The sequence below is a fragment of the Diuraphis noxia genome, unplaced genomic scaffold (assembly GCF_037042655.1).
Source record: "Diuraphis noxia isolate RWA-SAM2 unplaced genomic scaffold, SU_Dnox_SAM2 contig0002, whole genome shotgun sequence".
In the NCBI taxonomy this organism is placed as follows: domain Eukaryota; kingdom Metazoa; phylum Arthropoda; class Insecta; order Hemiptera; family Aphididae; genus Diuraphis; species Diuraphis noxia.
Window position 1 is genome coordinate 19,793,092 of NW_028301712.1, and position 144,179 is coordinate 19,937,270.

The following is a 144,179-nucleotide window of genomic DNA, read 5'->3' on the forward strand; positions in this document are numbered from 1 at the left end:
AGAGTTGGATAATTTCAAATGCCAAGATGAACATTGTCAATGCGTATTCAGTTCGAAATCAATCGTTGTTTTGTTTTTATAATAAATTATACGTATATTCTTTTATTTTTAACAATATGATGATTATATAATTTATTATTATTACACAAAAAAAATAACTTGAATATACCATCTAAAAATTATAACTCAAGATATTATTACCATACATATTTTAAATTTTCTCTGCTATAAGTAATATTAATCGAAATTATATACTATAATCATTGCACTTCATGTTAGCCAACACTGCTTAATCTAATATTTATTTCATTGATATTCGAATAGCTGCACACATCGGTTGACGGTTGAGTATTCATTCTTTGTATAGCTCTTGGTTTTAAATTGCCACAAATTAAACGAGATTATAACTTTTATGCATGCATATAGGTACTTACAGTACAAATATATGCACATACCTATAAATAGTACATAATATTATGTATAGTACCTAAGTATACTTATACGCGTAATTTCCCTTGTTCACAATCGCCCTCGGTCTCAAGTATTATTATTTTTCTACAATTGACTTCGGGATAAGCTCAACCGACTTTCTTAACTGTTTGGTAACAAAAGAACATACAGGTAATAATATGTGTTTCTCTATACATTCAAAGGCTGTTTCAATAGAATAATAATTATAATACTAGCATTGAATCTCACCGCCTCTGAATTTTGACATTCGTATTGATATTATGACGTTTATTGAAAGACAAATCAAAAAGATTTCTACACGTTTTCATTGAGTGGCGGCTGTAATATCCGTGTTATAATTAAAAGTTAATAATTACAACGAACTATATATACGCGAATTTACATATTATACAGGGTGATCCAATAAAATAATTATTGTTACATTAGTTTTATAAGTAGATTTTTGTGTTGTAGAAAATATAAACTGAATTCTATGAGCACTTTTAAATGGACCATAACTTTTGATAGGTATCAGCCACTTGTCATTTATTCAGTTTATTAGAAATTAAAAATTCTATTAATATTTGAAATTTTTAAGCATCATAATTTTTATAAGTATATTCTAATTTTATAGATGGACAGTGATAAACAATTAAATACACTACGATAGAAAATTGTAACAATTAGGTTTATTTGTAAAAATATAGAGCTATAAGCTTCTAAAGACTTCAAGCTATTATAATATTAATAATTTTTTTTTCAAAAACACAAATATTGACTTTAAAAAATATTGTGGCCTTTTAAATAGATCACTGGGTATTTGTTATAAATATATTTATTTTTTTATTCTATGAAACCGGTTGAAGGTTGGCATGTAGAAAGCGAGAGCTAATGAATTGATTTGGATTAATTTTAATTTTTAATAACATATTCGTATTTTTAAGTTTATAAGAACGCTGTGAAAAAATTTTAGAAATAATTTTTATGAATTTAACTTTTATCATACCAATTATTATCTATTGTACTTTCTACCGATATTAATGAAAAGTAATGCATTTTAAAATTTAAAAACTAAAATTACGGTGGTTCAAATAATGATATTCAATTTTTTTTCGATATAAAATTAAATATAGGTACCTAAAATAAATTTTACGTTATAATGAGTATTCTTTTGTTCAATATACATTCAATTCCGTATTTGAAAACAACATTTTGTTGTTGCTATTAAAAAGTATTGAGTTTTAAAAATTACCTAAATTATTCAGACTAATTATATTTTATCAACATATTTTTCCTTCGTGAATTACATACGCATAACCTATTTCTAATATTTTTACCACTATTTTTCCGACACCACTGGGTTCTACTTTCATTTCTACTCGGTGAAACTTGAAAATTAAATAATATAAAAATAATATAGAATAATTATATTAATAATTAAATATTTATGAAATGGGGTAGAGATATTTTAATTTAAGCTAAAGTGGTCACTGGTGTTCCATAAATGAATATTACTGTATGCAGTAATATTATATACGTGAAAAATGAAAAAAATATAGAAACACGTGAAGTATGAAAAATGTATTTTTTGTTATAAAACATAGTATTATGTTAATTATGTACTAAATATTTTGCATACATTATTTCTTTTATAGTAATAAAAAAAATTTTTTTGTTTATTTTCGGTATTTGTCATAAAGTTATTATTTTTTTTGCATTATTTGTAATCCAATGTCACTTGAAATTATTGTTAACAATATATATATGTATATAATATTATTATTAATGCTAGAAATTTGGATCGCAGCTAGATGACCTATATAATTCAAAATTGTGATTAGCGAGTTTTTTTGTTTGTCTTACAGTTTATTATTACTGGTTGAGAAAAAATTGCATTATACTAGCCATATGTTTTTCATCACAAACAAATTCTTTACTTTGTATCTTATAATGCATAAAAGTTTGTTTATGATTACACACTTGATTAACTAATATTGGGATGATTAGTCTTAATTATGATCGACCAATATTTTTTTAAATATCGACCAGTCAATTGTGATCGACTTGATCACTAACCCCTACACTAGAATACATAATATATGGTGTTGGAATATATCTTTGGATGTATATATATATATATATATGTCAACAACACTCTTATTTATTATAATATACAGATCTTAATTTTTTGACTAGGTAAGTGGTGTCTAATAATAACTGGATATACGTATTGTTCAGTGTGACACGAATATATTATAGAATTACTGGTTATATCGTTTGACTTTAGAGAAGACACTTATAGTGATAGTAAAAACTTGAATTTATTATAATTGAATAAAGTAGTGTTTTTTTTTTGGAATTTCTTAGAAATAGAAATTTAATTTCGATAAAATCTAGTTGTTTATAGTGCGTATATACCTAACCAGAAGAAATCAAAATATTTCCATTAAAAAGAAAGTTTGTTTACTTGGAATATTTAACAAATCATAATATTATAATATTGTGTCCATGTTAAATAGTTTTGTTATTTCAGTGAGTTGACAAAACGGAGAACGAACGAACGTGAAAGACTTTCGTTTAACGTTTAATACCTTGTAACTAGTCGATCTCTTGGATTTTCCATTAAGCAACAACTAGCACATATATTCAAACTCACAACCTGGTAACTACTTATTTAAAAGACCTAGGTATATTATGGTTTAAGTATATCTACGTTATTGTAATATTGTAGAAGTTGAATTCGTCAAGACGGATATATATATATATATATATTATGTTCATTTGTAACGGTGAACATATTTTAAGATGTTATTTAAAAACATAAAAAAACATTTTACGACTATTGGATTATAGTTTAAAAATAATTTGAATATTGAATATATGAATAAGTCGTCAATACATTTAACATGGCATGCATTTATTTAGTTCCCCAAATTGTATATTTGTAAGTAAGCATATTTGCAGTGAAAATTGTATTTACCTTCTGTCGTTCAATGTTTCAGGGGTAGTGAACATTTTTCCGCATTACAGAAATTCACAATATTTCGAAAGTAGGGTTATTTTGCGGTTGAAATTACTATCGTAGTATTATTTAAATTGGGAAGTTTCCGTAAATAATTATTTTAGTGCATTGCAAAAAACATACCAATTCAAATTAGTTATGTTCAATTTTTAAGTTAAATTTATTTTACATCATAACATAATTAGAAGGACATTTTTTGTACACCTACATACCAACAATTGATTCTAATGGTATTTTACATATTATGTAGGTATTGGAACTATTATAGTAGTAATCATAATTTTACTGCAGTTATTAAACTGAAATTTGTATTATATAAAAAAATTAGTTTTAATAAATTAAACATTCAAAATTCAATTATTTTATTATTTAGTACTTATTGGAAATTGATAAACTTAAGCTTGCATAGTCTTATAATAATTTATGACTTTTTAGACCTTTTGAAATATACGTTATTAGAATTGTATTCATTTTTTCCTACTTACCTTACTCACTAGTTATTATGATACATGAATTATGACATACAAAATGTTTGTCTAAAAAATCGGTCGAAAATCCTTCGTATAATACCTAAAACATATTAAATTATCTTAAGGCAAACGATAATAATTTTATAATATTATAATATCGTGTTCAAATCGGGTCTCGTTTCTTCTCATTATCACATCCATAATAATTTCACATATTCACCTAATTGCTTTCTATTACATGTTATGTACACATACGCTTATAAATATATGCTAATTAACTTAATATATTCTATGCATAATTTAGAGACTAGTTAGGAACAAAACAAAATATTTCATGCATCTAGGTATAGTGTATTTAGATTTAAGTTACACTTTTAAGAATACCCCCAAAAAATTAAACCGTTGGTGTACCTACGATCTTATACCATAAAATTATAGTCTATAAATCATAGAAAATAAAATAGTAAACTATTACAATAAATAAAATCATATCTAGTTATTCAAAACCATAATATATTTTCAAGTTTATTGGTGAAAACATGTAGGTCAACCGAGTGTAGTGTACTATATTATTATTATTATTATTATTATTATACATGCATGGTGTCGCCTGTAGTAAATTATATACAATCTGGACACTAAACGGAAGGATTGTTGTTACGACTCTCGATTCGGTTATACGAGTGTAATAAAGATAAAAAAAAAATTAAAAACACACCTATACATAAAATTAACTGATTAATATGACATTACAATCTATGATATGTAAAAACATTTTATATTTTTTAAATGTAAATAGTATTGAATTACTTCCATAAAGCTCGAGTTTCGTTTACACATTCAAATACCTATTTATAGAATATAATTATATGGGTCTCTTATCCATTACTCGACAAATTTGATCGTATAATATTATATTGGATATAAACCATAAACGATGAGCTAATAAATATATTCATTTCATTAATATTGTAGTCGATAAAGATATATAAGTATACAACAACTAACTTATTTCGTACATAAATATATCAATTTATTTAATAAGGTTAGATATAAATAATAAACTATTTCAGAACTACTTACAACTATGTACAATATTTAGAGAAAAAATATCATAAATGTCATTAAAATATATAACGAAGAGTTATAAATAAACACTAGATATTTCAATATTTTATATTATAATTCTTATTTTAAACCAATTACTATTTGAAGTATTAAAATTTGATTATCTAGCTGTAGCTGCAATATTGTTATTGCATATAATATAAAACAAACTGTGTAAAATATTGTTATTATTTTAAAATATAATTTAATTACGCTGTATTGAATCTTTTGTATTTTAATATTTTAATTAATAAGGTTAATAGGTTATACCATTTGGAATTTACCTAAAATATTTCACAAAACCAATACATGCGTAATAAAATTATCCATCAACATCTAGTCATCAATCAACTTCAAAATTTTGCTCTAGATTAATCAAACGAAATATTTAAATAATTAATTAAATAACTGAATACAAGAATACAGTATAACTACTATGTCATTACGTTATTTCATTGAGATTGTTTGTAAATCAATCCCAATTACATTACCAATTCATCTACCTAAATTATAATAAAATAAATTATTAGTATTGATATAAAATGTAAAATATTTCCGGGATTAACATTCATTTTTTATTTTATATTTTTTTTATTGAGAAATTGCTAAATTTACAATCTATACAAATAAGCATAATAAGTAAATTAAATTATTGAATATAAATAAATATTTAAAGTAATAGTTACACATTTTACATAACTGATAAATGTACGTGGGCATCTCATAAGGATTAACATTAATATTAATTTCATAAGCATTGTACTCACAATTTTTGTCACATAAAATAATAATTTGGAACAACGTGTATAAAGAAAATTGAAAATAAAAGTACAGTTTTAATAATATTATATTAGGTTAAGAGATTTTTTTTTTTTTAATTTCCTTGAAACCCTTATTTAATTTGATTTATTTGAAAATTCTTAAACAATCGCTCAAAACAATGTTAAGTTATTTATTATATAATATACTGCTGATGCATCTTATAATATTAAGCTCTAAACTTAGAACTAATAAACATTCTTAGACTATTTAAATTCTTGTCAAGAAAATAATCTCATTAATCATTTATATTTTGCCAATGTTTATATTCCTACTGTGCTATTTAACTGTAGATTTACTAATAAGTATTAATATTTATGCATTTATAAATAATAAATGCAATTATTATTTAATTTAGAGATACTGGGTTCTTATACAAGTTTACTCAGTGGGGCTAAGAATTAAAAAAAAAAAATAATAATATTATACCATAATATTCTAGGTAGGTACCTAATGTATACTTATTGTATACTTAATAATATCGTTTATGTTTTTGTAAAAACTATTGATAATGTAACCTAATCTGAATCTCAAATCAATGAAATGTCCAATGACTTTAGATACGTACAACAAGGATAGCTTCTAATAAAAAAAAAAAATTATATATATATAATATATATATATATGTATATAAATGCGAAATAAACCGTAATAACAACTACTTAGTTTTGTGTACTCTTTTAGATCGATATGATCCGATGGATTAAAAATAAAAATATATCATAAAGTATATACGTACTTGCGCGATATATCGCGACTAATTATTATGAAGAAAATAATTCACTGTTAAATACAATTGTACCACTGTTATAATTTTAATTGTTGAACTATAATATTTATCACTGAAAGTTCTAAATAAAAATAAAAAATATAGTATTTCTAATTAATTTCGGAACAAACCGACCAAGGCTGATAATACCATTGAAGTCGAGATGGAAACGGGGGAAAATAATGTGTGATGGCTATAATAAATATAGAGTTAGCGCAGTTTGCGAATATATTTTTTTTGTCGGCGTATTGCTTACCTATCGGTATTCGCGGTACATTTGACGGTGGACGTTATCGTCTCCATTTAACGTTTCCAATTGATCGCGTATCTATATTAAACGCGCCTAACTCATCTCGATCACGCCGATTAATGCGTATAGTCATTATTGTGCTCATTATTCAATAGCCGTTTTATATTAGATCAAAGTTTCCCGATTATGGTTAAATATTATTAAACTTGCATTAGTGCCTATAAAATATTATACTAGATAAGCTCTGAAGACGCGAGTAAAATATTGTTTTAGGCTTTTTGTGTGAATGACAATTTCGGCGAATACCACGCGATCTGTGTCGCCGAATAATCGTCGCGTATGCTGTATTTATTATATATTATTACAGAACTTTTGCACGTAAAGGGTTCTATTAGTTTTCATAAAACATTTTTAATTCCTCCAAACTAAAAAGGTCCAATTTTGTTTTCGCAAAAATATAACGTACGATTTTTATTGTGATATTTATTATACGCAAGTCTAATTTTTTAAATAATTATTTTAAAATTCTGATTTATGCCATAAAGTAAATCAGTTCTATGATTTTTCATGTAGCATCGGCGCATTACGATTTTGATATTAAATTAGTTTTAACGGATTTATATAAGGAAAGTTAAACTCAAAAACCATACAACAATATCACTCATAGTTATTGTTACTCGCGATGTTTTCTATGTGACCTACACAGCTATTATAATAATTTATTAATTACAGCGTTGAATAACTAAATATCGATCGACTTATAAAAACAATTAAAATACATATTAAATATTAATTTTCATGTAAACGGAAATGTATTATATACGCATCAAACAAACCGGTAGAATCGCCCATTGGCAGAATTCGGTTTTATAACAGTCAAACTAGCTGGTAAGTATACAAGGTAAGTATAATATACGATTGGACGGCAACAAAGGAAACGTAAAAAATAAATAAAAATAAATGATTCGTGTGGACCACTGGTGATGGAAACCCTGTTTGTAGAACGCCACAATAAGTGGCAGATCGTAAATCCACGCGGTCCCGTTACCCGGAATCCGTTATGGGGTCACGCGGAGACATAATATATATCAGCCATATAGGTGAGGGGTTTCACAGGCACACGCACTCACACTCACACATCATGTTATATACATATTATATGATTATTATAATACTATTTATATGTATAAAAACGTCGTGAATAATATAAACTGTATATAGTCGGTATAATAGGCGTTTATGCGCTGGAAACCGGTCTCCAGGCCGATGGAGTTCGTCGACCGCCCCCACGTTTGTCGTCGTCGTCGTGCGCGATGGACGCAACAGCCGAGATCCTGCAGCGGGTGTTAAACCTATTCTCATCGCTTTCCGCACCTCTCCCGCCTTCCTTCCCGAAAACCCCCTTGGTTAAAGACCGACCACCGCCCACTCCCCCACCGCCGTTGCAATATAGCACGAGTTGGACTCGAAATTAATTTTCCACGTCCGAATATAGATTACCGTTTCGGATTTTCGTTCTCGCATGACAGAAAAAAGATATTTGATATATGGTTTTAATAGTAATAATAATAATAATAATAATAATAATAATAACGTCTGAGACGCAGTGGAGTTTTATAATTTACATACTCACACACACACACATACCTACCGGACTTTCCAGACGAGTGCGTACGAACGTCAGATGCGTATAAAAAGACGGTCGGTCCACAGTCCAACATCACACTTGTCTTGTACGCCAAACCGGACGTACCTTCGTAACAGATCGACATCAACGACGGTTTGCAGAGGATTTTGGTTTCAGCAAACAGACGCCGCACGACGACAATAATGTTCAACAAAAATTTGATTTTGCTGATGGTGTGCATGTCGGCCGCCATGGTGTCTTGCCAAGTGCCCGCGATCGGCGGATGTCCGGAATTCGATTCGCACCCAGACTTCGACATGAACAGAGTAAGCACTCATCCGAGTTCCGGTATTTACGGTATTGAAAGCAGTCGGACAGATATCATCGATGTCTGCAAAACGTCCGTCATTGATTGGTTTTTATAGGCTTCATAACATTTTTAGTAATTTACCAGCAATACGTGTATCACTTATTCATAATAGTATAGCTGAGTTCCATTTCATTTTTACGTGATTATGATGATTCAATAGCATTATTCGTGACTTTTAGCGACTGGTTTAAGGTTTTTGATTGAATTGTCGTAATAATTTATAGTATATGTTGTTCTGACTACTTTGTATTATTTTTTTGATAGAAAGTTATCTTTGTTTCTTGGTATCGCGGTGGTATTGGCACTCTTTGAGATTTACACAATAATATTATTATTCTAATTCACGTCTAAGAGAAAAGGCATTGGTGTAGTATACGAATTAAGTTTGGCTAAAAAAAATTTTAATCCGATAAACAGAGATTTTTCATTTAGGACTTGCATCTGATAATTTCAGCTTGATTTTAGTTTTAATGTGGAAAAGTGTTTTATTTTATTAGCTTTCAGTATACAACTATTATAGCTCGACAAATATATGGAAAAAGTATTTTAAATGTTAATTTGTTCGATATTAATTTATGAATATTATTATTCCATAATGAGTTTTCATAATTATGTTATGAAAAACGATTTAAAAATAATTATTCATTTACTTTATATAAAAACGAATTCCAAAATTATGATTGAAATATTATACTTATATAATTAATATTTATAAACTTTTATTTTTATGCTAATAAATTTTGATAATAATTTGATTTAATTACTCATAACGTCATAACATATAAAAAAAACCTTAACACTAAGATAATAGCTATATATGAATTAATTACACATTATGCTTTCCACAGTACTTGGGAACTTGGTACGAAGCCGAACACTATGTGAATATCTTCGAAATCGGAACTCGTTGCGTGAAAACTAACTACACAAAAGCCGTTGATGGTAGATACCTTGTTTCCAACGAAATCATGAACAGATTGTATGTAAAACAATTGCCAACATCTGTTGTTGACATGTTTATATTAAAATAATGTGACATTTTGTTTTTTACGTTTTCACAGCACCGGAGTGAAACGCGTATTGGACGGTGAAATCAGATTGATCGTTAAAGGAGCTGATTCCAAAATGAACGTCAAATACACAACATTGCCAAGTAAATATATATATTATTATTATTATTATCAAGTGTTCAAAGTGTTCAAATCGCGGGTTACCCCGAAAAAAACAATAGACTTTTTGCTTTTGACGATATAAATTTCGTTCGTAATTTGAACCTTTCGATGGTATCGTTTTTACGTTATCGTATAAAATTCGATTGTTATTAACTGGTGCGATTTTTATTTACAGTCCCTTACTCCACTGAACAAATGATTTTGGAAACCGACTACGATTCCTTTGCAGTCGTATGGTCTTGTTCGTCCTATGGAGTAGCAAACACACGTGAGTTTACTTGATTATATATTATAATACATAGAGCTATGTACTTTAACGTCCGTAAATCGAAAGTAAATGATATTTGATGCACGATCGTCTGTTGATCTTCACAGAAAACGCCTGGATCATGACCCGTGAAAAGTTAGCTCCGGGTACCGTCTTGCAGAAGGCCTACGGAGTGTTGGATAAATACAAGTTGAGCAAGAGTTACTTCCGCAAGACAGACCAGCAAAGCTGTGCCATCGCCGAAGCTGCACCCAACGAGGATACCACCAACGAAAACAAGTGGCGAAGGAGGAGGAGCTTGAACTGAACATGCGTTACTATACAACTGCAGTACAAAGATCATAATTATATTTAATAGTATTAAGAATACGATCATTATTTATTTATTTATATTTATTCAAAAATATCATGATATGATAGAAAAAAAAAATACATACATAGATTTTAATCGAAATCGGTTGTTAAATTTTATCATCACGTTTTCTCCTCATGAGTATGTCAATAATATCATAATCCTTCACCGTGTGTATACTAATTCCTAATAATATGATATCGTGTAAAAGTACTTTATGGTGTAAAAAAGAAATGGCCACTGAAACGTTGTCTTTATCGTCTTAATATATGACTATAAGTACTAGTTGTTCTACTGAACTAGTTGCAGCTCAAGCAGCTGATGAATTGTTTTAGCTATCGACTATCGAGTAATATATTTTTATGTCTACGGCACAATCACAATGTCAAAAATATGCATGCAAAGGGTTTGTACATTTCATTACTATATAATATATATATAATGCGATGGATAATATATTACTATATTGTACGTAAATATATATACAGGGTGATTCTTTTATCAAAGAACACCCATTATTTCAAAAACTATTGCATTTTTTCAAATTTTTTTTTTTTTCAACATTTTAAATCCATCTAGTTCTAGAACTATATATTTTTTAAATATTTTCACCCTTATATTTATCAGGTAAACCATTATCAATTTTTGATTTTCAAATGACAACCTATACTTAAAATTTCATAAACTAAAAAGTTATTTTTTCAACGAATTTTCATTTTTAAATTTTCTTTTTTCGTTAATCCATTTACAAGATATAGCCTCCCAATGTTGGGTGGTTTTGTGTGGTGTTTGTGTGTTATAGGTGTATGTTAGGTGGTATTTACACATAAACACTATATAAATGTTGTTTGATAAAAGAATCATTCTGTATATCAAAATACCAAATACCAATTTGTATACCAAATAAAAAAATATGAATGAGAATAATCATTTTTAGATTCTGAACGAAGTGATGAATGTATTGATTTTACAATGATATGTGTTTCTTTTTTTTTTATGTTTCTTTTTGTGTCTGTGTACAGCATAACTTTGGGGGTGGTTTCCGATGTAAAAGTGAATATCCTTGGTGCATTATAGAGGTCAAAAGTAAACATTTTCCAACAGTTTTCAAAAAAATACAGAAAAACAAAAAAATAATGACACAAAAACTGGAATTTTTACGTAAAACCAGTTTTCGGCCAAATTGATTTTTTTATATGGTTGTAATTCAAAAACTAATCACTTTACATACTTGAAATTTTCACCAAATGTTTATGTTATTGTTATATATATACAGTTTAATTTTCAAAAAGTTTTGACTTTTTTGAGTTATTTATAGACCACTGAAATTTTCGATTTTTACGATAATTTTTTTTAGGAAAATTTAATACAAGGTTCCTTATGAGTTGTTCTTATTGTAACTAAAGAAAATTAAAAATAGTTAGTCACGATTTTTTTATAAGCGTAAAATTGGAGTGTCATTATAGGAAAAATGTTTTGAGCGTTTGAGTTTTAAATTTTTATGAAATCGCGTAATGATACGATTTATCCTCAAACGAGTCTAACGAATTTAAATATTATTTGTTATACTTCAAAAATTATAAGTCGTAGATACTTGAAAATTTCACCAGATATTTAGATCGGAAATTGAAAAATTGAAAATTTGTTCAATAATTGTACCACAGATTATAACACATATATATTAGACGAGATTATTATATTGTGATTACGAAATGTTTTCATGGATATTAGAGAAGAATTTGTTTGAAAATTTAATACAAAGTTCCTCATAAGTTATTCTTATAGTGATTAAAAAATTATAAGAATACATAGGCACAATTTTTTTTTATTAGCGTTTATAGTTCAAATTTTTACGAAATCTGTCGAAAATGCGAAAATTTGCAAGTAATTTTGAAGCTGAAAAATCATAAATTTTTTGTGTTTATAACTAAGGATTAAGAATACAACACTAAGTTTTCCATAAGTTTTCCTTCAAGTATCTATAGAGAAATCTCGAAGCGTCATTATAGGAAAAATTTGAGGTGCGTTTGAATTTTAAATTTCTACGAAATAGCGTTACGATAACGATTTATCCTGAAAAGATTTTAAATATTTGTTATTATTCAAAAAGTATAAGTCGTAGATACGTGAAAATTTTATCAGTTATTTAGATTGGCATTTTCTTTACATGATTTACATGATTTTTTTGAGATATTAATAGACAACTGAAATTTTCAATTTTTTTGAAGGGTTGATAAAATTTTTTCGGCCCTATCAAAATACTTGAAAATTGAATACAAAGTTTCTCATAAGTTATTCATATAGTAATTAAAAAATTATAAAAATACGTAGGCACAATTTTTTTTTATTAGCATTTGAAGTTCAAATATTGACTAAATACGTAAAAATTACGAAAATTCGCAAATTATTTTAAGCTAGAAATTTATACAAAATGTTCTTTTTAAATCAAAGATTTGAAAATTTTTAATTATCTATAATATATCCTAGACTGACAAATCATCTCCGTTCAGAATCGTTTTTCGTATACAATGATACCTATCATTGCATTCAAATCTAACCTACCTTAGTCAGAGGTCCATCCCACCACCTAATGTACAGCAGAGTGACATCCACTTACCCGCTTTTTTTTTTATCATCTAGGGAACATTAGATATAAGTCAAACATAATATAATATTATACATATTCATATAATAATCAGCTCATGTACTTAGTTCTTATATCGTTGATTTAAATAAATATTTTCGTGATATATAGGAATATATCATAACATTCTACACACAAGCAATTGTACGATGTGCTCATGAATAAAGTTGATACCGGAATAATATATTGTTTAAATTTTCAATTTTAATCTGGTCCTGGTATTTGTTTTTAACGATAGTTATGTTAGGTGTAGAGGGACAAAAAAAGATATTGGAAATTATTAACTTGCTATTATTGATAACAATAATTAATAAAAATGTTCCCATCCTGATATTCAACAAACCAAAAATGTGTATTAAAACGGTATTGGAACGACGACATTTTTTTTATGAATAAATCGTTTTATATAGGACCTTAAACTTATAATAGCAATATATACTTATATATACTGAAAGTTCAGTAGTAAAATGATAATATAGTACTCATGTGATGGACGTAATAATCAAAGCGTGGGTCATTGTTCTTATACTGACTTCTCGACTTGTAGACTTCCAGATCTAAGACATGATTGAAATAGTTTTCTCGACAGTATACGAATACTCAATATAATAACTATAACTATTATTTTTTATGTATACAGGGTAGTCTATCGCATTTGACCATTTTCTTGTTTAACTAACACATGAAACAACGGATAACCATGGTTTGCATACATTGTATATATTATATAATTATTGTTATACTGGATGATTTACCAAAAATGTGCTCATTCACCATTTATTATTTTATAAAGCTTTTATTTAAATTCCAACTTTTTGGATTTTTAGACATATAATTATAAATACTTTGATTTTTAAACCACGGAAAGAGAATATTGTGATGATACGATTTTTTTCAAATCAAAACTACTTTTTTTTCATTGTAAATTATCAATCATGTGATATTTTTGAAAATGTTAACGCATCCAAATCAAAATTCTAACTATAATTTTCCAAGCTATTTATTCTTATTTTTATTTCATATGGCAACTGAGTCATTGCATTTTAACTTTACACAGTACATATAATAACTTGGGATAATAATCCTAATAATATTTAACAGGTTAATGTAAAATATATTATTAGGCATATAATATGATGGTAATATATATTTGTGTAGTAATTACTTATTATACTCTGGCAGTTTTTAAAAATGATAAAATTTAAAAAAATTAGTGTAATAATAATTAAATTATAATAGCTCTCATATATTTTAAGCCAATAATATTTGATAGACTATTATCTATATTAAGTGTATGCAGTTTTATAAATCGAAAATTTCTAGTTTTAATTTTAATTTATAAATATCAAAATTTCATAAAAATCTTCTCAAAAATTCAAAACGTAGGTTCTTATTAGAGAAAAAAAATGATTGTCTATAGACACTTTTCAAGTTGCTTAAACTTCTAGGCATGTGTATGAAAATAAAGTCTTTAGGACATTGTAAGAGTTTTTACGTATACGTCGTTAGTATTTAAACATTTAAAATTCAGAATTTGAACAAATTGATTATTAAAGAAAAATATTCTATTGGTCATGCTTGTTGAATCATTTGCAGCAGATATAATATAATATATAATAAACTTAAATAAGTAGTATGCGTTTTTATACTCCCATTATGTTTTTTCACTTAAAAGACACCGATTTACTGTTCCACACATTACGGAGATTATACACGTCTTATTGTCCACTTACTCGTATTTGCGCCTCACACAAAATTATTCACCACATCACTTAATTTTTTGTTCATAAATGAGTTTCTAACAAAATAATAAAATATATTTACTATATTTCCATTTTTTTTTTTTTTTTTTTGTAACACCAAAATATATACAATGAATACGCAATACGCTAATTAAATAAAATTTCAAATAAAGAACACAAATTATTAAATAAACTTTTTTTCTAAATAATTACTTCTCTAGTACAAGGACCATATTTTACAATACGATCAAGAATTAATAAAAAATAATCAGTAACATCTCCAAGGGATTCCGAAGCTTCAATTTCCAATTGAATTTCCATTGCTGAGGATTTAGACGAATCACTCTGTTTTTATGTATTGATAAGTATAATTGGAGGGTTCAATGGAAAAGTAGAAGGACTCAATATCGGGTTCGTTTACTTTTTTCATAATACGATTCTTGAAACGATATATACACTAAACATATTGTAATATTATAACGAGGTGAAATTATTTTTTGTAAAATCTAAATTTAAATTATCATACGAATAAGTAGAATAAGCTATTGAGTTTAAAAATACTTTAACGTTTGTTAGATTACAATGATCAAATACACTACAATCTTTTGTCAACGATTTTTTACGTCATTTTTGTAATTCTATTTTGATAATTCATGGTTACTTTTAATTTTGAAGCAGTTTTCAAGTTCCATACAAATTTTTTAGAAGTCCCGAGTTCAAGATAAGTGAATAATTTTGTGTGAGTGACAAATAGGTGGAAAATGAGTTTCTACTCTCCGTGGGCGTCACACGATTCCGCACAATATACCTTTTTACCCACCCGATTTCACTCATTTTCGAAATACAAAAGGTTTTTTTTATTTAACCCAACACGATCCCGCATAAAAATTGTTGTGACAGCGCTAGCTACGAGGACAAATAATTATAGCAATAGTATCAAATAAAACAAATAATTAAAAATAAATTTTGCTGAAAAATGTATTCCATTTCTGTCGTGAACTCGTGAATAATATTTTAGTTTGATTTGTCTGCATAAATATTATATATACATTATATTATTCTATATTGTTGAGGTAAAAATCGCAAAATACATACAAACGGGTGTCAAATAGGTTTATTGATGAGTCCAGATAAAACATATGTATATCATATACATATACATATACATTATATGTATTACACTGTAGACTATTCAATCAGGTCTTCCACAAGAGGGGGAGGAGTCAGAAGTAACCATGGTACTAGGGACCGGATTTTTGAGGAGCCCGGTGTTCATGCGAATAATTACTTCAATATTTTAGAAAAATATTTCAAAATTAATTTTTATTCAAGAGGGGCTCGGATTTAGTTCTGTACCAGAGTCAAAAATATGATGTGGGCCGTGGGGGTGGGCTGTATTCAGTATTCAGATAAACAAGTGTTTGGGGAAAACCCAAAATAATGTTATAATATGACTTATATGTAATATTGATATAAACCATTTTTGTGTTTAAATTAATTTTTATAATACAATCGTCAACGTCGCAAATTAGTTTTATGTGCGGGATCATGTGAATGAAAAGGTATAGGTATGCGTGAATCGCCGATCTCCGTGTTGTGTGATACGATAAATCGGTGTCTTCAGAGCGGACTATATTACCCTTTGGACTTGATTTAGTCACCGTGGAAAAACTTACTCTAAGCATAAAAATGCATACTATTTACGTTATTATTCATCTCTGCCGGGATTATCAAGCCACGGTCTTTGCTCGATGTCCACTTGGAAACATATCGGAACTTTGTATAAAAATTAATCCGATTCCAAGAAAGTATCCACGGATACGCTATATAATATATGCATAATAGCATTATAACGATGACAAACTATGCAGACTGCGATATTAAATAACAAATATTATATTTATGAGAACAAATGCCATCCAATTACTAATCTCATAGAAAAAATAAATCCATTGTATTAATTAACATCATGGTTTAAGATATACGTATATCTTAAACCGTGATTAACATTGTAATTTGAGTACTTATCGCTCTATATACTATACGTAACGTGAAATAACAAAAAAAAAAATTCGATAATGGGACTGACGAGAAAATAACTACAGAAACTTGCATGCATAGTCGGCCGATTTGACCAAAATTTCAGCGTAATTTCTACGTGAAACAAACTTTCCCAAAATATAGCGCAATTTTTTTAATAATGTTTAAAATCGGGAAAAATATAAAAGTCAATATTTATAATAAGTGATGACTGTTTAAAATAGCACCTACAACACCTAATATATATAGAGTTTAACAAAAAGACCTGACAAAATAGTAGTTTATGACTTAAACAAGTCGTGTACATATATAAAAATAAGCATTAATGTCAACGAATAATAACCACAATTCTAATATATCTTCTTGACACCAACGGGGGAAACTATAGATATGTTTCATTAAAAACTTGTTTAAATATTGTATCTAAAAATCAAATTTTTGCTGTCCATCATATTATGTTGTCCTTAAATTGCCTATACACAACGCCTTTTAATAATTATCTCTGTGATTTTGTTTTGATAGTTATGCATATTATATATATATAATATATAATACATTATGTGTTAAGTATTATATTGGAATAATTGTACGTATAAACTCATCGATTACAAGGTTGATGAAATCGTGAATTTTTATTGAATAAAGTTATGTCATAAACAAGCTCTTAATATTTTCAGACACCATTTTTATACTTACTGTGGACTACTCCGTAATAAATTTGATGGTATAACGTTCAAAATTTCAAAGTATGATTAAAATTTTGAAATTCATACAAAACTTTAACACTAAATAATCTTCTAATAATGAGGTCAAGGAATGACACAACACTGCAGACTCATTTTTAAAGTTAAGCTATTGGATACCGCCGTGTTTCGATTTGGAGAGAAATGGTTAATTTTAAAGTTTATCGTACAGAGTAATAAATTATTTCAATACAATTATAAATTGACTATTCACAATATATGATGGTTAACCGATGTCAAAAACTCAGAACCTCAATACCAAAAGTAATAATGTGCGTTGATTTTACGAACTTTGCAATCAGTTATAGTTTATAATAAGTAAATGCTTAATTTATACACCTGATATTATTATAATTATTATTAAGATTACAATATTGTCATAAACATATTACATAAGTCACTATATTCCTTTTGCTTAAATTTAGGACAATCCTGTAACTCCATGAAATTATGCATCTAAAATATCAAACTTAAGTTAAAAGTTATAAATTCATGTACATACTCGTAATAGTCAATAAAATATAATGTCACATTCAAATCATACTTCTAAATTGAACCTATTGTAAAATAGGTAAAATTCTTGTATTCATAGTCAAAAGTAAAAATATCGGAATTCTTTACTAACATTTATTTCTAATCAAAAGTAATATGTTTAATATATTTTCTCCGAAAATACAATTTATTAGAAGATTAAGTAGGTACATCCAATTCGTTCATGGTAAATCGAATAATAACTGCACAAGCAATGTAAATAAATAAAATCGATACATAAAATATTGTAGTTTACTTGTCACGAAAACATAATTGATTAAATCTTAATTTATGAATCGAAATAAACTTGTACAATTAAGCGGTTTGTAAGTTTTTTGTATTTCGATTAAACTATATAAGAATGTATGGTATGTCTGAATGATACCATAAAAAAATATAACACTTTTTTTATTGGAAATCGATTATCTGAAATTTGTAACGTGTATTGTATACTCAAAGAATATTATTATACTTAAATTGGTTAAATTTAATCGAAACAAATTAAAAAGTTTATTGCATATAATATAATAAACGCGATTGTATTGAATTTTGAACACCGATATTCACATTTTCAAAGAAAATAATATAAGACATAAGTACATACATATAAGTTTTACAGAAAATATAGCATAAAACATTAAAACGTGTAGGTACCTATACCAAAAATAATCAATCATGACCAAATAGCAAAATTTCACTGAAATTCGACGTAAAAATACCATAAAAAAAGACGAAACTCAGAAGTTAGAACTAAGAACATTTACCGAAACTAAACTAATAAAAAATTACAATTATAAATACTCGAAAAAAAAATAAAGTCTAAACTAACAAATATATGCATATGACTGAAATCAATTAATGCAGAAGTTATTTTTTTTTTTTAGTTTTAATAAAAGTTCATAGTACTAATACAATTTCAACATAAATTAGTATTTTTTTATATCGCTAGCCTAATCGATAAAAGTTTCAATCACTAAATAAGAAAATATTGTAATCGTTTTAAATATCAAACAAGTGATCCTTGAAAATTAATTAGTTATAAGTATTTACCATTTCACTCCTATTTCAACTATATTTAACTATAACCTCAGTTATACTTAACCTATCAATGGTGGTTTATTTTTTATGACATGCCATATCACTTAATGATGCAAGACCATATAGGTATATGAATGAACAAATTAAGAAAAAAATTGAACCCAAAAGGTTATAATTTGACACTTATTATCATCATATTGTTTCGTCACTTACAGGTATAATATTCAGAACAATGGTTCTAAAGTGAATTCTTGTTTGTTATAACAGGCACAGTGACTATGTTGGTGTATGATAAAAATAAACTGTTTTTGAGAATATGATTTTTAAAAAACTATTTTAATGTAATAATTTACGTAATAATTATGAGTGACTATAATATGTAAATTATTTAATAATTCATTTTTATTATGTATATTATTATAAAATAATGATTTCACAAGTATTGACATAATTATTACGTAAAACTTAAATATTTATTAAATATTGTAGGTAAAAATTCGTACAATAAGGTGAACTTTACAATTTCAACACGTTGTATTGAGAGAATCGCAGGTTATCATACATTAGGTCGTTAATTAATACCAAAGTGGTGATTCAAAATCATTACTTAATAAGTCGTAGCATCAATGCCACAGTCACTGTATAGGTATATAATAATTTTCATTTTTATGATTTTATTGAATATTGTTAAAATTTGAACTTTAAACGCGTTAAAAGAAGTTCATATACACATGTCATCTTTTTTATTTTTTAACTTCTATTAAGATAAATTAAAAAAATCCTTGTACTTATTAGATATTCATGGTGTTTGACACAACAAACATTGTGTTATCGATTATTATAGAAAATAATTGAACAATTTGAAAATTGAAATAATAATAATAAATAGATTAAAAAGAGTAAAAAAAAAAATTATAATAACACTATGTGTATATAAAAAAAAACTAATAACATTTTTTGGTGAACATTTCTATAAAGAATATAAAGAATGTTATTTGAATAATAACACAATTAATATATCAATTTTGACAAGATCTGGTTTACGTGAAATTCCTTTTTTTCATAATATTTTTTTACCATTGGTTTTCCTAATTCTTAAGAAAAGTACTGAGAAATTTTTTATTTTGATCATAGCACCATCTAGTTTCACTTTCCTAATATAAAAGATATTGCAAAAGTTGAACATATAATTATTTTTAATCACTTATACAATTTTAAATAAATCAAAAAAAAAATATAATATTACAAATTAATATATTTGAAGGAAATACGGAAATACGGAAATACATTTCATTATTTAATTTATCCTTCATCTTATGTATTACCTTTGCGTTCACTTATTATGGTAATGTTGTAAATCATATTCTTAATTTTTCAAGGCTTTAAAATACAAGTAGATTATAATGCATTGTTAAAGTTAATTGTAAACATGTTAATTATAACTAAATGTTGGCTGCGAAGTTAATAATAATTAATTATGTTACTCTTGTAAAAAAAAACTCTTGTAAGTAGGTATACAATGTATATTGTACTATTATTCATTTATTTTTTTAATAGAACATTAACAACACTGAGTAATTATTTGCATCTTCACTAAGTCCATTATAATTTAATAAAATAAAATAAATTTCAATTTTTAAATACCATATTTTACTATAATATTATACAGGATTATTTAATATGCATGTACTCGTATGTCCTGTTTCGAAATAAACGTTAATTCTACTGAAGCCGTTATATTATATTTGAATCATTGTGAAATTATATTTTAATGAAACAAATAATTTTTTTTATCCATTGAAACAAAACGAATGATCATTCTAAAACATTCAAGCGTACTTAACTTTCAAATATTTTAACATGACTTACCAGGCACCATTTATGCCCGTAAAAAGGGTAAACTCGACAGTAATTTAATTTTAAAACAAAAAGGGGTTTATATTAATTTTTTTTAATACAAAATGAGGAAATTAAATACAAGCGAAAGGTAAAACTTGTACAAAGACCGAAAACAAAATAAGCATCCTATTAAGAGTATTTGTCAAAGTTTGTATATAAACATAATATTTTGTAAAAAAATAAGTACACTAATTTTATTTTTTCATTCACCGTAATAAAACGTATTTTACCTATAATTTAATAATTTATATTATTATACAGATGACAGATCTTTACTCAAAAACACACTATTAATTCTTATGTAAATATCACATTTTAAAATTAAAATGTGAAAAGAGCTGAAGCTAATGTAATTATTCAATATATTATGTATGAATTGATGATATTGATTTCCTTTGCTCTTTTCTGTAATTGTTTTAATTTTGTAGTTTTATCCTTTTATTCAAGTCTTATCTCCTCTTTTATATTTTCTGTGTACTCCACTAATTATACATAAACCAATCTATTGTTAAAATGAATAGGGTTTCCAACAAGAATTCATCCATTAAAAAAAATCCTTTAATTCTTTTTGTAAAATCAAATATGTCTATAATTATTTATTATCAAATTCACTAATGTATTTTTATCAATCTCATATTATATATATTATATTATATTATATTATTATCCCATATATTATGTACTGAGTTATATAAATTGAAAATTATTGTATGAAAATCTAAATTAGTCCCTAATTACTTTTGGTCACAGTCTGCATTTTTGAAAATAGATAAAATCAAAATTATGACGTGAATTACTGTTCACATAATATACTTTAAGTATTTGATTTCATAATATCAGTTATGTCATAGAATATTTTAATCAATTATATGGACGGGATCGATTTTTTTTAAATTTATATTTTTATCTGAACACATCTATGACACGCGATGCGTGTTCCGGGATATACCTTCTATTAAAGGTCTATAATTTGATAATGCATGTTTTTATTTTTTGTAAAGTGTCTGAACGAAATTTCAGTAATAGGATAAAACGAAGTTATAAGACTATAATAAATTGAAGTTATATTAACTTTTATATTATCTAAATTCATAGATTTGTATACATCTTATAACTATACACTATACAGATAAGGGGATGCTGCACATTAGTATTTATAGTCTTCCACGATAATATAATTATGATATTTCATTATATACCTAGTTAACTACTTACGACCTTGTAAAAATGTTGGTAAATAAAAATGTAATTACTAAACATTTTTAAGAACATTAATTTCTATATACCTGGTTTATCCATGATATAAAAATTAATGAAATAGTAGCCAAATAAAAGAATATTACGTAAATTCTGAAGGTACCTACTATGGTATTACTATCGGTGTTATCTTAACCAATGATCATAATATATCTAACCTTAGTGATGTTCGTATATTGTTTATAACTAATAACTATGACTGAATAAAAGTGATACTTATGCAATTAGCAGTGCGTGGACCAACTGCAGATTGGAGACAAGTTAAAAAATTGAACAAGTTGATTAATTAATGTTAACATATTTAATTATTTTATATGTCATTGTCTACATGGTTCGTCTTCGTATCCAATATTAAACTTAAACTATTCAGACCAGTAAGAATTGAAAAAAAATTAACCAACTGCTAAAAAAAGAGGTCATTTCAGTTTGATGTGAGATGCCAATTTAATAATTTTTGTACTAAGCCAACGCGTAAAAATAATCACGAATGATTCTCAATTTTTTTTGTGTGCCTTCTTAACAATTAGAAAAGTTGCTAAGGTGCTAAAGAAATAGCTCGTCAATACAAAAGGTAATATGGCAACACTGTGTAGTATAGTTTTTAGAAAATGATTAGATTTTATTAAGTATGTATGTACATAAAATATAAAACAAACATTACAACAATATAACATTTTTCAATGGTTGCAGTAAAAACGATAAACCCAATTTTAACCGTTAAAAATAATATATGATATCCACGGCCCTTCCATGCAATTTATCTAATTTAACCATGTATAATAAAACATTTACAACGCTGTGTATATTAATTAGTGGGTCATGGTTAAACTACATATTATCGCATTTTTCGTCGTAAAGCGAACAATATATTGTATTGGCACTCGCGACGGGTTATAAGTAAAACGATACCCATAGTTGGTCTATGTATAACAATTAACAATTAGAGATTTCATATCAAAATAAATGCATCATAACCAAATTAAAAAAAAAAAAAAACTTGTAAGTGGTACAAGTATTGAAATATATTTATGAGCATAAATGGATGTACCAGAAAAACAGCCAAACCCCAATGTATCAGCTATGTTAAAATTATATGCACATGAGTCATTATCAGTGGCGTAATTACGGGGGGGATTTGGGTGTCGTATCCCCTCCATGACCTTTTTTTGTTTAAGACTGATTAACTACATTCACCTATGTACTTCTTTATCTAATAATATTTTTTTAAATATATATATACATATATATGTATATATTGAAATTAAATACCTCGGCGAATTAATATTATTATAAATAGCCTATATTTTATACTTTATAGAAATAATACAAAAAAAAAAACAAATCCTATATGCTAGTTGTACATAAATACTTCGTACCTAGTTCGTTTTAAATGCAGCCACTTAGTTTATAAGTATCACTATTGCAATATGTTTTGTGAGTTTGTTTATGCATTGTGTAGTATGGTACAAAAATAAACCACCGAGCAGTAAAGTATTATTTTATCGTGAATCGACGACGATCGAAAGACTATTATCATATCTGTCCTATCTTATCCCATCCTAATATTTTTCCGTAGTCCTATTGAACTAAAAATAACTTATCGATTTGTACACTTAATCGGAATTTATTCCACATGTCTCATGTGTACATAAATATATTGCTCTGAATTCTGAAAGATGCTTATAATAAATACTTTTTATTTTTTTTTATGGGGGGGGGGGTATAGGTAAAAAGTAAAATGTTAAAATATTTTATCCCCCCCCCCCCCCCCACAAACATGGCCAAATTACGCCACTGGTCATTATGGAAGCATAATATGACATGTTGATACAACTCTCGAGGCGTTAATGTACAAACGATTCGCCTGTATAGAATAAGTACATACATGTTTAGTGTCGTAAATTACAAACCATAATGTTATTAAGTTTGTTAATAATATTATAGCAATACGGTAGGCACTCGTTATATCAATCAAGAAAATGCCAATACCAATCATTCGTGTAATATCCATCACAATGTGTCAAAGTCGTACTGTTATTGATGATGGTGGACGAACTACAATAGCTTACTATTGTTTGTAGAATTTCGTTACGTTGATATAATACTAGATTTATAACACGAGTTATCATCCTACAACAACTACAGTTCTAATTGCACATATTTCGTGTATGAAAATTCATAATTAGTTACTTCACATTAAATTAAAATTTTAATTTTTTTTAATTCTTCCGAAAGATTCTGATAGTCATTAATATTTTGAAAATATATAGTTTTTTCGATAACGAACAAAAATGAAAATATTGTTTAATAGTAGGTTATGTTGTTAGGAACTTAAGTCCAGCTGATATTTTGCTAATATAGGGCTAAATATATTTTTTTAAAACCACCTAACTTAACATTATATATTGTATTTCTTATACAAAATAAAAAAAACCTAATATAAATATGGATAATAAATTCACATGGCAAAACTTTATTTTAATTTTTGTATAATAAGTTCGTGTTTCAATAACTATTGAACCTCAAGGAGAATAAAAATATATTAGACTTATGAATTTGCAAATTTGAAAAATCGATTTTGATAATGTTTGTGATAAAGAAAATATTATAATATGATGATAATGGTTTTCTAGATAATTAAATTTTTTATCGAAAAAAACAATTTTGATAAAATAAAAAAAAGTCGTGTGAATCACTGTAATGGATGTGTTAAATTTCAATTCAATGATACAATTATTGTTTTAAGAAAAACACTTCGATTTTGTTGGAAGGTGATGTATATAACTAAGTATATTTTATAATATTATAAATTATTTTTATTTAAGTGCTTTATTTTTATATCAGATAACTGTTATATAGTAGGTTTATACTTTATTTAATTACTGACAAGAAATTGCATTTGAAAATGTAATTTCCAAAAAATCTCGACTTGTAATTGAAATCTATAAAACAAATTAAAATAACTTAATGTTTTAATTCACATAATATTATAATATCAATTTATTTCACAATAATTTTTAATCATCTCACATTTCACTCTTAATGTAAAAATATTTCCTTTAACCCACTTTATATATTTGAAACATTATCTCTTCAAAACGTATTTCTGACTCATATTTTTCCCCTAAGTGCAAAGAATATTACAACAAATGAATCGAAATATAATTCAAAAGAAATGTTAGATAAATGTTGTTTATTGATATAAAGCATATAATGCGTCGGGTGAAATCATTTATCGGCATGGCGATGAGCACATGCGCGGAAAGCACACAAAATGCGCATAATCACACGTGCAAAATATTTAAAAGACAGAATAATTTTCGATGTTTAAATTGTGCCAGCCGTTTTGAGATGGCTCATTTTTTTAAAACAATAATATACAAAAAAAAAGATAAATATTTTTTATTTTAATTAGTATACCCTTTTAATATTATTCTTGGATTTAAATAGTACCTAAGTACATCGTCGTTGATTCTTTTTCATAATTTTCTTTTAATGGATGTACTTTTAGGTAAATATGCATTAAATATATATATCATGAAAAAAGTGAAGAAAATATATAATAAATGATGGTATATCGTTTTAAAAAAGAATACTTTGATAATAGTACCTACGCATTTTAGATTCATAAAATAGACAGCGCATTGATCGTGTGATGTTTATGTCTACCATAAGCAAAAAAAAAAATCATTCACTATAATTTTTTAGCACTTACTGGATCAGTTTTAATAATTATCAGACGATAGATGACTCAAAACGTTTTTTTTAAGGAAAAATCAATGTTATTTAAGTCATCAACATCAAATAATTATTTATAATTAAGACATGAGATTCTCGTAATTTTTTAACTATAAATAATATTTTTTTCAGTTCATTTGTACGCTCTTTCTTAAATTATATTGTAACATAAATATATGATTCAGTTTTTTTTGTTAATTTAGAAAATATATTTTTGAGAAATTTAATTATTTTGAAATAATTATCTAAGTATGTATATTTTTGAAAAAAAATATTAATATTTAAATATCTACACGTTTTAATATAATATTATTAGCAGATCCTATAAGAAAAATATTCTAAAATTGTTTATACTAATTTTTATTCTATATAATATAAGGTATTGTAAACTTATTACTTGATAATTTAATAATACATTTTGTGAAAATTAAAAGTTTAACTCACTTAAACTGTTTAAGTGAATAAAATGAGTTTTGTACAAATTGTTGAGTTCACTGAGTTAAAAAAAAAATCATCTTGTGTTATTTTTACAGGTCGATGAACCATACGTATAATATTTTCTCAATGTTACGAAGAATAATAATTCCAAAGACTATAGAAACAAATGCACTTGCTTCATATATTATTATTAAGGATCGGTCATGGGTTATATAGGGTAAATCTTATATAGTCCATATTGTCATGGTGAGTGAGATGGAGGGGAGGAAGAAAATAAAAGCGTTTCTAGTTTGGCTTTTCTTATTTCCCTTCTTTTGAAGGACTTTTTTTATTCCTTATCTTTCGCTCGTCCGAGGTGGTAATAAAAAAAGTGCAGATTATTGTCGTGGTTGGGATAGCCACTACTCACGATTAAAACGACTTTTATCGGTATCACGTTTATACATTGTGAACTCGTTTTATCATCTATTCGAGCATTTTTTTCTCATAATATGTGTGGGTTATATTTGAAGAGCGAATAGCAATAATATGCATACATTTCCTAACATATAACTACTAATAATTATAACAGCCACTCAAGTATTTGGGATCTGGTGTATATTATATCATAGTTATTTGGTTAATTAGTGTGAAATATTTTACAATATTGTAATATTATACTCGAAAGTATGATTTTTACTCTTATAGAATTACGGGATTAATATGGATTAAAAGTTATGACTTATCTTCTATTATATGTTTAATATTAATATAAATTTTAGGTGCGCATGTACGAATAACCATGATGATATTTTAAACCTAAATTAAAATATCTTAATTTACTTGGGAGTTTTTTAGAAATTGAATTCAAGATGACCTTATCACGTATATCAATATGTTTTATTATTGTTTACTTTTTTGTTATTATTTCATCCATTTTATATTATGGTTTTAATTAATTAATGATTAAAACAAATAATTTATGCAATTTAAAAATAAACTTATAACTTACCCTTAAACTGGTGTTAGTCTAATCATAAATTAATCGAAAAAGTATATGATCATTATGTGATACTGCAGTTTTAAATATTATAAATTTTATGATTTTATGGTTATTTGATTATTATCATACTTTGAACAATTAATACTGTGTTACACGGCGCAATGTGTAGGCAATATAGGTACATACCTGTGCTGAGGACTGAGGAGTACCTTTTTGGGGTATTCGATATCGTTGTACCTAATCACAGAAGCAAAACATGCGTATGAACTACATTGGTTCCCAAATATTGTGATGAAAATCCCCGATGTTTACATGAGACACTTCGATAAACTTTGATGTATGGATAATTTAGTTATTCGTTTAAAAAAAAAAAATCAAACATTGTAAAACATATTATTTTAAATCGGTGGTTTCATTTTAAATAATGACTTTACTCTCATTAGACATACACTGATAGATTTAAAAATAGTTTGACAAACACAGACTTTTAATTATTAACTGCATATAGTAAAGTATATATCATGTACGGATGTACCTAAAAAGAAATACTTAAATACTACAGTAACGACAATTTTAATTTTAAAAAGAATCGGTTATATGTTAAATATATTATAATATGTAATAATTGTAATAATTATGAGAAAAGTTACGTCACATACCATTATATAACAAATACACATTTTAATCGATTGGGAATAATAGTTATGTCAATATATATTTTAACGTTATTTTTTGTACACACTCGAAATATTACACGTGTTTGGAGTGGTTGTTTCATATTATAATAAGTGCAAAACATCGATTTTCGGTTGTTTGTCATTTGTGTCCCTGCGTGTTTCCACAATGTGTTGGACTGAAAGACAAAATGCCACGACTGCGCCGTTAAACGTTATGCTATGCCATAATGTGTGCAATATTATTTACCTATTTCTACGAGTGGCCATCATTATGATCATTGCTAGAATTCAAAAATAAGCTCATACAAAATGTTACTATTACTACAATCAAGTCGTACTCTGATTAATATCCGTCCATATAGTTATAATTTACGATTATTTGATATTATTATACCTTTATTATAATTATACGAATCTGGAATCTATCTCAGTACCTCTACATCCTAATATTATTTAGTTGAGTCAAATACTCTGTTTGCACATGAAGCGTGTTTTATATTTAAATTTTAATGGACATTTATATTTAATACGGACTTGTTCTAATACGATTTATGGAGAAAGACAAATTATGATATAAACTATATTAAATATCAGTAAATAGAAGTACTATAGTACTGGTAAAGAATGTGACGTTATACTACACATATAAATTAATGCAATGCACGCGAATTATATATTGGAATTTTAATGTATTTGTTTAAACTCACCTTCGCTTTTTACTTTGTATTCATTATAATAATAGTGAGCATATTGTTTGGAATGTGCTGGAAAAGGCATGGTTCACTATGCGAATTTGTACGCATTTGCATATTTTTTTTATGGCTGATCATATTAAATGCTAAATAAGCACAACATACGTTTCATGGTGCTGTAAATATTTATACAGACTTTTTTATTTAATGCATATTGTATTTGTAACTTTCCACATTATTTAAATTTGAAACTACGAATTTAAGGATATATTTTGTCTATTAAATGCACATTTTAGAATTTTTACTAAATATTGTGTTTTTAGTGATAACAATTAATATTTTTTTGTCATATATTTTAACCAACATATTCTATTTTTGTATTCTTTATTTTTAATAAATTAATTTTTACTAATATTTGTTCTATCCATAGATAGACATTAAAACTATTATATGTTAAAACTGTATTTGACTTATTTTTATCACAATGAATTGCGACCATCAACGGCCATTAAGTGTGGGTAACAGTTATGCAAATTATCATGTAAAAAAAAAGTTTTTCCTCCAAAAGTATGTGATCATTTTTATAGTAATTAAAATTTTTTTAGATTTTCAGTGTATGGTTAGGTGTATGGGCGTATGGCACATGTTTTTCAGAGCACCTTTATTTGTCCATCAAGACAAACATTTTATTAGTTTATTCCATGATAATATATTATACATTATTAATTAGCTTAATAAAACTTATCTGCTATAAAACGTCGTTATTATTTTCATAATAAGCTTAGTAAATAAAATAATTTTGTATTGAGATATTTTATCATCCACGAATAAAATTTAGCTGTTAAAATTACCCGTACACAAGTTAAAGCATATTTTCACTAAATCTGCACATGGTTTTATTATTTGAACACGGCGAATATTGCATGCAGTTTTATTTTTTATATATAATTTATAGCTTTTATAGTTTTTGGAAACGTGTACAGTACAAATATCATATTATGTGGCATATTGTACCATTGTATAATATTTAAATATTATAATTCGATTCATTCAATGCGCAATTATATTATAAATGTGAGGTATCGGAAAGGACGAATGTTTAACAATTATTCGGAATAATATATTGACAGCTCATGACTAGTTTATGAATTATGAATGCTGTGAAAGAAAAATTTAAATTAACTGGGAGGAAGAGTAATATAACATAAAATATCATATTCATATTATTTATTTAACAACTGAAAAAACAAAAGTTCTTTGGTTTGGTTAATATTTGAATACTTTTTTCATCTGTCATCTATGTTTTAACAGTAGGTATTGAGAATAATTTGTTTTTTTAGTGACAATTGTACACGCGTATTGCCAATGTTTTTGTGCGGACCATTGATCATTATTATTATCAAATTCATTTGACTCGATTACAGTAATTGTAATAACTAATAAAAAAACATCAGCGCCGGTATCGAGATATCGCAAATAAAAATTAAAAGTATAATAATTAATGGCAAGTTTATTTTAAAACCTATAAACTTCGGTAAAAAGTATGGTATGAGTACAATATTACTATAGTTTGCTAGTACGATAATTTAGTGACTGAAGACAAAGTCGTACACTCTCAGCACTCTTTATACTATGACGCATTCGAATCCGTTATTGTCATAATAATAAACTTATGGTTATCAAATTAACGACTTAACGCTTATACTTTGCACACACAAAATTTTGAATTTTACATAACCTCGTGCGATGAAAAATAAGTATTGTATTTACATCTGTTGTCTACGAGTCATCGATATATTGTCGATACAAAGGCGTAGACGAGGTCAGGAGATGAAGAAAAACGAAAGCGGTAGAGTTTGAATAAATTACGATATTAGAATCATAATAACTCGAAAATATATTGCTCGCATTGTAATACGATATTACACTAAATTGTATGGTGGAGCAACAGCCATACTATTCTATTATTAAGCATAGTAATTTCTGTTGTTTGATGATGATGTTCAAAGAGACGTCGTCGTTGCCGGAAACTCAAATCCCGGGATAGGTCCATAATATAATGGTATAGCCGTTATATGTACGAATCCACTTACTACTCAGGGGTTGCTCAAGTCCCTCCAAAATCAACTTATCAGTGACACGTGAGAGGCAATTCTACAACATCTTTAAAACAAGTATAACAATAAAAGAGAACATTATTATTGAATAAAATATGTACAAAATGTAATAGAAACTAAATTATAATGTAATAATTAAAGTGCAAGTTTAAACAATTTGAAAAAATATTCCTGAAAATAAAATATAAATCAATTTAATTATATATTTATAGTTACATGAGAATTTTTTTTTAAATTTTTCTTGTTAAAAACATTATTGTAAGTATTGAAAACGATATAAATAATATATAATATAACATCATATAAAATATTATTATACTTAATATGGGGGTACTAATTTTGATTTTGGGAGTGCTAAGCACCCTCAGCACTCCTGGAATTTACACATATAATGTATAGGTATTGTACGCTATAAATTGGATGGGGTCCAGACTAATATACTGACGTCGAATCGATTTTTGAGCACTTGCGAACGATGTCTTCGAAACCGTTTCAATGTTGTTCATCACGATGTTAAAAATTGCATTCATCGATGAACATCTTCAGAGGCAAAGAACAAATTGTCATTATACCATCGCGTATTTGGATCTGCCAAGTTGTCAAGATTATGGCTATTTTCGTTATAATGTTATATCTACGGTCGTAGTGAATTCAAAACAACATCAATAAAAGTTTTAGTAAACCGTTTATTCATTATTTATCATATTTACAGACACGGTTGGTGTTTTATATATTGGTAGTACATATTATTATTTTACACACAATATTTTTCGTTTTTACATTTCGTACACATCTTAGCGAATAAATTATGACTAGTTTCGATCACGCGTCACTATATAATAATATTAATACGCGATTTAATTTTATATTGTGTATAATGCGCATTACAATACATGGTATTATTATTACTATTCACAATTGTTACCGTAACACTACTATAAATTATGTACATGTATTTTTCGCTCGTAAAAACATTATGTTATATACAAAATATATTTTATGCGTATATTTACACTACATTACATCACGATGTCACTAATATGTACAAGTTTCGTTGGTATTTATCGTGCCAAACGCCTAAAATTAAATAAGTATCTATCTCGATTTGGCACAGACGACACTTGCGCCGAGATCGTGTCCGACCTATAAAACGTGAACTCGCTGACGGCAAAGTTCGTAAGCCCGTTTGGAAGTACGTTGTGTACGTATTTTTTGTCGATATCACGTGAATGAATGGTTACAGTGGTCGCGGACCGAGCAAAGTCGAATGGACGGCCCGAGAACACGTTATACAGAGTGTATCGCTGAGATCCGACAACAGTTTGATAACGCGTCAAATCGTCAAATCTTTGCGAGCACACGTGTGTTGCGCGCAAATAATATAGGTCGTATAATATTCTATATCATTACATAATTTTTGTTATAAAATTTTACACTATTGTTAATTAATATTATTATTAAATAATTATTGTTTTATAAACATAAAGGTAACGATCGATTTAGGACGTAGTTTATCATATATAGTTATTCTATTTTAACTTAATCGTAGGTATATATAATTTTATATACCACTCATATTTTTCATTTATAGAGATCTTAATTTTCCCTATGAATTAAGTATCTATACATTTAGTGGTTTAGTCATGCAAATTTCATACATCGACATGAAAAAAACGTTATCGTCGTCATCGTTGTTGTTGTCACTGTCGATGATTTTTTTTTCGAACTCCATTGAGACCGGAATGCGTAAGTACCCACCAACGACGAATATACGTGATTCAGAGCTCGAAATTTAACTCTATATAAATATTAACAACACGTAGGAAGTATAATAATGTAGTACAATAATAATTATACAATCAGAAAACGTTAGCGATAAATTATAATATATGATGAACACTTTTGCAGGACGATGTCACGAATTTTTTTGAAGATTTTTGTTATTCCAATTCCGCCAACGAAAGAAGTATGACATATTACACTGAATTAAGATATTATGCTTTATAATAGGTTTGCGAGACACGTCGGAGTGTATAAAATGCGCCTCTAAACGAATGGTGCCAATAATGTTCGGCAATGGTGTTGTGTTATACGACAAAAGTACACAACAGATCAAGACTGAATGAAAATCGCTTTCCGGGCGAATATTCTCGTACGGGCTGAAGTTTGACAATAGCAACGACGATAACAGTAACAATGACAATAATGCTAATAATAAAAATAATAATAATAATAATACGATAACAGTTGGTAAAAATTACGAAAAACGGTTTTTTTGTACATGATAATAATAATAATAATGATTTTAATAGAAAATGCTGTATAACAGAGGTAAACGTCTTGTCCGCAGAAAAAACTATACATTTTACATAGTAACGTATCGATAATTATAAGAAAAATCGTCGAGACAGGACATAAGAAGCCGTCATAAGAGAAAAAAAAGTTAGGGCGATTGTTGCTGGTATAGTCAGGGCGCGTCAGGCATTCAGGTTCTTGGTGAGCAACAGGTTGTTGTGCGGCCCGGAAAAATGGCGGACCAGCTGCTGGAGCGTGTCGAACGTCATCTGACAGAAGCAGCAGTTGAACGCGGCCGCCGTCTCCTGGTCGGCGGCGCTGGTGCCGGGCGATATGACGTTCCTGTGCACCGAGCACAGGTGTTTGAGCAGGTGCGCCTTCTGCTTGAACATGGCCACGCACAGGCGACACGCGAATGGCTTCTCGCCCGTGTGCACGCGGAGGTGAGTTTTCAGGTTCCAGCTCATGCCGAACTGCTTGCCGCAGTACGTGCACTTGTACTCGCGGCCCGCGCCACCCGCACAACCCGACGACTTGTCTTCCGTGTCGGACGACGACGCCGCGGACGTCGGCCCGGCCAGAGATGCGGGCGAGCTGTGCTGGTGTGCCTGGTGTTGTGCTTCCACTGCCGGTTCGGATGACGCCGCGCACGGCTGCAGGGCCATCGGTTTCACGTCTGCGGAGAGAGAAAAACGAAAACCGCACAAGTCAGTATATAATATTATGTTAAATTATTATCATTATTATTATTTAAAATCAGCAGAGACGATTTTAGCACGACAAACGACTCAACGTCTCCCGAAAAATCCTACAAACACAAACAATCCAATATATTTTTGGACTAGCTGGACATTTTCGAAAGTCTTTAAGAATTTGCTGGCACACATCTATTATTGATATTAACAGCGTTTAAAAGTTAAGACTAGTGTGATGCACTCCTAAACTTTTGCGGGGTACCTGCCGTTTTTATACCGTTTTTCCATTTGCTGATCCTTATACAAACTCTTTAAATGCTCATTATTATTGTTGCTTATTATTTCCATTAAATATTCGATTTTATTCATATTGGAATTTTTCGAAGAAGGAATTCTGAATCTAATAACAACATTTTAATTTTAAATTATTGTAATCTATATGCATTAAAAGTGGTGATTGTATTAAAAAATAATATTTGTAATAATTGCAAAGTTATGTAGTGCTCTAAATATTTAAAATGTCATTACTTGAAAAATCAATGAACCTAGTAATTTAAACGGATATTGCGTACTCAAAACCTCGTGATATAACACCGTAATACTAACCAAATGTTTTTTTTTAATCGATAAATCCTGATTTAACCGTGTCATATTAATAAAACATAAAACATTATAAAATGATGTTTCAGTTCTTTTGTGAAATATTAGCGTTTAGCAATACCTATACAATATTATAATTAAATATATTATATAATATATTTGTAATAATTATTATCAATGCGTTAAAATGGATATTGGGCGACTGGGCGTTTATGAACAATAATGATAAGGTATAACAATATTGTTATTATTAATTTTTATTGGGCAATATTATACATAGTTAAATTATCATATGTGTTTTGCTATGATTATTGCACCGAGTCCACACTTAATGCGTGCACAATAATAATATTATTGTTATCGGACGAGGTGGACCATAATATGTGTGACTCAAAATAATATGATTGTAAATAACTGTTATCAGCTCAGTAGTGATATAAATTATATAATTATATCATAGTGGTATAGATAGGCCGTGACATAAACTGGAACAACAACGGGAAGCGTACTAGAAATTGGTCACTAAGTTAGTATTACTCTCGACTCAGTTATCCGTAATGTGAAATAATGATAAAATGTTTTTCTGATACGTAGTTATACAATATCCACATCGTCACGCAAAACGAATTCGAATAGATATCTATAAGATTACCTACTTTTTAAAATGTTATGCACATTTATGCATATTTCAGACCAATGTGCGTCCCTTGCAGTAAAAAATCGGCGTTACCGAATGAAAGGTCGAAATATTTTCGGTATAAAATCCAAGACGTTGGGTATTATTACGGTCGAAAAGTCGATTTGTTTTTAAACTTGTTGTTAGCGAGTAGTAGCTATCGTTCTTGTGCACGATTTCGATACACCATAATATTATTGTTACAGTTGGGTCTTAGGATGATATGGACGACCTACTTAGAATATAGGGACTCCAATTGCCTGGTCAATATGAATATGTTTGAATGCATCCTGATCATTGTTGAACGTACTGACTTATTCAACTAGTTCCACAAAAAAAAAATTCTCCGTTATCCGATAAACACCGTAGGAGCACGCTATTTTCTCTATCCGTATTGAATTATCAATATATTTACTACACACCCCATCGAACTTGCATAAAATACTTGTTCAGGTCATATTATATAATATCAGACCGTGCAATCTACGTGCGCATTAACGAGGTCGAGTCATTATTATTATATTATATTACACTATCCCAAAGTTGTGTAATAATAGACAGGGATTAGGAGGGTTGTTTCATACATGGAATAACACAAACGTTTGAAAACTTTCTTCGTGCCGACTCCTGTTATAATTACACCGTGGTGAAACCTCTCGGAGGGTGCCAAAGTTTTTGAATTTCGAAACACCACTTGGTGAAAGACTACAATATAAATTATACACACACACACACACACACATATATATATATATATATATATATATATATATATGTACGCATGATATTGTTTGTTAAACGTGCCATTAACACGCACAATATATAATATAACATAATATAATGTTTCACTGTCATTAGTACTTAACGAGAACGTTTATCAGTCGGTTAATATTTTTTCGATGAAATAAACATATACCCGATAATCCGATAGTACCTATTATCTATTAGAATACTCTTATCAGGTCTATCGATAACCAAACGAATACTACGATTGCCATAGATACGGATTCATGCGGATTTAATGTAGTTAAAAAAAGTTTTTTATCTATAATACTATTTATGTCACATCCCTATATTTTAAATACCGTCAACTCGAACGTAACAGAACGTAATATATTATATCAAAGAAAAAACATCGAATGACACAGGAAAATCAAATATACCACTCAACCACTAACGTTATTATAAATTCTAACGTGCAGTAATTGTGAAGAAATGTATTTTATAACTGTAGTAGATGATAGTTTGTATCTATCCCATGGTGATCTTAACTTGAAAGAGGATGGATTTTTTTTATTCACGTTTTTATGTCACTATAATACTAAATATAAGCGAGGATCTGCCAACGCTTAATGGCGATGACAACTGGATCAAATTATCAATAATATTTTAACCATTATATTATATAGTCTGTACCAGTAGTCTTCAAACGTTTTGACTCGAGTCACAATTTTCTTACCATACATTTTTTACGACTCATGTCAAGTTTGTTAGACAAAAATAAAGTCCCAACTGCTTAATTCCTTGGTAGGTAAAAAAAAAAAAAAAACTTAGATGGCTGTAATCCTATCCATTCCTCTATTATCTACATTGTTTCTTAATAGGCTAGGTATTACCCGCTGCATTGCCATAACGGAATACGTACCGGACGATGGTTTCCAGGTTGACCCATTCTCTGGGTAACCGCCGAACGATGACGACTGCGTTGGTTGTCCGGACGGTGGCGGCGGACTGCAGTCGTTGTCTGACAGCGGTGGTGGCTGCAGTTGGAGCGGCGTCGGCGGTGGCGGTCTGTACACGCCGGAGTCCTGAGATCTGGACCGGCCCATGTAGATAGGTGTCCTGGGCGGTGGGGTGTCCCGGCCGCCGTCGTCTACGGTCCGTGTCAGGGTCAGCGGTTGTTGTGGAGCTGACCCGAACGGATGGTGCACGAACGAGCTGAGCGACTGCGTGATCTTCTGGTGTCTGAACGCCATTTCGTGGAAGTACATGGGCACGAACGGTGGATTCTGGGCTGGAGAGTTTTGGAACCCGGGCTGTTTCTTTCGTTTCCTCGGAGTCACCTGTACAGAACGGTCGTGGTCAAAAATATATCTTTGACTAGAAAAAATTAAATATTTTGCTGTCTTGAGCTATGGATTGGCTATATGGTAATTGATAAAAAGTTTTGCAGTATCTATTATAGTCTCAAACTGCAAATTCCTACTATTTTGTGTCTAGCTCACAAGGATCTAACACGGAGTAGGGAGTGGGTGTTTCCTAGATTCATCACTGGTCACAATAGTAAGATATGTACTCATAAAGTTGTAATATCCTTAGCATTATATAAAGGAATAGACTAAACGCAAGTGAGAATTTTTATACTCCGGAATGACGACAAACCGAATCGATCTCACTGCGCTGCGACTTAGGTGACATAACAAGGCTCAAACGTTTGTGTTATAACTATATTACTCGGGTCGGAAGTTGTTAAAGTTGTATATTATTTATCTGCGTTTTTTTTTTACATCATTGATTTATTCTAGACCGCCAAGTTAGGAATTATTAAGACGAGTTTAGATACAAACGTATACTTTTTGCTGCATATTTGATGAGTTTTTAGTAAACAACCCAAATTTCTTAATTATTTTACAATATTATCTTTATGCATATTATAAATTATATTTTATTATTTATAAAAACAATTTATGCTTTTTGTTTTTTGTTTTATTACCTATGTATTTTTTTCTTAATTGCTTTCAATGTCCAACCAGTTTTCCTTCACATTTCACGAATAAATACCATATTTCTTTTTAATAAAACAAATAATGTTGCAATAGGTACTAATGTATTATTATGTAACTATAATAATCAATAAGTTATAATTTAATTATTTAAGTTTAGAATAATTTCTTTCTTTTAACAACTTATTGATATTAATTTTACCCTTCAAAACATTAAGTTATTAATCCAAATGTCATAGAAATAACACTATTAGTGGCTATATCTGCAACAAACGTGAGTGGGCAGTGAAGTATGTGAGGCCGGAACAAAAAACTCGCACTGTATCGTATTATATATATTATTCTAATCGTTTTTCGTATTGCGTTATTGTATGTTTTTTGCTGGACTCTGTTATGTATAGAACATTGCAAATATTAGCACTGATAAAATATACAATACACATAATTTCATCTTGTGAACGTAAAGCATAAAATTAAATTAAAAAATGTTTAGAGGGTTTTTAGATTGTTTTATTGATATTTTATGATATTCTTATCGAATTATACTTTAGATAAGTTTGTGGTTTTAAGATCGATTTGTTCATATTTATTTTACTATGTAAGACGTAAGTGTTAAAATACACATAACTTGCGTACATACAATTATCAAATTGTGAAAGAGCTACAATATTATAATTATTTTAGTCAAGATTCATAAAAATTATTCATTAAAACGGAGTCATTATTATAATATTGTATGTTATTATCGTGTTTATTATTTTTTTTTTCACACAATAAATTAATTGTTTATGACCCATACTACACTTGAATAATATTGCCTACTATAATTACTACACTGCAGAAAATGGACAAGAAGCTAATAACACATTACGAGATAATATATTCACACAAGTTCGAAACGTTTTCATTTGATTCGATCTACCATGCTTTTTTTTAACCAGCAAATACCGTGAGATCGTATTAAAATATTTCAATATTAATACAAATTATATATACATATGACGTGCATATTTCGTGAGTTTTTAGAGCCACTGTTAATTGTTATACGTCATACGAATATAAAATATATATTTTTACGGCATTTGTCCATATAATACATCAACCTTTATACTACATTTACAGCAGAAATATGGGTTAGTCGGGAACTACGTTGGAACAATCAGACCTCTGTACTTATTTAGTTGATTGAAAATCGTTAATGACTGGTGGATTACAATAATTATTCATACAAAAGTATAGACCAAATAAAATATAACCCTTTTTGTGAATTTGTTTACTTGTTCAACTTTTCGATAAAGGATAAAACCATCATGGAAGGTCAACTGCTTTAACTTCGCTAAATTCCAATCAAATATGTTATGATAATACATTTTTTATCTCAGATGTTTTGAGTAGCTTATACAAAACATTTTGCGCAACAGCATAGAGAATTATTGAAATTCAGAATTCGAATCTAGTTATAATATTTTTGATTTTTTAGGGTAAAAATATATTTGTGAATGGCGTCAACGTGGCAAATTCATAAAATTTTAAGTAATTGGTTATTGATGTTTTTGAAATCAGAATTTTTCTTGTGAATAAACGTGAATTTTCATGAACATTTATAATAATATTATTATGTACAGTTACCAAAATAGTAAGTCGTATAGATCAATTACGGAACACGTGCTGAAACCAGTGTCAGCATCACATTGTATTATAAAAAAGCGTGCCGAATTAGATGTAATAGGACAATATTGGCGGAAAATTTCAAAAGTGTTTCGTGTCACCACACAAATAAGTCGAACGAGGTCGCACTTCATTATTTTGCATCCCTGGTTGATTTTTGAATGTACAGAGATTAAGTAAGAAAAATGCATTCAATACAACTTTATTATAAAGACCAACCTAATGCGCAAAGACGTACTATATGTATTGTGACATCTCATATTATCGGCACCCGCGAGTTTTCGAGGAACAAAAACGTCAAAACCACCGATACAAAGCACGAAGTAACGGATATTCGTGTTTGGTTGCATACGTATATATACATTTATTATACTACACTATATTATAGCATTATAGTCGTTGTCCTTATTTGCTGGATTTCTTTGAGAATCGTATTGTATTAAGTGGATACAGATTAGTATTGCGTCACAAATAATGTATTTGGGTCACATCATTTTTTCATTATTTCATCATAGGAGTTTTGGAATCTTGTTACCACCAAATGATTTTATGATGTTATGCCATTGTTATCGAATAAGTAATGAAAAAATATATACATATATTTTATAGTTTCAATATGAATAAATAACTTTGTGAATTTATCATGAATTTGTGACATTGGACTAATCATTTTTAATAATAATAATAATAAGAAGAAGAATAAGAAACAAGAGCACGAGTGTATAGTATAAAATGGTCACTTCACAGGCGTATGCTTGAGCTTATTGCAAATCGCCTAAACTTCATTTGGGACATAACTTAACCACAAAACATTTATCATTTGATGGTGAGAAATAGCAGAATCCTCCTTGTAAAATATAATAGTCTAATAAAGTATAAAATTATCATGCGTACCACGTAGTCAGCGGGATTCAGCCTCGCGTCTTTACTGTCCGAGTCGTTCGTCTCTTCGATCTCGGGGTCTAAGTTTGGTTCCGCCGGGTCCATGTATGGTAAGTTCACCTCGCAGCTGTATTGAAGCTGTGAACTGCGGTATTCGGTTTCAACCCAGTGCGGTTCACGTTTTGGGAACGGTTGGAAACCGTTGTGGTGGTAGTCACGTTCATGGTGGTGCGCGTAATCGTCGAACGGTGAACTGCTCCGCCGTCTCAACTTCCGATGGCTCTCCTCAAACTATTACGCACAAGACAAACAATAATAATACAATACATGCGAGTGATCGAGTAAACGTCATATAATAATATAACCAATCGATTCTCATATAGCATCGTTCGGGAACATATTAATGTAAGCACACATTGGACGTGTCCAAGACTCACCTTTGATACCCGCCAGTTGGACTGAGTGATAGACGTATCCTCGTTGTTTTTCGTGTCGATCGACAGGTTTACGGGCACGGACGACCGTCGCCGCCGTTTTTTGGGGTGCACCTCGCAACGGGACGCTGGCGATAGATTCTCAGGATCAGTCCTTGCAGACAGGTCCGACGACGCAGCTGACGGCGGTTGTCCGGGTGGCGGAGGTGAAGATGACGATGCTGATTCGTACATGGCTCGTTGCCATGTGTCCGACCGAATCTCTAACAAGTTTAACAGGCTGACCACCTCGTCGAATTCGTTTTCCTGCAAAGGCGACACACACATATACACATACACACATGAACATATATTTATTAACAATAATCACTATCACAATACAAAATACACGTTAAGTCAGGTCAAGTTCATTTCAGATCAGTTCAAATCAGATTTGGATGACAATATAATTTATATGGGTTTACGCGTACCGTTATATATGTATTTGTTAAAGAATACAATTTTTTATTATACGTGAAGTAAAAAATTTGTAAAACGTTTTTTACCTAAACGCTAATAAAATGTCCAATTTTCATTCTAAAAAATATAAATAATTTATAAACAACTTTTAGGATGAAATTGTAAATTTAAACTAAGAATAATGATTTTAGTTATGTAGTTTTTTTGCTTAAAAATATTATTTCTTGACACTTGAAACTTTTAAATTGTATTGTTATATTAGTACACATTGTTCATTTTCAAAAGCTATTCAGCAAAATTTTTTTAATCAACCTTATCCCACTCACCTTTTTAAAATTAAAATTATATTATAGTCGATGTAGAATGACAGAAAATGGTCGAATAATATATTTTTTTCATTTAAGTCGATAATACTATTATAATACAATGATGATTATAGACTACTTTAATATCTACGATTATATAAAAAATTTGACAAAATACAATTCTTATAAATTATGAGTTATAAGCAAGTAATAAAATTGTTGTCAATCATTCGTTATGGTATAACGTATAATCTAAATTCAGAATATTAATATAGAAGTAAACACGTAAGATTTGAAGTTCCTTAATCACTCAAACATGTAAAATAGAATTTCAGAAACTTACTTTGCAATATAGTACTCAGTGGCGTAAGACAGTTACTCGAACTAAAATTAGAGCTTAAAATAAAACACGAATCTGCATCAAATTCGCTACCTCGATGGAACAATTCACGCCTAAGCCTCCCTAACCTATAATATATACTACTTCCAACTACCCGACTTAACCGCATCGTAAATGTTATTAAGAGGACGCTTCACAACCATTTGTTGTCTCCGTCTAACAAATCCATAAAAGCATTTGCAAATTTAAGCTCAACAGATCACGTTTAATTCCGTTAGTCTAAAAATTAGAGTGAATCGACCTAATATGAAACAAATTATGCGTTTATAAAAAAGAGTAAATTAAAAACGCTCATAACTCACTTAAAAACTAAGTTATCGTAAAAAACCACATACAAACACAGATAATGTTCTTACCATCAAGTTTCATAATAGGTAAATTTACTCTAATTTCTAAACTAACGGAATTGAACGTGATCTGCTGGGTGTACATTTGCCATGTTACGCACTTGTAAGACGGAGACAACGAATATGTGTGTAGCGTCCTCTTAATAATAATAATTAATAATTATTATTTATAACAGCCAATATTTTATTTTATTTCGACACTCACCAACACGCTGGCCTGTCCGGTGTAAATAAAGTCCAGCACTGTCTTCATGTGCGACTCCTTGATCTCGGGAAACTGGAGCACCAGGTTGTGGTACATGCACACGTTGTCTTCCTTGAGCAGCCGCCGGACAAGCGGACTGACGGAAGCCAGCACCAGCGAGTGGGCCCGGATGGTGGCACCCTGCTCACACATCAGCTCCATGTCCGAGTGTTCGTCTCCGGCCTGCTGAATTTCCGCCATCAGGTACACGTGGTGGTTCCCATAGTGCAGCGTCAGCGGTGCGGCGTTGCCGCACTCCGAGTCAGTATCATACATCATTTGGCCGTGGCTGTACAACAGGTAAACGAGAACGAATTCGTAGTGAGTATAGGTTTGATCCATATGGTATACATGTCATCATAGGTACTAAATTATAATCTCAGATATTTTATCGAATGGTTTAATATAATGTCGTAGTCGGGAGTTTGTGCGACGGGCAGTGATAACAAAAACACATGTATTAATAATTAACAATGTACATACGATCGTTCTATATTATGATATTTCAGATTCTATTTTTGCTAATAAATAATAAGATTAAAATAATCTTGTTCGTTTGAAAATAAACGAAAAGGGTCATGATCTATGACCCAGTTGAGCTTTTGCGAGAACCAATGTCTTGTTCATACGTATAAATATAATAATATAGTATACCAATAATGTTATAATACATAGTAAAATATATTATATGCATTTATGTGATCGATCAGCATCTGTAAGGCGTATCATATATAATACTGTTTAATAATTATTATGCAGGATTATGCAGAATAATATTAAGTAGTTTTTATTAGGATATAAAATTACATATTAACGAAAAAAACAAAATATTGTACACAAGTCTTTAAAGTTTATACAACATACATTATACACTTTTTGTGTTTTATACCAACAAAAACTGATCTAGATTTGTACATAAATATTGAATTCTTTAATAAATATTGTTATCACCCGACTGACTTATACTGTTTGTATTATTCGAAAGGGTTTCCGAACTGTTTAAACCGTTTTTAACCACAACAGTAGAAAATAAAATATAACTAAAAACTATATATGGTCTCTATCGTTGATAAGGTCATATAATTTTATAATAAGATATTGTTTTAATATTTTCGTATTATTATTGTTATAACGATCTATATAATTATTGTTTTAAGCCGTTTCACACGTACCTACAATAGTATGTATATACCTACGTGGATATCTGCAAGCATTACCGCTTTTCAATATATGATAACAACGGAGATAGATAAAATTTTAATTTAATTAAATTGTGGAGTATGTTTACAAAAGTTTAGTTTTATCGAAAGGCGATAGGTATACATTTCTAAATTAGTAAGAAAATTAGTGACGTGTGTAAAAATAAACACCTTTTTCCACGATGCTCTTGAGACTTTCAATATAATATATTAAATTGTCTTTCTAAAAATTAATGCCTTATTGGCAATACGAATGATTTGGTCAAATTTTCCTTTAAACGTATAAGTAATAAACACTTATTACTTAATGTGTATATTATACTGTATGAACATTGCCCATAAAGAATAAGTTAGGTCTTATATGCGCATTGTTGCATGGTACATTTTAGTTTTTGCACCTATCACCATCGAATACATTCAGTATGGTATTATAAATTAAGTATTTAAACGACACCATATTAATATTTTAGTAGTGTCTAACGTAAACGTTAATTAAAAACGATTTGGATAATCTTTAATATAGGCGGCATAAACATCACACACTGAAGATACTTAACGAAATAAGTTATATCGGTCAAGTTTTGACATCAATGAATTTTTTCAACTCAAAGAACGTCATAATAACAATAATAATTGATCATCGTCTACCCGAAAAGAATATAATAATATATATATATATATATTATCGATCGACTATTGATACCAATGTATTCGACATCTTGAGTTCTTGACTATACTAAAACAGACATGAATTTATGGCATGTGGCTCGAAACTCAAGCACCATCATATGGGCTGACGATTTTTTTTTTTTTTTTTAATTAAGTCTATAGTAGATGTTTTGTTGTATTAGAAAATATGTTAAAAATAATAAAGTGTTAAATTTATTGTTAATTATGGAACGTACGTACGTGCTGATGTTTCCTATTTTTAATGAATAACTCTAAGCCACCTCTCCACGAATTACGGTTTGTAATATTTGTATGTTATATATTATCTATATTTCAACAGATATCGATTGTTATTGCAAAGTTTAATTAACGCAGATTTGATTTTTAAGCTGAACTCACACGGATCGTCCAATAAAAAAAAAAAAAAACAAGCCAAAAACTACCACTGAATCGTGAGAATTCGGCAAAAAATTTTGTCATTTTTCCACGGTTATTAAAAGAAATGTCATTATTATGGCGTGGCTGGTGACACTTCACTGTGAGTAAAACGTGTCACTCAAAAACGTCCCAATAACTTCACGTGAATCGCCTTGTCACTCGTTTAAATTATTTTATAATACTAGTTGATCTCCGTGCACTTCGTTGCCCATTAAGAATACCAACTCAATATGATTCAAAATGTGCGTTGAATACATCATTTTATAGATACTAAAATAATAGTAATAAATTAATTAATAATTTACAACGTGCATATATGAATATAATATAGTTCATAGATTTAAAATCGCAATGACCCGAAAAATAACACTCAAAATTGTATTTGACCTCAAAACAATGATTTACCTACTCTTATTAATGTTTTCAGATGTCTTAAACCTACTATACCTCTTATAAAAAGTATCACGCTTCTCGATATTCTACCCCTACAAGGAAAATCTATGAACCATAAATATGTTTTTGTAACCATGATAACGAAATTCTCACTCAAAATCGGTCAGAAAAACAAAATATTTGTATATAGCCGAAGACAATAATAGTCTAATTTTTTTTTTATGTTCAGTATAGGCAAACCAAAATATACTCGAATTTATGTTGAATGTGATCCTGTAATAATATAATAACAAAAAATATCAATGTTGGAGAATGCATTATTTATAGGGTTAAACACTTAACCATATTTTTAATCGTTATAAAATTACATACTATAAATTTATAGTCACTTAGGATGCTTACAAAGTGAGAAACGAGTGATGAGATTATTAGTAATTATTTTCATAATAATGAGATGACAGATGAATTAGAGTGTGTAAAATTCTTATAAATATACATATATGATATAATACATTGATAGGTAGGTACTCACATGAACTATCTACTATATATTTGTATATTATATATATATATATATATAGTATGTAAAATAATGTACGTCAAGATGAAGCTTAGAAATTCTTGTACCAATTAGTACAACATTTTGCACACATATTCTTTGACACTCAGGGAGTATTTATAACTTCGTTTTTAAATCCGTGTTATAGATTGCTATAGAATATAATATTCAATTACACATTAATTTTGTTTTTACCAACAAAAATCAATAAAAGAAATAATAAAAATATTTTTTCATTTATACTATACCTATGTATATAGAATGTACAGTGTTGCTATTAATTACTATCTTTATGTTGGTAGCTTATAGACTACTTGAGAATGATTTTGACCAAAATTTCAAAAAATTGTGTTCTGAGAGCAAGAGTTTTAAACTTAAATAACATTAAAAAAATAAATACCTAGTGTTATATCCAACCTGACACTGTAAGTGAATGGCTCAGCCCTGATGACTATTTTACTGTGAACTAAGAATCACTAAAACCGAAACACATCGATAAAACGCCGTATTTAATTTTTTTTTTTTTTTTTACCAAGCAAAATCAGTTATAAATATATCTAGTTTATTATAAAATGACATAATAATTTAAAGTGAAAAACAGTGTGCTTATATCCGTTTTAGAAATTATTGGTAACCGCATATTTCATAACAGACAACTCGTAAGTAATAATGATATGTATTTTTCATATTTTATCTAGATTGTATCTAAATGAATAATAATTGATTGAAGAACTTTTATGAAATCATAAAAATTGTGAGTCAAGTGAAATATACCTACATTTTAATCGCAAAACATGTACTATACCACCACACTGCAGGCAGCCACTACTATGAAGGGAATTATAATGAAAATGTTCCCAATTATAATGTTATAATTTATAAAATATCGTATCTATACGTACGAATGGAGAGAGTTCATTACTCATCGCGATAAATTCGTTAAGAAACTCGTAAATTGTTATTTATTATTTATTAAATTTTACTATCGTACGATAACAAAAGAAAAGAGAGAGAAAAAATTAACGCGTGGAATATAGTTATAGATACCATGTATAATAGTTGCGCACAAATATGGTAAACTTGTTGCACTCGAGCTCACTCCGACACGCACACACACTCGCCTACACACCTGTTGAAGGCACAAGTATATAGAGCGGCATATATAACAAATATAATGGTTGTATTAAAGCATTATATTATAATTGTGAAAAACAAACTGGCGCGGTATCTAATTGAAAATAATATGTATATTATTGTAAGTTTATTTATTATATTTAGCATAATATAATATTATACATGACACAGCGATTTCTCTATTTTCAAGAGTATCTTATCCAATAATTGCTACACAGGGTATTCGTAAGGTTTAATTACAATGTTTAAATGTTTCATGTACTCCTTGATTTTCTATTGATAAAATTAAAGAAAAAATTAAAAATTAATTGAAAAAAATGAAATCAATAATCTATCAACTTATAATAAAATAAAAATAAGCTAAATATAATAATAGTGTTGCATCGGGTTTCAAGTGTTATATGTACATCCCTGACGATACTGCGCGTCCATGTAATGTAAACATATTTCTTTGATTAGTATTATTTAGATTTACACATACGTACATATTGCATTGTTTAGCACTGACATCTCACATATTTTTTATTTCCTTAAAATATTTCTAAGTGCCGACTACATAGGAATAATATATGATATATCCTGGACCACCATCTACATCACAATCCGATGCGATGCTGATATTGTGGTGTGGCAAACTAATATAAAAATATTCGCGAGTGTGCTACGAGCGTAATTTATTATCAGATAACATCATACTATGAAAATATAATATAGTTGTGATTAAAAGCAACGCTAGCGTTCAGCTAAAAGTAATGAGAAAATCACGTTTTATTACGCATGCGAGCAAATACGTATCAATAATAATATCGGATTAGATTATTATTTAGATCAGTATATTTTGTTGACTGGCATGTGAACCGTAAACGGTGTGCGTCTCGTTTCTTACACACCGCCATATATCCCTAAGCCCCAACTATAAAATAAAAAATAAGAAGGTATGCAACGACTAGTGCCAATAAAAATATACATTTAGGGTTGTTATACTCAATCCGAAGTGAGGAGAAATTTGCTGTTAATAATAAGCAAATAGTCGCTATTCTTTTCATAAAAGGTGATTCGCCAATAATGACCACTCCCGTTTTTTTTATTTAACAATGACTTAATTGAAACTCTGATATTTTAAATTTTTTAGATACACTTTAAGGCCATATTTTTGAATTCTTAAGATCTTTTATACTAATCAAGGAATATTCTGTATAAACTTCTGTTTTTTAAATAAGAAATTCTCTTTTTTTACAGTGATTTATTTTGTAAACAATATTGTTGACGTACCAAGTTCAAAATTCGAATAAGTAGTTTTTCAATTAATATAATGTGTATATTAAGGATAAAAGTCTGGAAAAAGTCTTCACGAAAATATAAATAGATATTTAAATTAATGTTCATTATACTTGGACCATTTAAAAAAATTAAAATGTTGATAGATTGATCACTAAAATAAATTATCAAATCACCATTACAACCGTCATACCTTACAATATTGTATTTCTTTGAGCGGAGTAGTTATAGATAGTTTTTTTGGAGTAGGTATTCACTGTGTCACATTAAGTGACTCACTTATACCATATTATTTTTGATTTTGTAACTTATAAATTATAAATTATCTACTCGTTGGAAATTTAATTTTATATAGTGAATTTCTTAGAATTCTGATTGGGATAATATGAAGTAACAAATAAGATTTATACTGGTTATGCTAACTGCAGTTGCATATCATGGAATGTTGATGTGCATTATCAAAACTAGACAGTTATATTCAAAATCTTCACTATCGCGATAATTGTTATGGGGTGTGCAATCCCCGTGTAAAACTAATGGGTTCGTGTTTGCGACATACTGAAATCTACTTGCCTATACTGTATTATAGTATCACGATATTACACAGCGAGTATATGCGTTTGGCGTACATGCGTACGTTAAAATCAAATTTAGGTCACGCACGCACACAATCACACGGACGTACGCACATTCGGTCGATGTGTGAGTGTGCTCTGTTTTCGGCAAATTGCGTAACCTCGGCGAATGATCTCCGACTCTAAACTATTAGGTACTACCACCACCACTACTACTACTATTACTACTACTACTATTACTACTACTACTATTACTATTACTACTACTACTAGTACTAAAAATTACTGTTGAAATACTAACACTACTAAATATACGCGACTATAATACTATATACGATGTCGACACGGCGGCGTGACGTCCTTCCTCACACGTGTGCGCGCACTCGTCCCGGCCCATCCGCCGGTATATAGCTGCGCTTAACCTTGGGCGGGCCCGAACGCGGCGGCAGCTGAGAGAGGGGAAAGTGGAAAAAACAAAAAAGGTTGAAATAAAAGTGAAAATTTGATTTTTAGAACGTCACCGTTGTCGCACTACATTTTAATATCTAATATATGTATACTGTATACGTGCACCGGGCTTGCGTTTGCTATTACGACGGCGCGCGCGGATGGAACGGAAATCGTCATTATAAATATATTGCGTTATAATATGTCACCGTATTGCCAAATGTAGAATACGACCCCACAAAAAAACGATAGTTCATCGGTCAAAACTATAAATTCGCAAAATCCCTACGTCTAGAGATGTGTTAACATTCAAAAAGCGTTAAGTTTAAAAAAAAAAAATACAAATGAAATATAAAATAATTCGTGACCGATCGATATAATTGTATCCCCTGAGGATTTATGACGAAATTTAGAAATCTATAATCATATACCTTTGTCATTTAATATCTTATAATGTAATTGTATAAATTTCGATTTTATAAATGTATTATATTATTATTATTATTATTTTATTATACACTTTATATTATTTATAATTCATCTATTATGACATCATATAGAGCTCGCTGATGTTAAGTATGTTGGCTTTACTTGATTTACTCTAACAGTAACAGTTATATTATTAACAAGTACACGCATTTGATCCGCCAAGTTTTTAACTTTCAATTCTGAAAACACATTTTTCACAAATTTGTATATTCGACAATTTCGAATATACCTTTACATAAGATCATTACTAATTTGAATGTCAAAGTTGCACATTATACCTGGCAAATCTATTTCAAACAAACCATTTAATTGAATAACATTCTGTAGATTCGACAACCGTGTTTCATATACAAATTTTCGAGGATAATGTAGAAATATTATATTGTAGGTACTATGATATAATAATATAATAATATAATCAATGAATTATCTGCCATATATTAATTCACTTCCATCGTGTTCTATAATATATTAGTAAGCCACATCACGGTATCTGTGGTGTATAATTTATTAATTGAATAACATTTTTTTTTTTTTTTTTTACTCTCTCGACTTGCTGGCCACGTAGTCGCGATTTTCGATGGTCGCGGTACCGCCCCCGAAAACGATCGCAATTATTGGTGTAAATTGTATATGCTAAAATACGCGTACGTGTACAGCACTAATTATTTATATGTTCACGACGTACATCGCACGCATTGTTGTTATCGTTTAGGCGTATATTATAATATTTTATAGTACGTCCACAACAGCTGCAGCAGTGCAACGCCTATATAGAGTTTCTCGCGGTCCTGATATGAATATAATACGCGCGTATTATGATGTACCACATGTACAATACACATAGGTATATATAGCGTTATATTCGTGCGCGTGTTAAAATATTATTATGGCGATGAAGAAAGAAGAAAGGTTGAAAGGCGACCAGCGACGGCCGACTTAACCCTCGGGCCGCCGTAACGCAATTATATAACTATACCACCGGCGCCGCCGCCGCCGTTCCGTGAACTTTCACATCGTGTGCGTACGGTACAGCGTATACTATATTATAATACATTATGTGTATATATACAGCACACAATATTATATTATACCTAAATTATGTTATTCGTATACCTATACGCGCGCATTGTGTAGGTATACACCGTGCACGCGTTATCGTACGACCAGACTAATTGACGCGGCTGCAGTATATTAAATTATAATATGCTATCATGACAGGACGGGGTGCACAGCAACGTTGCTGCACCACCTCGGTACGCCTATAATACAACGGTATTGAGGATTTCGGTGTAGTGGCACACGCAGTGGTATTTTAAGAGCCACAATCCATCCACCCAATTTTTAATTCATAAAAAATATTTTCACTTTTTAATCACTGCAGTTTAAGGATTTATGTTATAAATCAATAAACTTCCCTGTGCTACCTGCAGTAACACATTAAGCCGAATTACTTGCTAACCTGCCTGGGCGCCACTGTGTCGTACGATAAACCATTTACCGAGCACTTTACACTTTATACAACTATTTATTATATTCACCTGTCAGCTATAAGGGTGTTTATCGTACATGTATAAATACATACGTGAATTCATTCAAAGCGTCCAATGTCCCATGTGTTCTTGTCGCGATAATATTGAATATAATAAATATTCACCACATATAGGACATAATATATAACATCGTGATTTATTTATGATATTTTCATTCGGGGGTACATTATAACAGTAATAATAATAAACTCGGCCGATCGACGCGATCTCGTATACAGAACCCTACTAAATGATCCATGCAACGTACGACGTACACATATACAGACAGCAGTGCATCAACCCGAATGTTCGTACCTATAATATTATTGTTATTGTTATCATAATTTGGCAGCAGTGACACAAATGTTTATTTTACAGTATAATTTACATATTTACTTAATCCTCGGGGTTAAATTTTAAAATTATGTTATAATTATTAATTATGTTTGGTTTAAACATATTTACAATAATTTCGTCCGTCACCATTCTATTACGTTATATTTAGAGTAAAATAAAAAAATGCATGGTAACAATAACCGGCAATTTCTATTTTAAGAGTTTATTTCTATAAATCGTCCTTCACTAATTTGGTCTATTTAATATACCTTCGTAATTGTAATAATATATCTTTGTATTTAAAATAATATATAATAAATACACGCCAATATTAGGTATACATACATCACGTATAATGTGCATATAATATGACAGCGTAAATCGGTGAAAACAAACACAGGACTATGGTATATACAGATACGAGGTATATTGTATAAATTATATGAGCGATACATATATTATGTCAGTGTGTAATAGTGATCAAACCAAATGTGTTAAGTGATATGTAAAAGTACATAATAATTATGTTAATGTTCCGAAAACGTAATAAAAATCCGTTACCTACTCCATGCATTTTTCGGAATGAATATTGGCCACCTCGAACGGTAAAAATAAAAACCTGCACCACTGGTCGTCACTACCCATCTATAAAACATACTACCTATATACGTATATAGGTACCAACCATATTCAGTAGGTACACATATTATACCCATACGTATAATATTATGAATGCGTTTAGTTTTTTTTTTAATTTAAACACTCGCACTTTTATTCATCTTTCTGGAGCGTCGGAAATCATAATATTCTCAAACTGGTCGCATCACAACGTAGTCTGATGTCGACTGACCACCAACGATTCCGTGAAGGTGGTCGTATATTATTATAATTTGAAATGTATGTACGACGTGTAATGTACGTTGCGCGTATGGCTGTACCAATTACTTATTAGTGTTGGCATAATAAATTGAAAATTATGTCACGAGTTAAACAACACATCATTTGAACATAATACTGAGCGTGTATTTCCTACCCGATAAAGCCATATAATTAATTGACAATGGGAATACAATATGATTTGTTTTACTGACACTAACTTTTATTCGAATACAAAATAATATGACGCATCAATTATAATTTATATTGAAAATGAATTAAACATGTAAAATTACATTTAATGTGTTGAGAGAAAAAATTAATCAAGTTTGTAAATTTCACCTTTCATAATAATATGGATAAAATAGTCATTATTTAGAGTTTAGATTATACACTTAAAGTTACATTGAACAATAGGTGTACATGTTTTGTTCGTTTGACAAATGGAATTTAAAATAATTATTTTCTACCGAATGAAAAAAGTTCCTATTACGTATATAATAGTATTAAAATATTATAATTAGACACTAGACAGGTAGTATGATTCAATACTTCAAATTTCAAAAACATATTTTTTTTTATATATCTTTAACACTATTGTTTTGACGAATTATATAGCATTTTCAAATTATTATTGATGTAAATCCAATTGAACTAAATTATTTACAATTTGAAAAAATACGATACTGTGCAAGCTAGTGTTGTATTTATAAATTTATAATACATCTGAAAGAAATGATTAATTTAGATTTAAAAATGATTATTGATAGTGACCGAATACCATAATACTAAATATGAATATAATGTAATGAATATAAAGTATAATGTACAGGACATTATAAAAATTGTAAGTGCCTATAAAAATAATTAGAGAATACAACTTTAACTACGATGATATACTGATATTACATTTATATACGTAATACGAATTTTGTATATATTATTACACGTGATTGAAATACAAAATACTATTCTCTATTTAAAATACATTATAATTCAAAATGTATTATATTTTGAATTTCATTTAATGCATTTTACAAAAAACTGTTAAAATACGATCGTTAATGAATAGGAAAACGATTTAAAATTTACTTAAACAAATAATACCAAGTCAAATGAATAGATACATAGTTAAGTATTATTCAAAGATATTTATTTTAATTTATGATTTGTCTTTTGTGTATAAAATTTTATAATTTTTATATCCAATCATAATATTCTTAAGGTTATAAATTTCTTTATTATTTTAGCATAATAGTATAGTACCTATATAGGTTATAAAATATATGCATTTCATATATCTCTGAGAAATATTATTCAAATAAATCATCAGTAGATGAAGAGACAGAGTGCTACCACTCTTTGTGGAGTTGAGATAGATTCAAATATTATGTTAGTTACCTAGTTGTTTCGCATATTTTAATGTTATATCCACTTATTAGTTTTGACGTATCCCCAGAGCGTTTCTATCGTTAGAGCTTCAACGCCCGTTGGAAGTTAACGGACCAATGTATTTGTACATAATATGATTTGTACTTGTATATGCAGATTCGCGCAAATAACAATAAACACAGATTAATTATTTTATTTATTTCGTACAACTAACTCAATGTTTAATCTTATAGCGTCTTATCTGTTAGTTACAAAATTATTTTTTCGTAGATATGGCACACGAAACCATCAGATAGGATTTTTATAATGTTTGATATTTTATTCCCGTCATATCGTCATTAATACAATTTTCAAATACCATACAACTTAAAACAAATTAATAGATTTTAGAATTAGAAGAATTAAATTTAATGAGAAATCAGTATAATCTTTAAAATGTCTGTTGCATATTAATATTATAGCTTATAATATACAGTCGTGCAGCGCAAATAACGAAAATAAAATACATTGAAGTGAACCGATGTGCGCTTGAGAAATTTTCCGAAGGGAGTGTCTATCAAAGTATATAATATATACGAGTACGATGGATGTCGAGAAATATTATAACAAACTTTTCAAAAAGTTTTTAACGAGTGGCACAATACACACATTGTTTATTAAACTTCTCCTTGCTCTACTCTCTCGATTCAATGCGTGTGTATATCACCCTTTAGTAAAAAAACAAATAATAATGATAGGTATTTAAAGAGGTTAACAGGTTTTGAGTTCAGTGTGTTTAATGAAGTTTTAAAAACAAAGTAAATTAACGACGATAAAAACATATATCCATATCCAGGTACCTTAAATGTTATAATATTATATAAACACTAATAATATTATATTATAATATTAAAAAAAATACTTATTAAAACCTAATAGCTTTCTTCGCACTGTACTGTTTTCAAAAGTATATACAGTTAGTTTGTATGTTAAACATACACAATGCACATACCTGAATTCGATTGTTGGAGGATTAGTCAATACATTTTGGACAATAATGTTTAAAACAAAACCACAAACATATAAATAAATTACTAATCGTGAGACACCACCAGACGGACAATGAAAAATAAACTGCGGTAAATATCTTATATTATGTTTAATCTATCACGAGTGTATACTTTCAAGTTTTAGAAGTGTCATGTGGTCAGAAGCAATACTATTGGACTAATTGAGACATGTGTACACACACAGAAGTGCGTGACGCATATGATGCATGTTTCGAAACGAATAAAAGCCACATAATGGCATATTTTATACCAGATCACTATGTGATATTTAATACTTGCATCGAATTTTCGGATGCGTTTAGTAAGTGTAAGCGACTATCTTAAAATGTACTGTGGTCTTTGCACCGCATACTATGGTCCAAAAACCTAAAACTATATTATAACGTACCTACGCAATTGCATCGACATAAAACGGAACGTTAATTAACAGTCTTATAGTCACTATTAAAATAATTACAACGCCGTTCAAAGAGCTTTTGCAAACATTAAAGTCGATATATGGTGTGCACATTTTAATAGTAGTATAATGTTTGCATAAATAGTATATAAACCTATAAAATTTAAAAATAAAAATACTTTTGATACCTGTCAAAAATTGATACAAAAATAATGAGCGAAAGCAAACAAGGAGTTGGATGCGAGGCCGTAGTGGCTTTATTGCAAAGTAATTATAGTTACACATATAATATTGAAAACAAAAGCAAAAAACGGCATAGGTATGTAGGTGTTATCTACAGCACTGCATAATAATGCATTAAACAAAAACAAATTATCGTATTTTATATTTTTATGCGTATGAATTAATATTATATACCTAGCGCATTCAACACGTATTGATATTATTTTATATTTGAAATGGTTAAAAAACTACACTAAATTCATTCACTGCTGGTTTTCGTAAAAATAAAATAAAAGAGAATCGTATATATTAAATATGGCGATTTGTACAAAAACACTATCGGTACCCACTAAAACAATACTTAGCCTAACCTATAAGCTATATTATATGCTGTTATATACTATTACTATTAGGTATTATATAATTTTGATGAATTCATCTTCTGGTTATAATATTATATATTGAGAAGAAAAAAGTAATAAGCCTTCAAAGATGAAAACACAGTTGTAATCAGTACATTTTTCCATAATATAAACACTAAATACCCATTGTAAATAATAACTATAATAATGTAGTAAAATGTATTCCAAAATTTAATGTATACATATATATATATTTTCCTTTCTTTTTCTTGTATAAATTTTAACTAAAGTAGGCTAAAAACCTGTGTTGTTGAAGCCTTAATAAACTTTGAAAAAAAAAAAAAAAGTAATAATTATCCGATAGGTAGTCCCTCCGCGCTGCTACCTTTCATTAATAATATTAATATAAATAATATAATTTTTTTTTATGTTCGATCGAAAAACCCGAACGGGTAAATCAGAGTAATTACTTTCTTTTCCTTCGCGAAACAACATTGAAAATCGCGAAACATTCCGTAATAGCTGCGGTGCCAAATAAGTTGCGAAATCAATCACAGCGGCCGTGAGGTCAAATCGAATCGTGTCGTTTAAAGAAAGAAAAAAGTATACTCCAGTTGTTTTGTCGTATTATAGCACAGTGTAATTATTATTACATTCTGTGGTTGAGAACGTAAAAGCAAAAAAGTAGATTAAATTAAACGTAAAGCAATACATTGTTCTCAGCGATCTATTCCCATTAATGAATACTATAATAAATATACATCTATAATACAGGTATTGATCGCACATGTACGGCATTTATTTTTAAGGATGACAATTATATTATCATCGTATTATCATTATTATCTTTAACATACCATATTGTATTAACATTTACAGCGTACACATACGCTTTATTACAATATAGTTATCGTAACGAAAAAATCTAAAATTTTAAACCGCTTCGCGTAAATGTATTAACATTTATTATTAAAATAAACCATAAACAATCTTCATCTACATATCTAAAAAATGTTGATCTTGATACCTTAATCTTAATACGTAATTTACAAAAAAAAAAAAAAAAATGTTTATTAACTCACCCATATATCCCATGATATTTAAAGAAAAGGGATTATAAAATGAGATAAAGTTTAAGCTGTTATAATAATAATTTTAATTTGTAATACCTACTATATATTATATAAATAATAGAATAAACCTTAAAAATATCGGAATCAGCAAAAAAAAAAAATATATTTTGATTCCGAAACTCGACATATTACATAGTTATAGTACATAAACCCTAGAATTAAATCGAGCTGGATAAAGTCCAAAAACTAAATAAAATTAACGCCCATCACCATTACATTAATATATAATGACGTGTATATAAGCTAGACAAAAAAACAAAAATTATTTAACCATCTCTTCCCTTTACATCGGTATAAGACACGAATTTTGTAAACATGTCGTAAACGTTCAATATCGAAATATTCAAATATGTCTTAAATGTTAAATGTAATTCATGATTAGTATAAAATATGCATGTAATTTGGGTATTTGAATAGAGCACGTTAGTAGCGTACACCAATATGGAATATAATTAGGCCAAACATCGGAAAGCAACTTACTACTATCATTACATACAATAATAGATAGTATATTATTATATTATATGACATATGATATAATATTATTAGGCATAATATATTATACAGGCGGTGAAATAATATAATAGTGGAAAAATTTAAAATTAAAATAATATTATCGCAATTAGTTTATCATAATATACCTAATATAAATAATTAATAATAATGTGTATATTGTACATGTGATGCACTCGCATTTGGGGTAGGTACCTTATAGTAATCAGCTGTTGACTTACTCGCTCATTGCACTGAAATAACTGTTTACGATGGATTGATTATTTTCATTAAGATGTGTAAGTAGGTAGAATGTTGATATAATATATAATATTATTACGACGTATGATCGCGCTTATCAACTGCCTTCAACGAAAGCGTAATACTACAGCGGCCGATAAGACGCAATCAGTTGCGAAACCGTCGTATGATAATATACCTATAACATATTATTTTAACCGTTTCCAGGAACGAATATGGTTTAACCTACATAATATTATTAAGTCTTTTTAAAAATTATTACAAGACGACGCGATTCGAAATTTCGTTCGGCGGCGGCACTCGCTGTATAATATATTATTGCAGGAACAAATCGCACTGATTTATGTAATATTAAAACGAAACGTTACAACGTGTATAAAATACATTTTATTTACAGTGGCACTCGGATCGCACACGGACTTGGTAACGTTTAACGTCACGGACACGACTAACGACAATATTATATTGTAATAAGCCTAAACATAATAATAATAATAATAATAATACGCATCGTCTATTCGGGAAAAAGGTCACATAGGATTTTTTTTTCGGTTACCGTAGAAAAGGTAGACAACGGAAACGATAAATATTTTTTCGTCACTCTTATTAAGTATTGTATAATGGAAAATATATATACTCGCAGGCTACTCGGAAGTGAAAAGAATTTTGAAAAGGAAGATTTCGTTTGAACATAATAGACTGTTTTTAAGCTATTGAAAGTGAAAATCGATATTCTTCACGAGCCATAAGATGCACGCCTATATGGTGCCTTTATGTAGGTAAATGCGTAAAAAAAACAACCGTCCAGGTCAAATCTACGGACGACCTCCCTCGTAGGCAATGCGGATCTCTTGGACAGCTGGTGTACACAAAGGTCGAGTTCTGTCTTTCGATTTCATTATTATGTCGTTACATGTAGGTACCTACCTAAACATCACAATTCAACAATGTTTATACACCTACCTATATGTATATACAAATAAATAGAAGGTACATCCTCTGTGTCGTACACACACACACTCACACACACCTACCACACGAACAAAAACATAGGTATAAGTCGAATAAACATTTGTACCTATATTTAGAATATTGGTAGTTAACGACTAATCTTTCGTTCACTTATAGTATAGTACCTATATAGGTGTATAGCAATAAACTGAATTTCGTGGTCGTTATATTCTGTAGTTCATGTTGGAGGAAGTAAAGTTTGATTTAAAAATGTACTTTATATTTAAAAATAATAGGTTCGAAGGTAATGAATCCAGAATAGGTATTGGTCTAGATGTGGCTGTATTTTATTTTATACTTTTTATAATATCGTGTACCTACGTCAGTTATAAACTATACGTACAATGGTACCAATTACATTTTATTAAATTCATGCTATAATAATATGCAACATCTAAAATTTATGGAAAAAAATTTGAATTTTCTCAATAGGTAGCAATAGCAAACAATTGACTAAAACACGCATAATTTTTACTTGATTCAATATAATACAGGTCAGTCCGGTTCTCGGTAAAATCAATTTACTGTACATTTCAATGGCATATAATTGGCATCAAGAATCATTTTTAAATTGCTGTGATAAAAATGTCCGACGCGTATATATAATTATTCATTATTTATAAAATGTATAATCTGTTTTTTTTCGTATACATATATAACCACACAAAAAAAAAAAAAAAACGGGCAATGAATACTGCACAAGAAACAATAGCTGTCACTTTGTGAACGACCGTAATTCTTTGATTTTATTTAAAAAAATGTTTTTTTTCCAAAGCAAATATCATTTAGGTAACTACTGTCAAAATTGTCCAATGTTTAAAACATTTATAATAGACTTTATATTTGTTCCAGAGTTTTTCACATTAAAATCACGAGTTTCTTAAAAACGTTTTAGCTCTATCCGGGGTAACAATAATTCTATTTGATAGCTGTCGATGCTCATAATCAGGACTGAAGACTTCTAGTTTTTTCATATTGTTTTAGAAATATGATAGAAAAATTCTAGTGATTAACAAATGTGTTTCATAACACCAGAAGATTAAATTTAAAATTTTATTTTGCATATTTTTGCATATTTTGTTATTAAGGCATATTATAAATGCATATCTCAGTATATGTATTAGAAAAATTGAGAACATATATTTGGCAATTTTCGAACTAAGTTCTTAAATTAGCTTAGAGAAAAAAGAATAAAATGGTAAATTTTCTATTTAAAAATAATATCTCCATCATCGGTAAGGCAATTTAATATTTGACTGATAAACCGATTACGATAGACGATGTTTTAGCAAAAAATAATGCCTATAAACATTAAATACAATTTCAAAAAGCGGGTAAGTGGATGTAGCTTTACTGTACATTAGGGGGTGGGGTGGACCTCTGACTAGGGTAGGTTAAATTTGAATGCAATGGTAGGTATCATTGTATACGAAAAACGATTCTGAACGGAGATGATTTGCCAGTCTAGGATAATATTTTATATTTAAATATTGTCATACATTCTATTTTGAAACAAATATTTTATTTTTCAATTAGGACGCATTTTGCATAAGGCACGGTTAATCAATTTTTCCAAAAACATTGCATGTAGTTATCATCCGTTTTTCAATAAATAAATAATACCTTATATTATCATAGATATACATATACCTGGTTTGAGGATAAATCGTTATCATTACGCGATTTCAAAAAAATTTAAAACTCAAACGCTCAAAACATTTTTCCTATAATGACACTTCAAATTTTCTCTATAGTTATTTGAAGCAAAACTTATGGAAAACTTAGTGTTGAATTTTGTAACCTTAAATATAAATACAAACAATATTATGAATTTTGAACTACAAAATAATTCGCAAATATTCATGGTTTTGACGAATTTTTGTCAATATTTGAAATTCAATAGTAAAAATTTAATTTGAATTTTCAGTGGAAATTTTTTTTGTGATAAAGATTGACAAATTTGTAAGGAATCTTGTATTAAATTTTCAAATCTTAGATTTAAAAAGAAAATTTTTCACGAATTTCTAGCTTAAAACAATTTACGAATTTTTGTGATGCTTACGTATTTTGTCAAAATTCAAAATTTGAATGCTTATAAAAAAAAATTATGTTTATGAATTTATTTTATTTTTCAACTGCTATTGTAACAATATGTTAAGAGCCTTGTATTAAATTTTCAAGATTTTCTACTCAAAAAATAAATTTTTATCGATTTTAATTTAAAAAAAAACTACTAATGATCGAAATTGCATATGCCTATGAATAGTTCAACTTAAATCAAACATTTTTGAAAATTTCATGGTAGATAGAATATACTTATATGAACATTCGGTGAAAATTTCATATATCAATTGTCATTTGTTTTAAAGTTCCATCAAAAATCAAAATCGATTTTGTCGAAAACTGATTGTACGTAAAATTTCCTGTTTTTCCGTTAATTTTTAGTTTGTTTATCCCGATTATTTAGAAAAATATTAAGAATTTATTATTTTCGACCCCCAAAGTACCAACTAGATTCACTTTCTGATCGAATAAGGCACTGAAGTCAAAAATCGAAGCATTTCCTTTACGACCCCAAAGCGTAATGACGCAGTCACAAAAAAAAAAATATTCATGGTTTTGACGAATTTTTGTCAATATTTGAACTTCAAATAATAATTTTAAAAAATTGTATCTATGTATTCTTATAATTTTTAATCATTATAAGAATTACTTATGAGGAACTGTGTATTAAATTTTCAAGTTTTTTGGTTGGGCCAAAAAAATTTTATCGACACTTCAAAAGAAAATTTTCAGAAAAATTGAAAATTTCAGTCGTCATTAAATATCTAAAAAAAGTCAAAATATTTTGAAAATTAAATCTTGTATAGAAAATGACAATCTAAATAACAGGTGAAATTTTCAAGTATCTACGACTTATACTTTTTGAATAATAACAAATATTTAAAATCGTTTGAGGATAAATCATTATCATTACGCTATTTCGTAAAAATTAAAATTCAAACGCACTTAAAATTTTTCCTATAATGATGTTTCAAGTTTTTTCCATAGCTACTTGAAGGAAAACTAATGGAAAACTTAGTGTTATATTTTTAATCCTTAGTTATAAACACAAAAAATTTTATGATTTTTCAACTTCAAAATTACTTGCAAATTTTCGCGTTTTCGACAGATTTCGTAAAAAATTGAACTATAAATGCCTACGATTTTTAATTTTTTTTAGCTACAATAAGAACCGCGGCTCACTTCCGTAGATGTAGAACGATCTTTCTCAACATCTTATAAAACATTGTTAGCAGATAACAGACATTCGTCTCAATTTGAAAATCTAAGAAAGTATCTTATCGTTCAATGAAATAGTAAAGGTAAGTAATTCAATATGTAGTTAACTTAGTACATATTCTTAGATAAAAAAAAATTATAAAATGAATAATTTTTTTTCAAGATGAAGAAGAAAAAAAACGAAGAAAGAAAACAAAATGATCAAGAAGACAACGAAAAAATTTAATTTTCCAAGTATTTATTAATAAATTAATCATAATGTAATTTTTTTAAATCTTTTTTTATATATATATTTATAGTTAGGCAGACAATAGAATAAAATAATTTTTTATTAGAGCATATTTTAAGCGCATATTTCTTGATTTTTATGTGCATAAGTGAATGCATATTTTTAGATTTTTAATTACTAGAAGTCCTTAGCCTTAGCCCTTCTCATAATATGTATTTTATTTATATTGTCATGTTTAATGAATATTCTGTAACATCATCTAATATTAAATTTATCGATGGTTTTAAATTAAACGTAAGAATCGTAAGATCGGACGCCAAACACAATATCATAAAACCGAGGTAAATTTAAAAAAATATAATTTTACAAGCAATACATTATATACATATCCATTATGTTTTATCACTGTGTAAAAAAAATCACTGTATACCTATACTAGTCTTTTGAACATTTTCATTTCATCTCAGATGATTTTTATGTTTATTTATAATGTAGGTATATTATACCTACCTTGACGTGTTGATTTGACCCGAATATATAATATCAGTATGAATAAGACTTGATAGTAAAAAAATATATTATGTATGATGCGACACTATAATAAATCTATCACTATACAGCCCTACCAATTGAATTCGATCCTTTTCATTGTAGCTTACTCATCATTCTTTATACGTTCGTCGCGTACACTCGAACTATGAAAATGACCCCAAAACTATCCAATTATTAAAATATGCCAAATCGTCTATAGGTATATAAGTACTTATAACATCATCGTATAACATTTACATATTATAATATAATATGCACACGCACACACAAACGTGTGCATATAGACTAAATCCCAAATTTGGCCTCTGTTTTCGAGGTTCGTAAACATAATTAAATTAGCATTCAATCGCGGAGTCGACAACACCGCCAAGGCCATAGAAATTGTACGGCGCGGTTGCCACGTTATTTTTTTTCGAAAGACTTTCATAGGCAAAACTGTAGTGCTAACGCTGCCACCGTCGCCACCGCCTCCACCGCCACAGAGGGTTCTGAAATCCTTGACCGGATTTCGTGTGTAAGTACACGTGAAAAACTACACGGTACATACAATATGTAATATATATAATATAATATTAACACACGTGTGGCGGGTCCGAATCAACAATCTCTCGTCCGGATCGTGCACTCCAGTGGTGCGAAATGTACGAACGCATTTTTTTATGATATGTATTGTTATTTTTATAATGGTATACAGAGACACAATGCTCGACGACGGAAAAAAAAATCGAGACCGGATTTGAAGTCGAATCAAACAATATCGTATACGGAGCGTATACGGTACACATACACGCGCATAATTGTGTGCATCGATTTATTGTCCAAATATCTGCGGGGTGCAGGACTGTACCTAAATAGATGGTGATAAAACCGAATTTCTGGAATCCTACGCGGTCGGCCCCACTCGAGGATCGAAAATCGCAGTTGTATTTTATGTGTGTGAATGAGTGTATGTATGTGTGTTGTGTGTGTGTGTAAGACGATAATAATTAATAACAATATTGTGATAATTATTATTCACACTCGAAAGGTGTGTTTTGCATACGAATCCAATCGCGACACGAGTGGCACTAAATAGCTGCCATGAAGCCACAGCCACAGCCATAAATAATAATAATATACTATCTATTCCAAGGTCACGATCGGAATACATACATAACATTATATATTAAATGGGTATATTATAGTTATATACTCTTGACACGGATGACATTGGCAAATAATATACGAACGGTGACAAACGATATTTATAATGTACACTTCTATATATATATAGCTGTATCTGCTGTCTACTTATTACGATTTACGAATAATAATAATAAATACGCATCGCGAGATGAAAGTGAGTACGGATTTATTTAGAAGCCATTAACTCGTGTGAATTCATATCATGTACGATGTATGTGCCTATTATAACAAGTTAATACTACGCTTATATAAATATGATATTATTTTATTAGTGGTAATTTATTTATAAACGTATTTATCTATACGTACCTAAGAATAACTACTTCAGAGATTAGATTTTTGCCGCAGTGTTTATTGTACATCGATTAGTATGATCTGACTTGATAAATATAAATATTTTTTTTTTCATTTTTTCAATAAATATTAAAAAATGTTCGTAAAATAAGATTTCACGAAATCAACTAATTATTATTATATTGATCGAATGTAGTTTTTTTAATCACAACACATTTTACCGATTCGTGCAGATTTGTGTGTACAATGAAACCTCTAAATACCGGACGTCCTCGGTCTTAAAAATGTTGTCCGAGGTGTATAGTATTCAGAGAGTTCAGATTTTAGAAGGCTCTAAAAAAAACCTTCGATGTCGGAAGGTATCTGCTATATTGAGAAGACGTGTCTGTTAGGGGAGGTTTCGCTGTTCAACAGGGGCGTGCTCAAAGCCTCGTGGGGGAGGTTTAGGGTTTCATCCTTCTTTGACTTAATTTTATCGTATAAAATATAATATGATAAAGCAATATAATATGTATAACATGGTCTGAGAATAATTAAAAATACATATCTCCCCCCTTCAGGAAAAAAAACCGAGCACGTCACTGATATGTACAATCAGCTTATACATATGTTATAATACGCATGTCGATTATCTCAATTAGAAAATATTAAATGTATTGCCGTACTGGACACTTGTATACGGTATATATTATGTTATATCGATAAATTTAAAACATATTTTTATCCTCTTTTGCGTTTGGTATGTATGTATATATTATAATAGTATACGTCATATCCTCATATACATATAGTATGGTCGCAGTGTACAGCGTGCGTGCGTACGCGAATCTGTTACGAAACCACAAACGCGGTTGTTACGACATCTCCGGTGTAGCGGCGGCGGAGCAGCCAGCACAGGAGAAATTGCAAGAAGACGAGACTGCTACTACATAATACGATAGAAATGTTCGAACGTAGGCGATATAATTTTTTCTTTTCTTTTCTCGGTGGGGGAAATGCGGGCGACCGTGTTTATTGACTGATAAAATTTCTCTCTCTCTCTCTCTCTCTATCTCGAGCTATATAGAGCAATAAAAAAATAAAAATAAACATTTATCGGAAAACCAAACGGGTACTTGCTACATAATATAAATAATTTAAAGTTGACAATTTTGTTATTAACTTTTCTTCTTTTATTATTTGCTTACCTCACATGATGATGTACCACCTTACTAGTATAAATAAATAAGCTAAATCTTCGACAAGAGAAGTGTCTAATTTAAATCGGTCTGCCATGATTTTCACGACTTAACGCTGCAGGTCTTATACTTTATAAAATTAAATGTTATAACTTATAACTTATAGTTAGGTAACGGTATATTATTATAACGAAAAAATATACTAAATCAAAATATTCGTAGATCAATAATCATAATAACAATAACAGTTGTGAGATGTCAACATTAAAAGATTGATAACGTTCATGGTTATAAAACATTCGAGTGGATAATATGATAATACAAATATTAATTATAAACGCAGTAGGTGTTAGTAAAAACATGAATAATACAGTATGGGGCAATGGGCATAGTATCTGCTACCTATTTATATTGTTACAACTCATATCATTTTTCCAGATCCAATATTTTTTTGCACATAAAATTCCTACTGTCTAGAATATTTTCTAATTCTTCCGGCCTTGACCTTGAATGTACTAGATGAGGATAGTGTTGAAAACGAAAGAACACCGACCGCATTTTTAACGAATTTTTTTATGCAACAATTTTTTTTTTTTATAACTTAAGACGTAAGTTTTGCGAGCGAAATTTTATATACAATGATGAAAGAAATCTAAATAGAGTGTAATAAACATTCATCACTGTAGAGATATTGTTTTAATATAGACGTATTATGTGTAATAATAAAACAATTTAGTCTTAGTATTGCAATTACCCTGTATTAACTAGGGGCGAGGCCTCGACGAGTAAAGATAATTTCTTTACAATCCATAATATACGTACCTACAATTAAATGATTAATATAAATTTATTACCATTATAGATGGTGGCAGGATGTGTAAGTGTGTCGCGAGAATCTTACACTTAGGTACATTTAAATATAATTTCAATGTAAATATGTGTGTATATATACTTCAACTATATTGGTAGTACTACATATATATATATTATATATATATATATATATTTGATTTTTATCATATGAATATATTGTTTACTATATCATGGGCCATTGAAGACTATTATATGCGTAGTATATAATACGATATACCTAGTATTATATAGTTTAATAAAATATTTCTCATTTATCTCACCATATTTACTTCAATCGTTTGTCAATGAAGTTAACGGGAAATTGTCTGGCCACTTTTCATGAATCCAAATTAACCGAGTTTTCTATTAATGCAAATTTTTTCATACATATATATGTAATAATCACGTATTATCATATATAACACTAATAAGTACTTAATTACGAAACAACTTCCACCATTGTATAATTTTGTACATTATATTTCAATATATATAATTTTAATAAAAGAAAAAATATGTATTTACGTTTGTCTATTTTATGTACAAATATAATCGCACACCTGTATAATTCAATTAATTATTGATATATTAAATGTATACAATTTATGTACGAATAACCTTAGTATTTGATAAGCCTATTTGATCATTGGTGCATGGATATATACGACCAATGAATAACAATGATCTGCACAACACACTTAAAATTATAGAATATGATCCTCAAATAGTTTTTACACAGCAGTAATTGCTGCACCGAGTTAAGTAATAATATTTGGGTCAAATGTCATCATTATATTATATAATAGGTATATACTATATGATAAAAAAAATGTATGCATTGAATTTATCATATAATAACTAAGCTTTAGGTAAATATAGGTATACGATAAAAAAGTTAAATTTAACATACAAAATAATGAAACAATTATAAATGTACATGTAATAAAATTATAAAAAGGTAATTTGAACAAACAAAACAACGAGCATTAGTTGTACTTAAACAATAAATATAGAAAAATAACACAAAAATCATAAAATCAATAACGTATGCTTGAATTAAATTGTGTTTGGTAAAATATTATAATGCCTGAATTACGATTTTATATCAATTCATTAGAAATTATCTAAAATCATAAATTAACTGTTATTAGTTTGAAAATGATAAATTAAGTAACCAATTTTTATTAACACAACATTAACTAATTTTAACTTTAAACCTGTATTATATATACTACTAGTATTTATAATCGATAAAAGTGATCGAAAAAGCTGTTGGAATCAATATTTTCTCCATTCAAACTTAATTTTCAGTTAATAGAATGCCCAAAAATTTAAACTAAAAATATTGAAGAAATGTAAAATAACGAATATCCTTTTATTATATGATATAACTATCTGAGATATACATACCTAATATTTTACAGTCAAGTCCTAATCGTGAGAGGAAATATTTAACTTTATTGTCCAACGATAAAAGTCAATCGTAATAATTAATTATGTATGCCGACATTGCCAACACGTTGGATAAAAACATCAATATATTATTGAAATTTACCACGCCTATAGGCTATATATCGTTAATATTAATTTGTTGTCAGTTTTTATCACATATTATTATATTATATCTATGCGTACCTACGTGGAAATGAAGAAAATATTAAATAATACAGACATGACGCATTATATGATAATATTATATACATAATCCATATACTTAATTAAAGGAATATTGGAGTGTATACATACGAATTCAGTTGTGCAAAGAAAAAATTGTGCAAGTTTCGCTGACCTTGGTAAGCAGCTCAGTGCAATGGTGAGAGAGAAATAATAATAATAATAATGCGATCTTGTCATCCTACAACGATGTTCGAGGCCACCATTTCCATCCACGTCCCACTCTCGTTCGCTATACATGTATAATATACATACATACAGAATATACTCTATATTATATTCATACATATCCAGTCAAACACATATCTCTATATATGTCGATTATTATTGTTGTTATTGATTCTTGCCATAGATTCTTGCCATAGATTCACGCCAAGGAATAAGGAGGAGTGACTTCAAAACATTTTTATTTAATTATTGTACATGCGTATATTATAAATACAGAAGAGCTGCAGTAGGTAAATGCTAAAGACGTACTACAGTTTATTATTATGAGCATACCAGTAAGGTAAGTACAGGTAAGTATTGAACTATTGATGTGTATCAACAGCTTTGTTGTCAAATGTCAATCGTCAATAGAATACTACAGTTGCAATTTGTTCATAACATTGTAGGTAACTCCTAGGAAGTTCTATATGCCTGTATACGAATATTCTATGATAAAAAAATTATTATAACATTTTATTTTTATTGATTACTGTTAAACAATTTTTTAATTTTAATTTTGTACCTAATTTGAAGTGAGTGCATGTATGGCATATGCGTATTTATAAGAGTTTGATTCGACATAAAATACGCAGTATTGAAATTATATAATATTATTAAAATTATATTTTTGGCGTTTTTGAAAAAAAAAATGTATACCTAGGTATTATACGATTTAAATTTTATGCAAACAAATGGAAAATGATTATATGTTCATGCTCGATTATAAACACGTGTCATGTTCTTAATTATTATACTATGATATATTACTAATTAATGTTTTTGTTTTCGAACGATCGTAGGTATAGTACCAATAATAACATGTATCTATCAATTAATAATTTATTGATTTTCAATAAAAATAAGTATTTTTCCTCTTGTTAAAATATAAAACATTACAATTGCAGAATAAAATATAATACTAATAACAATGCTTGGATGAATTTAAAAAAAATATCTATGAATTATAAAACGTAAGTAACAAAAAGGACATTTACAGAGTATTGATTTAATGTATCAACTAAAACTAAATTATATATTATATTCTTAATCTCGTTTGACCTCCATACTATGACTAGATCTCAAACCAATGTCATTATTATTAATTTTGAATATTTAATTATTAATTTGTTGATTTTAAATATAATATAACAGGTGTTGAAATTATATTATATTTATTTATTGTTAAAAATATATACCTAACATGTTATCAAAAAAAAAATATATATTTATTTAACAAATTATAATTCCATATGTAACAATAACAATATTATCTATCACTTAAAAATAATGCTTTTAATTGATACAACTACCTGTAAAAGTAAACAAACAAATAGATAAACCTTGTAGATTTACATGATGTATTTTATACATGAAATATTTGTATAAATATTATTTTAATGAACATGATTACACGGTATGAAATATTTTATTGTTAATCGATTAACAATAATAATATATATATATATAATTATTAAAAAAGCTATATTTTCCATATTTTCTTATTGTGGTACATACAATTAAATGTACCTAAACTCACGCTAACCAGTTAAGCTTTTGTTTGGGTTCACTTTAAATTATTTAATTCAATATAATCTCTTGTAATGAATCGTTGGTAAATGAATGAAACTTAGAGAGTCATACCATAATAATCCAATATCAAATACAGCGTTCGCTGCTTGGTATATCCAATTTTTTGATTTTCGTATTTATACAATATACATTGTATATTTTTCATTTAAACACAATTGGTTGACCGGCGAATAGCTACACGCACAAAACGGTGCTTTCTTGTGCGTCCCTAACAATTAAGATTAATTGATCATTTCGCATTCGTTTAAATGACTACATGGTGGTCACTTTTCTTTCTAATTTCTAAAATAATGGGCCCCTTTATAGGTAGATACTTAGATTTTTACAAAAACGCTATACACCAACACAATACACTCTACAGCAGAAATATTCAGAGTCGTAAATCAAACGTTCGAAAGATAGCATCACGATCTATTAAAAAACCATTCGACGAGTATACAATGTAACAAGGAAAAAACGTGGAATTTTTACATTTACGTAATATTATGTGTACCTAACCTATAGGTAAATTTGATGGACAACACGACCATATCTGCTGCAGATAATTGTAAAACGGAAGATTATTGCAGTAAAGCGGCTTCTTATGTGACTGTGAATTTATACAATATACATGTATAATACGATTATATTATATAGATGAACAAGGAATCACGTACAAAACGTATTATAATATATGGCCTAAGAAATGTATTCATGAATCATGATGCAACCAAAAGAAAAAAAAAAATTAATAATTATGAAAAATATTAGATAGTTCCTATATATACCTACTATACTAAATAGGTTTATCTGAAAAAATCAAAAAAATGTATTTTAAAATTATTATATTATAAATATTTCTAATATTGAAGTAAGAAAAAATGATTTTGAAACTATTAATTAAATGTTTTTATTGTTCATTTATGATAACAAAAATAATACGTCATTTTTTTTATAAAAGAAAATTATCTTAGATTAAAATATATTACAGATCGAAAAGTACGTATTGAAAGAACATTTATCGATCATGTATAAAATAAATATGATAATATATATGCATTGTATTTATCGATACCGATATCGATGTTAATTTGTCTAGCAACAAAACATATAGTGCGTGTAAAGACACTATAGATATTATGACACCAATAACTCCAAGAAACCGTTCGATTCATGCATATATTTCCATGTTATGGCATTCAATATGATTGTATGGATATGCTCACCGAATTAAAATATTATGTTAAAATAATAAAATATTATTATATTGCAACCTGCAAAAATATGCCAATCATCGATTTTTTGATCCATGCTGAAAAAAAAGAAATCAAATGGGGAAAAGTCTCATGGTATTATAATATTTATAGTGTGAATTCACCCCTATAACAATTCTTGTACACGCAGCCATCTGTAGTCGAAGCTAATATATCATGAACTTAACGATTTCCAAAAAAAAAAAAATATATATATGTAATATCTATTCATTTATAATATACTGCAAACGTCACGTAATGCGGGTACTGACGAAAAAATATGTACGATGTACCTATTAGGTATATAAGTATTTGACCTTCTCCAATATAACCTATAAGACTAACCGTCTAGATGTTCCAGGGTGGCGCGGCGGGTTCCGGTCGACCCGCAAAAAATGAGCAATAGTACGAGAACTTCATGGTGGCGGATTACTACTATTGATAAAATTGTGAGAGGATAAGGTAGGTCACGCCTTGTTTATCCCCATTGTGGTTTCACCAAGTATTAAAATCTTGTACACTTTAGTGCTAGCCTACGAACACACACACACACACACACACACATATATCATACACTATAGAAAACGATAAGGAAAATAGGTTTTGACCGCATAAGGGCGATTGCAGACCACGATTTTTATGCATATACACTAACAATTTAATTTTACCAGAGAAAAATGTTAAAGGGGTACCACTTTTTGAGGTTGATGTTAAAGGGTCACGTGCACAACCCAATCCGACTGCCATAATGTTACAATATTCTTTTTAAAAAATCCATTACGATTTTCTTGCTACACTTTTATTTAAATGCTTTTTTATATACTTTATAGTTGGGAAAAAACAACGTTCACAGAACTATAACTCATTTTGCGACGATGCTCGTACATTGCAGACCAGGGCATCGAATTTGTATGTAAATTATTATTCTTACCATAATCGGTGAAACTATGTATACATTGATCGATTGAGAATTTTTCTTAGCATTTCTCTGAACTATAAAGACCAATTAAAAAAATTGACGTCAACAATAATCAGGGGTCACATTATCACGAATTATCTTCTTGAAAGTGTGTATAACATCGAGGCCATAGTTTATAGATTAGAAGCAAATGTTATAGCTCAAACGAAAACTGTTGAATATCTGCGATGGTCTGAATGACTGATGTATATTATATTGTTGGTATCTCCATCGCATGGATCTGATCTACGAACAGATCGGCCGCGAGCGATGGGGTGCATCATATAGATATCTTAATATGATGTGATAAACAATAAAAAATTAAATTATAATGATTCTTAACAAACACGCGTATGTTTTTTTTTTCAATAGTGGAAAACCGCGACTGTATACTATACATCATAATTGCGGTATATCTGTATTTTTATGTTTGCAATGAGAATACACCTTTCAGGCACGTTTTTATTTCCGCGGAATTATACCACGCCATGGCGTAATCGAACTTAGAATTAGGTCAACTCAACGGGTGATTAGATAGCGAACATATTATGGTGTAGTGTTAGTGGTGCGTGTTTTTTGTTGTTGTCCGTGCGACAGACCATTGGATATTGTCTAAATTTTATCACATCACTTTGGATGACGCGAGAATTTTAAAAGTCGAGACATTACATTATTAAATACCTATGATGTTGTAATGTTCGTTAAATTGATTCGCAATGATGCGTGTTTCAGCCGCATCAACTATATTCGCTTTATAACTACACGTGCACATCATATTTTGTATACGTGAAATAATAATATCGTGGTCTAAAAATAATACTACTAGTCTCAATCTACGTCTATTTAACTTTAATAAAGTTTGACAGTTATTCACCCTTATAGTATTAATATAATATAATATAATATGCAATATTATGAATACGTTTTTATTGTTATGAATTATTGCTTCTTCTTAAATCCTTTAAAAAGTACTTTCGTGTTTTATTTTCTCTGTGCATTCATTTGTATAGACCGACTCCGAACTCGTAATGTTATAACATCATCCAAACAGTTCGAAGTTTTCTCAAGAACACACATTAAGGCCGAGAGGCGCTTTTAAGGTGACACGTTGGGAGTAATATCGTTTCGACATTAAAACACGTTTAACGTGCCGTAAAGTTCTTGAGGATGACCTAAGCCCGAAGGACTTCCATTACTTCCAAAACCTATAAGGTCTCGACGTTTTCATCCTACGCGTACGTTACATTGTCGTCATAAATAAAATACATCCACGAATCTAATAATCGTCAGCGCGTCCGAAATTAGTTATATCGCGCATATATAATTATAAATCATATATAATATACACAATATGTACATATGGATCTCTTGTATGTTTCGTTTTGCTTCGAAAATCGTTATTGAACATAGCACCTATATATGTATTACAAGGCCACCGGTACGGTTAAAAAAGGTTCGGGCTGTATTCTATTCACTGCGACGATGGCGGTGGTATAGAATAGCCAGACCGTATTCAAATACTATTCACTTTCGTTTTCGAAATCACTGAACGGCAACGACGACAATTCACCTACACACCGAATAAAACATCGACCGACCGTCGAGAGGTCGGGCTAACAATCTCATCGGTTCGTACCATGCAAACGATAGTAAGACACCTATTTTGTTGAAAATGTCACAGTCGACAGCCGATCGCCGATAGGTAGACGTTTTTGACGACGGATTAATAATTAGTTAAGGTTATACACTTATATATTTAGTTTAAATATATAAGTCCCGTATTAGACACGCGAAAGTACATAGAAAATATACCTACCGAATACTGCAGGTATATATAATAATATTATAGTAGCCGATATTCATGCAATATAGTAACGTTTGTTACAATATTATATTGTTCAAATAGCATTTAAGGGTCGTTTACACAACTTATATAGGTATCTACCAATAAAATGTTAGTCCTTCGATATTGAATGCGAGTTTTGTGTAATTGAAAATGTTACTGTAATTTAAATATTGATCTTAGTGAAATTGAGTGTGGTAAACTACATAATCTGGTGATCGTTTGATTGCAACATATATTATTATTATTGTTTGTAAGCTACATGCTGATAGTAATGTTATAAAGTTGAATAAAGCTTCTCGTGTGTTTTTATTTTTCAATAGTTATCTATTGAGTTTTAAATTTAAAGCGTACATAATTTAACTGAAGACTAATTTTGAGAAGCGACTAATATAATAATATAAAATACCATAATATAATACATTGTCCTCAACTGCATTAGATATAATATGGAAAACGGGACGTTCGCGATTACTGTTCGTTTAAATATCTTTTCTTGCGAATGGCTTTACCAATATAATTTAATATAGCAACTAATAAGTTATTACATTTTAAATACGAAATTTGATGTCAAAAAATAATATTTTAAATTGTAATATTGCTGCTTGACATGAATTTGTATTTTTTTTATGCTCTATTCATCACACTCGTGGGGATGATAATCAGTCAAGTCAGTCGTGCAATAATAGAACATCAGTAAAAAATATGAAAGCATAAGAACTCATACTAACCGACGATCGGGTTATTCGATCTAGAAACCGATCGTCGTCATCTGCACCAGCAGTACATTATAATTTACGTATAATAATAATATTAATATAAGGATACTCATTGCACTTACCGTACATGATGGTAATCCAAATCGAATCCTGCAGACGTAAATCATAGTATTTTATTTTGTTCTCGAGCGGATGCCCGAAACCGGAAGAAACCCAAACTCTCACTCTCGCGTTAACACAACAAACACGCGAGTAATGCGACGGACGGGCGGGCGGGCGATCGGTCAAGCGGTCGTTGTATATTATAATATTGAATCGTATTACGATAGATATATATAGGCGATCTAGGACGAGAATATCTGAGCAATTTTTTCTCTTCTCATAATATTTATTTTTCCTCCTCTACCACCGACACTATTTCCCGTACCTACCGGATGCGGGAAAAACAGCCCCGACCCCTTCGCGGCCGGAAAAAAGGTACACTATACAGACAGTTGAGTGGACGAGACACGTATGTAGAAATAATAAATAAATTATGAAAAAAAGTGACGACGACGGCTTATTATCTCGAAAAAATACGATGCGAAAGATGATTTTCGATGGTTGTCGCCGCGATTCTTTGGTTGTTCGGCACACTTGCGGACGGCGGAAACACTCGTGAAAAAAATTCGCGTGGTCAAAATTTTTTTAAAAAAGCACACACGCACGCACGTTTACACACACTCACACCGTAATTGCGATGGTCGTGTCTACCGCGCGCAGTGCCGCGGATGGTATAATACGCACGGCGACGTCGACGAGGACTACGGTGGCGGCGGCGGCGTGCGGTTTGTTTCGACACGCAACTGGTTCGGCGGCGTGTGTACTGCACTCACTCGGTGGCGCATGCGCCCCACCGACGACGTCGCCGTCTCGGTACTCGATGTGCACATAATATTATTATTATTATTATTACTATTATTATTACTATTATTATTACTATTACTATCGTAATAATCGTCGTCATCATCGTGGTCGCATACAACGTGGTTTAAAAATAAGAAAAAAACGTGCCTGACGGCATACAGAGTGAGACTATTCCACCGTAACTCCCCTCCCCTTTCTCGTCCGCCTCACCTTATCGTTACGCAACACGCTACTTTTCACGGCAAACTACGCGCGGTCTAAGGGGCGGGGAGTGGTGGTCGGCGGTTGTGACGTGAATGACGGTGACGGGCTCCGGCGGTGGCGGTCCGGTTCCACTGTCTATTTCTACCGCGTGCGTGGTGGACCCCTTTCCCTTTCTACGATCACCGCCGCTGCCGCCGCTTGCGGATAAGTGAACAGTGGTACAAAACATCGCTGTCGGACAGCACTACTCAACTTTTACGCCGGTGACAAACTGCATCTAAATCTACGGTCGTATAACACTTACCGGGGGGGGGGGGGGGGGTACTAGCTTGGTGGGCTGGCCGGTGTCCCATCCAATTCATCCCCCCCCCCTCCCCGGAAGGTTAAGAAATATTCGTCCGGATGTGATGAAACGTATTTTAAAAGTTTGCAGTTCGGATGATGTGGTCTGCATACGGAAGGGGAATCGACTATTGGGAATTACCCTGTCATAGTGGAATTGGTCTGGATGGCAGGATGTCGCATATGTATATGCTGGTTTTTAGTGTTCTCTCGCTGGACAAAGTGCTGGTTAGGTTAGGTTTTTTTTCCTATTTTTTGAGTCCCAGAAAAAATAAGGTAGTAGGTAATTTGAGTCTCACGGAAAAACGATTTATATGCATTTAAAATTTAAAAAATGTGCACTATAAAAATATTTTTAAATTTTAAATGCATATAAATCGTTTTTCCGTGGGACTCAAATTACCTACTACCTTATTTTTTCTGGGACTCAACTTACCTACTACCTATTTTTCCCCGGGACTCAATTTACCGCTTTCAAAATGTACCAAACTTATCTCGGATTTAATTTACCTAGACCCTAAAAAACAACACTTGAAAATGTACCTGTTTTTTCGGACTCCAAAGGCATGATCGTAAAAATAGGAAACATGTCTACTCGTTTAATAAAATATAATTTAAAGTGATAACGCGATACAGCATTTTAATTTGCACGTCTGAACGTAATGACATTCAATAATTGGTAAATATAATATTAATGCGCAAACAATGATATATATAACTGTATGTAATGTTGAATACATTTAATTTTTTTATAATTTATAAACAAATTCAAGTTAAACATTTAAAAAAAATATTTCGAATTTGGTGTGTTACGGGGCGTCCAGCTAATAAAAAAAATATGGTCGTCGCATTGGCCCAAATGTGGATTGATCGAAAATTCTTTTAGGTATATAATAATAAATTATAATTTTGTTGTACCTATCTATTTCTTTCGGATCTTGGTCGGATTACAAAATATCTAAATCCAACACCGTCTGATCAAGGCGGTTTTACGATACGCGGGAGCCATTTGCTGCAAGATTCGAGTACTCAGTTGTAGGTACATTCGTACCTAATACCTAAAAATTATACCTTCACGCATCGCAGGCGTATAATATTGTGCACGTCAACGCATATTAAAAGCCAAACGAAATCGGAAACCCGATGAGACGGTATAATGGGAAAAGAAAACGATAGAAAACAAAAGTGATAACTATTGCGTAACTCTGCGTTTACACGCAACGAAATGTTGAGAAAAAAACCATAACCAACCAACCCGGCAGAATCGACAATTTTTTCTATAGGCATAGAAGTCTCGTCTGCCTCCGAATACTGTGTATATTGACAAATGATAAAAGTTTGTGTTTAGTTTCTTTTCAATGAAAAAAAAACTTTTGAGATACGATTATATTTAATGATGGCACGTCGGAAATGGTTCAAATACGTCATCTCCACTGGAGCAAACATGCCTTTAATGAGCCATTTGAGAGAATTCGACTCTTTTTCGAGATATTTTTTAGGTTGTAAATTATATAATATTATCCATATTCGCTTTTGGTTCTTACCCGAAATTAGATTTAACTAAGATTTTTATTGATTTCATTTTCTTTACACACTTATGTACTATGACGGTTTCCGTCGAATTCCATCTTTTAACACATCTGGTTTCGACGTCATTCAAACAACCATCTAGAATGAATATTTATTATTTAATAATACTTTGAACTTTCATTATTGTATATTACATACAAACATGAAACAGTTACGTTCAATTATTAATTTTATTTTCTTATTTTTCTTATAATATCGTGTACTTATACCTACCTATATTTAATACAACTAAATGAGTAAAAAGTTATTACAAAAACATGTAACTGTTACCATTAATTATAATATAATAATAACTTGAACAACTGCATGAATGCTCGATACTTTATAGTTTATACAGTTTTTCCGCGTTCGAATTATTTTCAATAGGTAAAAATATTATGATTTTTAACAGAATAACTATTATAATATTATTATATAAGTAATGATTTTATTGAATTAGTCGTAATTGGTTTATGAATCAATAATAACTATGATCACTTTAATAGTTTAATATAATATATAATTAAATACTGTTTATCCAATTATTATACTTATTTCTAAATTGCAATCGTACTCTTATTATGTCACATATAATGTTAAAATAAACAAATTTTTATTATTATTTATTTTTTACGTTGTTATACACGAACTAAAAATTGTTTTTGGTATGATGATAAGCATATTTTTTTTCTTTATACCCCCGGCAACATGGGCTTACAGAGAGAAAATAATAAATTACATATATTGTATAATAAATCTAAATTAGCATATTTTTGTTCTATATGTTAACTTTCCGTCTATTAAATTTTACTATAATAGGTCGTGACAATGTGGTACTATTACACATTGAGTCGATGAGAAGAATTTTCAGGCATAGTTCTTGTTGCTAAGTGCGGTACTTACATTGGAGTAAAGACTGATTATATAGGTAGCGACCGACCAATATTCTATTACGATTTGCTTGGAATGGATAGTGTGGGTTACAACTCATCTCATTATGTCACATATAGTAGGATAATAAGATTGGAATGTTTAGATTTTTTTTATTGGATTTTTGCGGAAACCCCATTTTGGATTCCTTAAGAGCTTGATAAGGATATCGTAATTATTTAGATTGTTTTGCATGGTTGACACAGCCGACATATACGTAATCAAATTGCTTTTTGGTAAATTTAGCTACAAATAATTTTATAAAAGTAAAAATTAAATGACATTAGGATTAGGCACTGATATTATACTGATTATAAACTGCAACCACGTTTTACTTCAATTAAGCTATGGTCTATGGCCCTGGTACTTAAACGATCACTTAATTGAGGTGTGTTACGTGTGTGAGCACGGATTCGTACACACTAAAAAGTATCTCAATATGCTATAAAATGAAGTAAAAATTATAAAAATATGCAAAACTAATTTTTAATTTAAATAGTACTAAATAAAAAATATACATTTACAATTAAAACGTGATTTTTTTGATAATTCTGAATTTATTAGATACCTATTAAAATAATTTAAAATTAATCTTATAACTTAATTATAAACACTTAATACAAAGCAAATAATCATTTAACTAAAGTAGATTGACAAGATTGATGATAATTATGAATATTTAATAAGAAAGTTAAATTTCTGTTAAAACAATACGAACCTATTTTTTTTTTACAAAAAAACAATTTGTTTATAGTAAAAAAATTGAAACTATTACAATTTAAAATCCACTAAAAACAATACCAAAAGTACAAAAAAAGTAAAATAATATACAATTGTAAACCAATTCATAATTTAGTTATTACCATGTTGATAATTTTTTTTTCACTTTATGTCTTATGAGAAAAAAAATTATTATTATGTGCAAACTGATAAATTTCGTGTAGATATTATTTAAAACTTCACAAAAATGTTTTTAAAAGTGCCTATATTAGTTAGTAGAAGATCTATATACTAATACAATTGTATTGTATCCGACAATATAAAATATGTAAGTACCTAAACAATAAACATTTATATACCTACAATAAATACAGACATTATCAGTTAAATAATACTACATTGAACAATGGTAATAGTTTAAGACCTGAGTATAAATATACAAGCATAAATTCGTCAGATGCATTGTATTTGTTTAGGAGATGGTTGTCTGAGCAGTTTGAGCAAGGCTGAATAATTTGGACTTTAACTTTCATCATTAATTATTATGGTTATTTTTAGAATAGATACAATGGATAAACTTATTCTTGTTTAATTTTCAAACAGTTATCGGTAGGTATTCGATAGTCACAATGCTGTAAAATATATTATACAATTTATCTTCTAGTATAGAGTAATTTACTAAATTAAAAAAATATTACAATAACATAAATACTATATAGATATAAAATGTAATATACAAAGTTTTAACGATGGAACGTTTGGAACAGAAATAATTATTTTAATCAACGCGCATATTTACAAAAATAAGTGACTGTAGAAGTGTCACAATAATCACGTGTGAAAAACATACATCGTAGGCTTTATATAATATTCATAATATAGACGTCATAGTATAATATTATAACCTTATTTGTGGACATAAAAAGACGAAAAATAACATTTTCATAATAATTTTTTAAAATAATTTGTTTTGGTAATTATTAAGAAAATAATAATCGGATAGCAATTTGACATTTCTACCGATTATATCTTAAAAGTGCATTTCAATATACAGAATTATAGTTAGACAGTATTTTATTTTTTTGTATTTATTTTAATATCATAATAATTTGTAGTTTTGGTTGATAATGTTTAACGTTTTAATGGGATTGAAATGTTAATAATTCTTAATATATTACTATCAGGCTATATTATATTCAATTTAATTTTAATTATGTACAATTATTAACCATAAATTAATTTTATGAGGATTAAAAACGTTCAAAACATGACCTATGGCGATGGTTTTTCAAATTAAATAGCACATTGTTGATATGTTTGTACAATTTACAACGTTAATTAAATAATGGGTAGCATCGAACTAATGGTAAAGAAAGCGATATGACTTATCTAATGTCTGTGTAGTGTGTACTAATTTAAGACGAAGTTGGTAACAATTGTTATTAAAATGTTGCACTTATATCTTGTGAACAATTGCAAATCTACAATTGATACAAACGATGATAAAAACATTTTATTTTTAACTATTTTTTAGTTTCAAGAAATGTATGGAAGTTAAAACGGCGAAGAAAATAAGTTAGTTGAGATTTTACTGATTTTTTCCTGAGAATCATTTTTGAATAAAATGATTTAGCTTTTATCACAATTTAAATATACTTCTATCAACAGCTGAAAAGAGCGATAGAAACGAACGCCCGGCACCAGTTGGTCTCTGAACACTGTTTGGATTTATTTTATGATTGTATTTGTATAACAGAACATTCAAACACAGCCGATACTCGTACAGGTAAGGCTGAAGAAAAGTGAAGGCTACTTTTACTCATTGATTTAAAATTGTATTGAATACTATAGTGTAGAACACCATATACATTAAGCGCATTATATATTAAGTACACCTTTACACTATTTGACAATCATGGCCCCAAGATACCAACAGATAGTTATGTAAGTTTTTATTTTGAAAATTATCAATTAAAAATGTAATGATGAAAAAAAACCAAGTTTGAAACCTATACTTCCTAGTTTCCGACGTTATTTAAATCAATAAAGATACAAAGTATGTTATTTTGTTGTATTGTAATGCATAGAAAATCCTGAAAATCTATGCAATAAAATAAATATAAGTACTCCGTAATTAGAGAAGTTGTTCAAGGAAGCAATATTTTCCATGACTGTTATTAAGAAATCTTGACACAATCACATAATTTTCTTTAATCATTAAAGCTTAATGGATCATCACATATACTTACTTAAATGAGAATATTGTTATTCTGGTAATTGGGATTCGAGGTCTTAACTTTTAGATAATAAGAATTTGGTAATTCAATGATTAAATATTAACCTTTAGTACTAGCCTTGAGTCGTGGGGTCAATTTCACCAAAGTATAATATTTTATAATACCTATACCCGAATTCAATAGTATAGCTACATTTACTGTAGAGGCCACCATTGCTATTTGTTACACTTACTGTTTATACTCATACAAATTACAATATAAAAGAGGGTGGAAATTTGATACCTACACTGAAATTTCCTTAATTAGGTCCCTTCAACTCTACACTGCTGTACAGTATACGAAACTATATATTCATTTTTTAATTAATACAAATATAATTATAGGTATATAGAAATAATAGTATTCTTAGTTCTACTAGAGCCTTAGTGTAATTAAATACTATCCAAGGTCCAAACATCCAAAGAATTATGACTTTTACTATATTTTAGCAAGATCTAATCTGAAATTGTGTAGGCATAACGTCTTTCAAATTGTTTTTAAACAAAAATGGTGGGGTCATGTTAAATTATCAAATGTAATCTCCACTAATTTTATCACATTACGTTTGACTGACCTCATTTATGTTGGTACTGATTGTATTTATTCAAAACGATAATTAATTTTGGACATTTTATACATCATTTTTATCTTTTAGTTTTAAATTAATTTGGTGTTTAAAAATATTTATGATATGATTTAGGTCAAGCATTATCATGTATAGCCATATATAACATAGGTATATGATATTACCTACATTAATATTTGTTTCGAGTTATTTTAATGACTCTATGCATCCCTATATAATACAGACATTGACAATTAAATTATTGAAATTATTATATTTTAACAATAATATGATTACATGAAAATCATTTATGACCTCGAGTTATCCATTAATGTGACTGATAACTATTTGTATCATTTAAATATACTCTTCCAAAAATATTAGCATATTATTATTATGTATTATGACAAATGATTATGTAAACTATAACAATAAAATAATAATATAATACTGTCAATTTAACTTATATTTTATTGTAAATAAATATAACTATCTACATTTTTTTTTATAGTTTAACAACTAATATATTCTTTTATATATAATATACTTATATAGGATATTCGAAATTTTATACAACAGTAAATACCGATAGTTTAATACTATAACATAAATATGTAAGTAGGTATATAATATATAACAGTGTACACTATAATTATTAGGTACCAATACTGTATTACCAATGTACATATTCAACTTGAATATTTTAAAAATTCAATATGTAAATAAATAGTGATGAGTTTTATTAAGATTCGGAAATCAATCTATGCATAACATTTTCTCTTCCTTTAAAGTTAAATTGAAGGTGATTTCACTAAAGGCCTTGACACAAATAATGTCTAGGCAAACATGCGTAGGTATTACATTTTTATCTAAGTGTAAAAATAGTTGGCTAATTATGTTGAAGCTTCTTATATATGTTATCAAAATCCAGAATGAAATTAATACTTTATGTATTTATACGCACTGATGAAATATATAATTCGTAGTATATAGTTTAGTATACAATATTGATATAATTGGAATGAAAAATATTATTTATCAACCCAATCGTTTCGAATGTTTCTGTACAGTGTGCTAGTACGTAGTATTATACATCATATAACATCAAATTTAAATCATTTGAATGCTGTCTAAACGAAACCAATAATACTGTAATGTAATTATCATGGTATCCAACAATGAGAGGTTTATAGGAGAATTACTGCAAGAGAAGGTATTTAGGTATACTATAACCTAAGAGACACTCACGCACTCGGAAAGTGAAAGTGAAAAAAAATATATATTTCGGAATCAAAGTGTTTATTTCGTACAAATATTTCATTGAACACGGGCAAAATATGGTGCGTAAACTCGTATGAAAGCGAGGTCATTGTTTAAAGGTCTATTAATAATGTATTCAATATTTTGGTCACCTTTTTTTTTTAAGTTTTTGTTTCTTTAATCACTGCGCAGGACACGGCAAAAGAAAACAAATACTTCACCGAATAATATAGGTACCATAGAATATTTCTTGAATGACGAATTTATAGAATCAATTATGATAATGTGCTTTTGTTTTCGAAAACAACTACGTCGATTTTTATGCACTAGACGAGTTGTTTTGTCGTGGTTGGATAGGGAAACAAGCAATAATAATGTGTCAATATCTTTACGACCTACCCGCCAAGGTAAAAACGGTTGACTTTTCTCTTGGGTATTTGTGTAAACACGTACCTATATGTGACGTACGATGTTTTAAATATTTCAAGATTTGACATCCATATTGACTATTCAACATCATATTGCGTTCAATTATGTATTAAAAGTTCTCGACAATATTGACGAGCGTACAAGCGTACCTATGTACTCTACATAATATTATATAATACACGAGAATACAACGATCGTTAACGGTTTTATTAATTTCTTTTTTCTTTAACACAATGAATAGCAAAAATATTGAAGGTTATATTAATAAATACCTAAAAAAAACGTTCACGATGAAGAAATAATTTTACGTTTGTCACGTGCAAGCGATAATAATTCGCTTTCATTCAAATCGTATTTAATCGCGATATCTTTATGGCTACATTCGTTGTATTTAAATTATTGTGAATATCGATGATTGTACGCTTTTTTGTGGTTTTTATTCGCAGTGTAATCAAAACATTAATAAAAATCTCTGTTTTATAAACCCAACAAGTATACCTATATACATCTGGAAGTTTTCTACACACATTCTATTCTATTAAATATAATAAATGACAGTTTGCATTTTTATTTATGACAATTATATGAATAATCAGTAGACACCGAAGTATCATTTTATTTACCAAGCGATGCTGTTGCGTTGACTATAATATAGTGTACTCTATTGTAGTTGTTTTAATTAAACTAGTAAAACGTTATATAATTTGTAATATATATGTTTTATTGATATACAATGTTGCTATCGTAACAGTAAACATTACTTTCAGACAGATAGTTGTCTTTCGCTGCTGAATCATTTGATAATATCAAAATAAGGTAACTCGTTGCTCGGTTTTGCTGTCATCACGCATTTCCAGGTGTCTGTCGTTCGTATAAATTGTAGACAGTCTGACAGTGTGTGCACAGGCAATGGTAACGATGACAATGACCATATATTATTATTATAATAATCATATTATTATGTTATAGGTACTTCGTCAACTTTATTGTTAACGTGTACAAGAAAATTCACTAATATATAGATATATTTCCCATATTTAATAATGTATGAAGAAATGATGAATGTTATAAAATAACATAACGTCCATTTTATACCCTTTAATTAATTGATTTCTTATTCAGCACGTACTTAACTCGATTACAATTTATTTTGAAACATACATTCATAAAAAAAAGTCACTGTCAATGCATTTTTGTGAATGCCATAAGTACGGTGTTTTATTAACGCAATTTATGTGACGACAATTGTTATTATCGTTTGTTGGTGACTATTAAAGTAAATATATTATACTTGGTGTGCGACAATGTTTTATGCATACAGGTTTATATAAGTACTCTGCTTAATACTGTTAACAAGTCTTAATATTATGATGTATTGAAAACCACGGTGTTTAAGATAATAATATTTAATATTATCATATCGACCTCAGTTTTAAAATATATCTTCATAATGATCCAGTCGAGAATATACATTCTTGTTGAATCAAAAATTTAAATAATAAAATGTATTACTTCAAATTTTCAAAATTGTAAAGCAAAAACGAAGTTAAACATTAAAACTTATTCAACGTTATACTTAAAACTATATATACGAGTATATATATATGTGGAACCATTGAATTGTTTCTAATCCCTGCAACCGCAATGTGGAGAATATGTAATTGCCAAGACAAGAATGGGTAACAATTAACCGTATCTGACCAGGACATGATAGGTGTGGATCCCTTCTAAACAAATGGCACTATATAAGGATAATGTAACACGTGATTGCGGGGAAGATGAATTTTACTGACTATTATTATGAATAACGTATAGTAGCGACGCACGACGTACTTAAAGAGATATGATCTGAACATGGGAATAATGCGAATTCATTACGTCACCAGTGAAGTATTAAAATAAAGGTTAAAAGAACTAGATTTAGACTTCTACATTTTATACTTATAATGATATTTGTTTATATGTATTTTATGTTTGATTTGCTTTGACTTGAGATTATTAAATATCACGTATTTGATTGTATGTACCTACTTTAATATGTATTATTATGCAATAAATAAATATACCATAGATTTTAATACATTCATATACCTAGTATTTATACATTATAATCAACACATTGGTAGGTAATAGTTCAAAGAAAATATCATCAATTTAATATATATTAAATTTTGTTTTACATGATTTATTATTTTATTTTAGTTATAATTTCTATGAAATTTAAAATTGTACTTCATAGTAGGATATTGTTCAAATTCCCATAGGCGTTTACCAATCACCTTAAGAAAATAATGCTACCTAGGTCTTTTATATCCATACTATTGCAATTTTCACTATAAAAACAATAGTTCAAGACAAACAATTTTAGCTATACAATATTTAGCTCCTAATTTATAATTGAGAAACCAATTTGAAATTATTTGATAATTAAAAGGTACAGTAAAAATCAGTTTAAAATTGAACTTTTATGTAGTTATGGCAATTATATACTTAACCTATAAAATAGAAAGTAAACATTTAACAATTTCTTTCAGACCTTTCTTATTTGGTGGTTGGTATACATATTGAAAAACGTATTCACTGATATCATTAAAGTATTACAACATTGATTCATAAGATCTTAAAATAAATAATATTTTGTACGTTTACTATGTATGTACTTATTACCTACACATTATTATAATACCTATTATATATAATGATTACAAATAAATTAAAATATGAATGGATAATGTAATACAAGCTTGACTAATTGGACTTTAAATTACATATTGGAATATTTCTTTTAAATTTAATTTAAAAAGAAAAATACGCAGTAAACAAAAAGTTACCTTGAAATAATTGCAATAAAAGATGAAAACCTAATAGATATTTTAAACTTAATAGTTTAGTTATTTCTTAGTAATATAGGTACGTACAAATATTTACCTACTTTAGGCCATCTGTTATTCATATCGAGATTAAATAAAAACACGACAGGAAGTAATTTGTATTGTATAATACTACTGAACGAAAACTATAGTCTTACGTGTTCAAAAGAAACTGAAAGTAAAATAACATAATATACTGCAGTGCCCCATACATATTTATTTTATTTTTTGGAACCACTGGCCTCTCTAGTAATTTAAATTCACTTCAAGGTCTTACCTAACTTACTTTGGTGTCGTTTGTCTGAATGTTACAATAATAATGGTTAATTTGTAATCATTCACATGCTTCTTTATGGCAAAGAAATGTTATCATAAAACTCAATGGTCTTGACTTAAAATTACGATAACATAATATACCCGAAAAAAACAATGTTGTGAACGTTCGCACCCTTTATTTCAAAGAATTACATTTCTAATGTAGTTCAATACGTTAATCTAATGTAAAAAAGTTATAAATTATAAATTAAAGAAATCACATACCATGAAGTACACACATAATACTATACACAAATGGTGTATCATAAACTTTATATCCTATATGTCCTATATGTCCTATACTTTTAGATTCTGAGTGCAGTGAGAAAATAGAATTAGTAATGAATAATCATAATAATTATGAAATTATTTTTCTGTGAAATATTATTATGGGTAAATCCTAAACCTAAACTTAATAAATATATAAAAAATACATTACAGATATTAAATATGATAAAGAATTGTTGTTCTGGAATCTCCACTTAAATGCTGAAAACATTTTCACCATCTTTTATATAATCTGTTGTTTAGATTTTATTCACGATTAATATTGAATAGCTGCAGAAGTATCGCGCCAGATATATTATTGCACTATTTTCGAATTTATAATATATACATCTGTACCTACATCATATAGTTAAGTGCCAAACACACTTATTTACTGATGACAATCTATAAAACTAAAAAATATAATAAATAATATAAAAATATAGTAAATAATAACACATATTTTACTTATATAATTATTCGTATGTTTTATTGTTTTGTAGGTACCTACCTATATAAATTAGTAAAATTAAAAATAAATCATGATTTGAGAACGATGTACTATATGCACAAAATTAAGTAAACAAATTATGTCATCAAAATGATAAACAGTGATCAGTATGATTTGGTTTATTGGTATTTTAAAGTCAATAATTTGTAAGTTAAATGTAATAATGTTAAATTACATTTAAGAGAGTGACACATTAGAAGTACTTGGGCCACCTTCTAACGTAAGATAACGACTTTAAAATTATTGAGCTCAAGAACTATATCAGTTAACCTGAAAATAAAAATATATATTACCATAATAAAACCTATAAACCATACACCTCTATATACCTTAGAGACGTGGCCACATAGGAAAATGGAGGAAACAAGATTAAAAGTTTTTAAAAGGAGAATTCTTAAGAGAATCTTTGGACCCTGCATCGATACCCACACGGGAGAGTGGCGTTAACTTCACAACTGTGAACTAGAGAACTGTTAAAAAGACCAGATATTGTACAGGAGATTAAAAAGAGGAGCCTGACGTGGGCAGGTCATTTGTGGCCAAAAATAGGCTCAATAGTTAGAACAACTATTGATGAAAATTCTATCGCTAAGAGGGCACTGAGAAGACCATGATGACTATACGTTGGGAAGATTGCTTAAAATCGGACATGAGAAAGATTCGACTGGATAGTAGCAGCAGAGGAAAGAGATGGATAGAGAGGAATTTGTTTGGCGGTATAGTCTCAATGATCGGACCCCCCCCCCCCTCTCAAAAAAATAAATACTTTTGTTATATGCATACATATTGGCATATGTACCAATATCTTTAGCTATACAAATATATATTGATATTACCTATATAATATACTTATTCAAACAACCGATAGAGATAAAAGTTTTATGCTACCTATCTAATTTATTTTAGTGACCACCATATTATTATCATTTATTGATGTACAACGGCGATAGTCACGTATATTAATATTAATGAATGTTATAAAATGTTTAATTTATGGACTGAACGCTGATCAAAATTCGACAATTGAGCATATTCTTATTTACGCATTATTCCTTAGTCATGACGTATAGATGTGTGAGAAAAAGTTATAGTTATCATGAATGTATACGTCTATTAGGTATGTAAAACTAATAAAATTACAATAAACTCATTCCGTTTTACACTTAACGCACATAATAACTAACTATTAAAATATGGGGATAGATCGACCATCACTAAAAATAGTAATAGGTAATATACTTATATATATATATAATATATATTATATATATCGAGAAGATCGCCAATCCCCAGTTCCGTTAGTCCGACGAAAAAAATTGTAAATCGTTATTCAACTCCGAATATTAGTTGGTTCTCACACATTTAAATATATTACACGCACACATGGTGGTACACAATACGAGTTGCTTAAATTTAATGGTGTGATTATTATTTCTTTATCTAGCCCATAAGCAACAATACAAAGGTCTATACAATAGTTATACAACAGATTATTTTATAACGAATAAATTATGCCGGGGGCTTGTTCGGGATGTAGTGAGATATTGAGATCAGTTAGGATTTGAGAGGATCAGAAAGCCTATAATATTATTATATTTTCTATCTTTATATGGATTATATTATTATTTTATTTTTACCTCACCACACTAGTCTGGATTCGCATTTTGAGTCATTAAGTTTTTTAAGTGATAAAAATATATGATATATTTGTCCGTTGTGACTCATTTATGACGGACGGCATTATCAATATTTTGTACCATTGGTTTGTGATTGAAAAATATTCTAGTCATCATAAAATATTTAAAATATTATTACATCTTCAAACTTAATATATTAGTTATACTAAAATAAACCTAGTATTATTTTAAAATTACATAGTTTTCTTTATTTGTTCCATAGGTATGTCAAGTTATAATATAGGTACCTACGCAAAACGTTTAAGTATCAGACTGATAATAATGATGAAGATAATGTCAAATGTCTAATAATAATCATATACGCATGCTATATTATATAAAATATATCCCATACTAATTTCTGTTTGTTATATAATATTTACTAATTGTAAAATGATGGAAATAAACCTTTGGAGTTTCACTGAAATTATCGCATAATATCTAATAAATACCAACAATTAATAGTATATATATATATATATATATATATATCAAAGGTTTACATATATAGGAGATCCCAAATGGCAAAGATAGCATTCTAGACTGAGGGGGTAGATCGCCCACATATTATTTAAATTATATTTCCATTTTGTGAGTTGTGTAAATAAATGATAACATTTCATAAATTTATGATAAACTCAAATTTCACATCCAAATATTTATTAAAATTTATGATCATAGACGTACAAAAGTAAAAGTTATAACAGTTGTTTAATATAATTATTTAAATCGTATTAATATTCAGTATTATGTGTGTATATTTATTAATGATGGAATTAAATTAAACCATGAACTGAATTAGATTATTTACTTCAGGAAAAAATTAATTAAATTAATTAAATAACAGTTAATATGATTACATCAGCTAATAATTACTAGCTCTGGTTTGAATGAAAAATATTAAAATAAGATAAAAATAAAACCCTTATAAGTCGCATGATTCATAAAATCGCTTTTATAGATTTTTTGTATTGATAACTTATATTTTTAAGGAAATTTTATATTTTATTACTATAATACTAAAAGTATAATTTAGTTTTTTGTTAGTAATACTGTATGATCAACACATTTTTTTGCTAAAAATTTCGTATGTTGCATTGCACAAAAATACATTATATTGTTATATATGACCGTTATCGTTACTATTAACATAAAAGTCAATATCAACGAACCTTAGAACAGTATAAATTGGTTGAGGCTAGAAAAAATATTTTAAAAATGCAGGTTTGTATTAAAATAATATTTTACGTGATGAAATAAAGTTATAAATGCCTAAGAATCATATTTTTTGAATTGCAACAAAGTGACTAAAGCCATCAAAGGAAAAAGTCGTTAATGTTAGTTTCAATATTGTCAACATATGACCTTCGATTGACTAAGTATATAAAAAATATATATATATAAATGCTTTTTGATATTTTTAAATGACTGTAAGAACAACTTTTGAGAAACCTTGTATTTATTTATTATTTATATATATATATATATACATATATACATTTATCGATAGATATAGATAAGAAAATGAAAAAGGAACTAACATTTTATGTGTCTACTATAAATTACTCAAAAGCATTTTTAAAATGTATTATATAATTTCAATAAAAGTTAAAAGGTATAAAATATATTTAGTAAAAATGTCTATAACCTACAGCACCAAGGTTATTTATGTTTAAATTACAATCAAAAAAACAATTTTGTAATCTCTTATTGCTTAAATATTCCGGGTTTTCAATCATGTTATTTTTAGGTTTCAAATTTTTACTAGAAACCACTTAAACTCTAAAGTTTGAAACGAACTGTCTTTATAGCTTTAAAGTACAATAATTGACACCAAAAACACATAATTGTAAAACCAAAATATCTATCGTTTACCTAAGAATTAGAAACAAACTGAAATTATCAATTGTATAAAGGGCTCATAAGATCTTTATTTGTGTGAAAATATTAAACAATGAAAGACTAAGCAGAGATATCTAATTCTATTAACATTAAATGCATCTTTTAAGACGGAAGAAAGAAGGAAAATTGGTTTGCAATTTAAATTTAAAATGTTTGTCGTAAAATATTAAAACATTTTTAAAGTGATTTTTGGTTTATAATTACTTTTGCAATAAATATATTTTTTTTTATTTTTGGCTGAGTCATCTGGAATCTTGGTTAGTCGAACATTTGAAGACTTTTTTAGGTGGTTTATGTTTCTTGAAAGAATAGAGGGTGTGTATAGTGTATAGTATATAGTGAAAATGTGTTAACTACAGCATAGGTGGGCACTAGACAGTTCTTATAATACAGTGGTCACCGCTTATTATGATCATGGTTAATGTTATCAACCGTTTATTGTTATCGAAAAGTACGGGCCGAATACTTATGTGTGTAAATTATACCGGTTATTGTAATCAATACGCCGCATAATGTTATCAGAAAATTGGTTGAAAATCGATGAAAATATACCTACTACATCAAATTTCACTGAAGAAGGTATTGTACATACTTTATCACAAACAAAACCTGGAGAAATTGAAAACGATGAAATTGAACTCGAGCCACAAACAGATACCAAAAAACCTCCCAAGTTCTTTTGAAATGAGAGTGGCCCTACGAGTATTACGAAGAGGAGTGCAACAACACTTATCCAATTTTGAATTATAATATAAATACGAACATTTTATTAATGATCTTTTAACGGTAAAAAAAAGAAACAGACATCAATCAAAAAATTATATTGTTCAAGTTATAGTAGAAATTAATATTTATTTACATTTTATTTTATTTTTAACAATTTAAAGTTTTGTATACCTACATAATATGTACTTTAATTAGTAATCAATAATAATAAATTAAATAATTACATTTTTTAATAACTGTGTGTATACTTGTATTAAATTAAACACTAGGTACATTATTATTATTTCTTCAACTTTCGTTTAGTGTTATTAATCGGATTATGTTATCAGTTATGTCTCGTACCAAAACGATTACATTAAGTGGCAACCACTGATGAGCGCTTAAAAGGACGCTACACAACAAGTGAATAACATAACAAATTTACGTTCAGCAGATCACGTTTAGCTCCGTAAGTTTAAAAATAAAAGTGAATCGACCTATTATGAAACTTGATGTAAAGAACATTATTTGTGTTTGTATATGGGTTTTTTACGGTAGTTGAATGTTGTTGCAAATTATGCGTATAAAAAAGCGTAAATTAAAAATGCTCATAACTCACTTAAAAAATAAGTTATTGTGAAACCTCCACATTTAAACACAGATAATGTTCTTACCATCAACTTTCAAAACAGGTCAATTTACTCTAACTTATAAACTAACGGAGCTAAACGTGATCTTCTGAGCGTAAATTTGATATGTTATACACTTGTAAGACGGAGACAACAAATGGTTGTGTAGCATCCTCTTTAACACAATACAATCCAAGATCTGAGTTATAACAACCTACAAAATTTGTCAACGATTTAATAGTAAAAAAAAAAAGTCGTAATGTTTTTGACGTACATATCTTCTATATAAACCGGTTTATACGCGTATGTACTTTATAGTGAAGTGAGTGCTTTAAATAAATATTATTATTCATATTAAACAGGATACTATCGCCTTCTATAAAAATTTCAACATATCTATGTAAAATTTATTTTCTACGCAAAAAATATAAACGACTAATATATTTTTTATATGAATACGAGTACATTTAACGACCATTTCGTGACCATGATATTGTATGCATAGGGTTACGAAAGTAATTTTTGGCAAGCACCTAATCAAATATTTTTGATTCACATCACGGAAAAAAGTCTATTTATTCCTGAATAATAAACCATATGGTATTTGTTGTCGAGAAAAGATGTGTTGATTTATTTTCACTCTTGTTCATATTATGTATTCAAATTTTATTTTACAATTAGAGTATGGTATTGTAAGTAAGTTATTACTTATTTCATATCATCATATATTATAATGAGTCCCATATTTATTGTTTCTCTTTACTAAATATCTCAGCTTGATGACCTTTGAAAAGAAAAGCTATTTGCTGTGTTAGCTAGGGGGTACATACATTTTTGGGAAAATGTCGACATTTTAACTAGTTTGGTTCACACAAAGCAATATCCATTGTAAATAACTTCGATATTTTTTTAATAGCAACTCTATTATCCCTATCATGTTACCATTTATGAATAGATAACTTTTTTCGAAGTTATTTTGATCCATTGGCCATGATCCTATACCTAATTGACTAAAAGTCGCAGACTAACAGATTTTTCAAAACTGAAAAATAATTTTTTTCAAAAACATGGAGCACAAAAGATAACGATTTGGCTATTAATACTCTGTAAGATGAAACATCATAGTACCACTAAAAAATGTGAAAATGTGGATACTATACTCTGTGCAGTAGCTGTTATTTAAATTCAATGATATAACATCATTATATAACTATTCTAGGCAAAGACGAAATATTAACCTATATAACTAAGAATATTTTCTGGTATTGTTGTTATTAAAGTAATTTATTTTAATATTAATAACATAATAAAACTTTTAAGTTTTTTGTTTATAATATGAAAAACTTAAGGGAGATCTTGTTTTAAATTGTTAATCTTTAGCTAGCTATGAAAATTAAATGTTTTTATAATCTTTTAACTACAAAATAATTAGCAAATTATTTTGATTTTAATATAAAACTTTAAAAGTTTATAAAAAGAAATCGTATCATTAATATTTATGAAACACTAGTGTGACAACGCTTATATGAGGAACTTTGTATTAGATTTCCAAGTTGTTTGACACCGAGAATTTTATTTAATCAATTAGGTATAGTATAAAAGTGGGTAAGTGGATGTCACTCTGCTATACAGTAGTTTATAAGTGAGTTACTCTAATAGATAGAATTAAATTTGAATTCAATGATATAATATCATTGTATACAAAAAACGATTCTGAGTCGAGACGGTTTATCAGTCTAGGATATGTTATACTATATCAATTATATTATTATTTCAAAAAAAATGTAGATAGGTACCTATAAAATAAATTCCAAATTAATCAAATCGGATTCATTAAGTGCCTAACAACCCAACTCACTCAGTCGTTCATAGTAGGTATATACAATGTATTATAAAGTTTTAATATAAGTAATTAACGATATTAACTATTAATATTAGAATATAAAGTATACCTTCTCTAAAAATTTAAGTACCCATTTGGCCACGAATAATATTTTTAAATTACAACTATAACCAAAATTGTTATTCTTGGTTATTTAATATATAATTTCATCTAAATTTGAACTTAAAATAATTATAAAAAATAACTGTGTTTGAATAGTTTTTAGATTTTTTTTTTTTTGCAGCAGAATTAACTATTCTTATGTAGAACTTTGTTTTAAATTTTAAATTCTTAGCTATAAAATTTAAGCGTTTTATAAATTTTTAATAACTGAAAAATGTATACATTTTCAATTATATAAATTTTAAACTTTAAATGGTTTTATAAAAAAAACGTCTTTATTTTTAATATTTTCCAACTGCTATTATATTAACTTATGGGGAACATTGTATAAAATTTTCAAGTTTTTTGACACGATGAATAACATTTTATTGACATTTATAGAATTATTAAAACTAAAAAACGGAAAATTTTATTTGTATATAAAAAACTTAAAAATTGCTGAAATATTTTGAAAATTTTATCAAGTATATAAATTAGTAAAATAAACATATGGTGTAAATTTCAAGTTTCTACAGTTATTTAGTTTTGGAATATCATTAAAATAAGAATACTAGTACACAAGAAATAGAGTGAATATCCAATGTTGTAATTCAAATGCTCATAAAAATTTAATTTAACTTTCTGGTAGAATGATGAAGAACTCATGAAGAATCTTTGTATTGAATTTTTAAATCTTAGAAATAAAAAGATAAATTTTTATGAATTTCTAACTCATGATAAACTGCAAATTTTCGTGATTTTTACGTATTTTGTCAGAATTCAAACTTTAAATGCTTATTAAAAAAATATAGTGACTATGTATTTTGAATATTCTTTAACTACCATTGTAACAATATATTAGGAGCTTTGTATTAAATTTTGATTTATTATCACTTATAAAAAAAAAAATAAAGAGATTGAAAATTTAAAATGGCTATAAATAACTTTAAAAAATTCGAAATATTTTTAAAATTTTATCATGTATAGAAATTGCTAGTATAAATATTCAGTGAAAATTGCACGTGTCAAAAATTGATTTTGCGTAAAAATTCCCATTTTTCCTTAATTTTTTATTTGGTTTTCACGGTGTTTTTGAAAACTATAGGAAATTTCAAAAGTTGGCCTTATCAATACATCAACTAGATTCACTTTCTAGTTGGAAAAGCTACTGAAATTGAAAATCAAAGCATTATTTCGATAACTTATTTTGTACACAAACACACAAAAAAAAAACACAACATTGTAAAATAAATTCATTCATCGCTCCTCTCAGAATCTAAAACACATATTTTTAGTGACTATAATTATTAGCTCAATAAGAGTCAAAATATTTTTTTTTAATTTTACCATGTATCAAAACAGCGAGATAATGTAATTTCAACTACTTATCGTGCATATACAAAAAATAAAAAATAAAAAATAAATAAATAAAGTATAAAAACATACCTACTAAAGTTTTTATTAAATATATTCATTATCCCGCTCAGAATTGAAAATACAAAATATTGACAGAACATTATTGATTTTTAATAATTATTAATTTAAAAAAAAAAAAACGTACAATTTCCAAATATATACGAGACAACAAATATAAAACGTTAAATACATTTTTTTCCAATTCTGTTTATTGATAATTTGAATAGTACAGTAAACATTTTACTAGCTGTTGATCGTATTTGTATATTATATAGCTTAATGTATATTTATTTGATACAGATTTATACATATATGATATATAAGCTGCATAATCTAAGAATGAAGAATGTATTGGTTTTACAACGATGTAGTGTATATTTTTATATTGAAACTCGTTAAAAAAAAATGTCAGTTATTCTCATACAGAAATTTAAGATGTTTGAAAAAATACATAGAACAATATATTTTAAACATAATGGTAGTATACTAATTCAATGATTTTCTTTATATTATTTCTTGTGTTTTAAAGTTAAAAAATATAGACAACTATAATTCAGCAATTTTTAAATTATATTTGCATTGAGAAATAATTTGTTGAACGCACTTAGATTAGGTAGCTACAATTTATTATTTAAATATGTGTGGAAATTTCTCGATAAATTGATTTTCAATTATAATGGGCTATAGTAAAATGTAGACTCTAAAGTTATTTAATAAAACTAAATGTACTATTTATTATTTAGTGAATAGAAATTATTAATTATTTGGCAAGTACCTAACGCTCTTAATATATATCCATTCTAAATTGATAATTACATTTACTATTATCTTTCCCCAATGCATATCCAGATACGATAGTTTTCTAATGAATTTCAGTTGAATCAATATGATATATTTTGTTATATTTCTTAGTCATGAGACCTATGTTATTTTTTAATTATTATTGATTGTTGCAATAATTAATAATTATTTGATAGATGACATTTTCATGAACATCTAATGTTAGTTTTTAAAGAAAGGAATCTCTCCCAGTTTGACACCGTTGCTTCCCTAATTGACAATTTAATTTATCTTAACGTCCCTTGTATTTATGATTTTATATTTTATGATGTTAACGTTTATTATATTTAACGATCTTCATCAATCGAAATTTTGAAATAAACTGAATTTTACATGATTTTATTAAAATATATATATATATATATATATATATATTATGTTATCTCCCAACCGTCAGCGGTATTCCTTATCGTGTGTTCTATTGCACTAAATCCATGCGAATTTTTTGATCTTTATAGGATTGTGTATCTAAAAAAGTATAAAGGGCAGTAAAATACTAAAAAGTATATTATTATTATTATTTTCTATTGAGTTAAGGCTTCACAATATGAGGTAATTGTCCTGAAAGTTATTATAGTTGGTTTTTATTATGGGATACAGTACGGTTGCTTTAAAACACGTGTGAACGGGGGTACTAAAAACTCGGAGATCACCCACCAGGGATCTAGCGACGCCAACCGAGGCTTGGCCTCAGAGCACGTTAAAAATACATTGTAAATTAGACACGAACAGGCCATCACTGGGTTGCTGGATGGTGTTATTATTTACGATCCACTGGCTTTCTCGACTCCTCGTCAGCATTTTGTCATGCGTTTACAATGTACACCTTTCCTGAAAATTCAAATGAGGTACACTCTTTAGATTTGTCGATTTCCTGGCCCATACCAATCAATAGATACTCCGTAAAAAAAAAAAACAACCTATGATTAATGATTTTGAGACTTACTATAATATTACACAATATTTTTCTCATTAAAATCTAACAGAACACAACGATAAAATTGTGATGGCAGTACTATCAATCAAATTCTCTGTAATCTTCATTCTCGAAGCATAATATTCAATATTTTTACAATAGAAACAATCGATGTTGATCATTTCACCATAATACCAACAACGTAATTAACCTAACCGTTTACAAGTGGGTAAATATACATATATGTGTTAAAATTTTAGTTAAACTAGTCTTGCAGAACGAGCCTCCAGGAAATATTACTGGAGTATCGAACCAAAGAAATGCGTGCTTCTTTCCCGAAGAATGCATTGGGTGATAAGTAAAAATTGGATGGCGCACGGGCACGATTTACTTATATTATTTACGTGTTCCTGGTTGGAATATCGAAAATTTCAATATTTCATACACTTCTAAGATGTTAATTTCGAATTTATTGCATTTATTACGTTGATGTATATGTTATTATATCATTGTAAATAGGCATAGAAAATCCATGTAAAATCATGTCATACTTATAGTAATAGCGCGTTTTATACTATTATTTGTGATCGCATTGGTGTATTGAGTTAATATTTCATGTATTTATGACTATATATCTGATATCATCCGATGAATTGACATAATTTTTTTTTTTTTTTTTTTGGTCAGGTCTTTCTGTTATACCCTGTATATAAATTAACAGATATAGATATACTTGGAGTCTGAAGATTATGATGATAAATAAAAACTTTTATAATTATTGCTCAACAATTTTATAATATTATACTGTACATAAACTCAACATTTTTTTCAAAAAAGTTACCCAGTAAGCCTGCTCATTCACCAGTTGGGTTTAAATGTTTGTCTGCCTTGTATGGCAAACAGAGGCGGAGTTTCATTAACGTTTAATCTCTCGCGCTGTACGGGAATTTTGGCAACCAGTGAAACAAAGTTTAATAGATATTATAAATTACGGAAAAGTGCCGTGATTCTTATTCCGACAACGACGGTGTTGAAATTGGACTGCTGTTCGAAAAAAACTTTAGCTGGTACAAGTATATGTAACTGACAATGATATGATAATAAGATATTGTCCAGAATGTTAATTAATTATAGTCAATAAATTGACTGTTTTACGTAGGAATTACTATTTTATTTCCTCGTAATTTATGGCAATGCCTGAATGCCTAATAATAATGTTGAAAATGTATTGCTAATATTTTTTTTTCATCTGAATATTGATTGGACTTATTTATGATAAATAGATATCTGATGCTCTTTAGATAATATAATTAAAAAGATTCAATTATTGAAGGGAAATTGTTTTATAGAAACTACATTTATTTGAACTACTATTATTGCGTCTTAAGTTACATTTTCTACAATGTTATAAGTTTTACATTATATTTTGTAGTTTACATTTTTTTTAAATCCCTGTGGTCCATTTAGACTATGTATAAACCCATAGCTTCCAGAAAAGTACCTCATTTTGTGTATAAGGAATTTTATAATACGTGTAAAGTGTATACATTCAGAAAAAATATACGTGCACGTATATCATAGAGTAACCAGACTCGTTAGATATATATAAATATAAAAATCACAAATAAATGTTCATACAACTTATTATATTATATTTCTTGGCAATATGTATAATTTTAAAACTATATAATAAATTACTGAAATTTTGTAATAAATAAACGATGAATTAAAGTCTTTTATATCTAAATAAAAATTCTAATGCGTAGATTCTTAGTTATCAAAAGGTTTATGCTATAGATAATAATCCTTAAAAATGGTTTTATAAAAATAAAAACTATATGTAATGTTAAACATAGTATTTATTATACTTCGACCATTTCAAATATTTATATTGATGAATCAATAGTAATTGTTAACTTACTTTTTCAAATCATCTTAGCCCGCTAAATACTTAACTCATTGCCATAGAATTATTATCCTTAAAGCACAAAGTTACCTAACTAAAAAACTACTTGCTTGCATTTTGATCTAGTTACATCAAAATTCTTAACGAAAAAATCTGCTTATTAATAAAAATAAAAAAGAGTGGTTCCTGTTTAAAAACTGAAGTTTTTATTGTCACAGAATCATCCTTAAGTGGTACAAAAAATGTCAATAATTCAAAAAATGGTCGTCAATTGTATTTAAAACTCAAAAAAATCTGAATTTTAATAAATGCATAATATAACCATAAAAAAAAGGACGAGCACGCTTAAAAAAACCACCCTGTATATGTTATGTAAGACCAAAACAATATAAAATCTAAATAATTATATATTTAAAGCCTTCAACCGGACTGAAAATCTTTTCATAAAGGTTCTAAGCCCTTATCATAGAAATAATTAGAATATCAAATAAGGTTATATTATATTATGTTCAATATTTACCCCTTCAAACTGCCTATATGAATTACCTAACTACTGCAGTAGTGCAGTGTACATAATAAGATCTTGGGTAATATTGATTTTGTCAACAGCAGCGTAACCTTTCTATGCAAATATTCGTAATTCTTAAAGACTAAAGAATGATGGAAAGCAATATAATAATATATTATTATTGCTATTTATTAATCTAGAGGTTTTAAAATATTTTGCAATATTAATAGTAATCACAAAACTTTTGTTAAAATGTGTTATTTGTGCAAGTCCTAAGAGTGGCAATCCCTCAACCTTGCCATGTCAATATTGTATATTTGATGATACTTTAAAACTACTGCGCATATAATTTGATATTAAAAACAAATCATATTTTTTTAATTTCGAATAAAATTATTAAAATTATGTTTGACTCACTTTTTACATAATAATTTTATGTTATAATTATACCTATATATATTATATATAGCCATATAAAAGCATTGTGTTTTATTTTAAACTACTACACAGTAGAAAATATTGTTTCGTATTGAACACTTGCTATGGTGGCGTGTTTTAGTTGGTCGAGTTTAATGACTTAAAAATTGAAAGTCTTGATGAATCTTCTATATATTATACAGTTGGGTTCATATTGTTTTATGCAATTGAATATTTTAAGATCAGTCATTATAACGTTCATAATGAGCAGTGACGTATAAAAAACATACATATTGGAGATTATATATACGAAAAAAATTGTTATCTTTACACAATGACCAAGTTTGAAAACGAACAGGTGCCATGCAATATTATTAGTTATTACTTATTACTATAAGATAGTACCATTATTATTATATATTTAATGACAAACGACCAAAATATTTAAATACATAATATATACAACGTTTATCACATATATAAACACTAACAATGATAATAGTGGTTTTTATTTTGTTATTGTGAAACTGACATTTAAAAAGTAGGAATTCAGTGAATAGTCGATCGCACTTTTTTTTTGTATTATTACCAACATAATGGTTGAGCTATAATAAATACCGACTAAAAGCTAGTTAAAATTTAAAAAAACACAGCAGCGATGCCTAAAAAAATAGTAAGAGTGCAACCAGACGTAATAAAGCTCCTTATAATATGCAGTATGAAATTCTACAGGAGCGTATTAGTTATTTTAAGAAATGAACAGTTTTTAAGTGTACCTACTGCTAATTTATCATCATCGCACACCTGGTTGATAAGGATATAGTATGGTTATAATATCTGAATTCGATACAGACGTGAGATCAGGGACTTGCGTAGGGGAGATTTGGGTGTTCGACCCCCCGCTGGGTACATTTTATATCTTTTGATACAAGAAACAGTGCTTAAATTAAATATGTATAATTATTACGTGTATATATATATTTTAATATTACGTATGTAAAAATACCTTATGTAAATCCAAGGCCAAATTCATTATAGGACTCAACATTTGTTAAAAATGTTTTACGATTGACTATTTTTTTTTTAAATTATGAATTCATGCATAGGGGTATACTCTATACGACTACACTTCGACAGCCTTGTAATATTTCGGGTATTACTGTAACAAATACGTAATTCGAGAGGATGATAAAACGTAAACCAAAACCATGATATACTTGAGAATCATATAAATCAGTAAATCTCGTATAAGTGTTCAACGTATCTACGTATTTGTGAATTCCTCTGTCGAGGATGTGAGTTGACGTGCACGCATATATTGACTTCCCTCGATGGTATATGTATATTCGTATCTACAGATCATTTCATCAAATATGATCAGTGATCACCTGTATATTATTCTTTAAATCATTGGATACATTTTAACAATTTGAATCAATTATATTTTCAAATAGGCTTACCATAATTTGTTGAAACCCAAAGCAATAAGATATTTACGGTACAGAAATGACAAATTATAAGAAACATTTTAATATTAGATTAAATAATATTCTTATAATATATAGAGCATAATATTTTAAATATCAAAATTTCACTTAATTATGAATATTGTGCCAATATTAGTAACTATTTGTTAGATCATACACTTCATATCATTTGATTACATTATTATCTATGAATTACGATCATCTTTCAAATAAAGTGCGCGAAGCATACTATAACAGTTAATTTTTTTTATTTCACGGCATTAACGGGATTTTAAGAGTTTAAAAAAAAGGCGTTATATCCTGTACGAGACCCACTACCCACATTTGTTTGGTCTGTTATACTTACAATTTATATGCATTATATTATATAAATATATAATATAATGGATGCATCGCACATTAAATATATGATTTATTTTTTAGCTCATGACTCTCAATAATTCATTTAATATCATCATATACGATGGACAGTATCAGGGGCGGATCCAGGAGATAGAGATTTGAGAGGTCAGTCGATCCACCGTTTGTTTCTCAGTAAAATCTGGCCCCTCTAAATGATAAACTACATGACATTTTATTTTTCATTGTATAATTATCAATGATAGAATAATATTGAATAATAATAATTTATAAAATGTACCCAGGCTTAAGAATGTTTCCATAAAAACATAAATTTACAAGTATATTATGATTTATAGATGTATAGACATAAAGACTGAGTGTTGAAGTAGGAATAGTGCGTACGAAATCTAACTTATACTTATCAACTAAATCAAAAACACTCGTATAATACGCCGCATACCGTACACGTGGATGTGATACGAATCTTTATGAAACATACACCGATACTGTTGCTTATATGAATATTATTATAATATGGTATAATAGTATTTATTTTATCATGAAGGTAATAATATCTTTTCTTTTTATAGAAATTCTTTTGAATTATTAGTACAATACTACTAAATAAATATACGCACAAAAATAAAATGATAAATAAAATGTATAGGTTACCTACCAAAATTACTATCAAACACATTTTCGAAGAATGCAAAATACATGAAAAACTAAGAGAAGAACTTAACATTTTTTCAAAGCAACACGAATTCTCCAATTACTATAAGATTTTAAAATTAACAATTATAATTATTAATTTATATATTTTTTTTCTGGTATGATTTAAAATGTAATGCTAATGGCCACAGATGTCGAAGCAGACATTTTTAATAATTTCATGATCAATAAAAATAATAATAATATGTATATGTATAATCCCTTCTCAAAATGATGTAAATATTCCAGGAAAATTATTCATTCAAATATATATTTTAATGCAACATATAAAAAAAATAATTCATTATTATTAACAAACCTAAAGTCTGTAAGCTTAGCTTTAATGCTTTAAATTAAATTTAACAATTAGTTATGACTTATGTCATATTATAGTTATGCTGAATGTTGGTGTCAAAATGTGATATAAACAAGTAATAATAAATAATCGAGAGCGCAGCCAGCGAATTTGTAATATATAGTAGGTTAAAGTTAAAATGTCTACACAGATGCCTCTCAGGAATGAGACAGACTCACAGTTCTATAATCCTGGGCACGCCACTGGACGGTATTGTACTTATAATTATAACTACATACGCAGTCTATATCGTCTACATATTTCCACATTCGTATAACTCACGGAACAATGTAAGTATGTTGGTGGAGTTATTATATGTTATGTGTTATTCGTCAGCAAATCACAAAAAAAAACCATGATGTCATCAAGTTTAATACAATAATCTAACATGATTAAAATATGGATATATATTCGAAAGTGTACTTAAAATTAATACAAAATCGTCAAGCATGTATCAAATATATCAATTTATATACATATCAACACACTGTATCATTCGGTATCAAATTGTAATATGTACATAAATTATATACTATTACGTATCATTGCATACCTAAGAATACTTTTACCGTATTTTTAAAATCATCTTACTATTTCTTTAAACATGATACAACCGCAGTAATATACATAGGTATGTAAAGTCTGTTTGAAATTATCAAGCAGCTTTAATGGATTTTTTTAATTCTACAATTAATTCTACAAATATATATATAAATATTTAATATAATTTATTACAATGTTAATAAAAAACAATTTTTAGATTCAGAGCGGAGCGATGAATGTATTGATTTTACCATGATGTGTGTGTGTGTTTTTTTTTTTGTGTCAGTCATCACGTTTTGGGGCGGCAGTAAAAGTGCATCGATTTTTGACTTCAGTACCTCGTTCGATCAGAAAGTAAATCTAGTTGGTACTTTGGGGGGTCAAAAGTGAAAGGCAAAGTGAAAGGGAAAAATGGGAAATTTTACGCACACTCATTTTTCGACAAAATCGAATTTGGTTTTTGATGTAATTTTAAAACAAATGACCATAGATACATGAAATTTACACTGAATGTTTATATAAGTATAATATTCTATCCACCATGCAATTTTCAAAAAATTTCGACTTAAGTTGAACTATTCATAGGCATTTGAAATTTTCGATCATAATTAGTTTTTTTTAAATTAATATTGATAAAAATTTATTTGTTAGGCAGAAAAGCTTGAAAATTTAATACAAGGCTCTTAACATATTGTTACAATAGCAGTTGAAAAATAAAATAAATTCATGGTTATAATTTTTTTTAATGAGCATTCAAAGTTTGAATTTTGACAAAAATACGTAAAAATCACGAAAATTCACAAATTATTTTAAGCTAGAAAATCATAAAAAAATTTCTTTTTAAATCTAAGATTTGAAAATTTAATACAAGATTCCTTACAAGATTTTCAATCTTTATCAATAAATAAAAAGTCTACCGGAAATTCAAATTAAATTTTTATGAGCATTTGAAATTTCAATTTTTACAACATTGGATTTTCACTTTTAGCGATTTCCTTATTTTGGTGTAACTCTAAAACAAATACCACAGATACTCGAAATTTTGACTGAATGTTTATATAGGCATTTTATATATTTGATTAAATTTTCAAAATATTTAGATTTGTTTTGAGCTGTTTACTGACATTTTAATTTTTCAACTTTTTTAGTTTTTTTTTTCTATAAATATCTATAAAAAATTATTTGTTCAGTAAAAAAGCTTGAAAATTTAATACAATGCTTCTTATACATTGTAACAATAGAAGTTAAAAAATATTAAAAATCCGTAGGCACGATTTTTTTTTATTAGCATTTAAAGTTCAAATATTGACTAAATACGTAAAAATTACGGCAATGTTCAAATTATCTTAGATACAAATTCATAAAAGTTTTTCTTTTTAATTCTAAGATTTTAAAATTTATTACAAGGCTCCTAACATATTTTTACAATACCAGTTGAAAAATAAAAGAAATACATAATCACAATTTTTTTTATAAGCATTCAAAGTTTGAATTTGACAACATATTATGTAAAAATCACGAAAATTCGTAAATTATTTCAAACTAGAAATTCATAAAAAATTTTCTTTTTAAATCTAAGATTTGAAAATTTTTAATAATCTATAATATATCCTAGACAGATAAACCGTCTTCGCTCAGAATCGTTTTTCGTATACAATGATATAATATCATTGGATTCAGATTTAATTCCATCCATTACAGTAACCCACTTGTAGCCTACTGTACAGCAGAGCGACATCCACGACTTACCAGCCTTTTTTAAACATGAGATTATTAGCTTCGAAAGTCAAAGCTCTAAATATATCATTAGACATAAGCTAATATTAAGTAATTACAAACGTAGTACACAAACGATGTTTAAAATAAAAGCAATAAGTAGATAAATATAAAATAAACCTAAATAAAATAGTATTTATATTTTATGGTAGGATTTTAATTCTTTTTTGTACGTGTGTGTTTATGGCACCGACTTTTGAATCAATAAAACTTTGTGATTGACTTCAAGCAGAAATCATTATCTTGTGTTCACTAAGAGAGCAAGGGATGAAAATATTCTTTATAATCATGAAAAAGCTAAAAAAAAAAAAAAAAAAAAATACGACATCTAAAAGTTAGTTTAAACCAGTTTAGTAATAGGTATTAATTTAAATTAAGTAAAATAATAATTATGTACAAGAATAAATGCGTAATGACAAATGAGAAAAATTTATTCATATTGAAAAAATTTAACCCGATATATTTGTTTTCAACCACATACATAAATATTATATGATACAATTCTCGGGGAGGATTTCCATATTCTTTGATACACGCTGATGAATAGAATTGAACAAATGACATTTCTATAGTGACCTATCGTTGTAACGGGGAGGGAAATGAAAAGTAAGAATAGTAAAAGATAGTCAGTAAGTAAAAAAAAATGCAAACTAAAATCCGTTTCCGGTGTTATATGGTGATGAGTATTGTATATATGTTACTAATAATACTATTGTGTCACATTGTTCGCGTACTTAAATCAGTAAAACACATATTATAATATAATTTACGTACCTACCTATATTATCATATAATCATTTTAGTTTTTAAACCATGTCAGTAGCTACGTCATAATATTGTATACCTACCTATTGAGTTAGAAAAATGTAGAGCAGCGTTTCTTAAACTGTGTTCCGCGGAACCTTGGGGTTCCGCGTAGATCACTTCAGGGTTCCGCGAAGCTTTTTTTTTTTTAAATGTTCAAGAAAATTACTTTAAAATATCCATTATGGAAAATAATACTTGTATATTAAATAATAATGTATAAGCCATATGGAATAATCTATCAGCTAACTCTATATATTCAATAATCTATACTTCTACTTAATATTATAATTTATTTGCAAATAATCCTAAAAAAAACTAAAAAGGTAAAAAGAATTAGGGGTTCAACGATAAAAGTGGACATCAAAAAGGGTTCCACGGATAAGGAAGTTTAAGAAACGCTGATCTAGAGTATTAATTCTTTGAATTGAATCTTCGCAGAAACCTTAACGTAAAACTATAGCATGTCTGAAATTTGAATATGGTAAATATAATGAATATTTTTATGTAATAATTAATAAGTTATAACTTTTTTATTTTTATTTTTATTAGCCTTCAGTCATCGACTATGATGGCTCAAGTTATAACTTTATAAGTAAATATTTGTATTGTGTATCATAAAGTATAAATAATATTGTTTATAACCGAATTTTATTACATACTGTACTCAATTAACAGGAAACATATATACTGGATACCGGTGTATGTATGTTATTTTATTGCATATTCAGCTATTATATACAAATATATTATAATTGTTGGTGAATCGGAATTAAGCTGACTTTGTCTCTGTTTTAAAAATTCATTTAAATTGGACACGAGACACTACAATGTATAATGACGTATGATATCCGATTACTACGGGGAAAAAATACAATATTTGATTCAACACGAATTGATGACAAAACTTCATCAAGAGTACAACTGACCTTTCCGGAAACTAAAACACTGACCTAAAAAGTTTAATTCACATAGTATACTACAGCTATTAATCCGCTTTTGGCATAATAACATTTCAATTCACTTCGTATAATTGATGTTGTAGCTGGTAATCATTTAGTGTTAACAATTCCTGTAAACAAACTAGAAATATAATTATCTTATGTTTCATAATTAGGCGATTGTCATTATATTTATATATATATATATTTAAATGTAAAAAGTTTAATAGGATGAACGCAGTGGCCAAGGAAATAAAAAAAGCTCATTAATATTTGTTGCTTATAAATAATTCAAGTCGTCCATTAAGTTTTTTTTTTCAAAATAATATTCTTAAAAATTTCGTAAAATATTCTTTCGTATACATTCGTACGTCGTTTACATAAATAATATTATGAATAGGTAGTTGAAAAACATTTATTATATTTTTCATTAAGGAAAACCCTAATCATATAAAGAACATTTTACTCACATATCGTAAGTATTATAGGAGTATGCAGCAATCAATTATATCAATTATATTAAATTGAATTATAAGAAATTAAAAAAATATTTGAAAAACGCGAACTAAACAAATGTTACCAACAATTACAAGTGATAGACTGGATAGTATGAGGGATAACTCGATTAACAAATAATTAACGACTGTGATAATATTATAATATGGTATAATATTATGCTAGGCGAGTATAAAAATGTACGATCTGATTATGTCTGACAATGCACTTGTTGTGCAATCGATGTAATATTATGAACATTCTCGTAATACGCAATTTTCGGAAATTCGATATGTTTGGGATTGAAATGAATACAGAAAAAAAAAGAAAAATACAAAGACGTCGTGAGTAGCGTATTGTTTTTGGAAGACTACTGGCGCTGCGGTATACAATATAGTTATAAGTTCTGTACCAATAGGTACCTATTGTGGCGGAAGTGTTCGGACAAGACGCAGGCAGACACGTCCTGAAATTTAAAATTATAGTCTTTATTTTTTATCAGTAAGCTTACGAAAAATGCATGTAATATGTTTATAACGTGTGTGTAAAGTAAAATAAAATCCCCGGCTGTCACGTACTATTATAACGAAGCAATATGTTTGAAATAATATGCTTATCGGTGCCTCGACTGTGAGAGAAACATTTCCGATGCGACAGAAATTTAACAACGAAATCTATTTGAAATCGTGATAAATTGAATAATGAACATATAAAGTAATGAACAATTGTCGATTTTAGTGGATATTTTCCGTATAAGAATGACTATTTTTGGGCAAAACAAAATTGATATATTTTATTACAATTTAAAAGCCTAATTTATTACAGTTAAAAATAATTACAAATACCTACGATTTAAGTCTAACAATACAGCGTGTTTGAGTCATGGTTTTATATATAAATAAAAAAAATGGTTTTTGACCATGCGATGGGGGTGATTAATAAAATTTTAAGTTTTTTTTACACACATTCAAAATGTATTAATATTATTCATATCACGTTGTAATGAGTATTTTTTTTTTCAATTCGTTAAGTTTTAATGATATTTAAAAATGTCTAAATTATTATTGATATTCAAATCCCTGCAATATATAAATGTTTTGCATAAAAACGAAAATACATATCAAAAACAATACATAAAAAAAGTTACAGTAATTTTAACAGAAAAAATAACAGAATAGGAAACTATTTGCTATCAAGACACTACAATTAGAAATTATTAATTATTTAAGGAAATTTATAATTAAGGCATCACACCAAATCATACAGCAGTCGTTCAGATGTTGACAACATTGGATACTTAATCAAATAATAACGTGATATCTTCAAACGATTATTGTAACTTTATTACTTTTCAAAAAACATTGAACATAAACATAAAACATGAAACATTACACTATTACTTAAATAAGTAACTATTTTATATAAACTAATTTTGAAAACATTTAGACAAATATTGTATGTTATTTATAGACATACTTTTGAATGTTTAACATTTTTATAAACAGTTTTATACGTAATTTTCCAAAAAGAAAAAATATGAATTTATAATACACATTTCTGATAAATATAGATAAAGTGGTTTCAGATGGTTTTATCTCAAAATTGTGCTTTGATTGATTTATCATTGAATTAAAATTTAATAGAACCGTGACAGTTTCCTACTTAATGATGATTTAGTTTTGATTTTTCTAAAAATTATTTTTAAGTTCAATAAATTATTAATCTTCATGAGATCTCTCTCTTGATATCTAAATTTGAAAACATAATATTTAGTAAAACAATGTCTACGAGAGCGTTAATGTCGATAGAACACGAAAGTTCCACAAAACTGACAATAGCAGTTTCATTATCACTGCACCAGTGATTATTGTAAAGAATAACTTCATTGATTTAAATTGGTTTGAATATTAATTATTAATCAAAAATCTTTGGTATTTTTAAGGGGTTGGTGTAGGCAAATTTAATAACACTACAAAAAATTATAATTTTTAAAGTTGAATATTTGTTAATTTTATTTCAAAATAATTTAGGTGCGATGATCCACATTGCTGTACTATTATTTGTTAATAGTTGTTCAGTAATTATGAAATAATTTATAAAAATCGATCAACAATTAAAATTATACTTAAATATGGGTTCAGAACGATTTTAAAGAACCAACATTTATGACAATCATTTTAAATAACAATATTTATCGATTAACATGTATCTAGATTTTTGTTTATAACTAGCTATACTAAAAAAGTTTCTAGATATTTAAGATTTAAAAAATAAAAAATGAAACATCTATAACTCTTAAAAAATTTGATATTTTGTAGAAAGGACTAAGTATCAAACTTGAGAAGACATTTTAGATATTACTTCATGATTGCATTTTATTAGGAATTTAATTTATTTTTCATTAAAACGATTCTTCAACACTAGGTTTTGATTCATGAAGATATGTGGGTAATACTTATTTTGTGACATTTAAATTGCCTCAAAACACGTGAATTTGGATGCTGCGTGGTATTAGACCATAACTGGAAACATCGACAAGTATCTGCAGAAATATACCTGACTGACATTAACATAAAACATATTACCTGCCTATATATAACGAATATGATTTTATGAGTCAGTGCCGTGGCCCGTGGAAATATAAAATTTGGTTTATTTAAGGAAATTATTCACACTATTTACCTGTTGGAGTCAGCACTTATATGCAATTAATAGAGCCATCGAGGTATAAGTGCCTATACGTGTAGCGATCCAAAGTGTTTGACAATATAAATTGCAAGTATCTCGTAAAAAACGTGCAGACATTTGCGATCTTATGATTGACTTTGTTTATATTCATGATATGTATTCGTTATATTTATTCATGGTAGGTATATGATATTCTATTAAACGGCACAATAACCGTGTAGGGAAAATAACACATGGCTGATGTATTTAAATGTAGCCTGTAAGTATTGATTGTATAACACAATTAATTGATTTCTAATGTTATAACTGCGGATATTAAGTTCAGAAGGCTCACAACGTTATTTTAAATTTATTTTTGACTGATAGATTTAAAAATGTACTAAAAATAATATAATAATGCACCGATGCGAAGTCATAGAAAGAAAACCAATAATCAATGCGATTGTTTAAATGTTTTTATGTAGAATGAAGACAATTTGTGCGGATAAACACGAACATTGTATCAAATCCAGGGGCACACAATATTGTTTTCCATGGGTTCTAACATTTTATATACGGCCCTGATTATTTTTAAAAATAATCATAATATAAGTCATAACCAAACCTAATATCACTAATGGATGACTCCTTACCGTGTTCCCTCTGTGTCCCTTAATATCATCATACTATATTATATAGCCATATAGGTACCAACTATACTAACTGTGCTAAGTTGAGTATTACTATTTAATAAATATATAATGTAGGTATATAGCTTTTAATATAATATAGATAATTATAACTAAAGTGTTTTCAAGTGAGTTTAAAAAATATCACAAAACTTGGTCAAGTGTCGAGCTTCTCCTCACGAATAGATTTATTTTTTAGTTTTCATATCTACTACAATAATATATTTTGTATTATTTGATTACTCCAAATTTGTGTCTAAATTGATCTGAAATAAAATTGAAATGATTACAATGATACATTGTACAATTTAATTTAAATTATCATTATCTGTAAAAACAAGCCAATGGTCACGGTAACCGAGACTTTTTCCTTAATAATAATTTTAAAAAATTATTATCGGTGAGTTATATTAAATGTAATTAAATAAATTAGTAAGTACTAAGTATTTCCTACCCTTATAGGTATTACACTATTACGTATGAAAAGTAATAAAATAACTAACAATACTATCTCGTGTATAATTATATTGTATTTTAGTTATTCCTACTAGACTATACTAACATATGGGCCATATCGATACCTAAGGATCGCCCAAGCGACCAAACGAAAAAAATATAAAATACATTGTAAATCGCACTCAGACAATAATGATACCGTCGTTGTGGTATAAGAATATTATTGTAATAATATTAGTGTGGTAAGAAAATGTGTGGTTGAAAAAAATCGAAATGTTATTTGGGACCGTAGCTACCGTTTTTTATGTTGCAGATATAGGCGCATTATATATGTATGTGTGAAGTTTTTGTGCGATTCGGCGAAGCCAGTTTCCTTTCTTCGTCGGTTGAACACACGCACACGCTGTTTTGACGGCGGTGACGGTTTTTTATTTCATTATTATCATTATTATTATTATTATTATACATATGCCCACCGACCTTGAAACCTATTCGCATGAGCTAACACTTTCACAAAACGGTTTTTTTTTACCAAACGAAACACGTGCGCGCGCATTCGCTCACTCTCGCCGCCCGCCTGCACGTATACCACCTCGACCGATGCGCCGTTGTCGTCGTCATTATATTATTATTATGTATTATATTATATATTTATATTATATTATTCGCCACCGACTCACCTTGTGCGACGGCAATAGCCGCCGACGTTAGTTTGCGCTCCCGCAAGCTGTAATTATCGTTCGCTCTCGGCTTATCCTATTCGAAATGAATAGAAAAAAAAGAAAAGAAATAAAAAAAAAAAACGACCGCCAAACTGGTCCGAGGACAACGTCAAAAATGATTTTTTTTTTTATCATACATAATATGTAGCATTATGTAGCCTTCTGGCAGGCGCGTACCAAATTCAAGATTAGGTTGTTGGCGGGTTTTTCGTCCTCATCTCTCCGGTTTTTGTTTCCACCAAAAAGGCTTTCTCTCTCCCACAGTCCCACGCTGTATCATACTATGATATAACATGTCGTATAGTCGTACGATGATATGTGGACGGTCAATATTATAACACAATATCATGTGTTACATAAGTCCAATCACGTACCATTGTTTCAAGTGTTTTCACGGCAAATCCATATTTTTAAACGCAGATTTTTCAATTATGATGTGATTATATAATATTGTACCTACTAGAAATCGGAACGTTTTCAATTTGATTATGAAAAATTGAAAACTATAGATCAGCCTATATTTATTAGAACACTACTGCCCATAAACCAATATAATTTCTAAAAAAATATCAAAATGTTTTTCAATGCATTGCAGATATTATAGCTATAAATACGTATACAAATATTATATGCTATATTTGGTGAGATTGAAACATTCTAATGTTCTGAATGTGTGCATTCACTTAACAGCGAATTATTTCGAAATAAAAAACGAGCGTCTATTGTTTTTAGACAAAATACTATAATTTCAAATCGCATTTTTTGGCATTATAATTCATATCGATCTACTCCATACATATGGAATTGTACATAAATTGCACAAGATGGTGTCACGCGTAGTGTATATAACTATATGAGCAAATACGCCACGTAACTCCCGAATTAGGTTTAAACCACCACCACCACCACCCTTGGACCCTAAGGTCCAAAATAGGTGAGGGGTGTTCGCGTTAAATGAGCAAGGGACGCGCGGATAAAGAGTGAAATATTGAGACGTAAAGAGTCAGAGATAAAGAGAAATTGAGAGAGAGAGAACGCTAAAATTAAATTAAATATATAACGAGCGCAAACCTTACCCCTCGCCTTGCAAAGCACCCCGTCCGTATAAAACCACGTCGATATATTTGTCCACCACCATCGTCAAATCCCGTAATACTCGTGCGTTCTCCTTATTCGACTTTATCGTTTTCGCGCTCCTTTTCTTGTATTTTTTCACTCTCTCGTCGGAAATATAGTTATATTAGTGTATAAACTTATATATTATAGTAACACGACTGACATTTTTTTAATCTCATCGATGTCCGTCGAAAATGCACTATCGGCTCGAAGTGACAAGGCGTACCCATATAGATATTGTAGGTATATATATATTAGCAAACCAATATCAACGGCCTCGGCTGATATTATATATTATTTTTTTTTTTTACGTTAGATATGATATATAATGTGTTTGCTACATCGCATAATATGTGGTGACGATAATATATAATGCAGTTCGAATTACGCTCGAGATTAATAATTTTTAAATAATACATTTGTCTTTCTATAATTACGATATAATATACGCAAATTAAGTGTGTAGGTAAACCAGCCACATACAGTCGCGCGCGCGCGTAAAATAAAGACGAGGTGAAAGATTATGAAATATTAATTCGATAAGCGATTTAACCTTCAATAATCAACTCAACAGATATTGTGCAAGACGCTAAACCCATTATTTTCGGCAAATTTTTAGAAACTTTAATAGTATAACACGCAATTCATGAATTCATCAGTTAATTTGTACATGTTAAATTATTGTTATAACAATCAAAATCAAAATGCTGATCAAAATGTAGACTTTGAATCTTATATATATATATATTGCTAACCACGCGTTCTACTTCAATTATTTTTTGTTTTCAGAAAACACTTTATTTATTATTTAATCGAACATTGTCCAACGCCTTTCTAATAATCTTTAAGTAGCACAGCTTTTACATAACACTATACTATTATAGGTATTATAAAATAATAAATACATGTTTTCTATGAGAAGAAACATTCACTCTAAAAATAAAAACGGAATGTACCTATGCTTTTTCTAGTCTAATGTGTAAAATATTTAACGAAATATAACAGCTGATTATTATTTTAATATTATATTAATGATGTGTATTAATCGTGTGTTTTACACATATATATATAAAATACATTATTTTGTCATGATTTCGTAATTATTATTAATTACCAAGTAAACATTAAAAAAAGTGAGATAAAAAAGATATAGCTAAATCATACAACAGTATAAACAAACAGTTTAAGTTATGGTTGATTATGAGATAACTATTTACGCATTTAAAAACTAATTATTTCTTTAAGAATTATTATGTACAAATATTAAATAATATAGGTACAATAATAAAAAAAAGTTTAAATATACATTATTTCAAATAAAATTATTACATGGGGACTTGAAAATATGCCAAAATCCATTATTCAAATACTACATAAGGTGATAAGCTGAAGTTCTAAACTTCAATTTATGCATTGCCATGATGGTATTACTATCGCCTATACAATAAAACATAATATTTTGCATATTGTTTATTTTATCTCTATAATTGTTTTGAAATCAGTTGTAAACGTTCTTAGTCAGCGTGTTTATGTACTCAAAATTATCAGTAAAACGTCCTCTTAAATTCTAATCTGTAGCGATAAATATGCTGATCTATAAGTGGTTGAACACTGAATTTTCGAAGCACTTAATATTAACAGGTTGAGCGCCAAAAGACCCAGTTTTGGATATAGACTAGATTTTGACGACTGCCAACAATGATTTTTTTTTATTGCCATTATGATATATAAAATTGAAATATTATACTTTTTTATATTTTGTGGTTACACTAAAATATGTCTTAGAAATCATAATAATTTAAGGGTTTCACTATAATCATATAAAAATATAGTGCACAGACTGAAAATAATAAGCTTAAATTAACGATTAAAACGTATAAATGAACACCAATTGTGGGTGTAATTGAATAAAAGGATATTATAATGAAACCCAAATGTAGATATCATAGTATTTTAAAAAAAAATTAAGCAGGACTAAACTTGGGTCTTTCTGCATTAGAAAAACTATAAATATCCACTTCGACATGATGACGCTCAACCTGTTAAAAAAATAAACACAACGCAGCAACTCTTTTAATATACAGTGATAATTAATACTTAAAAAATATCGAGCTAAAAAACCATCTAATGCCTATTATAATACTCAGTGTAAATATGATGTTTAAATATTATAAATCTAAATTTAGTTACGATGTTATAACTTATAATTTGTAAGACGTAATTTTATAAAAACTACACCATGATTTAAGGTAATCTAAAAAATGTATTGACTGTAATTTTCTAGCTCAATAAAATATTTTATTTATTCAATCCAGTCTAGTTTGTTGTTAAACACTACAAAAAGCTTAAATTAGTTTTAGTTAATAATTTAATGGCAAAATAGATGGTTGGTAAAATCCCCTAAATAATTTTATAGGATCTCCACCAATGATAAATCTACATTAATATTATTGCATTATAATATTTATAAAATAATATAAACATTATAGCATATTGTGCGTTATGTAAATTATAAATTTGACCTAAAATATGATTAGTATCTACCTAATTGGTTTTTTCCTCATCAATGTATTCAAATAATAATATGTTATTATTATTATTATTATTATTGATAATTTTATTAAATTATTTGATACACGCATTTATACTGTATATTGTATATAACTTTGTATAGGTAATAATTTAATATGGGTGCGCAATGTTTTTAAAACTAAAATAATGAAACATTGTTGGGCATTCACATTGCTACAGTATTTTTATTTTTTTTGTTATGAAAAAATGTTTTATGGAAAAACATATCACTTTAAAATCAAATTAGCCAAAACTGCCGTAAAAAAAAATGTTTGCTAGACGATGTATAGCACTGCATTATTCATTAGTTATTACTAGGCTTAAATGGTTTATAATTTTTTATAATTTTATCTTAAGATAATTACCAATTAGCTTTTAGAATTAAAGTTTTCTGCAGACTCGTAAATTATAAATGCATGTAGAAATACATATTGAAAAGTGAGGGTCTCGTTATATTTAATTTAAAAAATATAATAATATATACTATTATTATATATAATAATAACTCATTTCTGTATTTTATTATTAACACATGCGAATTGAACAACGTCTAATTTAAAAAAAAAATGCTGATGTATTATATATGTCCATAATTCCATTTATGATGTCTAGTAATGATTAACATAAAATTTATCATCGTTTCAATTTGTAAAAATTAATTATTATAGATAGCCATGTATGTATCTATAGTATGTTTAAAACAAACAGCTACATAGGTATGTAGAACTTTATACTGCTAATTGAGTTACAACTAAAATATATTTAACGGCATAATATAGTACAACATTATTATTTTATTTGAAGTATTGTGAGCGACAAATGAATAAATCGAGAGTTAACAAAAACGTTAACATTTTGTTAGTGCCTTTATTCGTTGTATATGATTTTTCACCTATATATTTCATGAATGTCATATTTTATTTTTGACTTTAATTTATTTTACACTATTATTATTATTATGATATATTATGGTATATAAAAAATTAATATTGATTTAAATGTGTAAAAAATATATCCTATACAATATGATGGAATTTTAATAATTTCATATTCACCTCTCGTATTAATATTTTTTGTTGTAAATTAATATACCTATACCTCTATTAAGTATGTGCAAATTATTTTCGGGCAATTTTCCGGTTTTACAAAAAAAAAAAAAACAAAAAAAATATTTTTCGATAAATGAAGTGTTGTAGGTAACGGTATATACATATTACATACATAAGATCATACACAAACCATACTCTGAAGTCTAAGGAATACGAGTTCAACAAGGGAATACCCTTTTATTCCCAATACCATCATTCGGGTCAAAGATACGGTTCTACCCCAGTATATCGGTTAATTGTGACGAACTGACGACAGAGAAATTTATATGCTCAGTGCGAGACACACGGTGCTCACTCGTCTAAGTTTCTTTTGGATGGCCAACCATAGTACTAACATTGAGTAGCTGGTGGTGAGTATAAATACGAGTGCATTACACCTAGTACACACTATACTCAATTCTTTTGAATTTTTTCTCTCTTTCGATTTATTCACTTCGAAATAATGACCGAAGAGACAGAAGTCTATACTATAGAGACCCAAACAGCAAACGTAATTATGGAAGCTGACGATCACCACGTTCCCTGGAACCGACCGCAACAACACACGACCTACTACCAACTAGATCCAACTAACACTCAGAGTTTTCCGACGACGATAATCTGCTGGTTTAAGTTCAGTTCACCAACATCGATGATTCTATATCATGGATTACGTGATTCTTGGCATTACAATACAACTATTATACTGCCGAAATATGTAAACCTATTTAACCATTTTATATAGGGAGGCACCTATCACGAGATAATTGGCATAAATCAATATAATAAATTATTTATTTGAATATAAATAGTTAAAAATTACGCCGTGGACTTGAACTGGTTTTGTAAGGGACAACCATACAAAAAATTGGAAAAAATATATTAAGTGCTTATGAATTTAATTTTCTGCCGTTATGACATGGTTTTAAATAAGTCTGAAAAAAATCAGGACTTACTTTAAGTGAACATTTATAATATTCACTAAGTATACCAAAAATGTAGAGACAATCGTTACAATAAAGTATAAATGAGTAGATAAAAATATTTTTGTCATAGCGGTGTTAATATTGAAAAATGTAAGCGTATAAGTTATGTCCAAACCACATAATCATATTATTCTTAAATTATATTTATTTGTTAAATCGGGTAGCTTGGACAGATAATTTTTTTCTTAATTATTGTATTAAGATGACGTAAATATTGACTGTCGGAGGAAAATTGTGTGTAGGTGATCTAGAAAATCACAAAATCCGTCAATCACAGACAACAACTACAGGCGTACGTACGCGATAAGTAGAATAGTCGTATAAAAAGTTTCAAGTTAATCTCAATATTTAAAATATTCAAGTTGAGTGAAATAATTATTGTTCTTTTAGTAAAAATAGTACCTATATACATAATAATTAAGAGTGTTAAACAATATTAATGTTTACAGCCAATAACCTTTGTTGTTGAGGCTTAATTTTAAAAAAAAAAAAAATAATAATAGTTTTAAGTCATAACGATTAATATTTTTTTTTAAATTACAAAAAAAGTAATATAATCACTGGGGATAAAAATCGTTATTTTTCATTTAAATATTCATATGTCAATATTTGAATTTCAAATGTCTATAAATGAAGATGTGCAGATATTTTTCAGATATTTTCAAATAAATTGCTGTATGAAAGACCTATAAGGAATATTGTATATTTGTTTTAAAATATGTCTCAGGTAATTGTCTTAATTTGGCCAATTGTGTCAAAATTTGAACTTCATACTTAACTGCTATAAGCTATTAGTGTAAATTGTGAGTAAACTTGCGTTATATTTTCAAGCTTTTTGAGAAAAAACACATATCATCATTATAGTATAAAACCAAAAAAACCGACTAAAACACACATTATTGTAAAATCAATACATTCAGCATTGCTCTACTGGGAATCTAAAATAAATATTGTCATCGGAAAATAATCTCTAATATGTTAACTATTAATGTATTGTTATCTACCTATGTCCACACTCTACTCAAACAAGCGATTACATTAAGTATCATAAATTATGGTATAGCTATTCTGCTATTCTAGATTAATTATAAAATTATGATTTAATATTTGACAACAGTATTGTAAATAGTAATAATAATAACTAATTCAGTCTCAAACTAGCAATTATTTAAACTTATAATTAACCATCTGGAAAATAAAAAAATATATACAAAAACATGGAAACTTTTAATAGTCATAGATACTTATACATGTTGTTTCATCGAATTTTTTTTTATTGATCTTAAGCTCGGAAAGTACACGTATGGTAGTTGTTTGTAGGAGGAACGGATGGTTTGGATTTTTGGAGCACGTATTGTATGTGTGACAACGATTTTGTTGCTAAAAATCCCGAGTCACCCATTCGCAAGCTATACTATAACGATTGCAGGTGCGTGCACTCAGAGTGCGTACGCAATTGAGCGTAGACACATAAATATACTTAAAAGATTATACGTATCGACATTCAACACGTCGCATAAAAATACACGATTATTAAAGGTAATGAATTGCTTGTTTAACCTTCCGTTGGTCGCGTGAGGTAAATTATTACCCCACTAATAATTTTAAACTATGTTTAAATAATATTTTACGCGGTGTTAAAGTAATGGGATTTTATCTAGATTCTATTTATGTTTTGTTATTAAAAAAAAAAAGAAAAGAAACAGAGTTTAAAATTTAAATATATTTATGTCCATTTTTATTTCATTTTCATTTAACTTTTTACATTTGTTTTAAATTTAAAATAAATAATTTCCACAATGACTTAAGAAAAATATAATATAATGTTTTATCAAGGAAAATGTTTTCCCTGTGTGATAGAATAGTTTCTCTATATCTGCTGAAAGTTAAGCATTTTGTTATTTACTTGGGTTTGAAAAAAAAATATTAAAAAATAGCTAGGGGTTTTTACAATCAACAAACAATGATGTGAAAGTACATACGTTTAATATTATGTACAATACTGACAAAATATATAGTACCGATACTCATTTTTAAACTTTTTTGCTTATTGCGAGTTCATTCGTCGAAGAACCACGTATATGACGATTATCGTTTCCTTTGACAAGAAAATACAAAACGTACAATTATTATTATCACAGAAAATTTTGAGCGTATGCAAACACTATTATGTTCACGCGGCCAAGACCCGCAACGAATAACGTCTGAATGTATCGTCATTATTATTATTTTTATTATAAATTGACAATTATTTTGGACTGTATAAAAAAAGCGAAATTTAGAGTAAACGTATCCATAGACGTTAGTAAATATTAATACATGTTTGTGTAACGCATCATACAATTATATTTTAAATTCTGAGCGGAGCGATGAATGTATTGATTTTACCATGATGTGTGTTTTTATTTATTTTTTTTTTGTGTGTCTGTCATCACGTTTTGGGGCAGTAAAAGTGATTCGATTGGGGGGGGGTCAAAAGTAAAAAATTATTAATATTTTTCTAAATAATCGGGATAAAAAAACTAAGAATTAATGGAAAAACGGGAAATTTTACGCACAATCTATTTTCGACAAAATCAATTTTGGTTTTTGATGTAACTTTAAAACAAATGACCATAGATACCTACATGAAATTTTCACAAAATATTTATATAAATATATTCTATCCACCATACAATTTTCAAAAATTTTCGACTTAAGTTGAACTATTCATAGGCATATGCAATTTTCGATCATTATTAGTTTTTTTAAAAATTAATATCGATAAAAATTTATTTTTTGAGGAGAAGATCTTGAAAATTTGATACAAGGTTTTAAACATATTGTTACAATAGCAGTTGAAAAATAAAATAAATTCATAGTCACAATTTATTTTTATAAGCATTCAAAGTTTGAATTTTGACAAAATACGTAAAAATCACAAAAATTCGCAAATTATTTTAAACTAGAAATTCATAAAAATTTTCTTTTTAAATCAAAGATTTGAAAATTTAATACAAGATTCTTAATAAGTTTGTCAATCTTTATCACAGAAAATGTCCACCGGTAATTCAAATTATATTTTTATGAGCATTTGAAATTTAAATTTTTACATCATTGGATTTTCACTGGATTTCACAATTAGTGATTTTCTTATTTTGGTTTAACTCTAAAACAAATGACCGCAGATACTTTAAATGTTCGCTGAATGTTTATGTAGGCATTTTCTATATTTAATACAATTTTCAAAATATTTAGATTTGTTTTAAGCTGTTTACTGACATTTTAATTTTTCAACTTTTTGGTTTTTTTTCCATAAATATCGATAAAAATTTATTTATTGGGTAGAAAATCTTGAAAATTTAATAAAATGCTTCTTACACAATGTAACAATAGCAGTTAAACAATATTAAAAATAAATATTAGACATGGATTTTTTTTATAAGCATTTAAAGTTCAAATTTTGACCAAATACATAAAAAGTACGGCAATTTTCAAATTATCTTAGATAGAAATTCGTAAAATTTTTCTTTTTAGATCTTAGATTTGAAAATTAAACACAAGGCTCCTAGCATATTTTTACAATAGCCAATTACAATTATTTTTAACAAATATTCAAATTCTAATTTTGACAACATACGTAAGAATCATGAAAATTCGCAAATTATTTTAAGCTAGAAATTCATAAAAAAATTTTTTTTGAAATCTAAGATTTGAAAATTTTTAATAATCTATAATATATCCTAGACAGATAAACCGTTTCCGCTCAGAATCGTTTTTCGTATACAATGATATAATATCATTGGATTCAAATTTAATTCCATCCATTACAGTAACCCACTTGTAACCTACTGTAAAGCAGAGCAACATCCACGACTTACCCGCTTTTTTTAGTTTATCATGCATAATAAATGTATAATATCAAAATTTGTTAAGGATACATATATTGCATGATTTACATCCCGCAAATTCTCGGTTCTTGTTGTTTTAGTGTTCGAAAAATATAGATTAATATGGTCTGGGAAATATACCCCCATGGCGAAGTTATAAATTATAACTTATAATTGATATTTATGGAAAATAAACATATGTTTTTAAATAAAAAGTAGTTTGATCGAAAATCGTTCTTTGTCAACGGTCAATATTAATATGTTTTATTCTATTAAAATGATTATAACCTTACCTTTAATAGGCTAAGCTAAAATACCTACATCAATTTCAAAACTATATTTAAAAAATGCGTTTCTCTAAGTATTTTTAATCAAAAAATAAGACTCCAGTTATCAGAAAATATGCTATATTATTTAGATCTATATCTGAGTTTAAAACCGATACTTTTTAGTTCAGTTTTCGTCTAAATTAAATCAGAGGATTCATTAACTTGCCAGCGGGTAGCCTTTTGCAAGCTTCCAGAAACTCTCCACTTTGTTGTGGGTGAATTCTTGGACTTGAGGCATGTTCTTGTGGATCCATGCTCTTGCGTCCAGTCTGTTTCCGGTGGGTCGAGTCGGTTGGTGAATAGATGATCCGCAATTGCTTGCCTTTTTCCGCGGGCTACGATGCCTGGATGTCGACCTAACCTAACGTAGCCTAATCACATACCGCTCATCTCGGCTCATCTTATTAACTTAAAATAATTATAAATTATAACTCATAAACTCTTAAATTCGATTTAAAAAAAATATATTTTATTTTGGTGTATAAAATTAAGACTGTATGTTGTCTTTTAAAAAAATGAAAAACTTTTAAAAGTGATTGAAGATGATTGAATCACTTTGTGTGTGTGTGACGTGTGTATGTGTATAAATTTTAAATTCTAGAAGCCATGTAAAAAATGATTTATACTTTTTGAAATTAAGACCATTCATTGATATGAATATGGCCGTTCACAAGCCAATAATATCAGAATCCAAATCCAACGTTTAAATTACCAAATACTGGAGCCAAATAATCCAAAATGTACCAGTTTATGCAGCAGTATGGTGTATAATATAGACAATTTATTTTCTAAATACTTTTGTTATAACTGTCCTAATGAACGCAAAATACATTATAAAAAATACGTGGTTTTCCCATATATTTCTAACGCCGAACATAGCACACAAAAATGACTTTTTTATTAAAATCACTTTTCGATTATTTTTTCTTCACAAACTCGAAATATTTTGGTATTAAGGAGTGTCACTGATAATAATTTAGATATGACATCGCACGATATCGTCACAAGTATATATCTATCGTTATATGATAATACCATCATGCAGTGGCGGTGTCAACTTCAGCCACCAGTGCGTTTTGTTCGTGTGTTATGTAATAATATATTAAATAATAGTCTTCAAATCGATCCCTAATGCAGTTAAAACGAGCGGTGTTTGCAGCAGCTGTTAAAATATTATTATTGTATAAGGACGGTTTAATAACAAGTCGATATTTAGATACGTTCCGTTGGCTTCTAAAGTATTCTAAACATGCCGCAGCCATGCCAGCAGGAAGACTGTTGCAACTCTTCGAAACTATAATATGTATTCTATATTTTTGTATTATTTATTTTAATATTATATTATATCATAAAATGCAGTTTTTAATACGATTAAAATGTATAATTCATGGTTTCTCTGAAATGCTAATTCACCGTTTAAATATATAATATGGAAAAGGCAAATTCAATATTATCCAAATACTTCAAAAAACTACACATAACATAGATGACTAATGTTGTTGACTGTTGTTAAAAAATCGAATCTAATCAATCCGCTAGAAGAAAAACTATGTATATAATCATAATAATTAAGAATATATTTACCACTGTAGTGACCACAGTTATTCTCAGCAGCTATTTGCCGAAAAATCCCCAACAGAAAAACCATCGGAGAAACTATTATGGATAAAATTATAACGATTTTATTTTAAAAGGTATTCAAATCGAACTCTAGAGCACTAAAAAAAAAAAAAAAACGCGAAAGCGCAATCAGAAATCCACAACTGACTAAATGGCCACTATAGATACTGTGTCAGTGGGTTCTGGGTAGTATAGATAGACTGACTGATACTGTTACCTGCACCTGCCAGCTAGTGATGTTACTTGAATAATTGTGGTCGAAGCCGTGACTTGTACTTGGACAGTAACATCATTTCTTCCACAGATATGAAATTGTTTATCGTTATTAGTTTATAATAAATTATCGATACTAATATTATTTTTTGCTTCTCATCAAAAAACTTTTAATAGGTACGTTTTTCAAGAATTTAAAAATAAACGCGTTAATCATAGTTTACTTAAAGGTAGAAGTTGAAAATGGTGAAAAAAATTGCTTAAGGTTACCTATCGTTCTTGTCTATGTATATATTGTGTTCTATAATAAATCATGAATTATATTATGTACTATATTTTAGTTTTTTTAGTTTATTATACTAAATACTTCCATTTTTTGAATATTTCCTGCGACCTGTGAAATTAATTGTGATTTTTTTTTTATTTATTTAAAGGTTTACAGGCTTCAACTGCTATGGTTATTAGCCGACATTTTTTTTAGAAAAATAGGAAAAAAAAGATTACAATATTTGATTAATTATAGGTTATTTAAGTAAGTTTACAATTGAATATGAGCTTAAACTATATTTTGTTGATAAGGTTGTCTTTGGTGATGAATTGGATGATTTTTAGAGTAGATTCTACGCTGAGGGCTGCTTTGATGTTAGGTGGGAGGTTGAGGAGTGTGCGAGTTGACTCGTGTATTGGGCATTCTTCAAAAATATGTCTTATGGTGTAATTGTGATGTCTGGCTATCAAATACTAAATGTTGAAATATCATAAACAATATCAATATAATTTGTTGCCTCATTAGATAAGCGTTGGTCATTTCGTTATTATGAAATATTTTATAAGGCTGCAAAATTAAAAATTAAATATAACGTAGCTAATGTTATTGTAGGGTACATATTATATGAAAATAAACTGTTTAAGTCTTAAAACCTAAAAACCATACCGAACAACCTATATAGTGCTATAATTTTGTAAATTATGTATATAAACCACTTTCATACAGAAATTTAAATTTTTTGAAAATGAAGAGAATTTAATTATATTAAATTAAATCCTATAACAAAGTTTTATCCAACACTTTTTCAACTAGATAATGCATAGTATATTATCTTATTAAAAATTAAAATAATATAGTTTGTATAGGCAACCATTATTTTTTCACTGTATATTATATGTCTGATAATGCTATAATAGGGGCAAGCTGACAGATGACAGATTTTATTAGGGACGATTTATCATTGTTCGTTATTGAATGAAGACTTATAGAAAACAAACTGCATACATAATTCTGATTAAAATTTGCGTGAATGTTCAAAACAAAAAATTTATGAATTTTTGTAAAGTTATTAATCTACTTGAAAATGATAATTGTTCACAAATGTTTTTAGAATACAATTAATTCAATTAAGTATTTATTGAAAATCTTATTAATATTATATTTTGAAAGTTTCACAAAACCTAAATATATATGAAAATATTAACACTATAGTAAAATCTACACATTATATTAATACCATAGTAATTAATCAAAAAATTGTGATAATGAATCACATTTGCCATACAATAATATGCAGGTTCGTTTGAGTTTAATATATTCAATAAATAATTTTGAAATTAGGAACAACAAAAATTATAATTGTGAATTATAATATTAAGCAGTAACAGAAATCAAACACTAGAATACTATACGAGATATTAATTTTTTAACTTTTTTAAATAATATTTGAAGTTGCCTATATAAACCCCTTAAAAACTGGTGAAACTCTACTGACAACTATAGTTGGAGTTGATTTTTTAATTTTATTCCAGATCCATTGCACCGAAGATGATTTTCAACTAGACACATACTTCTTAATTTTTGTTTTTTTTTAAACAGTTGGAGTGTTACACTTTTTTAAAAAACCAAAAAAAACCTGACAATCGACAGAGCACCTTTCCAATTCTAGCTGCAGGTTTAAATTAGATTTCATACTAATTCGACTATCAAAAACTTCTCTGCGTTAAAATAAATACATCAGACCAGTAACCACACCAGAAATCGTTGGTACCTACATTAAAAAGAACCTTATTTATTTTATGGACTACATTTAGACAATTTACAACTATAATACGAGTATGTATATAGACACTCGCAATTTGGAGGAATCTTTTTAATCAAGAAAAATAATATTTCCGATGAAACGAGGTTCACTTATACCAATATGTACACCAGTAGCTAGTTCTATACGTATTAATTACGTTATAAAATGTGATGTGTAAAAGATTACAAACGCGATGGCGTGTGGTTATTTAGAAACTCTTGCTGATATAATATATAATATGAATTACCTACATAATGTAAACCTAATCGTTAATCCTGTACGGTGTGTTATACCGGCAGAACTGGCCGATAGACAGTTCAAAAATGATCGCTCGCTATACACATACACCCACACTTAACCCACCTTCTACCAACAAATACACCCACACATACACGTACCCTTATGGCGGATTAATAACTAAATACTATATAATAATGCATTCGTTCGATATTATTATACATATATACGTGTAATATATAAATGTTAACATCGTTTTGAAGTACCTATACCATTGCCGTCGTATACGCTTTACACACGTTTATCCATTGTGTGTGGCTTTCGAAAGCCCTAGCCATATTATATAGTGTATACTTACGGGCAATTTTCGCATCACTCGTTTTCGAATAAAACGAAACAATGATGCGAAAATTGATCTCGCTCTTCTCTCATCTCTTTAAAAAATCTATTGTTATCATATTATAATATGATGGTGCGTTATTCACGAGTCGAATTAAATTTGGCGATCAAATACGATTATTTTATATTGTGTCATTCCGTTTCCAAGATTTTTATCACCGTCGAAAAAGAAATGAAAACAAATACAAATACACGATTTAGTCTGTAAAACGATGTTGTTTCGGCAAGAGAATAAAGGTCGTTTGGCAACAAAACATTCTATTACGATGGTTTTTTTCAAAAAAAAAAATAAAAAAATTCAGTTTTGTTAGAAAAATATCTCAGTTTTTCAAGGAATCGTATATTGTTTGCTTTCAATTTCTACATTGAATTGACATTAAACGGAAGTGCTTGTATACACAGCAATCCGTTGCGCGAGTTCAATACCGAGTTGACTTTCAATATTATTTTGTACATTATAAATGAAAATAATAATAATAACTACTAACTGTTTGAAAACATTATTATTACAGACTACGCAACACATATGTATCATAGAATCATAGCTATAAAATATGAAAGCTGAAAACAGTTGTCATGTTTCGAGCCATAGAATTGTACCTAGAATTAATATTTTTGTTGAGGTTTGACAGAATCATGTAAAAAAATTTAAAAAAAAAATTAAATGTATCGGTAAGTTAGTAACTGATTTATAAATTAATGTACAACAAATTCCTATATTATGTATAAAACAATACACATGCAAATTGTAAATATATTTCATTGGGGGAAGTCAGCATGCTATTTGTTTTCTTCCTCTGACATATGTCTAACACAAAAAAATTATGATTAATAGAATTCAGAAACAAATTATGTTCTCAGCTCTATCATTAGATTAAATTTAAAGTTTAGAATAATACCTGTGTTTTTATACGTTTTCATTTTAGTTTTTATAAAATAATTGATATTTCAATTTTTATTAAAGTTATTAGCATTTTAGCATTAGTTAAGTGCAAATAGTACAAGACCAAAAAGGTCGGACTAAAGCCCCTCCTCCAATAATATTTTCTAAAAATGAAATATGCATATTGCATAGTAAAAACTACTGATTTCTAAGCTAATGAGACTTGAGGCACTAAGCCCTCCCTATTTTTTTAGCTATGTAAAATATTACAATTACAATTTTTTTAATCTCTTGGTAGAAACGCACTATTTTGTATCATTGAATAACGTAAACAATTTAAAATTAAAACAACAATTAACTCAAATATAATGTTTAATTGTTTGATTTAAATATTGTTAAATTTAACTATACTTTTGGAAAGTGATTAAAATAAAATAGTTTTAGACGTTTAGTTTTATAATTTATAAATATTAAATTACTTTTTATAACAACATATCTACAAATGGTGCATAATATGCATTATGCATGTCGTAATAATATATCAATTAAAACTTCTAGTATTTATAGTGTTTTCTTTACTAAGATTAAAATATAATATGATACATATTTTTCATCCATTTTAATAAACATTGAAATACTTAAAAGAACATCAATAAATAAAAAGGTTCAAGGTTGTAAAATATAAATAATTCCGTACACATTTATTACAATAATATCTTAAATTATAATGGACCCTGTTTAAACATTTAGTTGTGACTTACAAACAAATAGAATGTAAGTAACATTACTTCTGAAAATTAAAAAAAAAACATTGTTGTAATGTTCTAATCAACTGATATATATTTTTGGTTTCTGTCAAAAATAGATAAAAATCACACTCTAACATTAATTTTATAAGTATATTAATGTATTCCAGGTTTTTATACGCAGCAAATATAGGTATAAATATAAAATAAATTGTCGAAAAATCAAAACTTTGAATTACTCAGCTATACATATAAATTATAATAAACCATTATAACAAAAAATGTTAAAAGTTAAATCCAATAACAGTTTTACACAAATTAACTATTAATTAACCGAACATTATAGGTAATAAAGTGTAGATTACAATATTCAACATTCGGCAAGGGCCATAATATATATAATATACAAAAAATTAATTGAATTTTAGAGTTTAATACCAAAATTGTAAATTTGCGTAAAATAAATTGCAATCAGCTAGCCTTAAACAGAGCTGAAAAACGTAAATGTATTATTTAATTAACTTTGATCATAATATGATTTTTTTTATATATTATATAAAAGACGTTTGTATACCTTATGTTCTTAATTGCAGAAGAGGAGTATTCATTTTAAATAGATTAACATTATATATTTATACCTATATCATAATAAATCTTTGTTTTATCCTTCGTCTTCCTTATAGTTTATTTTAAATATGTATCGTATCTTAATTTCCATTTAATAATATTTTGGAATATTAAATACATGATAAGTTCAGTATCTGGGCCGTTTAAGTATTATACTGTTATATATGCTATATATGCATTTAATAATATGCACAAAATACTGCTTGTGTTTTCATCGTTTTAGTAACGTATATTACAACACCAAATTTGGATTCAGCGAATCCAATTTTGTATAGTAAGTAATTTGCTTTACTATGAGAGTGAGACAACCATTTGATCTATTATCAAACTTAAGATGGTAAGAATATCAACTGTATTTGTACTACGTGGCTACGTCAGTTTCTTAAGATATTTAATTTTTATAGTGACTCACGATTATGTCCTATAAGGTTTAAATTAGAATATTTTCACATACTCACAACACACTTAAACATTTAAATATCATAACAAATTTAGAAACACTTTTTCTCAGCTTTGTTAAGTTCTTACAAATTCACTCAACGCATGTGGATAATTTCCTGTTAATAGTATTATTATTATTATTTATTTATTAATTATTATAAGGTAGAATCAAGATATTACCGATTTGTTATTAAATTTTAGTAGCTAATAACTTCCAGCATCCTATGTACACAATAATATATTGTATAATTAATAACAAGGAAATTTAATACCCTTGGCCTACCGAGTATCATTAAATAATATTTTTATTTATAAAATCAACAACTCTGTTGTACCTTGGTTACCATAACAACGAAAATCGTAACATACGTCCTCGGGCATATGTATATAAGCAAAGTATGATGAATACGTGTGGTATGTATTAATATAATTGAAGCCTAAAACATGTATATTTAATGAGGAAACGAACGTTTACACCGTATACGAAAAAGGTTTGACTGCAAAAAAAAAAAAAAAAATAATAACCTTCTGAAAAAAAGTAGTCACGGTTGAGCACCAGTATAGCGATTACGGTTTAAAACAATCACCGTAAAAAAAAATCGCATCTTTAAAACGATTTTTTCTCAACGTACAAACTTCATTTTATATTTACCCCTTTCTACTTTTTTTTCGACGCTTTTCTATTACAACAACTTCACCTCCTCGCTCTACCGATAAAAACGTGAAAGGTTATAGGTTAATAATAATAATATAATAACAATTCTAAACGATTTTCTACTAATGCCATACAATACGAGTATAACACAACTAAAATGTTGAAATGCTCATGAATATTAATTAAATGGAAATGGAAATTAGAACAAAATAATATTTAAATTCGTGTTTTAAATATAAGTTTATATAATTATAATTATTCAACACGGGCAAAATAATTTTTAATCCGTTATTATGTTATATTTCCTCATAAAAAATTTTTTTTTACCTACCTATTTTATCAGCTTATCGAACATAGTCGTTTTCATTATTACCAATCAATTCGAAATTGTTTATAATAAAAAATAGGCATATACCAACATCGAAGTAAATAAGTATATTCGTACGTAATATAATACCTTGATCTACTTCGAAAGATACAGATTATTAAAAACCGTTCAATAAAAACGTGTACCTATGATATTTAAAATACATTTGGACACAACATTTTCTGAATTATCGTTGTTCTGAATATTGTTGTAGTATGATAATAAGGCAGTCAACGACTGCATACATTAAAAGCAAATGAAATACAATTCCACCATTATTTATAATTTGATGAAAAATCACAATAAAAATATCATCTTTCCCATAATATTATAATCTCAGTTACTATCTCTATTTTTAGAGAAAACAATATTGGATTACGCGATTCGTATAATATTGACAAAGGGTTTGTCGATATTAAAACAAAAGATATGAATTTTTTTTTAAATAGGTATATGACGTTTTCTACTGCAGGAAAATAATAAGAATACAATAAATACAATCATGAAAATATTTATAGTCTGATTTAATATTTATCAACAAATATGTTACTATGTAACAATTGTTATTTTCATAGGTTATTTTTAGTATTAATTTTTTACTCAATTTTGATGTTTTACTGAAGAGAAAATTTACCTATACAAATAAAACTTGAGACAATAAACACAGTAGGCGCCTTTAATATTATCAATGCATGTTGAAACGTACTTATATTAACTACATAAACAACCCTCTTATGAACTTATGCTAGGCTAGCCTCATAGTAGAATGCGATGTAAAGTATACAGTATATATTCATAAGCAGAACTTGCATTTAAATAAAAAAAACATGTATGATTGTTTAGTACATAGAAAATCGATATTAGTTAGGTACTATTTACTAAGAACTAGTATACAATTTATTGTATTTTGTATTAGTTCCAAATGTAACAAAATGCATAATAATAGTATAATATGTTCTCATAAAAAAGTATACTAACATTTATTTTGAATTTTCAAATTAATTTCTATTGGTTTGTATTCGATAAAAATTTTAAATTTAAACGGTTAGAAGTAATAACTGAATAATTACTGGTGTGCGATTAGAAAAAAGATGTTTATACAGTACCTATTTTTATTATTACTGTCTAATCTAGTATTACATGGTTCGTAATCAATATTTGTAAAAGTAAATACAAGAAACGGAAATTATCTACAGTAACAACCGAAATCAAGAAAAAAATAAAATAATTCTATAAAGGTGATACACGTGTAATATTATAAAGGAAGTTAACCGAAGTTCTTTTAACCGTAAGAATCGGTAGTAATAATATCACGTCATCGTCGTATCACGAAAAACTGTTATAAATAATGATTCAAAGACGTTTCTGTGGACATTTTGAAACCCGTACTCATCACTTTGAACTTTTACTACGAAAATAGTACGGAAATACGAATATTATTATTTATTTTATCGCTTCGGAGGACGTATAGGCAATTACTTAAGCACACGAGTGCATTGGTCAGCCCTTGGCAAACAAGGTTCGGCGAACAAACAATAGCTACAGAGATGGTTCTGAAGGAAGAGACCCGACGGACTTGAAGTGACTGAAAAGAGAAGATCAGGAGACGTGTCTGTACATTATTAGATAAGATTTATATATATATATATTATTTTTGTTGCTGTTGTTATTGTAAGCGTGTGTCGGATTGCGGAAAAATACTTTTTGTGACTGTCAAATTCACGCACAACGTTTTCACACGTCTTGTCGAGTGCCCTTCGGCGTGCTCTAAATTCTAATTCTCGGATAAACACGTGTGTACATATACGAAATTATGGGCGTCGGTAAAAATTGAGAGAAAAACGTATATAAATCCGTTTTCTAGATCCGAGGAACAAGAATTTGCGGCCAAATGTACGACACACAAAAAACCAACTTATTTGTCGAAAAAAAAAGTATACTAGTCCCTTTTGCTGCACCGACGATTTTTTCCGACAACTATGCTCTCCCGTGAATTTTCTTTTCTAGAAAATAAAAATTCTTATGCAAATACAGTAAATCAATATTAAAATAAAATAAGCTGCTTTTTTGTCTTAAACGGGGTTTGGAATGTTGTACGAAATTTGGTCTATAGTCTCACATAGTTTTACGAGATAAAATTAATGAAAACATTTAAGGTAGGTTATATCTGCAGTTTTCACAAATTGTGCATCGCATCGCAATGCTAATAATTTCAAGTGCACTATGGTCCATACGAAAATAAAAATACATTTTGTTTTATAATATTACAATAGTTATTTTTTGTTGATTTCGTTTTGGATTTTGTAAAATATTAACAATAATAATCGTATAAAATTGACCATTTATTTGTTTATCAAAAACTAAGTTGAAGACTCTTTAACCAACTATTTTTAACATTTAACTAACTCACTTCTACATGCTTATTATTCTTAGTTGGTGGTCACCACATGCCACGTAAATACGCACGATTTCCTGGGATAAGGTTTATTAAATTTTGTAAACTTTCTTACTTGGCTATGATATTTTTAACAAGGTGTACCTACGAGCGTAGTCTGTTATTATAAATAAAGACTAACCATTTTTAATGACAATAAATATGTACATTCAAAAGATAAATTAATTACTGGGCATTCTGCATTGCTAAAAAACAATAATTAGAGTATTTTCCAGTTGTGCAAGCCTTTTATGACAGTTTTTTCTCATTTAACATTTTCTTGTTCTTCTTATTAATTATAAAAATATATTATTCTGGTTGATTATGTAATTGGATTGAATTATGCCATTTTTTTTCAAATAATATGTCCAATATAATAATTTAAATTGGTTACCAATGAAAATCAGAGATAATTTTTTATTCATGATTTTTGTGGTATTTACACAATTGGCGCCATATTTGTACCAAAAAAATCACAGCTGACTTAAAAGTTTTGGAACTGATTCTACCTATATATATATATAATTAGAGTTTTAAATTATCACTGGGCAGTGTTGATAAAATCCTCCTCCATATTTAAATTTAAAAAAGGTGACTAATTTGAATTTTAAAAGAATAACAAATAATAAATTGAAAATCAAAAAACCACATCGATTATAAATTATACATTTACTACTGCTATCATATAAAAATTGTTTCAGCGTAAACGTTTTACAAACCTAATCATTTTCAATCATTTAATTTAGTGGAAAAGTATTGCTTCTTGTTCCAATCACTGTCTCAAACATGAATAATTTCAATTACCATTTCATCAGTCGTTTTCACGGAATTTTGAATAAACTGAAGAGTAAAAAAAATAATGAATAACAATTGATTCAAATTTTAAAAAAGGTATAATTTTTTAGTATAATATCGTAATTAAATAAATAATAATATAACGTTGCATGAATCACGACCTATACCTACCTAAAAAGTATAAAAATCAATATTTTTACAACATTTTAGAGAAACCTTTAAATGAATGGTTGACACTATTATTACAGGTTATTCGATGATTGAACAATGTGTATTATACCTATATTATGTTGTAGTGAAAATACATTATAATATACTATTGTCTCTTATACATTACACAATTTATTATTACAATGGACTCCGATTTCTATGTAGTGAATATGCACCTTGCGTCATCAAATGAAAAAATTAATACGAACTCATTTATTATTTATAAAAAAAAAAATCCCCCATTAAAATGGTTTTGTGCATTATATTCAAGCTCTAAACTTAAATCCATCCTCGTGAATCGTTCCATTTAATCCGTTTTAGTATGCAATGTATTTTTTTTAATCAGACTAGTTAAAAAAAAAAATTAAGTAATAATGAACAGTCAATTTTAATATTAATTTATTCATTGTTTTGTATAAAACATAAACAAAAAAAGAGCAAAAATTATTTCACTATATTTTTTGGCTTGAAAACTTAACACAAATTAATTTTCTAATAAAAACCTTAAAATCTAACATTCTAAAGCTTAAAACAATGTTAGGTATATGCCTTACGCTAACCAATTTCATCGTACTGACCGTACTGTTATTCTCGATCAATAATATATAAACGGTAAACAGTGTTAAGAAAATCGCAGCTCAATGTAAAAAATTATAATATATAATACACTAGTTATCGTTTAATTATTTAGAAGCTTAGATTTTTTTTTTAATAGATTATAAATGAAATATTCTTTATTCTTATTGGGTTCATCTTTTGAAAAAAGTAATGTTTTTTTCAATGAATTTGTTTATATTTACAATTATTTTTAGGGATCTAATGGGATGAAAACCGTAATGTCAAACAGTTTTTGAGAGTTTCCAGTGCTCGTAATGAGTAGGTCAGAACTGACGTGGGATATCATGTTAAAAATAACATAATATGCACCAGCACGAGATGATGTACATCTATGTATAGGCTAGGTATACGATAGGACAGTCAAACAAGTACCTATAGGAAGGAGCGATAACATAATATCATATAGGTATATACACATAATATATTATGTATGTATATGATTGATGGACGGTTTCCGTTGGTCTGAGCAATAATCAATTTGTAATTTTTCGGATGTGCATAAAAAAAAAGAATAATTTTTAATAATAAAAAGATAATAATATAATATACGAGCTATATAAGCTATGTTCTCGCATATATATATATATAACTACCCTTCTCCACGTGCCGTTTATTATCAATCGACGAGGGGTGGGCAGTGGCGGTCTGACGCACAAAGGGAGCTTTATTGTATCTCTCCCCAACCAACGGGTTTCACCACATGGGCGCCCCGGTGGGCATATCCGCCGCGTGTGTTGCGTAACGCGGAACCTCTGACCATAGATAACTAATATCCTAATATTTACACTGTAATATACGTATCTCACTGTTCCTGCGTGTGTGTTACGGGCAACCTACATACACGTGCGTTTCCAGTCCATGTGTTCTAGAGGGGGGGGGGCTTTGGGCGATAACTGAAAATCGCTTAACCACATGAAATGTGAGGTATACAACCGTTAATGTTTAGTAACAGTGCACAACGGACATCGCACAAATAAGTCACGCATGTATACAGAACAATAATTTTTCACCCAAATCGCTTGGTAAAGACAACTTTTATATATACATTTGAAAAATGCTACTGAAACATCTACAAATTATAATGACAAGACGAATGGCATGTACCATAATGATATTTAGAAAAATTTAATTCAAGATACGATTATTTTCTTAGTGAGGACTATCAACAATTTGTTGTCTTCAAATTCGCGCTGAAGACAGTTACGCACAAATCATAAAAATAACCACGACAATTATTTGCAAGTACCTACGATTTTTTTTTCTTAATTTGTATCTGGGAGGGCTGGTAAAAATAAATGTTAGCCAAACCAAAAAATGCTTAGCTTAAATCGACTCGAAAATGTGCGATACTAACGATCATAATTAAAATATAAAACTAAACTATATGATGGTTGGAGAATTCTAATAGGTTTTTATTTTTTTAAGCTTAAAATCGTATCATTAAGTACCTATTATAGGAATTATTTTCATTTATATTTTTTGAGGTACATAACAAATTAAATTTTTTTTCTGGTTATCAAAACGTATTAGACTTAACTGACGATTTTTTTATGAATGTTCAAATGTGTATTTTTGCAATGATATGGGCATAAAGAATTTTATTTCATCTTTCTGGTTTTGTAATGAATTATCCGACGATCTCGTACATACTCACCGTTATCGGTAGAAAATTGGATGTATGTTGTTGAAATTGAAAAGTTTTAGCATTTAGGTATTTAATATAGATTATGAATGATAACACAATTTTGTAATTCTAATAATACAGTTATATAACTATCAACTCCTCTAATAATGGATATCAAAGTGTCGGAAATAGAATACAGTAATACACCAATAGGATACTACTTAAAGTTTTGATGACCAGATAATTTATTAGAACTAAAATAATACTATACTATGAATTAGTTTCATAGTTATTTATATAATATTGAAATTAATCATGCATTCATTTTTTAATAAATTAAGTACCAAAATGGAATTTTTCTAAAAGGCCCCAATATTTTTTTCATATCTAAACACTTGGAGTTCAAGATCCAGTACTGCACACGACTGGCCTATATCAAAGACAGAATTCACAATTTTAGGATGGTATTTTGAAAGAGTATATTTTGCATGCAATGTAAAGCTCTACTTATGTGACATAATTTACGTAATAATCCCATCTATATAATGATTTAAAGTATTGAAAGTAATTTCCTTTTAATATTAAACGCAAAGAATATTAGAAGTGAAATACCATACTGATATTTGCACGAATGTGCTTATAATATTTGATTACTTATATCAATTAATTATTTTATTAGTTTTTGTATTGTTCTCTATAAAGCCATAATTTAATTGTTTATGCTTTTATTAACTAACAATAATTAAGGGAAAAATCACTTAAACCACTCACATTTACGACACATCAGATTTCCATCAAATTAATTTTGTTACCTATATTATTGTTATAATTTCAAAAGTGTTAATGCTAGAGACTTGCAACTCTCATAAATTATTAAAAATTCATAACCATAATGTATGTCCAAAAGGTAATTGCAATAGGATTACGTTTTGAAAAAAAAACTTGAGTAGGTATTTTTAGGGATTATATAGGTAATTCATTAAATTATTTTTTCACAAAGTATTAAATTTTCATAGTTCTTTACGTTGATTGTTATAAGAATAATCTTTGTCCATTTATTGAATTTTATTTTATTGGGTTGAAATATTTATTGCATCTCCACTAACTTTAATATAATTTACCAATATTTACAAATAGCTATAAAAATGAAATATATACAAATACTCGTATACTAAAACTAGAGTCTAAAAGTTTCCTTCAATTGAAAAAAAACCAAAATTGCTATAATATAGATTTTTATAATAATCATTGAACATAATTAAACGAGTAATTCATATATGGTTTTGTCACTTTTTTGTGTAATATATTATACTATTTTAAGCGTGAGCTGATATTTCCGAAAAGTTAGCAGCATAATATAACTGAAGTCTGAAGTAGGAATATAATTTTCAAACACATCCAGCAAATATATATACATGTGTATATATATTATATATTATATATATATATATATATATATATTGGTGAGTATTTGGAAATTGTTGGACTATACCCAAAGTTTGTAAGTCACTGTTCTTACTACTAATAAAAAAATGTTCAGTGCTGTGCTGCTCATTTAATTACACTAATAGCGCAACTTTTTGTTGTATGAGATTTTTTACGAGCTTACATTGTAAATACTGTATTACACTTGTTGGACACTGTCGAACTTCTCCTAAAGTTTGTTACACTCTCATAAATACGTAATTCGTTTGAACGCAAAAATGGGATTTTTTTAGGTTGCAGGTAATAAGTTTATGCTTGGACCCCCTCGAAGCGACCAAATGCACAATAGTTTTCAAAACCCATTTCCGACCGGATGATTTTGCACTGCACGACATGAAGTATGCAATATATGCATATTGTGTGTGCGGCGTACTATATATATATATTAAGTGTGTTTGTGTGTGTGCGCGCCCCGTACACATATACGTGTACATTTACGAGTAATCCGTTCTCGATGCACTTCCACCGGTAGGTACACATAATATAACATAATATTATATAGGTATATATATATATATGATAAAGCAGTGTTTCGTGATGTTTTTGTGCCCGTCACGTCCATTATTTCAGCTCACACAGGAAATCGTCATCGTGTGCGCTCGCGATCGTGTTAGTGCGGTGTACATCAGATTACACCCTCGGTGCACTATACCAAAGCGCAGTGTCGTATTGTAGCGTGAGTAGGTATATAGTGCCCGCTGTTGTATGGCCCCAGTCGAATACACGGGGTGTACGCACCGTGTAGTGTATATATATGTATGTATGCATGTATCCGCATCCTATTTTCTGTTTCATTTTTTTTTTTCACTGGGTGGCGTACAGATTTCACGAGTACACACGTCGAAAAAACTAAATGATAAAAAACCTAAAACATGGTCTGTCGGTGTATGCACATATCGTGTATTATTTACCGGCCTTATACAAAGCGGTTATGATATTATAATAATGGTAGATTATTAAATAGGTTCACGTATATATAGCGACTATAGACTGAATGAGAAGTGATCATGCCTGTTTCACAGATCATATCGTCCATGGCGGAGATGCGCAGGTCGATGCGCACGTATCGTTTTTAACACTGACGGTGGCTTATATAGTTCTATAATTATATTGTTTAATGATACACAGGATAACACTTTTAAAGGAAAACAATAATATTTCCTTCAAAAGTATTATTTCGTTTTGGAAATAATTGTCTTATAAGATTATGAAATTATTATAAAACAACATTTTTGATAACAATTTATATTTTTACTTTTTTGTTCCGGTTGCTTAATTTTTATAGTTTCGAATCAAAGCATAGATAAATTTTTAAGTTCATAATCTAAAACAAAATATTGTTTAAGAGTTTCAGTGTTTAAAAATCGAATTTCGAACAAGTAGCTATAACTATATATTTTATAGCTGAAAACTGTCATAAATATTTTATAGTAGGTATTATGAGTGAAGTGAAGTGGCGTATTAGGGTAGGTACTCAAGAAATTATTATGCAGCTAATCACTTCAACTTAACTTTAATACTTATAATTTATAATTAAATATCGACTCGTTAAAAATTTGAATCTCAGAAGATATTTTGTTATAAATTTAAAATTTAAAAATGTGTGCTTTTAAAAAACGGGTAAGTCGTGAATGTCGCTCTGCTGTACAGTAGATTACAAGTGGGTTATTGCACTGGATGGAATTAAATTTGAATCCAATGATATTAGGGTAAAGTGTACAGTTATTAGCACTGATATAGTTATTGGCACTACGAAATTGTTTTATTTTTAATTAGTGAGCATTTTGACTCTTAAATTATTATTTTTTTATATATCTGGCCAAACTGGTAATATTGTGTAATCAAGCGTTCCCGATGATAATAATTTATTGTTAATTTAGTTATTATCAAAGTTTTCAGTCGTCTTGGAGATCTCGAATATTTGGTAAGAATTTACTGTTTTTCTTAGTAGACTATACTCGGGAAATAAGCTCCTAATATAGTTATAACTACTCTAAGTACTAGCATAATGTATATTTTAGTTCTTAAGAACATTTTTCATCAATCAATACAATATTCAATAATTTATTTTTATTATTTTTGAGAAAAATTGGTATGCCAATAACTGATATGTACATATTTGAATTTTTTGTTATTAGCATAAGGTGCCAATTATTGATATGGACATAACATTTATTAATTTATTTATTGGCACTTACTTTAAAAAGTATAGAACCTGAGTAAAATTTAACTTGTCTGGTCATTAAATATTTCTTATTCTTAAATAATGATGTATTATTGTTAGTTAAAGAAATGCCAAGAAAAAGGGAAAATTTTTCTCAGTCAAATTTGACTGCTGCTGTTGAAGCATTAGTCAATGAAGGCATGTCAAAAAAGTCTGCAGCAAAAATATTTTCTGTATCGAGATCTACATTACAACACAGACTTAAAAATCCTGACCAAAAAATAAAAAAAGAAAACAGGAAAAAACAGACTGGAGAATAAATTAACTAAAATTGTGCCTGTAACTAAAAACCTTACAACAAGAAAAATGTGGTCAGAAATATTTTTAAACCGTTGGCTTCAAATAAAAAACCAGCAGAAACTATCACTAGTGGACTTTTTGAAAATTCTAAAACAAAACAATTTTCTGATGTTTTGACCTTAAACACAGATGACTCTAGTAACAAGTCAAGTTCTTCTAGTATTTATTAAAATACAGGACTGTGTTTTAGATGTGGACACTGGACATAGTTTAAATTATGTTCTAAATGGTTTGTCTTGTGAGTTTTGTTCATACATTTATCATCTAAATGTTTAGATAAAAATGAAATCTGCAATGAAGGATCAGGAGAATCAATTTTATTTATATGTAACTCCTGCCAAAAAAAAATAACCAGCACACCAATGTGATTTATATTTTTAGTTTAATATATTAAATTTTTTTTTACATGTACCAACTACCTACTTATTTAACATTTATTTTTATGACAATAGGTACTATGTTTTTTTTAGTTTATTGAGTTCTAAATTGTTATTATTTTTAAATTTCATCAAAAAAAAACTAATAATAATCCAAAATTGCATATGCCTATAAATAGTTCAACTTAAGTCGAAATTTTTTGAAAATTGCATGGTGGATAGAATATACTTATATAAACATTTGGTGAAAATGTCATGTATCTATGGTCATTTATTTTAAAGTTACATAAAAAATCAAAATTGATTTTGTCGAAAACTGATTATGCGTAAAAATTCCCGGTTTTTCATTAATTTTTAGTTTTTTGATCCCAATTATTTAGAAAAATATTGTGAATTTTTAACTTTTAAACTAGATTCACTTTCTGATCTAACAAGGTACTGAAGTCGAAAATCGTAGCACTTTTACTGCCCCAAAACGTGATGACAGACACACAAAAAAAACAATGAAAACAAAAAACACACATCATGGCAAAATCAATACATTCCTCGCTCCGCTCAGAATCTAAAATATAATATCTAAGTACTATAATATTATAGTATTTGGTATAATTATGATATTTGATCCATATTATATATTTTAATGTTATCCGGAGTGTACCTACAGACGACACTGCGCTTGATGTGTCGATGTACACACATGTATTATTACAAACGAACGTCTTTCTTTTCAAACATTCCTGTGAACTTTTAGAACGACACACACACACACACACAATATATATATATAACTAGGCAGGTATATGTGTAAAATGGCACCTGAGAGGCTGAGACGACAACGGCAACGTTCGTTCGTCGTTTGAAAAATCTCAAAATACGAGCACGTAGAAGAAAATAGTAACTGCATTCGTCATTCGTTCGAAAACCTGGCAGCTGTTTGTACTCGTAGTTTTATTTTTAATTGCTTCGATCGTTTGCCCGTGAAATTAAATATATTTCTTTTACTATTACTTAATGAACTTTATATCAACGAGACTGATTTAAATTAAATCAAATATGTTTAAACGTTTTCGTATTACCTATGTGTTTAATGAATCGTACGGGTGGTGTTTATAGTTTATTTTTATCGTGTTCTTTTAATGATCGATTTATTTTTATTAATTATATTAATATTTTTTTATTTATCTACTTAAAACCTGGCTCCGAAACACGAATACGGTATTGGAGTTTAAACTTTTTTCCGAGGTATTTTGTTATAGTAAATTGGGTCCTGATGTAAAACTTACCATACCCAAAAGACCATATCATTTTTGAAGTTAACGATTAGTTGAAATAATATTATTCAGACCTCAACGTCAAATCCAAAGAATGGAAGTGTTTCAAAATCTGTTTAGCTGTAATATCGAAAAGTTTCAACCATTACGATCACTCAACCGGAAGTTATTGATCCGTAACATTATGATGCGTTATGACTGATGACGTACTTTAAATTCAAATGTCAAGAGATGATACTTGATTTTTGTGAATAACTTTTAGATACCTACACATAATAATCAAATTTGAAAGACCTTTACGGAGTGTTAAACATGAAATAGTCTAAGAATTATTCAAAATATAAACCTTCTCGAAACGTGTTTGAAATCTTGAGTCATTGTTTAGAATCAATTTTGAATATTCAACCTTAGTAACATTATATTATAAGCACTGCATGTAGCAAAAAATCAAACTTTTCATACTTTATAGTTCTCAATAATACATTTTAAGTCAGTTACAAATATTTAATAACACCTAATCCCGTTTATTTTTTATGTTATTCGCATATTACCCGTTTTGTTTATAGGTTTATTAATAATTACTCTAAAACGTACATAATATGTATCATTACCTGCGTGTTTTTGCATACAATTTATAGGAAGAGTTCGCTAAAATAAATTATGGTAACTTTTATGATAGCCCTCGAGTGAAAAAATTTGAAACCACTCGAAGTTGCGTGGTATGCCGGTATCCACCAAAATAACATTACCCGTATCCGTCACAGACAATTTCCGCCAAAAACAAAACGGATTCGATTCCCATTTCCACAAAAGTTGCTTGGTACGCCTTCAGGCGTTCGTAAAAGGTACTTAATCGTATCGAAATTTGCATTGTGGTTGTATACAGGGCCGGATTGGTTAACCGAACTACCGAGAAAATCTCGGTGGGCCGCTTAAAGTTAAGGCCGGTAGTGTCGGAGTGTGGGTGAAAATAAATACATGTTAGGATAAGTAAATAAGTTCGTAACGATTTTAGACGTAATAAACCAATAAAAAATAATAGATACCCAAATTTTGGGCCAGTGAATATGTAAATGGGCCGCTTAGAAGTGAAAATCTCGATGGGCTGATATATACCAATCCGGCCCTGGTTGTATGCAATTAGGTAATTAGATATTCATAATAGATTTATAGCTATTATTGTATTCAATATATTTGAAACAGTTTATTTTCAATTTAAAGATAAACGTTAATCTAATAGCCAACTTTCAACAGTTAACGTTTTTTCAATAATTCATAAATATTGCCTCAATCTACACTTGTATTACATAATATAATATACACGTACATTTTAATATTTATTATTGTTCAAAACTTAAGACGTATTGTAATAACAAACACAAATACAAAATTACAAACTTTGAAATACTTAATTATATTCTTTAATAGTATTTGGTTTTAAGCATTAAATACTTTATATCCTTTTTTGTATCCTATTCGCATAGGTAGTAAAAATTCTATAGTTAACTCATAAGTTTTAGTCGTTATTATTATGTGTACAAGTGTACAACTTTAGTCAACACATAACGTTCACGGAAATATTTTCCGGAT

At 28.3% G+C, this 144,179-nt stretch overlaps 2 protein-coding genes across 3 annotated transcripts; one reads left to right on the forward strand and one right to left on the reverse strand.

Moving 5' to 3' along the window:
- Nucleotides 1-8,597: 8,597 nt before the first annotated feature.
- LOC107174159 (apolipoprotein D-like) lies at nucleotides 8,598-10,778 on the forward strand. Its single transcript, XM_089220921.1, has 5 exons — nucleotides 8,598-8,840; nucleotides 9,733-9,863; nucleotides 9,946-10,037; nucleotides 10,232-10,324; nucleotides 10,432-10,778. Exons 1-5 carry the CDS (start codon nucleotides 8,718-8,720, stop codon nucleotides 10,629-10,631), a joined length of 639 nt encoding a protein of 212 aa, XP_089077047.1. The 5' UTR covers nucleotides 8,598-8,717; the 3' UTR covers nucleotides 10,632-10,778.
- Nucleotides 10,779-31,880: 21,102 nt separating this feature from the next.
- On the reverse strand, nucleotides 31,881-75,804 carry LOC107174170 (zinc finger and BTB domain-containing ken and barbie protein). 2 transcript variants are annotated; one of them, XM_015525018.2, is made up of 6 exons: nucleotides 75,104-75,804; nucleotides 42,904-43,231; nucleotides 41,191-41,493; nucleotides 40,766-41,044; nucleotides 37,126-37,543; nucleotides 31,881-34,185 (listed from the first exon to the last, which is right to left on the reverse strand). In XM_015525018.2, exons 2-6 carry the CDS (start codon nucleotides 43,219-43,221, stop codon nucleotides 33,692-33,694), a joined length of 1,812 nt encoding a protein of 603 aa, XP_015380504.2. In that variant the 5' UTR covers nucleotides 43,222-43,231; nucleotides 75,104-75,804; the 3' UTR covers nucleotides 31,881-33,691. The 2 variants fall into 2 exon arrangements, with proteins under 2 accessions (XP_015380504.2, XP_089075581.1); XM_089219455.1 differs by lacking the exon at nucleotides 75,104-75,804 and adding an exon at nucleotides 58,157-58,285.
- Nucleotides 75,805-144,179: the final 68,375 nt, after the last annotated feature.

Excerpts from the sequence above, each read along its gene's own strand:
- LOC107174170 (XM_089219455.1), bottom strand. Across the intron at positions 41,494-42,903 it reads CCGGACAGGCCAGCGTGTTG|GAAAACGAATTCGACGAGGT; the intron begins GTGAGTGTCGAA and ends TCGCCTTTGCAG. Across the intron at positions 37,544-40,765 it reads TGAATCCCGCTGACTACGTG|GTGACTCCGAGGAAACGAAA; the intron begins GTACGCATGATA and ends CGTTCTGTACAG.
- LOC107174159 (XM_089220921.1), top strand. The coding sequence starts at position 8,718 with ATGTTCAACAAAAATTTGATTTTGCTGATGGTGTGCATGTCGGCCGCC. Across the intron at positions 9,864-9,945 it reads AACGAAATCATGAACAGATT|CACCGGAGTGAAACGCGTAT; the intron begins GTATGTAAAACA and ends ACGTTTTCACAG. Across the intron at positions 10,038-10,231 it reads CAAATACACAACATTGCCAA|TCCCTTACTCCACTGAACAA; the intron begins GTAAATATATAT and ends TTTTATTTACAG.